The sequence below is a fragment of the Balaenoptera musculus genome, chromosome 19 (genome assembly GCF_009873245.2).
Source record: "Balaenoptera musculus isolate JJ_BM4_2016_0621 chromosome 19, mBalMus1.pri.v3, whole genome shotgun sequence".
Taxonomy (NCBI): Eukaryota; Metazoa; Chordata; class Mammalia; order Artiodactyla; family Balaenopteridae; genus Balaenoptera; species Balaenoptera musculus.
This window is the reverse complement of record NC_045803.1, coordinates 2,229,300-2,361,768: the sequence shown is the minus strand read 5'-3', so window position 1 is coordinate 2,361,768 and position 132,469 is coordinate 2,229,300. Positions and strand designations below refer to the sequence as shown.

Genomic DNA, 132,469 nt, shown 5'->3' with positions numbered 1-132,469 from the left:
CTCCTGAGTTCCTGCTGCTCTGCTTGCTAGAGCTGACCTGTTTCATGTTCTTTCTAGGTTGTTTCCCACCAGCATTTTGTTTTCATTTTATTTATTTATTTATTTATTTATTTATTTATTTATGTATTTATTTAGTTATTTATGTATTTAATTTATTTTTGGCTGTGTTGGGTCTTTGTTGCTGTGCACGGGCTTTCTCTAGTTGCAGCGAGCGGGGGCTAGTCTTTGTTGTGGTGCGCTGGCTTCTCGTTGAGGTGGCTTCTCTTGTTGCAGAGCAAAGGCTCTAGGCACAAGGGCTTCAGTAGTGGCAGCGCATGGGCTCAGTAGTTGTGGTGCATGGACTCTAGGGCATGCGGGCTTCAGTAGTTGTGGTGCATGGGCTCAGTAGTTGTGGCTCGCGGGCTGTAGAGTGCAGGCTCAGTAGTTGTAGCACATGGGCTTAGTTGCTCCACGGCATGTGGGATCTCCCCAGACCAAGGATCAAACCCATGTCCCCTGCATTGGCAGGCGGATTCTTAACCACTGTGCCACCAGGGAAGTCCCTTGTTTTAATTTTAAACTTAGATTAAGTTCTTTTGCTGTCAACCAAGGAAACCTACCAATATAGAAATTGGTAGCCTTGAGTGGGTTTTAGGCAAAAGATCCTTAGAAAATGTGGAATTATTATTAAAGTAAGGTTATTGGATGAAATTGAGTAAAGCAGTGTAAGGCTCCTAATCATATTTTGTGCCATGGAAGTAATATGCCTTCATAGCAACTGTAAAACAGCTAATCAGCTGCGGTCTAGATGGCTTTTGCTTTGGACGAATTCAAAGAGGACAAGAAGTGCCAGTCCAAGAAATATGTATGATGCTTGTTCACAGTGGAACTGAATAGTATAAAGCAAGAAGAAAAAAGGGCTTATTTCTTAAAATTTTTGCTTTAAGGCATGGAGTAGAACACAAGCCATTTCTGTAACATAGTTGAAAGACTTGCTTGTAGCTATCAGGCTGTGCTTGCTAAATATCAAAGAATGAGCTACAGTGCCAGGTTAATTCACAATTTTGGCAGGTCTCTTAAGTAGAATGTTTGATATTAATTAGGAACAGTTGGTATCCTGGTTATTGGAATGAGGACTTGTGGGAGAATTTTGAGATTTTGAAACTCTAAGCCGCTAAGAAACCTTAAAACAAAAAACATACCAACTAATTCACATTTGCCTGAGATAGCCATAGATGAAGGTTAACCAGTTTCCCTTTTAGCTTACCAATATTATGGCTTCACTGATTTAAAAACAAGAAAGGAAGAAGGGGGGGAGGAAGGAAGGGAAGAAAGAAAAGACAGAAAGAGAGGTCTGATTCTGAAGTGGTCTAGAGGTTGATATAAGAAAAGAGATTAGGAAATGGATGAAGGACTCCCCAAAGTATTTATCAACATTCATATCAGAACCTAGAAAATGGCCTCAGGAATGGGTTTTAATAGTGCTTGGCCTCAGAAGTTGGAATAAAATTTTGAGCTGGGTTGAATTTATTTATAGGTATACACATCAGGAATTACATATTCAATGTGCTAATTTGTGCAGCTTATTGCTTTTCCAATAGTTTTCTGGGTAGACAAATGCAATCTATTAAGTCCTAACTCATGACTAAATGACATTGAACGACCAGAAGTGATCTTGCCTGATACACAGGAAGGACCTGGAAAAACTTGGGGATGCTGAATTTGCTTTCTTATTACTGAGTTTCTCTCTTACTCTATCATTAGGCTCCGTGAGACAGGGCCAAATGCCTTTCCTTGAATCCGTGCCATGGGGAAAGCATCACTATATGTAGAAAGTGCTTTATGGCCATTCCTTTTTTTTTTTTAAGTATTTTTTTAAAAATTTATTTTATTTATTTATTTTTGGCTGCGTTGGGTCTTCGTTGCTGCGCGTGGGCTTTCTCTAGTTGTGGTGAGCGGGGCCTACTCTTTGTTGTGGTGCATGGGCTCCTCGTTGCAGTGGCTTCTCTTGTTGCGGAGCACAGGCTCTAGGCACACGGGCTTTAGTAGTTGTGGCTTGTGGGCTGTAGAGCGCAGGCTCAGTAGTTGTGCCGCACAGGCTTAGTTGCTCCGTGGCATGTGGTATCTTCCCGGACCAGGGCTCGAACCCATGTCCCCTGCATTGGCAGGTGGATTCTTAACCACTGCACCACCAGGGAAGCCCTATGGCCATTCTTAAGATGCTGGGCTTACTGGGGTGGGGGCTGCTTCTGACTTCCCGTAAATGAAGGAGCCCAGGAAAGCTGAGCTCCAGATAGCAGCAACTTGCCAGGTGCAAGAAGTCAATTCAGGGGCGATCATTTTAAAATCTACAAATAACAAATGCTGGAGAGGGTGTGGAGAGAAAGGACTCTACACTGTTGGTGGGAATGTAAACTGGTGCAGCCACTAAGGAGAACAGTATGGAGGTTCCTCAAAAAACTAAAAATAGAGTTACCATATGATCCAGCAACCCACTCCTGAGCACATATCCAGAAAAAATTATAATTCAAAACGATACATGCACCCCAATGTTCATAGCAGCACTACTGACAATAGCCAAGACATGGAAGCAACCTAAATGTCCATCAACAGAGGAAAGAAGACGTGGTACTATATACAATGCAATATTACTCAGCCATAAAAAAGAAATGAAATAATGCTATTTGCAGCAACATGGATGGACCTAGAGATTGTCATAGTGAGTGAAGTAAGGTCAGACAGAGAAAGACAAATATCATATGATATCACTTATATGTGGAATCTAAAAAAGGGGTACAAATGAAGTTATCTACAAAACAGAAATAGAGTTACAGATGTAGAAAACAAACTTATGGTTACCGGGGGAAAGGGGGATAAATTGGGAGACTGGGATTGACATATACACACTACTATATATAAAACAGATAATTAATAAGGACGTACTGTATAGCACAGGGAACTCTACTCGATACTCTGTAATGACCTATATGGGAAAAGAATCTAAAAAAGAGGGGATATACGTAAATGTATAACTGACTCACTTTGCTGTATAGCAGAAATGAACACAACATTGTAAAGCAACTATACTACAATTAAAAAAAAATTTTTTTTTAAAGTTCGTACAGTAAAACGCACTCATTTTGGGTGTAGAATTCTAACTTTGACAAACTCATACAGGCATGTAACCTCTACAACCAAGATATAGAGGACCCGAGAGTTCCCTTACGTCTTTTGTAGTCAGTCTTCTCCTCCTGCCCCCAGCCTCTGGCTACCACTGCTTTGTTTCCTGTCTTATATAACATTATAGGGTGTCACATAAGTGGAATCACACAGCATGTAGCCCTTAGAATTTTTGATGATGACTGTAGTAATAGCATTATGCCTGGCTGTTGTTTGTGAGGTCATTCACTGAGCCAACAATGTTCTCAGCTCCTGTGATAAAGAAAGCTCTGGAGGCAGGTGAATCAAGATAGCAGGATAGAAGAGAATAGAAGGACGTGGAGCTCACCTCCTCCCACAAATACATCAAAAGTACATCTCCACGTGGAACAGTTCTCATAGCATAACTTACTGAATGCTGGCAGAAGAACTCAGACACCAGAAGTGCAGGAAATATCACCACGTAGCAGGGTAGGACGAAAGAAAGAAAGAAAAAAAAAAAAAACCGGAAGAAGCAGGACAGGACCTGTGCCCCTAGGAGGGAGCTGTGAAAGAGGAAAGGTTCCTGCACCCTGTGAAGTCCCTTCAAAGCCCTTTCAGCTGGGACAGAAAGGGAGCCTCAGAAGCTCGGAGGAGAGCACAGCAGCTGGTTGGCAGCAGGCAGAACAGAGAGAGAATGACACAGAGGGTCTGTGCTACCAAGCTGCACTTCCCAGCCCAAGAGGCGTGCAACCAGGGGTGTATGGGGAAGAAGCCCAAGCCCACCACAGGGGCGAAGCACCACTGTTAAGGGGCATGTGAAGGGGGGGCGCCATAGCACCCTCACTCTTGGTGTGCTCACAGCAGGTGCACGGCCATTGAAACCCCACTGTAACGCATGAAGGGCTCAGTTATGCATCTGTGGTCAGCTGTGGGTTGGATGGGGCTGGCTGGTCCAGAAGGGCTCAGCTGACTCACATCTTGCCTGGGTGTGCTCTCATGGACAGAGCAGGGATTTATGAGAGTGGGGACACACAGACACAGCTTCAAGTTTGTTTCTAATCCCACCGGCCAAAGCAGGCCCCATGGCCAAGCCAGGGGTAGCCTAGGAAGGGCCTACCCAATGGTGTGGCTACAGGGAAGAGTGAAACATGGTAATCACTAATGCAATCCACCTGCTGTTTCGGTGGAATACAAGTTCCAATCACACAGCATGACCTCTACAAAATTATTTTATGGGACTTCCCTGGTGGTGCAGTGGTTAAGAATCCGCCTGCCAGTGCAGGGGACACGGGTTCAAGCCCTGGTCTGGGAGGATTCCACATGCCATGGAGCAACTAAGCCCGTGTGCCACAACTACTGAGCCTGCCCTCTAGAGCCCAGGAGCCACAACTACTGAGCCCACGTGCCACAACTACTGAGCCCACGTGCCACAACTACTGAAGCCTGCGCACCTAGAGCCCGTGCTCCGAAACGAGAAGCCACGGCAGTGAGAAGCCTGCGCACCACAATGAAGAGTAGCCCCCACTCACTGCAACTAGAGAAAGCCCAAACGCAGCAACGAAGACCCAACACAGCCAAAAATAATTAATTAATTAATTAATTAATTAATTAATTATTTTATGTAATCCATATGGTCCCCAATTTATAAAGTAAAAGAAAAATAAGAATCTTACCCCATCCTCCCCCTCCCCCACAGCCAGCAAGTTCCTCTCCCTGGAGGCAACCACCCTGAACAGTTTCCTGGTATCTTTCCAGAACATTCTATGCATATAAAAGCAAATATTTATGTGGATTTTTTATATACATAAATATTCCAAAAAGTTGTATAGTACACCTTTCTACACAAATGGTAGCATGTGGAACAGTTTTCCATCTTGCTTTTATCCATTGTCATCTGAGACCCCTTGTGTCCTTAGACAAGGGGGATGGATGTTATCATTTCACAAAGTTTGGGCATAAGATTTATTAAAAGAATTCCTTATGATTGTTTTGATCTCACTGTGATTTGTTCGGCTCCAGAAAAATCGCTGAAAAATATTTTTCAGTTATGAATGAAGAATGCTTTTCGTCCGAGTGTGACCAATGAATTGTCCTGTGTTGTAGGGCAGCATAGGACCCCTCTGCATAAAAAAGAACTTTCACGTTTTAAAAAAAATTTTTGTTATGAGATTTTCAATTACACAGAAAGGTATAAAATACAATAAATGCCCATATTCAATACCTTTAAAAATAATTTTGGTAACATAAAAATATAATACCTAAAAATTTTTAAATAATGAAATTTACCATATTTTATAACATATATTTGCTTTTAAAAGGGGAAATCGACAGTAACACAATAATAGTAGGGGACTTTAATACCCCACTTACACCAATGGACAGATCATCCAAACAGAAAATAAATAAGGAAACTCAAGCTTTAAATGACACAATAGACTAGATAGATTTAATTGATATTTATAGAACATTCCAACTAAGAGTGTCAGAACACACTTTCTTCTCAAGTGCACATGGAACATTCTCCAGGATAGATCACATCTTGGGTCACAAATCAAGCCTTGGAAAATTTAAGAAAATTGAAATCGTATCAAGCATCTTTTCTGACCACAATGGTATGAGATTGGAATTCAATTACGGAAAAAGACTGTAAAAAACACAAATACATGGAGGCTAAACAGTGCGCTACTAAACAACCAAGAGATCACTGAAGAAATCAAAGAAGAAATAAAAAAATACATAGAAACAAATGACAATGAAAACATGACGACCCAAAACCTATGGGATGCAGCAAAAGCAGTTCTAAGAAGGAAGTTTATAGCAATTCAATCTCACCTCAAGAAACAAGAAAAATCTCAAATAAACAATCTAACCCTACACCTAAAGCAACTAGAGAAAGAAGAACAAAGAAAACCCAAAGTCAGTAGAAGGAAAGAAATAAAGATCAGAGCAGAAATAAATAGAAATGAAGAAAACAATAGCAAAATCAATGAAACTAAAAGCTGGTTCTTTGAGAAGATAAACAAAATTGATAAATCCTTAGCTAGACTCATCAAGAAAAAAAGGGAGAGGACGCAAATCAATAAAATTAGAAATGAAAAGGGAGAAATCACAACTGACACTGCAGAAATACAAAGGATTATAAGAGACTACTACAAACAACTATATGCCAATAAAATGGACAACTACGAAGGAATGGACACATTCTTGGAAAGGTACAATTTTCCAAGACTGAACCAGGAAGAATTAGAAAATATAAACAGGCCTATCACAAGTAATGAAATTGAAACTGTAATTAAAAACCTTCCAGCAAACAAAAATCCAGGAGCAGATGGCTTCACAGGCGAATTCTCAAACATCTAGAGAACAGTTAACACCAATCCTTCTCAAACTCTTCCAAAAATTGCAGAGGGAGGAACACTCCCGAGTTCATTCTATGAAGCCAACATCACCCTGATACCAAAATCAAAAAAGATATCACAAAAAAGAAAATTATAGACCAATATCACTGATGAACATAGATGCAAAAATCCTGAACAAAATACTAGCAAACAGAATCCAACAACATATTAAAAGGATCATACACCATGATCAAGTGGAATTTATCCCAGGGATGCAAGGATTCTTCAATATATGCAAATCAATCAATGTGATACAGAACATTAAAAAATTGAGGAATAAAACCCATTATGTTCATCTCAATAGATGCAGAAAAAGCTTTTGACAAAATTCAACACCTATTTATGATAAAAACTCTCCAGAAAATGGGCATAGAGGGAACCTACCTCAACATAATTAAGGCCATATATGACAAACCCACAGCAAGCATCATACTCAATGGTGAAAAACTGAAAGCATTTCCACTAAGATCAGGAACAAGACAAGGATGCCCATTCTCGCCACTCTTATTCAACATAGTTTCGGAAGTCCTAGCCACAGCAATCAGAGAAGAAAAAAGAAGTAAAAAAATACAAATTGGAAAAGAAGAAGTAAAACTGTCACTGTTTGCAGATGACATGATACTATACATAGAAAATCCTAAAGATGCCACCAGAAAACTACTAGAACTAATCAATGAATTTAGTAAGGTTGCAGGATACAAAATTAATGCACAGAAATCTCTGGTATTCCTATACCCCAACAACAAAAAATCAGAAAGTGAAATTAAGGAAACACTCCCATTTACCATTGCAACAAAAAGAATGAAATACCTAGGAATAAACCTGCCTAAGGAGGCGAAAGACTTGTATTCAGAAAACTATAAAACACTGATGAAAGAAATCAAAGATGACATAAACAGATGGAAAAATATACCATGTTCTTGGATTGGAAGAATCAATATTGTGAAAATGACTATATGACCCAAAGCAATCTACAGATTCAATGCAATCCCTATCAAACTACCAATGGCATTCTTCACAGAATTAGAACAAAAAATTTTACAATCTGTATGGAAACACAAAAAACCCCGAATAGCCAAAGCAATCTTGAGAAAGAAAAACGGAGCTGAAGGAATCAGGTTCCCCAACTTCAAACTATACCACAAAGCTACAGTAATCAAGACAGTATGGTACTGGCACAAAAACAGAAATATAGATCAATGGTACAGGATAGAAAGCTCAGAGATAAACCCACATACATATAGTCACCTAATTTATGACAAGGGAGGCAAGAACATACAATGGAGGAAAGACAGCCTCTTCAATAAGTGGTGCTGGGAAAACTGGACAGCTACATGTAAAAGAATGAAATTAGAACACTACTTAACACCATACACAAAAATAAACTCCAAGTGGATTAAAGACCTAAATGTAAGACCAGACACTATAAAACTCTTAGAGGAAAACATAGGAAAAACACTGTTTGACATAAACCACCGCAAGATCTTTTTTGACCCACCTCCGGGAGTAATGAATATAAAAACAAAAATAAACAAATGGGACCTAATTAAACTTCAAAGCTCTTGCACAGCAAAGGAAACCATAAACAAGACACAAAGACAACCCTCAGAATGGGAGAAAATATTTGCAAGTGAAACAATGGACAAAGGATTAATCTCCAAAATATAAAAACAGCTCACGGAGCTCAATATCAAAAAAAACAAAACAAAACCAACCCAATTAACAAATGGGCAGAAGACCTAAATAGACATTTCACCAAGGAAGACATACAGATGGCTAAGAGGCACATGCAAAGATGCTCAACATCACTAATTATTAGAGAAATGCAAATCAAAACTACAATGAGGTATCACCTCACGCCAGTCAGAATGGCCATTATCAAAAAATCTAGAAACAGGGACTTCCCTGGTGGCACAGTGGTTAAGAATCCATCTGCCAATGCAGGGACATGGGTTTGAGCCCTGGTCCGGGAAGATCCCACATGCCGTGGAGCAACTAAGCCCATGCGCCACAACTACTGAGCCTGCACTCTAGAGCCTGTGAGCCACAACTACTGGGCCTGCGTGCCACAGCTACTGAAGCCTGCGCGCCTAGAGCCCATGCTCTGCAACAAGAGAAGCCACCGCAATAAGAAGCCTGTGCACCGCAACGAAGAGTAGCCTCCCGCTCGCCGCAACTAGAGAAAGACCGTGCACAGCAACGAAGACCCAACGTAGCCAATAAATTAAAAAAAAAATCTAGAAACAATAAATGCTGGAAAGGATGTGGTGAAAAGGGAACCCTCCTGCCCTGTTGGTGGGAATGTAAATTGATATAGCCAGTATGGAAAACAGTACGGAGGTTCCTTAAAAAACTAAAAATAGAACTACCATATGACCCAGCAATCCCACTACTGGGCATATACCCTGAGAAAACCATAATTCAAAATGAGTCATGTACCACAATGTTCATTGTGGCTCTATTTACAATAGCCAGGACATGGAAGCAACCTAAGTGTCCATTGACAGATGACTGGATAAAGATGTGGCATATATATACAATGGAATATTACTCAGCCATAAAAAGAAACGAAATTGAGTTATTTGTAATGAGGTGGATGGACCTAGGGTCTGTCATACAGAGTGAAATAAGTCAGAAAGAGAAAAACAAATACCGTATGTTAACACATGTATATGGAATCTAAAAAAAAATGGTACTGATGAACCTAGTGGCAGGGCAGGAATAAAGATGTAGACATAGAGAATGGACTTGAGGACATGGGGGAGGGGAGGGCGAAGCTGGGGAGAAGTGAGAGTAGCATGGACATATATACACTACCAAATGTAAAATAGTTGGCTGGTGGGAAGCAGCAGCATAGCACAGGGAGATCAGCTCAGTGTTTTGTGACCACCTAGAGGGGTGGGATAGGGAGGGTGGGAGGGAGGCTCAAGAGGGAGGGGATACGGGGATATATGTATACGTATAGCTGATTCACTTTGTTGTACAACAGAAACTAACACAGTATTGTGAAGCAATTATACTCCAACAAAGATGTATTTAAAAAAATAATTTTGGTAACAAAAATATAATACTTAAAATTTTTTAAATAATGAAATTTACCATATTTTATAACATATATTTGCTTTAAAAATAGGTCATGAAAATATGTCTATATGTATATTTTCCAGGTCTAGTTTTTTTTTTTTAGCATCTTTATTGGAGTATAATTGCTTTACAATGGTGTGTTAGTTTCTGCTTTATAACAAAGTGAATCAGTTATACATATACATATATTCCCATATCTGCTCCCTCTTGCATCTCCCTCCCTCCCACCCTCCCTATCCCACTCCCTCTAGGTGGTCACAAAGCACCGAGCTGATCTCCCTGTGCTATGCGGCTGCTTCCCACTAGCTATCTATTCAGGTCTATTTTAAAGTAAATTACAGACATGATCTCACTTCACTGGTAAATACCTAAGCTTGCATCTCTAAGAAAAAAAGAAAATCTTTGCAACCACAATATTATTATCACATAATGAAATAAATAATTTCTTAATATCAGCCAGTGACCAGTCCATATTTAGATTTCCTTGGCCCCCCAGGAAAGGTTGAAAAATTGTTGTAATTTATCAGAAACTGATACGTCAAGCCTCGAAAATAACTCAAGCACAAGTGATCTTCAGCTAAGCCAGGAAGGGAGAGATGCAGACGTATAACAAATGGGGACACATCTGCCTCCCAGTCCACCAGCTCCCTCAGCTCCCAGCCCCACAAAAGAAGCTGGTGAGGGGCCTGGGAGGAGAGAATCTGTCTGCCTTTTTTAGTTCTGTCCTGGCATTGTCTGCACAGGCCTTGGCACACAGTAGGTTCTGAAGAAACATCAGGTGAATGAATAAATAAGAGAAAAACCCCTGACCTGGCCCTGGTGTCCTGTAGGGTCAGGAACCACAGTGTCTGAGTCTTCCCTGTGTTCTAGGTATCACCCAGGCCACAGCACACAGTAGGTCCTGATGAAGTGCCAGGTGACTGAATGAACAGTTGTATATCCCCAGCACCAGCACTTGGAGTCATTCAGAGTCAGGGACCACAGAGTTGGTACTCCCTGTGCCCCAGATATCATGCAATCCAGGCCTTAGCACACAGTAGGTCCTCAGCAGACATGAATTAATAGGTCAGGTAAATGAATGAGTAGGCGAACATCCTCAGCACCACCCCTGCAGGCTTTCACTGTCAGAGACCATGCAATTCTGGTCCATTCCTGTGATCCAAACTTTGCCCAGCCCAGGGCTCAGCACATAGTAGGTCTCCAAGAAGTGCCAGGTGACTGAATGAGTAGTTTATACATCCCAGCATCAGCCCTGGAGTCATTCAGAATCAGGGACAACAGAGTTGGTTCCTCTGCGTGCCCCAGACATCACCCAAGCCATAGCACACAGTAGGTCCTCAATAAATACTGAGTGACTGAACGGATAGTCGAAATGCCCAGCCCCAGCCCTAGAGCCATTCAGGGTCATGGACCACACAGTCTGGTTCCTCCCTCTGACCTTTGCCCAGTTCAGGCCGATGCACACAGTAGGTGTTCAGTAAATGCCAGGCGAAATGGGTGAATGAGTGAAATGGAACCTAGTTTACAGACATGGTGCTGAGTTCAATGACCCGAGAGAACAGAAGAAACAGGCCCTCAGCAGCTGAAGAGCTGCGGGTCAGCCCCGTCTTGGACGGGGGTGGGGCTACAGGGCCGTGGGCGGGGCCACAGGACTGTCCACTGAGCCCTCCCACCAAGACTTCAGGGAGAGCCTACCTGGTCCGAGTGCGCAGGCGCAGAGGGCTCGGGCGCCCCTTGAGTCCGCAGGCACCAGCCTGTATTCGCTGGGTGAAGGGCTCCCAAGCTGATTTTGACTTCGTGGGCGACTGTGCTGCTCCGGCCTCGCGTGTAGGCTGGTTGGCCGGCTGTGACCTCCTGTCCCTGCCCAGGAGCAGGGATGGGCTGTAGGGATGTGTGTGGCGAGTCTGCCCTGAGTCCCTCCTGCTGCAGTCGGCAGCCCCCAGAGGAAGCAGGAGTTTGTAGACCCTCCTGCTGCAGAAAGAATGGAGCCCCCGCGAGGTCAGAGTCTGAGTGTCCACAGCTGCGGAAGGAGCTGAGCCCCTGGAGCAGGAGTCATCGAAAATGTTTGTTTCGGAGCTTTTGAAATGTAGGGATTACAGATAAGGTCAAGAGGAAGAGAAGTGGACAGTCCATGAACACCACGGTGCTGGATGCTGAAGCTGCTCCCTGGTGGCAGCTTGCAGCAAGCCCACCGACCCCCAAACCACTCTCACAACCGGAATTGCCCATCCTCGGAGCAGGCAGTCTCATGATGAGAATTACAAGCTATGGACCAGCGGCTGGGCATCCCAGCTATTTCCCTATGATTTTAAATTTGCCATATTTGCCAACTTATTTGACCTATTTCCCCCTCCACCACGTCCCCCGCATACTATATGCAGATACTACCCTGGGTCCAACATCTCCATTCCAGGAGGGGACAGAGCAGCTTCAAGCATTTGGGGGAGTGGGTCCGAGAGGCTGGGGCCCCACAAGGTGGTGTGGGTGTAGGGAGGGTTCCTGGGAGACACAGCCTGATCTCCGCAGCCCCCTCCAATTCAACCTTCCCAAGACCAAGTTTCTCTGGAGAAAGCCACCTGAGTAGGAGGACGCCAGAAAAGAGCCGCATTAATCCGTGACTGTCAGGTGGTGATACAGGCTATGAGGATGATCAGAGAGTGACCTGCGGAGGGGGTGGTCAAGGGAATCCTCTCTAAGGAGGCGAACGTTGGAGGAGAGACCTGTAGGACTGAGGGAGCCTTGTGGGCTTCTGGGGGAAGAGCATTCCAGGCAGAGGTCCATTCCAGAGCTGGTGCAAAGGTCCTGAGGCTGGTGCACGATGTGTTTTTTTGAACAGCAAAGAGGCCAGTGCAGCTGGAGCAGCGGAGGGAGCAAAAAGCAGAGATGGGGACGCAGGCGGGTTTGCGTGGGGCTGGACGGCCATTGTGAGGACTTTAGCTTTTACTTGCTGAGGTGGGTGCACTATATGTGGTCTTAATTATGGTTTAATGGGATCTGCCTGGCTGTTGGGTGGAGAACAGAGCATCAGCGGTGCTGGTGGAGACTTTAATCATCCATGAAATGAAGTTCCTGGCACGTGGCAGAGCCCAAAGAAATAACCACTGCTAATATGATTTATATTACTAGTGTGATAATTTTCAATATCTCACAACTGTGATTAAGACTACCAGCTTTGTCTGAGCTAATCTCAGTCCCTTGGCCTGGACATCAGTGATGGTCTCCACAGGCATCTCCATTCACTTCTGCCCAGCTGTGCATCGTTCTTCGCCGGCTCCTCTGACAGCTTGTTCCTGCCTCGGGCCTCTGCATCCTTTATTGCAAGACTCTGGTCCCTGCAGCCAAGCAGCGATGGGAGGTGGGGTGTGTGTGACGAGAATCTGCCCTGAAACCACCCCCACCTCCCCGCCTTGCCAAGTGGAAGAGGTGATGGGGGTGGTAGCTATCCTCCCAGCCACGTGGAGAAGGAGAAGGAGGTCACCCCCAAAAGGAAGGTAACTAGGAGGTCAGCGGATAGGAAAGTCCTCAGCAATATTTTTAGACCTGGAGAACCAGCTCTAAATTTTGTTCCTTATAAATCCATTCTTTACTTGGACAATCCTCCCCTTCCAACTCACTGCTTTTGTTCCAGGAATACTTAATACATTAAAAAAAAAAAAAAAAAGATATACTACCTCCCCTGCATATTTCTAGTAATTATCTTCCAAGACCCAGGAATCTTTTCCCAACATTTCCAAGAATATCATTCCTGAAAAGAGATATTTTATTTTAAATTATTTTCTGCACTGGTCAATGCCTTTTACAAATAACATCTTTAACACAGCCTACATATCCTCATTTACATATTCAGTCATCACAACAGTTCATTCCAGCTCTAAATGAAGCCAATTTCATCCTGAACTTTGGTGTAAGTGAATCTATAATGAATCTCTTTGCTTGAGTTTATTTGAATTGAGACTCTCCTATTTGCAACCAATAAAACACTAATGAATGAAACAGCTGAGGCTTGTGTTTCTTTCTTTTAAGGGCCAGTTGTTGGCTTGTTGGGTGCAATCATCCAGAGAGAGGAATGGCGAGAGAGAGAAGCCCATACTTCTCCTGCCCTGATTTCTCTAGCAAACTCAGGGGAGGCCACTGAAACTCCTATTAAAACAAAATGACTCAAAAAGTCTAAATATGCACACATATACACAGGAAGTTTAAAAGAGCAGGATGGTAATATCAACCACTATTAGACAAGGTAAAATTTAAAGCAAGGGATTAAATTGGTTAAAGACAATCATTTTATATTTGATAAAGGATTCAGAATCAGATTTTAACCAACATTTATTGAGTGCCTACTATATGCCTGGCACTGTGCTTGGTATTTTACATATACTATTTAATTGGCAAAGACATAACAATGCTGTATGTATTATATGCACCAAATTACACAGTTGCTGAATACATAAAGTACAGATTATAAAAACAGATTGACAAACGTAATTATACTAACAGATTTTCACATGACCTTATTGGTTTTTGACATATAGGGTCGGCCAAAATTAAACAGCACATGATTCTGAGCAACATAATTGATAAGACTGAGTTAATTAACTGACATGTAAAGTTTTGAATTCTACAGACAGAAAATATATATTGATCTTAACTGTCCATGAAACATATACAAACACTGGATATGTTCTAGGCCATGATAAAAGCTTTTTAAAAGGTTTGAGGGGCTTCCCTGGTGGCGCAGTGGGGCTTCCCTGGGGGCGCAGTGGTTGAGAATCTGCCTGCCAATGCAGGGGACACGGGTTCGAGCCCTGGTCTGGGAGGATCCCCCATGCCGCGGAGCAACTAGGCCCGTGAGCCACAATTACTGAGCCTGCGCGTCTGGAGCCTGTGCTCCGCAACAAGAGAGGCCGCGATAGTGAGAGGCCCGCGCACCGCGATGAAGAGTGGCCCCCACTTGCCGCAACTAGAGAAAGCCCTTGCACAGAAACGAAGACCCAACACAGCCATAAATAAATAAATAAATAAAAACAAATAAACCCAAAAGTTAAAAAAAAAAAAAAAGGTTTGAAAGCAGATATATTATAGGCCACATTCTCTGTTCACGGTGCAGTAAATCAAGAAAACCAAACTCTTTTTAAATAAACCCAATCACTGAGTTTCAAAGCACTCTTTAGAAACACTGCAATATAATACTTAACAACATAAACAAAACCTGAATTATCAGACTTTAAGATGTGGCCAAGGCTATAACCAGAAGCACATTTATACTATTAAGAACACTATTATAGTAAATAACTTTGTAAAAAGAATATAAACGAACTAAGTACTCAACTTAAAAATTGAGACAAGAAATAGAAACAATAAAAAATAAACCCAATACATGTTAAAGGAAAACAAATTATAAACTAGAGAAATAATGGACATAAATAAATCCTAATGATGGTTCTTCAGAAAATTAATAATAAACTAGGTAAAACTTTGACAAATCTAATAACCACAAACAGAAGTTGAAAGGCAGAAAGGGGACAGAACAAAATAAAGAGAAGATTTTGTTTAATTATAAAATACTATGCACAAATAAGCTAATCATCTGGGGGGAAAAAGCTCGGTGGAATGAAGCATAGCCTAGGGGATAAAAGAACACTGTAAATCATAAAAATAATGGAGTAAAAAGTATTCATAAGCTGATAACATGAGAAGAAATGGAGAAAGCCATCCAAGAACTCACTGAAACTTCCCCTCCATAGCTCTAGGACCTGATTACTTTACTGGTGAATTCTTTCAAAATGTCAAGGAATTGATACTTCTCAAGCTACAGAAAGTATTCGAAAGCACAGCAAAAGGTTAAACTTTACTCAAGTCCTTCTATGATGCAAGCTTAGCCACGATACCAAAACTTAACAAAGATAGCGCTAGTCTTACATAAGAAGATAGAGGCAAGAATCCTACAGAAAATATGAAGAAATAGAATTCAATATCTGAAAAGACTGCTGTACCACCATCCTAAGAATGCAAAGATGATCTGTAATTAAGAAATCTACCAGATTTCATCACTCCTAAGTTGCACGTGTTCACCTTCTCTGAAGTCAGGATGCATCTTCCACTTGGTGGCATCTTACATTAAGTAGCATTTTTTTTCTTTCTCAGGGGTAATGCAAAATAATGCGTGTTTTACAATCGATGATGTCTTAAGGTCAGTGAAATACAGTAATTCAAAACATCACACAAAAAGGTTAAATACAAAAGAAAATCATCTCAATTGATGTTTAAAGGGCATTTGATAATATTCAAGACCTATTCCTGATTTTTAATCAGGGCTCTTCCTTAACATGACACAGGGCATCTATTCTAAACAATAGCACTTTTATAGTTAAATGTGAAACATCATAGGCATCCCTGTTAAAACCAGGAACAAAAAAAAGCACACACACTACCAAGACTATGGTCATTTGTTGCGGAGCTTTTGACCACTCCACAAAGCCCTGAAACACACACACACAAAAAAATAAAAAAAAAAAAGTATAAATATCAGAGGAGGAGCCACCATTGTCACGTGCAAGAAAATGGGATTACAGGATTGGGAATGAGACAGTGTATCAGCTGTAAAGCTGTTTGAATTAAAAACTACAAACTATAGCACAGGGAACTATCCTCAATATCTCGTAATAACCTATAATGGAAAAGAATCTGAAAAAGAATATTTATGTATATGTATAATTAATCACTTTGCTGTACACTTGAAACTAACACAACATTGTAAATTAACTATATCTCAATAAAAACAAATAAAAAAGTATACAACAAAGTGACCAGATATAAATATACAAAACTAAGTACTATACCTATGTCCTAGCAGAGGAAATATCAGAATGATGATACATGTGGTGAAAATTTCAAAATGATATATAAATTCTCACAGTTTCAAATACCACCTGTACGCTAATGACCTTCACATGTACGTGTGTGTGTTTTTCTTGACCCAACCCCTCTCTTAAATTCCTGACATAAATCTCACTGTATACCTGCCATCTCCGCTTGAATATCTCATGGGCACCTTAACCTTTACATGTCCCAAATATCCTAATATCCCTCCCCACTGGCCCCCAAAAAGCTCCTCTTGCAGTTTTCCCCCAGTCTACCTCTCAGGTCCCTCCAGGCATCCAACTGTGGCACCCTTAACTCCTGTCTCTCAATGCCCACATCCAACCCACCAGCCAATGCTGTTGGCTTCACCTTACAAATACATCCAGACACTGACCACTTCCATCCACTCCCCCCAGTACCATCACACCGGTCAAAGTCACCATCACTCTTGTTTCTTTCTTTGTTTTAATTCAATTTCTGAGTTTATTTTATGGGAAACTGTACCACTATCTTACACCATACCACCATATTAACTCAACATGGACTAAAGACTTGAATGTAAAACTTAAAATCACAAAACTCATGGAAGAAACATAAGGCAACGGTTCCTTCATACTGGTCTTGGCAATGATTTTTTTTTTTGTATGACAACAGAAGCACAAGCAACAAAAACAAAAATAAACAAGTGGGACTACCTCAAACAAAAATGCTTCTGCACAGCAAAGGAAACTATCAACAAAAGGGCAAACCATTGAATGGGAGAAAATATTTGTAAATCATACATCTGACGAAAGGTTAATATCCAAAACATATGAAGAACTCATGCAACTCAATACCAAAAAAAACCCAACTCCAAACAATTGGGTTAAAAACTGGGCACTCTTGTTTCTTATCCTGACACTCCCCTCACCCCCAATTTCTTCTGTATGCATCAGCCAGAGCGATCCCTCCAAAGCTAAAGTCACTCTGCCCCAGCCACTCTCACCTCCAAGCCTTTGCAGTTATGCTTTCTCCTGCCTGGATATCTCCGCCACATCCTCCAGCTCCACATTTTCCACCACATCTTTAGAAACCCCCTCCCACACCACTCTGTATAGAACAGCATCCCCCAATACCTCCCCACGGTAGACCACCCATCTCCCCTCCCCAGCTCTCTTTCTTCCGTATCCAGAGAGGGCAGAGATTTTAGTTTGCTCGTGGCTGTATCTCCAGTGCCTGACCCAGAGTCCAAGTTTATAAGTATTTCTCAAATGAATGAATGAATGGAAAGACAGGGAGTTCCCTGGCGGCCCAGTGGTTAGGACTCTGTGCTTCCACTGCAGGGGGCACGGGTTTGATCCCTGGACTAAGATCCCGCATGCTGCGTGGCACGGCCAAGAAAAAAAAAAAAAAAAGACATACCACAACGAAGGATGGGAAGACAAAATGTTTAAAACGGTGACAATTCTGCAAAATAACGATGAGTTAAATGCAATTGCTATTAAAATATCTGGGAAGTTTTCGGAATGGGCATGAATGAGTTATCTGGAAAGGTAGGCAGTGGTGAACATTAAAAAAATTCTGTAAAAGGAGAGGAATGAAGGGGACACTACTATGAGATGTTAAAGCATGTTATAAACCATTAATGGGATTCACATCTCTAATCTTCGGTAAAGGACCAATTCCTCCCTCTAGCTTGCTCTCCCCCATTGGATGCCACCTCATTTCAAACCTTCCTTTTACAACCTGGAGAGAATAACCCACGTCAGCAGTTCCCAAACCTGGCAGAGCATCAGAAACCTCTTGGGGGAGTTTTTCACATATTTTGGGCTCCACCCTGGGAATTTCTGATTCAGTGGATCTACATTCAGAGATCTTATGAAGTCCCTAATAATCCACGCTACAGAAAATGAAGCCAACTGGATAAACATTCATTCTCCTGTGGCAACAAAAACAAGGATAACCTAACAATTTATCTGTTGAGGAAATGGGCATGACACAACTGCAGTATAGAATATTTGGCAGCTGTAAAACGTAATTTTTAAAAAGGATGGAAAGTGATCCAGACGATATTGTTGTGAAAACACCAAATGGCAGAATAATAATCTTGGTATAATTTCCTTTTTCGGGGGTTAAGAAATATATGTCATTTACCGTAGGACTCTATTTATATGAAGGCAAAACGAATCTATGCAACCAGAAATCAGAACTGGGATGAGGGAGTGAGTCAGACTGGAAAGGAAGATGAAGGCATTTTCTAGGATGATGGCAGGTTGGTTACACAAGCATATATGTGTGTCGACACTTACTGATAAGTGCATTTTATTGGAAATACTTATGCCTCAATTTTTTTTTTTGGCTGTGCTGCGCGGCATGCGGGATCTTATTTCCCCGACCAGGGATCTAACCCGTGCCCCCTGCAGTGGAAGCACACAGTCTTAAACACTGGACCACCAAGGAAGTCCCAGGTATGCCTCCATTTTTAAAAAGCAGAGTATAAATTCAGGAAAATGTAAAAAAAAAAAAAAGCTTTAAAAAAGAAGAAAATGTAGTGAATATGGCTCATCTGAAATCCAAAAATTTTACACATACACACACGCACACGACACCACATGTAATGGACCTGTCAGTGCCTCACTTAGTTCCTCTTTGTTTCTCCTCCAGCTGCTGCGAGTGTTGGCTGCTAACTTGATGGTTTATGGTTTATATTTATGGTTGCCCCCTTTCTCCTGAGAAATGCCCTTTGCTAAGAGGAGCCACCTCTCTAGAGAGTTACCTAGAAGGTTACACTCACCCCAGACAGCTGTCCACAACCAGCGATGGGGGATAAAAGCCTCCCCACTGGCTCAGAGAAGGACTGGTACTATTCACACTACAGAGCTCCCTGTGGGATCAGACTGAAGCTGGACCTCCGTTAAACCCTTATAATATTTGCCTCACTCCCTCTCCTCCTTCCCAGCCTCCCTCACCCCTTACAGGTTCCACCCAAGAACACACTTCCTCAATAAATCCCTTGCACAAGAATCCTAGTTCAGTCTCAACTTCCAGGAAAAAAAATGCCTGCAAGGAAACAGGACAACCTTCTAAAAACATTCTGTTGAAGTATAATATGCAAAGAGAAAATTGCATGTATCCTACAAGCGTGATGAATCTCCGGAAGGTGAATCGTGTAACTGGCACCCAGAAGAAGAAGGAGATCATTATCACCACCCCAAAATGTCCCCCTCTCATGCTCCCTTCCTCCCTCATTTACCCCACCTCGAAGGGAACCAGTATCTGGATGTCTAATGTTGTAGATGAGTTTTGCTTTTATAGCAACTTTTACCAAGTCTATTTCTTTCCTTGCCTCATACTTAGAAGGTTTGCATTTGTGACACATGCTTGTATTTTATGGTATGGGAGTGATGGGACTATTTTTTCCTCCCTGCTTTCCTACGTCCGGGGCCATAGAGTGGGAATTTCTGCGTCTTAGAAATGTCAGGGGACTTCCCTGGCAGTCCAGTGGTTAGGACTTCACCTTCCAATGCAGGGGGTGTGGGTTCTATCCCTGGTCGGGGACCTGGGATACCACATGGTTTGCGGCCAGGAAGTCAAGGCATAGAACAGAGGCAGTACTGTAACAAATTCAATAGAGACTTTAAAAATGGTCCACATCAAAAAAAAAAAATCTTAAAAAAAAAAAAGAAATATCAGGGGGCTTCCCTGGGTGGTGCAGTGGTTGGGAATCTGTCTGCCAATACAGGGGACATGGGTTCGAGCCCTGGTCCGGGAAGATCCCACACGCCGTGGAGCAACTAAGTCCATGCGCCACAACTACTGAGCCTGTGCGCCACAACTACTGAGCCTGCACTCTAGAGCCCACGTGCCACAACTACAGAAGCCCGTGTGCCTAGAGCCCATGCTCCATAAGAAGAGAAGCCACCACAATGAGAAGCCCGCGCACCACGAAGAAGAGTAGCCCCCGCTCGCCGCAACTAGAGAAAGCCCACGCACAGCAACGAAGACTCAATGCAGCCAAAAATAAAATAAGTAAAATAAATTAAAAGAAAAAGAAATATAAGGAAAGTAACTCCTTTCCTCCCCTCCATTCCTTCACTCACTCCTCCCCGCCTGAGGGATGGAGGGACATAACTGAGTAGTGGGGTGGGGAGAAGCCCTCACCCCTTATCCCCAGTCCTCTCTTGGGGGAGGATAAAGTCCCCAGACAGACAGGATACTTCAGTGGTTAAGAAAGGCACTGGATTCAAATCCCACCCCCACCACTTACAAGCTGAGTGCTCCGGGGAAAGTTTACTTGACCTCTCTGTAACTTAGTTTCCCCATCTGTAAAATACAATCGTAACGGATCCCACATCAAGAACTATTAAGAGAATCAAATAAATTGAGTTAGCCCCATGGTGAGGGCTGTGGAGCCTGCCTCTTATTGATATTAAAGGTCTCTGGTTCCCTATGGCCTGATCTTCTCTTTTTTTTTTTTTTTTTTTTGGAAGGGGGCCACCTACAGGAAGGAGGCTGAGTCCATGCAGAAAGCTCAGCTGGGTCAGGACCCACCGCCCACCCCTGCCGGGCCCCAGCCTGTGCTCCATCAGTGCTGGTTGAATGAGCCATGACGGAATGAATGAGTGATGAATGAATGATGTCACAGAGGTCTCTGGTCACCTCCCCAACCCTAGCTTCATCTTAAAGGGAGGGAAATCATACTAACTACTTCACAGGGCTCGTGAATTAATAATAAGAGCTAGTGAGTGTCGAGTTAACAACAAGAACCACCCAAGACATGGAAGCAACCTAAATGTCCATCGACAGAGGAATGGATAAAGAAGATGTGGTACGTATACACAATGGAATATTACTCAGCCATAAAAAAGAATGAAATAATGCCATTTGCAGCAACATGGATGGATCTAGAGATGATCATACTAAGTGAAGTAAGTCAGACAGAGAAAGTCAAATATCATATGATATCGCTTATATGTGGAATCTAAAAAAATGATGCAAATAAACTTATTTGCAAAACAGAAATAGAGTCACAGATGTAGAAAACAAACTTATGGTTACCAAAGGGGAAAGGGGAGGGGAGGGATAAATTAGGAGTTGGGGATTAACATACACACTATACTGTATACAAAATAGATAACTAATAAAGACCTACTGTCTAGCACAGGGAACTCAATATTCTGTAATAACCTATATGGGAAAATAATCTAAAAAAGAATGAAAATATGTACATGTATAATTGATCCACTCTGCTGTACACCTGAAACTAACACAACATTGTAAATCAACTCTACTCCAATAAAAAATTTTTTTTAAAAAGGTAAAATAAAATAACAAGAACCACTTAGAATCATGTCAGTCCCATAATACGTGCGACATCAGTGCGTGTCTTACCTGGATCACTTCCAACCAGCTGGAGGTTCTGATTGGTTCCTACACCTCTGCCTCTCCCTCTGCCTCAACCAATCTCCCTTCCTTCCACAGAGGCCAACAGAGTGATTTCTGTAGATCCCCAAATCCCCAGAGGCTCCCCACTGCCTATGAGGTACACCCAGGGACTTCCCTGGCGGTCCAGTGGTTAAGACTCTGCGCTTCCACTGCAGGGTGTGAGGGTTCCATCCCTGGTTGGGGAACTAAGATCCCACGTGCTGCGCGGCCAAATAAATAAATACATAAAAATAAAAACCCTTCTTTAAAATAAAAAAAAAAAAAAAAGATACACCCAACCTCCTTGGTGTGGAACTCAGCAGCGAGAGGGTCCTGTGAAACATAAGCTGGAACCTTCTCTGCCCTACAGTAGCCACCCAACTCAGAGTGAAAGCCAACATTTTAGCATGGTTGACAATACCCTACGTCATACACCCCCATCACCACCATGACCGCATATCCTACTATTGCCTCCCACTCTTCTCCAGCCAACCAACACCCCCCAGCCCCGCTGTTCCTCACGCATGCCAGGCACACTCCTACCTCAGGGCCTTTGCACTTGTTGTACCCTCTCTGCCCAGAACCTCTTCCCACCAGATATATCTGCCAGTCTCACTCACCACCTCCTTCAGGTCTGTACTCCAATAGCTCCCTCTCAGGGGGACTCCCTTAACAATCTTCTTAAAATAGCAACCTTTACCCTCACCTCGTACGCCCATAACTCTGCTTAATTTTTCTCCATAGCACTTATTACCATCCAGCATGAAGTATAGGTTAGCTACTCATTTTGCCAATTGTCTGTCTACCTCGGTGACTGTGAGCCCATGAAAACAGGAGCCATCGCTCTCCCATTCACTGCTGCACCCTCATTGCCTTGGACACTGCCTGGCACATAGTAGGTGCACAACAAATAGTTGTGGACTGAATGAATGATCTCATCCCAGTCCCTGCTATGCCCCTAACTCCAGTGTTCCCCCAAATGTGCCTTGTTACATCATGCCTCCGTCTTTGCACATGCTGTTTCCTCCCCTGCTCTGCCTGGGAAATTACTCATCCCTAAAATCCCAGGTGTGGTGTCTCTTGGGTATTCAAGAATAAACCTCCTGGCCCACAGAGTTACTTTCTTCTTCCATTGAGCCATCTCACGTGCAGCCAGCACTTATTTCTACACTATCATGGTTGGTTGTTCAGCTTGCCTCCCCCTACCTTGTGTCAATAAACCTTTTCCTGGCTTGAGCCAGTCCAAGTTGGATTTCTGATATACGATTGGCAGATGGAACCCTCATGTGTTGCCAAGAGTGGTTATGTGGTTTTTTCCTAATGTATAAGATAAATATGTAAATAAAAGAACCACTGTTATTATTTCACATGTTGATGTCTTATGCCCCCCACAGAAAACACTAGGTATTTCAGTGAAAGTAATGTGCTTGATAACTCTTTTTGGTTTTATTCGCAGTACTTGGATTAAAACCCAGTAGGTAGTTAGTGGATGGATGGTTGGATGGATGGATAAGTAGGCATATGGGTGGATGAATAGTAGCCACATCCTTCCGACAGCCAACAGGTAGTAGATAGATGAATGCGTGGGTAGATAGATGAGTGGATGGATGGATAAGTGGGTGGGTTGAATGGATGGAGTGGTTGCATACGGATGAATGGCAGCTGATTGGGTATATAGATAACTGGATATATGGATGGATGGAATGGGTGTGTGGATGAGTAGGCAAATGAAAGGCTGGGTGGGTGAATCAGAGGACAGATGAATGGATGGTGGACGTTCAATGGGTAGATGGATGAATGGATAGGTAGAAGGGTGAGTAGTTGGGAGGGTCGATGGATGGATGAATAAGTCAATAGACAGATGACCTCACATGGATGGATAGATGGATGGATGGGTATATGGGTGAGTAGACAGATGAATGCTTGGGTGAATAAATGAGAGGACAGATGAATGAATGGTTAATTTATGAAGGAATTATGAGTGAAGGGTTGGAGGGTACACATGGGTGGAGTTACCCCCACCACCTGAGACCCTCCACTCCATGTCTGACTACCATGGAATATGTCCTGTTTCCCATGGGAGACCTCTTGGGGCTCACATCCCCAAACAGACTTTTGTGGGGCAGGGAAATCCCAAGCTGAGGAAGGGAGTGTGAAAACCCACTGACATCTGCAGAGTGGGGTATCATCAAAAGAGGAAGGAATCGCCAGCTTACCTGGGAGTCCTCTGACTCACTGTCTTCCTCCACCGAGCTCCGCTCCTGGGGATGCCCAGTCTCGGGAGAAGGTAGGTCTGGGTGAGGGGGGGAATGGAGGAGAAAGGAGTCATGAGTGAGTGACCAGGCCAGCTAGATGGGTTCTGCTTTCTTCCCGCCTGCCATCCCTCTTCTGCTGATATCCTAACACACACACACACACACACACACACACACACACACACACACACACACTGCCCATGTGGTTCAGGTGGGGTGGAGAGAAGGAGAGACCTGAATCCTGATCCCATTTCTGTCACTAACTACCTGGGAGACTTAAAGCGAGTCACCTGATGTGATTCACCACCTGAACCTCTATTCCCTCACCTGTCAAATGGGTACAATAGTTCCTTCTCTACAGGCCTCTGGCAAAAACTGAGTGAGAAAGCAGAAGAAAAAGCCACAGAGTTAAACCAGGAGGAACAAGGCTTCCCCAGCTTCCAGCCTCCGGTGAAGAAATCTCCCCATATTCGAACCTCAACATCCTTATCACTCCTCAACTGGATAGAACTGGGGGTTGGACCAGAGATGGCCATTTTCCACTCTTTCTGCACCCAGGTCCTGCCGGGAGCCCCAAACCTCCTCCTCACTGCCAGAACTGACATTTCTATTTCCCACAACTTCTGTCCCAGATCTGCTCATCTCCCGTGGAAGGAAGGACCCTTTCCTAGTAGAAGGTCCAGCCCCCATTCTCCTGTGGGGGTGCCTTTCAGGTGTTCCCATCTCAGCAAATGGCACCACTCTTTGCCAGATGTTTGGGCCAAAATCCCAGGGGTCACCCTTGATATCTCTTTGTTCCTCCCCTGTCCATTCCTGGACAGTTGCAGGAATCTCCCAACTGGCCTCCCAGCTTCTACTCTTGACCTCCTAATCCTACGGTTCATTCTCACACGCAGCTGGACGCAGAGTTTCTCAACCTGGCCACTGCTGGCATTTCAGGCTGCGAAATCCTTGTGGTGGTGGGGGTCTGTCCTGTGCACTGTAGGACGCTAAGCAGCGTTGCTGGCCTCCACCCACTAGATGGCAGCAGCATTTCCCCAGTTCTGATAATTCAAGATCTCTTATGTTGCCTGGGGAGGAGAGAGGGGTGTAACATTGCCCCCAGTTGAGAACTACTGATTTAGAAGAATCTTTTGAAACACAAATGAGATCTTGTCTTCTCCTCTTCAAAACCTTCCAGTGGTCTCCCAATACTCAAGTAACATGCAAACTCCTTGCCAAGGTCGACAAGATGCCCCATCACTGGTCCCAGCTGATCTCTATCATTTTTCCCTCCCATCTCCCTGCTCTGTTCCCCGTGGTCTCCTTGAACACAGCAAACTTGCTGCCAGTGTGGGGGGGGTGTCCTTGCACGGGCAGCTCTGGCTGCCCTTGAAGCTGTTCCCCATCCTTGGAACAACTGATCTTCTCGTGCTCTCCCACCTTCCCCAATCACACTGTCACACCCCACCAATCATCCTGTTTTACTGTCTCCATAGGTCTCGTCAGACATGACCTTTCTCTTTATTTTGTAACTTCTTTCTTTAGTCCCTGTTTTCTCCTCTAGAATTGGAGCTTGGGACTTCCCTAGTGGTCCAGTGGTTAAGAATCCGCCTTCCAATGCAGGGGATGCAGGTTCGATCCCCGGTCCGGGAACTAAGATCCCACATGCTGCGGGGCAACTAAGCCCACATGCCTCAACTACTGAGCCCCCGTGCCACAACTAGAGAGAAGCCCACACATGCCATAGGAACAGCCTGCGAGCCGCAATGAAAGATCGTGCATGATGCAACTAGGACGAATGCAGCCGGAATAAATAAATAAATATTAAAAGAAGAAAAAGAATTGGAGCTCTACAAAGGCCATCTTGTTCCAATGCACGACCCTAATGCCTGGCACATAGTAGGTGCTTTGTGATAGATTTTTGCCCCCAGTGCCTCCAGCTTGTTCACTGTTCCCTGCGTCCACACCCTTGGCTGCCCTCCCCACTCGCCCCACTGATTCTGAGCTTGACCATATGGCTTATTTGACCAATGGCCCGTGAGCAGCTGGGTTGCCAGTAGAGGCTAAGAAAAGTGCTTGTGACCTGGGGTTTTCCCTCGCTTTGCTGGTCCAAGAACTCTGCAACCACCCCAGGAGAATAAAGCCTGGGCTAGCCTGCTGGAGACACATGGCTTTAAGTCAGCACCATCAAACCAGCTAGACACACCAGTAAGGCCCATCTTAGATGAACCAGCTGCCCTTCAGCTCACTGCAGCTGCATTGCGGGGAGCCGACACAGGCAAGGGCAACAGAACTGTTCCCTGCAGCCACATACATTGCCAACCACAGAATCGTTAGCAGCTAAATGACTGTTACTTTAAGCCACTCAGTTTGGGGCTGACTTGTACAATAGCAAAAGCTGAACTGACCACAGGCTCCATAAAACTGTGTTGAAAGGAGCAAAGGAATGAAGTCGTGTCTTTCCCTAGGCTCTGCCACAACCTCCCCACCCCCCAACACAGGACCTCTGCCCCTCACCTTTCTTGTCACTGTCACAGCCGGAGGCCCCAACCTCCACAGCCACCCAGTCCTTGGTGAGGGCAGCATGCTTCTCCCAGGCCCTGCTCTCCCGAGACAGCAGCCCCTGCATCTTCTCAGGCCTGAGACTCTGCATCTCTCCAGGAGGCTCAACTTTAAAGGCAGGCTTCTTCTCCTCTCCCCAGTCCCAGGTTTCTGTTGGGTTTCCCCAGGGAACAGGATTCAGAACCTTAGGGAGAGACATACATTTAGTCACTCAACAAATACAGAGTGCCAGCCTGTGCCCAGGCATGATTCCTAGATGCCAGAGATACAGCAGTGAGGGAAGCAAAGCTCCTTTCCCTCTTGGGGCTTACATTCTAGTGGGGGGAGAGAGACAGACAGCATGCCAAATGATAAGTGCTCTAGAGACAAAGCAAGAAAGGGATAATGAGTTTTGAGGTGAGGGTCAGAGAGTGGTAAAGTAAAGGCAAATGTGCGTGCGTGCATGCACACACACACACGCACACACACACACACACACATACACACATTCCACAACCCAAAGCATAGAGCTAGAAGTTTTTAGGAAAAGAGAATTACCCCCATAATCCCTGTAGCTGCAGAGAGAAGGACCCTATTCTTCCCTCCAGCCCCCTATAGCATGACTTTCTCCTCTGCTGTCATTAAGAAGAAGAAGGAGGAGGAGAAGGATTTGCCTAATAAGGGTTAAAAAATCCAATTTAAAATTAAATATTCTTTAGGGCTTCCCTGGTGGCGCAGTGGTTAAGAATCCGCCTGTCAATGCAGGGGATACGAGTTTCGAGCCCTTGTCCGGGAAGATCCCACATGCCTCTGCGGGGCAGAGGTCAGCTTCCTTCTGGTCTCTAACCCTCCACCACCACAGTCCCTGCACTCACCCATTATCAGGTCAGCCCAGGAGGCAGGTTTAACACACCCAGGACTACAGGAACACTGAATCCCAGGGAGAGAATTCCCCCTCTTCAGCCACCCTTTTAAATTTCTTTTTTAAAAAGTTGAGTAGGGACTTCCCTGGTGGTCCAATGGTTAAGACTTTGCCTTCCATGCAGGGGTTGTGGGTTTGATCCCTGGTTGGGGAGCTAAGATCCCACATGCCTTGGGGCCCAAAAACTCAACAACATAAAACAGAAGCAATATTGTAATAAATTCAATTAAGATTTAAAAGTGGCCACGTCAAAAAATCTTAAAAAAAAAAAAATGAGTAGGGAATTCCCTGGCGGCCCAGTGGTTAAGACGCTGCATTCCACTTCAGGCGGCACGGGTTCAATCCTTGGTCAGTGAACTACACATCCCACATGCCGCACGGCCAAAAAAAAAATAGAGTAAAATACACATACAAGAAATTTTACCATCTTAACCATTTTAAAGTGTACATTCACACTGTTGTGCACTCATCACCACCATCCATCTCTAGAACTCTGTGTATCACACTCTGTCCCCATTAAACGCAGGATCCTCCCCTCCCCCTCCCCCAACCCCTGGCTACCACCATACTTATGGGATCTTAGTTCCCCAACCAGGGATTGTACCCAGGCCCTCGGCAGGGAGAGCGCGGAGCTTTAACCACCGGACTAACAGGGAACTCCCCAGACTACTTTCTGACTCTCTGAATTTGCCTACTGTAGGCACCTTGTATAACTAGAATCACACAGTATTTTTGTGAGCTATTTATTTCACTTAGCAGAGGGTCCTCAAGGACATTATTGCTAGAAAAGAAGGGAGGTAATTTAAAGGAAAAAGAGGGGTAAGTCCTAGTTGGGGTGCTAGAATGAGAGAGTAATCTCGAAGGTGGGGAAAGAAGGGCTGGTGTTAATAAGATGCTAATTGCAGCCATCACAGCAGAGTGGTTAAGAGCAAGGTGTGGGTGCGAGTGCATGGCGTGAATTTCCACTCTGCCACGCATTAGCTGTGTGACTTTGACAGGTCACTTTAACCTCTCTGAGATTCAGTGTGCTCAGCTGCAAAATGAGGGTGCTGGGAATTCCCTGGCGGTCCAGTGGTTAGGACTCTGTGCTTTCACTGCAGGGGGCACAGGATCGATCCCTGGTCGGGGAACTGAGATTCTACAAGCTCAGCGGCGTGGCCAAAAATAATAAATAAATAAATAAATAAATAAATAAATTAATTAATTAATTAATTAATTAATTAAAATGAGGGTGGGACTTCCCTGGTGGTGCAGTGGTTGAGAATCTGCCTGCCAATGCAGGGGACACGGGTTCGAGCCCTGGTCTGGGAAGATCCCACATGCCGCGGAGCAAATGGGCCCGTGAGCCACAATTACTGAGCCTGCGCGTCTGGAGCCTGTGCTCCACAACAAGAGAGGCCGCGATAGTGAGAGGCCCGCGCACCGCGATGAAGAGTGGCCCCCGCTTGCCACAACTAGAGAAAGCCCTCGCACAGAAACGAAGACCCAACACAACCATAAATAAATAAATAAATAAATAAATAAATAAATAAATAAATAAATAAATAAATAAATAAATAAATAAATAAATAAATAAATAAATAAAACCGGCACATGTGTACATGCCCAGTCCCTAGGCTATATGACCTATAAAAAAATAAATAAATAAAAAGAATCCGCTTGCCAAATGCAGCGGACACGGGTTCGAGCCCTGAGCCGGGAAGATCCCACATGCCGCGGAGCAACTAAGCCCGTGCACCACAACTACTGAGCCCGTGTGCCACAACTACTGAAGCCTACGCACCTACAGCCCGTGCTCTGCAACAAGAGAAGCCACCACAATGAGAAGCCCGTGCATGGCAACAAAGACCCAACGCAGCCAAAATTAAATAAATAAAGAAATACATACATACATAAATTTATTAAAAAATAAAATAAAATAAAACGAGGGTGGTGATGATAACAGCAACTTCCTCCTACAGTCGTTGTGAGCTTTCATACACAGTGAGTACCTAATGAATGAAGGAACAAAAAGGTTTTTTCCTCTTCCTGGCTCGCCCTTGCCCTTCTGTGTGGGCTTCTAGACATCCTGCCTGTACTCCAAAGCTGAGCTGACACATCACCACCCCGGGAGACCCCGTGAATATTTGCCACCCATAAAGTGCTCGAATGGAAATGACTTTTTTCAAACCATTTCTCAGCCGGAACTTTGTGCCAGGCCTGTGCTGAGCATTGAGAATCTGAAGATAAGTTGAGCAAGGTCACAATCTCCAGGAGGAGAAAGACAACTGAGCAGAGAGGATTAAACAGAGCAGCCAGGATTGCTTTGAAGGTAAAAAGTAAGTAACGCATATACACTGCTTAATAGCTATTACCTGCTATTATTATTGTTTATTCACCTTTACAATGCAATGACCACCGCCTCTCCTGAAGGTTACATCAAAATTTTAAACTTTTTTTTGGGCTGTGTTGGGTCTTCGTTGCTGCACGCGGGCTTTCTCTAGTTGTGGCGAGCGGGGGCTCCTCTTCGTTGCGGTGTGCGGGCTTCTCATTGTCGTGGCTTCTCTTGTTGCGGAGCACGGGCTCTAGGCACGTGGGCTCAGTAGTTGTGGCTTGCGGGCTCTAGAGCGCAGGCTCAGTAGTTGTGGCGCACGGGCTTAGCTGCTCCACGGCATGTGTGATCTTCCTGGACCAAGGCTCAAACCCGTGTCCTCTGCATTGGCAGGCGGATGCTTAACAACTGTGCCACCAAGGAAGCCCCCAAATTTTAAACTTTTGACAAAGCCATAGATGGGGGGGGAAATAGTCTCCCTTTAGAGTCTTATTTCATTTCCTAGGGAGACGGAGGAAATGTACATGTTTGTTGGTCAGATTTATCTTCCCTTCTGTGAATTGCCCATTTGTACCCTCCCTGCATTATTCTATTTGTTTCATTTTTTAGCTTTTACTTATTGATTTACAGGAATTCTTTACTCTGGATATTGACCCTTTGCCTGTTACTCTGTCTGTGGCAGATATTTTCTCCTGGCCTGTCCCTTTTCTCTTCACTTTGCTTACACAGTGCCTGAAGTCTTGGATTTTGATAAAGTCCAAGAAATCAATTTTTAAATGCTTTTCCTCACCTTTATCTCATAAACACACTTTCCTATAAGATCTCATACTTTACAGTCTTGTTTTAGATGTTTAGTTGCTTGAACCTTCTGAAATTTTTTTGAATGACGTGAGGTAAGGATTTAACTTTCTTTTCCCAATGGAGAGACAACTGAATAATCCTGGTTACTCAGAAAAACAGCCCAAATAACTAATTTATCCAACAGATAGGATGAGCAAATGCATCGTATGTAAATTATCTTATTAATCCCAGCAGCCCCAAGTGGTAGGTATTATTAGCCTTGTTTTTTTTTTGTTTTTGTTTTTTCTTTTTTTCCAGAGAAGGGAACTAGGCGTAAAGGAATTAAATGATTTGTCCAGAGGATATATGACAAGACTATGAAAGAATTGAGATTGGTTTTCTTACGAGTATCCATCTATGTCACATAATTGGGAGGGGAATCTTCCTTTGTTTAACTGTTTAGGAGGTGGGTTTCCAGGCATTCCAAGGATAGGTCAGTGTGAAGAGGGGAGAGACAGATTTTAGAGTAAGACTCTTAATTCACCCCTCACTATTTCCTTACTTGTTTGTTTGTTTGCCGCACCGAGTGGCTTATAGGATTTTAGTTCCCAGACCAGGGATCAAACCCGTGGCAGTGAGAGAGCCAAGTCCTAACCACTGGACCACCATGGAATTCCCGACCCCTCACTACTTCCTATAATAACCAGTCATTTAGTGCAGGAGACCAGGTCGGGGAGCCTTCAGGGGGTTGAGAGCTTGGCCTCCTGACCCAGATCTACCACGAACGAGCTGTGCAACTTTGGGAAGTGAATTAACTCGGTCTCAGTTTCCTTATCTGTCAAATGGGGACAATGAAGTTCCTACCTCACAGGCTATGGTGAACATCAAGTGAATAATACACATGCTTCACATATATTGACTGCTCAAGAAATGTCATCATGTTATCATTATTACTGAGCACCAGGTTCTCAACATGGGGAAAATTCCACAAGTGGTCCTGATAGTTCAGATAATTAAAGGTTGTTCTTAAAATAGACTCAAGTTTGAGGAGCTCCCTCAAGGCCCTGGGGAGCTGGGGAAGACTGCTGAATGACTTCTTGGGTGAAGATTTCTTCCCGAAAGAGAAGAAGGCAGTGAGGAGACAGTGTCTAGAATCTCATTCTATGTCTTACTCTCATTTTTCTCAAACTTCCGTCATTCATATATCCCTTTATCAACGTTTGCCATGTCTCTGCATTAATGGATACCACCTTATGACTGTTTCCATTTCCACATAACATCTGAATATAAGTAAATAGTCATTTATCTAATATTTTTATTGTAAATGATCTCGTTTTGTAAAACCCTTTCAAAAGGACCTTTACAAAGGGAACTTTAGAGCAGCCTTATAAACCGAAAGCCAGTTTCATGTGCCATTACAAAAAAAAAAAAAAGGAAATAAAATCAAGATTAATAAATCATAGCTAGAAGCTGCTGCTTGGTGTGGTACTGGCCCACGTTTGTCATCTTCCTGCTGTAGCATAACACATTTTCCTCTTGCTGTAGCCTCATGGCAAGCCAGGGCGTGGAGAAGTAAACTCTGATTACCGTGACGCTGTGGTAAAGGGTAAAGATGTATTATCTCCATGAGCCTTGTCCCTTTGCTGATTGTGCTTTGTATCCTTTCTCTGGAATAAACCACAGCCATGATGAGTTCAGTGAGTTCTCCTAGTGAATCACCAAACTTGGGGGTCATCTTGGGGACTGGCAACATGGCTCTCAAACCTTGGGCCAGCACAGATGACCACCATTCTACCAGAAGTTGAGTGCTGTTGACATCTCTTTGGGGCTCCATGAGTAGCTGACCATTCATTCAGTCATTCATTCAACAAAGACTTATGAAACAGCTGCTACATGGCAGATGCTGTCTTGGGTGACTAGGACGATCAAGATAAATGACTTGATGAAGTTTACCTGCTAGTGATGAAAACAGACAACGGACAAATAAACCCAAAAAATATAAAATAAAATATAGTTTGTGCTAGTTCTATGAGGTACATGACGTAGACCTATGTGATAGTAATGGTGAGGCCACTTTAGATGGGAGGTGGTCTTTTTGAAGAGGTGGCATTTTGAGCTAAATCCTGAAAGGTGGAAAGGAGCCAGTTATGCAAGAATCTGTGGCAGGGAGAACAGCATGTGCAAAGGTCCAGGGGGACAACAAGGAGGCCAGTGTGGCCAGAGCGGTCAGGTAAAGGAGGGAGTGATGGGGGATAGGGTCAGAGAGGCATCCAGGGTCTTGAAAGCCACAGTAACATCATTTTTTTTTTTTTTGGCCGTGCCGCATGGCATGTGGGATCTTAGTTCCCCAACCAGGGATTGAACCCGTTGCCCCTGCAGTGGAAGCGTGGAGTCTTAACCACTGGACCACAAGGGAAGTCCCCCACAGTAACATCTTTGAATGTTATTGTAGGTGCGTTGGGAAGCGATGGAAGGGTAGAGGAAAGGTGTGATGTAATCTGATTTAGATTTTCAAGGCATCACTGAAACTATTATGTAAGGAATGATACGGAAGGGGCTATAGGTACAGAGGATCAGTTAGGAGGTTGTTGTACACCAGGTGAGAAACAGTTGCACTTGGTGGTGGCGGTGCGTGTGGAAAGCACTGGACAGATTCAGGGAATACTTTGGAGGTGGAGCTGAGAGCCCTCACGGATGGTCGGAATGGGAAGAGTGAGAGGAAGCGAGGAATCAAGCACGACTTTTGGGCTATGAACCTGACCAGCTGAGTGTCTTGCAGTGCATTAAGTAGGGTTACGTTTTGTGTGTGTGTGGAGAAAATCCAAAACTCCCTTTGGGGCATGTTAAGTGTTCGATGCCCGAGTTTCTGAGGTCAGCACCAGGAGAGCCTGGATTACTCAGATAGCATTCGAAGACTCTGGGGCTGAGGGTTGGGAGTGGGCTCAGAAATCTGCTCAAAGAGCACATGCATCTAGCAGGGGCAGTGGCAAAAGTAGGCTCCCGGTACCGTCCGCGGTTCTGAAACCCTGCAGGCGGATCTGTCCGTGGTGCTGAACAGGCCGCTCCTGAGCTGTCCGTGGTACTAAACCTCTAGGCACAAGAGCTGGAGACTCTCTCTCCCTCTCTCTCCCTCCCTCCCTCCTTCCCTCCGTCTCTCTGTCACTTTTTCAAAGTACCCACCCTCCTGGGAAAGGCCCCGCTGTTGCCTGGAAACAAAGCTCTCTGGAATGAAAGCAAATGAGGGAAAAAAAATCTGCAGTCATTTTTAAGAGGCAGCTTTGGCTCTTAGGAGTGCAGGACCTGGCAACATCTTACTGGAATTATTAACACGAAGTTTCCAAAACATCTCTGAATATAGGAAAACAAGGGGAAGATGTGCCAGAACTCAGGCTGTTGGTTACGTTGGATTGGGGGAGGCAGGGAAATGAGATGGGGAGTGACGAGCCCTTCGTTTCTATGTTGTGACGTGGGGGCTACAAGAAGGAAATTATTGTAGATTTACATAAATACATCACGGCTATATTTCATGCCAACCTGAACTGCAAACATCTGAAATCATGAGCTTTGGGTGGCACTTTTTGAAATGACAAGAAGCCTTGTGATTTAAAAATTCCTCGGGACTTCCCTGATGGTGCAGTGGTTAAGACTCCATGCCTCCAATGCAGGGGGCCCCGGGTTCGATCCCTGGGGAAACTAGATCCCACATGCATGCCACAACTAAGAGTTCGCATGCTGCAACTAAGGATCCTGCCTGCCGCAACTAAGACCCAGCACAACCAAATAATAAATAAATAAATAAATATATATATATATATATATATATAAAACATATATATGTTTTTAAAATTTAGAAAAAAATTCCTCAAAAATCCATACTTGTGAATATGTTCAATTGTGTAAACTGTGTTTGTTATTTTCGTACCATCTTAGCTGGTGAATAAACATGCCGGTCATCTTTTGTTAGGATTAGTCTTGAATTATGTAGGTTTTGAATTGTGTAAGATCTTAAAAAATGAGTCCCTGGGGTAAAATCCAACCATTCTGGGATTGATGAATTAATGAACACGTTTGTCATTCCCAAAGATCTGGTCACCAGGGAAGCCACAGCTTTACCCACCACTATGAAGAGACAGACATTCACAAAGCACCCACTATGTGATGGATTTTGCAGGGGACACCCAGGATGCCTGAGGCATTTCCCCTTTTCCTAAGTGGATGATTTCCACACCTCTTTAAGGGGGAGGAAGATCTGCGTCTTTGACTTGAGCTCGTTGATCAGGTAGAGACACTGAAATCTGGCTCTTACATACTTTTCTGTCCTCTCATGGCATTGTCAGCCCAGTGGGTTTTGATATTCCAAATTCTCTAAAGAAGCTGTAGCTCATTATTATATATTTTTCTTGCCTACTGTCTGTCTCAACTTCTAGAATTTAGGCTCCATGATGGTAGGGACTATCTGTTTCTATTTCATCCCCAAGCCTCCAGCATCTAGAACACTTCTTCTAGATGGTCTATGAATTTTTCGAAGGGTTAAATGAATGAAAGGTGATGTTTGTAAACACAAGATATCCCAATATCTTAAAGTTGGTAACTCACGAAATTAAAAAGAAAATGAATGAACTGAACTAAGCACATCAGTTGGCTGGATGCAGCCCAAGATTTACCCGGTTGAGTCCTCCAAGGTCATGGAATCCCTACTGAGCAAGACTCTGCCATGGGACCACGTCATGGCCAGGTGAAGTGATGTTCCCTCCTCCAGTCCATCAGTGGTGGCCCAGAAGGCAGGGTTGTGTGCCACCAAGCATGGAATCTGGTCAGTAAGGATCACCCCACAAGGATAAGAACTTACTTTATCCCTTTTAACAATTTCAGGGAAAATTAATCACATTGTGTGGTTGCATCTATTTACCATGGCCCTTCCCCCAACTAGCAGACACTTAGGCTATTTCCAAACAGTAATCATTTGGAAGCCTCAGACTCCTTGAGAGAGAGCCAAATTCAACTTGTAAACCACACAGCCATGATTTAACCCAGGGCAATCTGTTGCCAAAGACCTCCTTGTTTCACGACTACTGAAGATTCTTCAGTTTACTCTGCAGGCAAAAAGTAGAATGATTGATGTGAGAAAAACTCACCTAGTTGCCAAAAACCTTAAAGCATCCAGTCACTTGGGGTGTCTAGGGTGAAATATAAAATGACAGAGAGTTGCCACGTCTGCTTAGAGAAATACGTGCCCACAGAGCTTTTCTGTGGTCTGACTGATGGGGTTCACATTCTAAAGACAGAATCTTTATAAATCAAGTAACATTTATTGATAGCTTATCGTGTCCTCAACAAGATGCTATCCATAGGGTGATGTTATTATCCTCATTTTACAGAACAAAATAGATCTTTGTGGGCCGATATGGAAAGGTCTCAAAGACACATCATTGTATGGGAAAAAAGCACATTGCAAAGCCACAGATGGAGTCTGACATCCCTTACATGAAAAAACCAACAACACATAAAACAATGTCAGATATTTTCTATGGATGCATAGATGTGTATGTAAAGGCTTGCCAAATTTAAAACACAAAACGTATTTAAAAGAAAAAGCTCACAAGACATTACCGAGTTTATCAAGGTTACATTTGTTTGTTCATGATGAAAACGCACTAATTTTTTTTTTTTTTTTTTTTTTTTGCCACACTGCACATCTTGCAGAATCTTAGTTTCCCAACCAGGAATTGATCTGGGCCCCCGGGAGTGAAAGCGCCGAGTTCTTTCACTGAAGGACTCGAGTCGCTGAACTGCCAGTGAATTTCCCCCAAAAAACCACTGATTTTGTTAAACAATTATCACAGTCAGAAAGTTCATGACAGACCCTCAAATTTCAGCATGGCAAAACTCACGGATAAAGTTGATTTTGCTTAAATTGCAGGTTTACAGGAAGTTTTTTGTTTTTTGGGGATCAGGACTAAATAGGATGACCCTGTTATATTAGGTTAATCTCAGGGTGTAAACTAATTTTTCTTCCTGGACTATGGCATGCCGTGAATGTGACAGTTTTGCTTCCACATGTACCGCTTACCAAATAAGAAGTTAAAAATCCTAAAATCCAAACATTGACCACTGTATTTCAATGTCAGAGGTGTTAGCAATAAAAAAAAGTAGGGGCTTCCCTGGTGGCGCAGTGGTTGAGAGTCTGCCTGCCGGTGCAGAGGACACGGGTTCGAGCCCTGGTCTGGGAGGATCCCACATGCCGCGGAGCAACTAGGCCCGTGAGCCACAACTACTGAGCCTGCGCGTCTGGAGCCTGTGCTCTGCAACAAGAGAGGCCGCGATAGTGAGAGGCCCGCGCACCGTGATGAAGAGTGGCCCCCACTCGCCGCAGTTGGAGAAAGCCCTCGCGCAGAGACGAAGACCCAACACAGCCAAAAAAATAAATAAATAAAGTGTAAAAATTAAAATAAATTTATAAAAAAAAAAGTAAAAGTGCACCTTAACATCAATGAAATATGACATATCGACTTAATTATGACAATTTAGTCAATAACATAGTAAGAGGTGATATGCATTTGGCATTGTTATTATGGGATGGGTAATATTAGCCAAGATAAGGAAAGTCAGGCCAGTATCAATGCATTTGCAGATATGCACACGCAAATCCCATTTCCTTCTGTAGGCACAGAGATGTATGTAAATGAAAAGTAAAAGCACACTCCCAGTGCACCCTAAATCCACAGCAGTCACTCACCTCTAGAGCAGAGACTGGGGTTGCTGAAGTGAGAGCAGCAGGAAATCTTGATCTTTGACAGAGAAAATGTGTGCACTTGTTGACTGTCAAGAAAGAAAAATAAAATAATACGTTTAAAAGAGAGATTTGGAGAAGGTAAGTCCCTCTCTGAGAGGTGAACTATGAATGGTCTTGCTCACCCCTAATTCCCACTGTCTAGCACACAGCAGTCACCCTTCTGGTCCCTATTAAACCAGATCACCTGGCTCATACAGCCAGTAAGTAGCAGAGTTGTGATTCAGACCCGAAACTCACAGGCTCTAAAACCTACTCCGCCCCACAGACAGCCTACTTCAGAAGGCTTTTCAACACCACAGGAGACAGCCCTCCCCTTCCCAGCCTCACCCCAAAATAGGGTTTGTAAATTCGCCAGGGAGGGGGCTGGGGGATGGTGGTCAGTTCTCCACAAGAGTCCTCTCCTCCCAGAGAGGATCCTGGATCCATCCTTGGGCAGCCAACCTGTTTTTCTTTCCATCCCTGGGAGACGGTTGATTGCCATGGAAACCCACATAGTCCTCCCAAAGATCCAGACCACCAGCGATGGGAAAGACAGTCCTACCTTTTGATTCCCTGGTTTGTTGGGCCTGATATGATAAGATGAGGGCTGTGTGTGTGTATGTGTGTGTACAGCATCCCTTGAAGGTTTCTAAAGAAACTGGTAATTGTGGTTACCAGAAGAGAATCCGGTGTTGGAAGATGAGGAGAACGTTGTTTTTTGTCTTATATTCTCTGTCCCTTTTGAGTGTTGTATCAAATAAGCTCTTAAATAAATAATAAAGGCATAAGGTGGAAAAATATGTATGTTTTTAAAACATTAGGATAAAATGAAAAAAGAATTGGGATACAATGTTGACATGAGATGTACAGTGATTTAAAACTTCTTTCTGGGACTTCCCTGGTGGCACAGTGGTTAAGAATCCGCCTGCCAATGCAGGGGACACGGGTTCGAGCCCTGGTCCGGGAAGATCCCACATGTGGTGGAGCAACTAAGCCCATGTGCCACAACTACTGAGCCTGCACTCTAGAGCCCATGAACCACAACTACTGAGCCCGTGAGCCACAACTACGGAGCCCGCGTGCCACAACTACTGAAGCCTGTGCGCCTAGAGCCCATGCTCCACAAGAGAAGCCACTGCAATGAGAAGCCCGCACACCACAACGAAGACTAGCCCCCGCTCGCCGCAACTAGAGAAAAGCCGACGCACAGCAACGAAGACCCAATGCAGCCAAAAATAAATGAATAAATAAAATATTAAATTACTTAAAAAAAAAAACTTCTTTCTGAAATCAAAGTCATGTACCCACATATTTAAAAAAAATCAAATAGTTCTGAGTGGCAGACAGATGGGAGGTAATGGGGGAGGGATGGAGTGGGGGTTTGGGGTCAGCAGATGCAAACTATTATATAGAGAATGGATAGACAACAAGGTCCTCCTGTAGAGCACAGGGAGCTATATTCAATATCCTGGGATACACCATAATGGAAAAGAACATAAAAAGAATGCATACATATGTATATCTGAATCATTTTGCTGTACAGCAGAAACTAACAAAACACTGTAAATCAACTATATATCAATAAAGAAAGACATGGGAGGTAAGTTGTCTTATTCTCTATACTGTCCCATAGGCTTGTAGGATTTCATCATTACTTTTTTTTTTTTTTTCATCATTACTTTTTGAAGGGCAACAGGAGGGTCCCAGTTTCAGGTGAGGTACAGTAAGTACACTCTGCCCTGTCTCTCTCACTGAGGCGTTTCAATAAATTAGCAACCTGTAAAGAAGTAGGAGTCAGTCTGAGAATTTTAATCACCAACAGCTGGCACCCTTTGGGTGATCTGTAGGACAGGACAAGGCAGCAGGGTCAGAGGCCTTCAGTCAGCAGCTATTTACCAACTTTCAGAGAAGCATCTCCATAGATTAACAACCTGTACAGAAGGAGTAGCGTTTCTTCTATCGATACTTCTCTCTCTCTCTCTCTCTCTATATATATATATATATTATATATCTATAACTACATATATATAGTTATATAGACATAAGTATATATACTTTATATATAGTTACATAGTTATATATGTACAGTATATATATGCACTATATATATATTGTATATATATACTTTTAAAAAACATAAATGAGAATACACGAGATACACTGTGGTCAATTTTCATTTGTTTTTTCATTTAATACTGTAACCAGAGCTCCTTCCGTATCAGTATATTCAAGTCTTCCTCACCATTTCTTACCCAGACGAATCCTAAGCTACTTAGCCAACTTTCTGAGGACAGATTCTTGGGTGCTGCCCATTTTTCCTGTCTTCTGAGCAAGGTTCCAGTGAACCCTGGGGTGAGAGGAGGCTATCCTTCCTCCAGATATGCACACAGCGGTCTTTGCTAACTGGGGCTCTGCTCAGATATCCCCTCCTTAGAGAGGCCTCCCCGACTGCCCAAGCTGAAGTAGCCGTCCCCTTCACCCTCCACCTAATTACCTCTGATCATGCTCAGAAATGAGTGCTCGTGGCTCCATATGACAAAGGGCTTTGGTTTGCTCACTGCTGGATTCCCAGCCCTTAGAACAGTGCCTGGCACAGAGGAGCTGCTCAGATATTCGCTGAATGAATGACTCTCCACTCACCCTGAAGCCTCTTGTCTCTTGAGATTCCTGATTATCAGAAGATGCAGAAAGTCTACATATTCACATACTTAAAACCGCCTCTCCTCCACCACTAAGGGGGAAAGAAAGGGAAAAAACCTCAGGCTCCTTGACCTAATTCTCTCCTCCCCCTTTCCACACACTTTTGCTCACACCAACCTCCCTGCGATACACTGAATTCAGCAGTGAAAAATGGCAAGTTCACACCTGCCTCTCTCTGTAAAGCAGGTGGTCACTTGTAAATAAACACCCACATTCCCTGTAGGCAGCTCTTTAAAGAAACTTGGGCAAAAGGAAAATTCCCCCTATGAATTTTCATGCATTGGAGAATATTGGTTGGGTAAATGAGTATCTATGATGAAGGAAATGGAAAATCTATGGAGCCTCCGAGGGTGATGATGCCGGTGGAGGTGAGTGGGTGGGGAGATGGATGGATTTAATTCCCTCCTAATATTTCTCCCTGGTCATGGGAGACCAATAAACCCCAGGGAAATTTGTTCTGATAATAGGCATGGAGCATGGTTGCACTTGAACCTCACATCAACCTTAGGAAGTGATAATAAAATTATTATAATGATAATTATGGCACATAATAGAACCCTTTTGTGCCAAGAACTGTTCTAATTGCTTCACTGTATTACTTCATTTGCTCTTCATTACAACACTATAAGGTAGATACTATCCTTATCCCCATTGTACAGATGAGGCAACTGAGGTGCAGAGAAATTAAGTCACTTTCCCAACATTCCTTAACAGGGGAACAACAAAGCCAGAATCTGAATGCAGCAGTCCACCCCGGAAGCTATAACCTGATGCTGTCATTTGCACCTCGTTGGTCAGAACCTAGTTACCTGGCCACATCCAGCTACAAGAGAGACTGGGAAATGCAGCTAAAACTTAGGGGTTCTGGCACAATAGAAGTAGAGACAAGTTTTGCGGGACGTTGAGCAGTCTCTACCCGCTCACCCCCAACCTTGGCTTTCTTCCATGTAGTTAAGATCCAAAAACTCAGGAACGCACAGCCCAGCCACCCCACATAATGGGCCAGGCAGTAATTAAGACAGACATTCTTATACATTGGCAGGGAGAGTGCCAGCAGGGAAATCATTCTGGGAAGGTGTATTGGTATCGCTAACTGATGCTATCTCCAGGTAGATAATGTCTCCAACTCCCAGCTGGTGTCAGAGAACTGCTTGGTGGTTTTGGGAAAAACACACACACATTGGAACTGGTGTCAGAATCAGAAGGTCTAACCTCCAAAATCCTACAGCATCACTTCTGCCATATCGTATTGGTCAAAGCAACCCACAAAGACAGCACATGTTCAGGGAATGGGAAAGCAGAGTCCAGCTCCTGAGAGCAGAAGCTGCAAAAAATCATGGCCATTTTTAATATCGAAAGTGAGAATATATTTATTTATTTATATATTTGTATGTTTGTGTTTTGGCTGCACCACCTGGCTTGTGGGATCTTAGTTCCTGGTCTTAGTTCCCTGACCAGGGATCGAACCCAGGACCCTGGCAGTGGAAGCACAGAATCCTAACCACTGGACTGCCAGGGGATTCCCAGAGAAAATTTTTAATGGAGAAAGGAAATGGGGGGGAAAGAGGAGCAAAAAAAAAAAAAAAAAAAAAAAAAAAGCTTATGGGAAGAGGTAGCGTGAGGGCCCCAGTCCTAGGACCACACACATGCCCTGGCACGGTGGTCGCAGCTTCAGGGCAGGCAGGTTCTGCTCTGCCTGCTCCATCTCTGCAAGCTTCAGGATCTTCTAGCGCAGATCCAAATAGAGACAAAACGCAACCACGTGCTACTCCCATCTTGCTGACCCTGTCCTGTGGCCTTTCCCAAATATATTATACCTAAGCCTCTCCTGCAGTTAAATGACATGATATGTGTGTCAAGAGTTTCAGGGGGGCGGAGGGCAGAGTACACACTCAAATGATAATAGTAGTAAGACGTGTTATACCCAGTGAGAGGCAACGTCTCATGACTATGAGAAGATTCAAATGGTTAATCCACGTCAAGTCCTTAGGACAATCCCTGGCACTTAAAAATGACCCCCAAAGTGCTGTTGCTATTGTGGTTGCTGTGGGTTTTTTAAGAGGCCCCATCAAACTGTGTTATAAAACACAGGAGAAGCTTAGTATATGTCCCGAAAACAGCTAAGGCTTTAGAACTACAACGCCCAACACAGTAGCCAGTAGCCATAGCAACTACGAAAATTTTAATTTATCAAATTAAGTACAACTAAGAATTCAGTTCCATGGCCACACTAGCCACATGCCAAGTGCTCAAGAGCCACACGTGGTCAGTGGTCACCATACTGAACATCGCGGACACAGAACTTCTGCATCTGTGCATAAAGTTGGGTCGGACAGCGCTGTTTTGCGGGCCCCAGTTCCTTTTGAAAGGACTTTATGCCAATTAACTCACGTCATCCACACAACAACCCCATCTATAGTGCAGGTTTCCTGACTGCAACCTCTTTACAGACGAGGAAACCGAGGCTCAGAACATTAGGACACGGGTCCAAAGACACAGAGCTGGGATTTGAACCGGGCAGACCTGTCTCCCAACCAGTCCTAATCAATTCTTGTTGTTTTTTTTTTTTTTTTTTTTTAAAGAAATTCACGTTCTTTTATTTATTTATTTATGACTGTGTTGAGTCTTCGTTTCTGTGTGAGGGCTTTCTCTAGTTGCGGCAAGTGGGGACCACTCTTCATCGCGGTGCGCGGGCCTCTCACCATCGCGGCCTCTCTTGTTGCGGAGCACAGGCTCCAGACGCGCAGGCTCAGTAATTGTGGCTCACGGGCCCAGTTGCTCCGTGGCATGTGGGATCTTCCCAGACCAGGGCTCGAACCCGTGTCCCCTGCATTGGCAGGCAGATTCTAAACCACTGCGCCACCAGGGAAGCCCTCTTGTTGTTTTTTTTTCAGTATTGTTGAAGCAATTCCTTTCTTCCCTTCTTCATTCCTGCATCCTCCTCCCCTCCCCGCTCTCCTTCCCAACCCCCTCCCTTCCTTCTTCTCTTCCCTCTCCTTCCTTTCCCCCTCCCCTCCCTCTTCTCTCAAGCCCCTCCCCTCCTGCCCCTCTTTTCCTCTTCCCCCCTCCCCATTTCTCCCTCCTGTTTCCCCTCCCCTTCTCCCAGTAGGAGTACCACTCTCCTCCCCGCCCCTCTCCATCTCCCCCGCCACCCTCCACCCCTCCCCTAACTCCTCCTCCCTCCTTCCTTTCCCCCTCCCCTCCCACTCTTTCCGAGCCCCTCTCCATCTCCCTCCTCCCCTCCTCCCCACTAATCCCTCTTCTTCTCCCACCTCTCAGGCCCCGCCCACCCCGGTCGGCGCGCGGAGGAGTCTGGGAGCGCGGGGTGGGTGTGGCCTCGCGCAGCGCGGGGGCGGCGCGGGAGCAGCGGAGCCGCGCACGCACAGATCGCGCCCTCGCTGGACATATCGCGGTCAGAGCACCACAGCGGCCCCGCGGCCGCCGGTGAGTCCGCGCAGCCCGCCCCGCCGGGTTCACTTGTCCGCCGGGTTTTCGTCGAGGGGGAGGACCATACACCCTGGATCGCGGGAGGGACCCCGGAGAGGGCTCTGAATCCCTGCCCCGCCCCTGCGTGCCTCAGTTTCCCCGCCTGGACAGTGGGTGCGAGGACCGCACCTGTAGCCGAGGTGCACCGCGGAGCTCCATCCGCCGGATCTGCTCCGTTCTCGCTACTGTTTAGGTAATAGTAACGGCCCCGCCGCCGCTGGCAGTCACGGAGCGTTGATTTCCTCAGCGCCGGGCGCTGAGCTGAGTGCTCAGGGCTTAGTCAGCTAAGCTGAGTGCTTAGCTGAATACTCACTCCGCACCCCGCAGAGGGTGCCCCGCTCCAGCAATGCCAGCGTCGCCCGCCCGGAGGTCGTCAGAGATGCAGATCCTCGGGCCCCCTCTCCCGGGAAGACCGACCCAGATTCCCTGGGTGTGTCCCCCGAGGCCGTGGCCTCCTAAGCTCTCCCGGTGATGCTGATGCTGATGAAGTGAGAGAGACGCCCTTTCAGCTCGTTAAACCCTTGCAGTAGCTTCAGCCGGTACGCACTGTGACTTCCCCATAACTGAGGCACCGAAAAGAAAAGACTCCCCACCCCACCCCACCTGCACCATCACCACCAGGGGGTTATTAAGTGCGACTTAATAACCACACTTAGGAAGCTCCGTGTCCGGCACCATTCTAGGGGTCTTTATCTGTATTGACTCACTTAATTCTCACAACAACCCTATAAAGTAGGGGTATTATGTCTCTCACCTTACAGAGGAGGAAACAGAGGTTAAGTGACCTGCCCAGGAACACACAACTAGGATGTGGCAGAGCCGAGATTGGAACCCAGGCAGTCTGGATCCAGGGTCTGGCCTCTGTCAGAACAGTGCTCTCCAGGGTGGGGCGTCTGCCAGGCCATGCAGTGGGGTGCAGCCAGAGAACGTTAGAGCTTGTGTTCCTGCGTCGTTTCAGTCCGAACATATAGTGATTCAACCTTACTCCTTAATTCGAAGGTCCGTTTTTTTTCATAGTTTAATATCTCCGAAATTAGGATGTGTCTTACCACTGACGGTATGTTGTGGTTTAATTGGCAGATTCTTTTTTTTCCTTAGTGAGATAAAATCATGTTTTCTTTTAACCTATGGTCTCTTGGAGTAAGTGAAATACAGTTTTTACTAGAGTACATGTATATACATATATACGGTATTTGGTGTAGTTACGTGTATTAATGTAATTATGGTATTTCATGTGCGCATGTATTAATAGACCTTATTATATACATGTACAGCATTTAGTATATCTTTATATATACACCTTATTTACAAGGGAATATGGTATTTAGAGTTTATTTACCTTATATATATGTATATATGGTATTTGTTCTGTGTAGTTTATATGCCCATGTATATGGTATTCAGAACTGTAGTATATATATAATCAGTTTACATATATCTTACACACGTGCATATGTAGTATTTAGTGTGCATGATTACACATTATACATTTATACAGGTATAAATGGTATTTAGTACCATAGCACACAGATATAAGATCACATATATCTTATATACATATATATGTGGCATTTAGTGTGTGATTGAACCATATACATGTATATGTGATATTTTGTGTATATATCTTATACACATGTCATGTACATCAGTTTCTATATATCTTATATGCATGTACATATGGTATTTAGTGTGTGGTTACATCTCATATGCACATAGATACGGTATTTAGAATGTGTGTGCACCTTATGTGCTCAAATATAGATATATCTCGTTTTACTGTGTTTCACAGATACTGCATTTTTTACAAATTGAAGGCTTGTGGCAACCCTGCATTGATCAAGTCTATTGGTGCCATTTTTCCAACAGCATTTGCTGACTTCTTGTCTCTGTGTCACATTTTGGCAATTCTGGAAATACTTCAAACTTTTAAAAATTATTTGTTACGGTGATCTGTGATCAGTGATCTTTGATGTTACTATTGCAAAAAAACTACCACTCACTAAGGCTCAGATGATGGTCAGCATTGTTTAGCAATAAAGGATTTTTAAATTAAGATATGTACATTTTTTTTAGACATCATGCTACTGCACACTTAACAGATTACAGTATAATATAGACATAACTTTATATGCCCTGGGAAACCAAAAAAATTGTGTGACTCTCCTTATTGCGATATTTGCCTTATCGTGGTGGTTGGAAACCTAACCCACAACATCTCCAAGGTATATGTTTGCACCTGACCATGCATATTCATGGCAGCATTACAACAGCCAAAATGTGAAAACAACCCTAATGTCCATTAGCAGAGGAATGGATAACAACAGGTGGTATGGTCACACAATGGAATATTATTCAGCCATGAAAAGGAATGAGGCCCTGATACATGCTACCACATGGGTGAACCTCAAATACACCCAGCTCAGTGAAACAAGCCAGACACAAAGGGCCACATAGTGTAGGATTCCATGTGTATGAAATGTCCAGAACAGGCAAATCCATGGAAACAGAAAGCAGACTGGTGGTTGCCAGGGCCTGCAGTGAGGAGGGAATGGGGAGGGACTGCTTCATGGGTGCGAGGTTTCCTTTTGGGGGTGATGAAAATGTTTTGGAACTAGATAGCGGTAATGGTTACACAACATTATGAATGTACTAAATGCCACTGAATTGTACACTTTAAAATGGGTAAAATGTTAAATTTTATGTGTATTTGAGCATAATAAAAAAGGAGGGGGTGGGGGGCAGCTAGTTGTGGGCCAAATCCTTTGCAGGGTACTGGAATAAAAGATAATAAAGGGAAGCCCAGTTTAGTAGGAAGAATGTTGAGTATATAGATGGCGATAATAAAATAACAACAACAATAAAACATATATCCCTTACCATATGGCAAGCACTGTTCATAGCAAGTTACTTACACTAACTTGTTGAAACGTCATAATGACCCCATGAGATGGGGACCTTATGCCCATTTCTAGATGAGGAAACTGAGGCACAGAGAGGTTGAGTAACCTGCCCAAAGCTACACAGCAGGTAAGTGGCAGAGCCAGAATTGAAACCCAGGTATCTGGCTCCTGCGGCCTCACAGTTCACCAGCCCAGGCAACAAGTGTCAAAGGAGAGTGGCAGGCAAGGCCTGGGTCAGCGCCTAGGTGAGAGGCCCTGGTTCTCTCCAGAGCCCCACGAGCTGGGTCAGGGATGGTGGCCAGAGGAAGCTGATGCAGTACGGAGCAGTCAAGGGCGTGGTGAACACTCTGCAGCTGGGGACTGATTTCTCTGTCCCTGGGCCTTTGTTCCTGGGGGCTTTTTCATCTGGTAGCAGAGCTGGACCCCAAGTGTAAGCCGGGGCCTGGGGCAGTGGTGGGGGCTCAGCCGCTTGGCCCTAAGGGTGGATCTCAAGTCCAGGTCCTGATGGGGGTGTCTAGGCAGAGTGGCCCTGGGTTTGATCCCACCTGGGAGAGACACCCCCACTCCCCACTTCCCCAGCCACCACACTGTGGGGGTGTCTGGGTAGCGTGAGCCCATGGCGGGGTGTGTGCTGTGTCTCTGTGTGTTTCTCTGGATGAGAAGAGCTGTGTGTGTGTGTGTCTGTGTGCATGAATCCAGGGGGCAGGGCTAGGCCTGGTCTCTCACTGTTCCCCCTCTCTTTCTCCCCCTCCACCACAGCTCCATCAGCCCCCAGACCCCACCACCCATCCGCTGGTCACTGTGGGCAGTGGAGGGATGGCTGCCCAGCTGACAAGGCCCTGGTGAGTAGTGTCAGCTCCTTGCCCTCCTCCTTGTGGGCGGCTCAGGCTGGGCGGCCAGAGTCAAATGAGGCCCTGCTGGAGCCCCCCCTCCGGGGCCTGTGCCCTGTCACCTGGGGCGGGGTGGCCACGAATACAACTTTATGCCAAGTCCCACAAGTCCTCATAGAGAATCATCAAACTTTGGGATGGCCTTGGGGACCGCCACACAGCCCTGAAGCCCCAAACCAAATCCAGTCCCAGCCCTGTAATAATGATGTCATCCTAATGACAGCTGACGTTTCTTGAGCACCTACTGTGTGCTAGTGCCATTCTGTGCTGGGGGAGGGGGATACTCCCTGGGAGGACCCACTGAGGCCAGGGCCTTGCCCCACCTCCCTGGCTCCTCCAGCCCTGCCGGCCTGGTTGAACCAGACATCTTTGCTGTCACAGGAGTTGGTGACATTCAAAGATGTGGCCGTGAACTTCACACAGGAGTGGCAGCAGCTGGAGCTGGCTCAGAGGGACCTGTACAAGGATGTGATGCTTGAGAACTTCCAGAACTTGAGCTCCCTGGGTAAAATGGGGGCTTCTGGGGAGGGCCCTATTCCTGGTTCATAGGTGGCCCCTTCTCGCTGTGTCCTCACAAGGAGGAAGGAGTGAGAGAGGTCTCACTAATCCCATTTGTGAGTACTCTGCCTTTATGACCTAATCACCTCCCAACCACCTAACGCCATCACCTGGGGATTAGGATTTCCACATATGAATTTGGGGGGGGCACATATATTCTGTCCATTGCACGCACACACTAGGCCTCATTCTAGAGCCCTTGGCAAGTACTTGAGGAGGATTCTCTTTGCTTTCCCAGCCCCCAGCCCTCACGCCTTCCAGCTCTGGGAGTAGGTGACATGGGTGACATTCGTGTTTTCCGTCTCTTTCAGAAATGGAGTCTAGACCGGAGAGGAACGGCCCAGTGGAAGCTGTCCCTGCAGGAGTATCCCCTGAGCTGGACCTGGAAGAGCTGGGAGGGGGCTGCCCCTGGGGCTGTGCATCAGGAGAGGCCGGGACAGCTTCAGGAAGGGCCCCTTCCGGGCATCAGCCAGGAATTCCAGGAGGGAGGGGCCCCCACAAGTGCGGCCCGCGGAATCCCGACTGGGACTGGGAGAGCCCCTGCCCGTCACTGAGAAGCCCTGTGTGTGCCAGGAGTGCGGGGAGGCCTTGGCGCACCGCACCGAGCTGGCGCAGCACCAGCGCGCGCGCGCGCACACGCCCTGGACAAAGCCTTCGCGTGCGGCGAGTGCGGGAGACGCTCCCGCAGGAAAGCCACGCTCACGGTGCACCGGCGCGTCCACACCGGCGAGAAGCCGTTCACGTGCGCCGAGGGCGGCAAGGCCTTCTGCCAGCGTGCCAACCTCACGGTGCACCGGCGCACGCACACCGGCGAGCGGCCCTACAAGTGCGGCGAGTGTGGCAAGGCCTTCGCCCTCATCACCAACCTGGTGGACCACCAGCGCATCCACACCGGGGAGAAGCCCTTCGTGTGTGACCTGTGCGGTAAGCGCTTCACCAAGCGCTCCTCCCTCCTCGGGCACCAGTGGGCCCCCAGAGGCGAGAGGCCCCACCCGTGCAGGGTGTGCGGGAAGGGCTTCCGCAAGAAATCCGAGCTGGTCAACCACCACCGCACGCACACGGGCGGGCGGCCGTTCAAGTGCTACGAGTGCGGCAAGGCCTTCGCGCAGAGCATGACCTTGGTGGAGCACCGCACACCGGGGAGAAGGCCTACCAGTGCCGCCAGGGCGGCAAGTGCTTCACCAAGTCCTCCGCGCTGATCCTGCACGAGAGGCTCCACGACGGCGAGCGGCCCCTCCGCTGCGCCGAGTGCGGCAAGGCCTTCAGCCAGAAGGCGCAGCTCGTGGTGTACGGGCGAGAAGCCTTTCCGTGGCGGCGCCTGCGGGAGATCCTACAGCCAGAAGGGCTACCTCACCGTGCACCGGCGGACCCACACCGTAGAGAGACCCTTTTAGTGCACGGAATGCAGCAAGACCTTCAGCCAGAAGGCGCACCTCTGCATTCACCTGCAGGTCCACACGGCTGAGAAGCCCTACCGCTGCGGCGAATGCGGGAGACGCTTCCGGAAGGTGTCCTTCCTGCTCCAGCATCAGGCCATCGACAGCGACGAGAGGCCCTTCCAGTGTGGCGTGTGCAGCAAGGCCTTCGTACGGAAGCCCACCCTGATCCAGCACGGCTGAATCCACACAGGGGAGAAGCCCTACCAGTGCGGGCAGTGTGGGAAAGACTTCCCGCACCAGCCCACGCTGAGGGCGCACCGGAGGATCCCCACCGGGGAGTGGCCCTATGAGTGCAAGGTGTGCGGCAAGGCCTTCAGGCGCATCGGGAACCTCACCTGCCACCAGAAGACCCATGCTGCCGCGGGGGGGCCCGCCAGGGAGCCCAGCCTTCTGCCTACCCTCCCAGATAACCTGTCACAGGTCAGGCCTGAGATGGCGGCCAAGTTTCAGCCTCCCGTCATCACTTTAGAATCAACTTAGGGACGTCAAGAGACGCCCTTGGGGCTTGTGACACATTCCTGAGAATTCCCTCAGGACAGGCGACAGCCACCCTACTTCAGCAGTGTGCGACCTGTGCAACCACACAGGGCCCGGCCCACGCTCGGTCTCACGCTCTGCAGTCACCGTTTTGAAATGCTGAATAATCTCTGGACAGAGGGCCCCATATTTTCGTTTTGCACCAGGCTCCAAAAATTATCCCCATTCCCAGGGGAGAGATTAGATCAGGCAGGGGTTGGCAAACCGCAGCCCCAGGGCCAGACCTGCTTTCACATGGCCCCCGAGGTAAGAATGGCTTTCACATTGTAACATAAAGTGAAGGGTTGTAAAATAAAGCGAAAAGAATATGACACAGAGAGAGCTTTTGTGGCTTGCAAAGACTACATAGTCTCTGGCCTTTTGCAGAAAAGGTTGGCCAACCCCTGCCATCAACCAACAGTTACTTGTGTGAATTCCACACCCTTCCTCAACACAGGCTGGTAAAACCCGTTTGGTCTCATGGTCCCTCTTGGTGGTTCCCTCAGGTGGGCTCCTGGGACTAAGTGGAGGAGACTGGCCGGCTCTGTTCTTTCATTTCCCTCTAGGCCTTTTAAAAATATATATTTATTTATTTATTTTTGGCTGCATTGGGTCTTTGTTGCTGCACGTGGGCTTTCTCTAGTTGCAGTGAGGGGTGGCTACACTTCGTTGTGGTGCACGGGCTTCTCATTGTGGTGACTTCTCTTGTTGCAGAGCACGGGCTCTAGGCGCACGGGCTTCAGTAGTTGTGGCACGTGGGCTCAGTAGTTGTGGCTCGCGGGCTCTAGAGTGCAGGCTCAGTAGTTGTGGCGCATGGGCTTAGGTGCTCTGCGGCATGTGGGATATTCCCAGACCAGGGCTCGAACCTGTGTCCCCTGCATTGGCAGGCGGATTCTTAACCACTGAGCCACCAGGGAAGCCCTTACTGTGGCTCAGACCAGCTGCTGTCCTTGGTGTTTAACATCACCTGCATACCTGGCACTTTACCGGGAATAAACGTGATTCTCTGTTAAATGGCTGCTTATTCACTGCAGGATCTGGCGTCTCTGCCAGAAAGGTTTGTCCAGTGGGAGCTTGTTGTAGCTCACGCACTGTATTCGTTTGCTCCGGCTGCCATGGCAAAAGACCACAGGCAATGGGCTTGAATGGCAGAAATCTACTTTCTCACTGTCCGGGATCAGGGTGTGAGCAGGGTTGGTTTCTCCTAAGGCCTCTCTCCTTGGCTTGCAGATGGCGGCCCTCTTGTGGCCTCTTCACGTGGCTGTCCCTCTGCCCGTGTGCGGCCTGGCATCTCTCTCTCTCTTCTTAGAAGGACACCAGTCATTGGATTAGGGCCCACTCATATGACCTCACAGAACCCTAATTATCCCTTTAAAGGCCCTATCTCCAAATGCAGTCACATTTTGAAGTTACTGGGTGTTACGATTTCAACATATGAATCTGGGGAGAACACATGCAATCTATAACATCCTTAAATGGCTAGAAACTTAGCCTTTTGCAACTGTAGCTGCTGTCTACATGTTACTGGAAAGCATGAGCACCCACCTTGCACTTTGGGTGGCAGGGGGAGACAGCGACCCCCCACACTCCTCATTTTCCTTCCTTCCTGGTGCAGTTAGTCCTGGGACACAGCTGTCCTGCCAGAGACCGCATTTCCCACTTGCATCCAGGAGGGGCATGGACCACTCCTCCCTGTGGAAGGTGAGGAGAGGGATGTGTCCAGAAAAGGCTGGGCCTTTGTCACCTGCCCTTCCCCCATCCGCCCCCGGATGCCGACCCCAGGGTGTTTCCAGAAGCGGTGAGCTGAAGGTGGTAGAGGGAGTTTGGACCCCCGAGTCACTCTGTGGAGATCATCCTACGATCGGCTGCAAGGAATTAGGCCCCAGGTCGTTGGGGTTTGTTGCTGCATTTCGTCCATGCTGACCCAGCTCTGTGACCTCACCATCACCTCCACCCTGTGTGGGAGGTCACGCATCACCTCCATTGAACAGACAAGGAGGCACTGAGCAAGCTCAGGTTCACCACTGGGTGACTGGCAGTACCAGTGGTTGAGCCCAGGATCCCCTGACCCCAGAGCCCACTTGATCACTCCTCCACTCTGCAGGGGCTGCAGACCAGGGGTCCAATCTGTTTCTTGCCCCAGATGTCGCTGATGTGGCCTGCTCGGGCCTGGCCCAAGTAGCATTTCTTAAATATGGGAATTTGGTGCTGTTTAGGAAATGGAAACATTGCACATAAAAGCTTTCAGCTCCAAGATCTTGAGCAAAGCATTAGTACTCTGAGCCTCAGTTTCCTCAGCTGAAAAACCAGGATAATAATAGCATTCTAGATAGTACTTATTAATATTTTATTTGACTGTTGATAATAGAGCACTGTATTATTTACTATTAATTAATGATAATAACAATAGAGCACTATTATCAATAGTAAAATAATAAGATATTATTAAGGCTGTGAATGAGGCATATATTAGACAATAAGCCTGCTTGACTCAAAGCACTTTATGTTCACAAGAATCCCATCCAGTATGTCGGGGGCTCATAAATCTGTGATTTGAGAGAGGATGGTTTGCACCTCTCCTGAAATTCCAAAACTTCCAGGAGATTCCTGGCCATCACCAGCTTCTGAATCTGTGTCCAGGCCCTCAGTGAATAATGCTGGACGGTGACCACGGGCCTCTGATAACTCCCCAGGGCTTGTCTCTGTCCAAGGTCTCAGTTACCTGCATCCCATCCTGACCTACCAGGGACCAGGTGGCGCCGAGAGAAGAGGGTGCTCCCACACCCCTCCTCCCCGTCCTTTCCCATGTTATGAGAGGACTGGGCCGGGTGTGGAAAGGTCTAGCGGGGAGAGGCTGAGTGGCCCAGCTCATGAGTACGAGGTGATGGGGGGAAGCACAGGAGGAGGGTGGCGACGTGGCTGCTAGGCCAAACCGTCAGAGACCCCGACTCTTAGCTCCTACTGGGGGGCCTAGAAGGTTGCCAAGCTCCCTGTGCTCGTTTTATTGAAAGACCGTGTCTCATGCCCCTGCCTGACCGCACGATCTGCCTGGACAGGTCCTCAGGGTGCAGCCTGAGGGGTGGTTGTCTCCACTTCGCCCTGGAAACACCCCTGGACGACACCTCCCAGCCTCCACGTAGGTCTGAGGGGAGGCAGCTGTCAAAGGCGTGGCATGTGAGCGGGAGACACTGGGCCCCGTCCGGTCCGGTGCTAAGGCGTGGGTCAGACTTACCTCCTCCAGGCTGCCTCCCCTGACCTGCCGCTGGAACACTCATGGTAGCTGGCAGCCAGCTCTGACCAGCCCTGTGTCCCCAGGGGTGGACGGGATGTAGGTCCTCAGTGACCACAAGGAGTGGGACTGGGTGAATTTTTTGGTCTGAGACTGAGAGGGAAGTGAGGGAGCAGGAGAGAGACAGAGAGGCTGGGGGCTCTGTTGTCTGAGGCTCTGTGTTCCCAGGACCTGCAGCTTAGCCTGCCCCCGACTATCCTAACAATCGACTTCGGAGATGCCCACTACCCCCTTTTTAAAGCAGAGGGAACCGCAGCACAGAGGGTTAGAAGGAACTCACTCGCTCACGGCTGGGGCTCACCTTCGATCCATCCAAGGCTCACACTTGCCCTGTGGGTCACAGTCACTCACCCGGCCACCCCTGCCCCCCACCAAGCAGGAAACCTGGTCACATGACATCTGTTCTTGCCGACAGGAATGGGGGCATGGCGACGAAAGCTGGTGCAAACAGATGTGACCCGGAGCCTCTCAGTCTCTCTGGGCCCTGCCCCCATCCTGTGGTCAAGAGAGCACAGAGGACAGCCAGGACCGGGGGCCCTCGTGGTGACAGAGGCAATGAGAAGGCTCCCCAAAGAAAAAGTCACACGCAGCAGGACCTCACTGTCACAACAAAAGCCAGAGAGGCCATCCGATGACGCTGGGGCCGGCTTCTCCGTGTCATCCCACTTCTCCCCGACCGTGACCTGGGCCGAATGGACCCCATGCCCACGTCAAGGGCGGACAGTGGTTTCAGGCCGATCTGGGCAGTCACTCCCATTCATTCCCCTTCCACAGCTACTATTTCAAGGATGAGGGCGAGACCCAGATCTAAGCCAATCAACACATGGCATTTCTCTGGTCAGAACAATCAGCCCCTGGTGAGTCCAGCGGAATGAAGCATAGGGCTTTTTTGCCAATGACTGGAAGAGGTCTCTCTCCATCTGGACGAGACTGAGGAAATGTGTCAAGAGGAGCTGCTGGAAACCACCATGAAACCACAAGGGAAGCCAGCCTGAAGACGAGGCCAGTGCATGAAGGGAGAGCCAGCAGACCACGGGGAGGCAGAGCTGTGGTTCTGACGCGCCGTGCGTCTGGATCAAGCCCACCCTGATGCCTGCACCCTGCCAGACATTCAAAAACTGTCCATGTTTCTACATGGCTGCTTTTCCTACCTGCAACACGAAGTGTGCTTACTGATATAAGTGGTTGCTTAAAATGAATTATTTATTCTTTGTGTACCCCGGCGTCAGGAAGTGTGGGACATTCAGACACGCCAGGACATTTGCGACCAGTAGCAAAGAACATTAAAATAAAAAGGGTGGTGGAAAAGGTCCCAGAGAGGGGAGACTGGGGGAACTCTATGTGTACACAAAGCTTCAGATCAGCCTTAGGAGACTCCTTCAAGTTTAACTGCAAAAAATAACTATGTAAGAGACTCAGATGCGCAACTTATTGAATCCGGTTAAGTATTTAAACCTGAATATCAAGCCTGTTGTTACCCGCTCCCCTGCCCTCTCCCACAAGCACTGAAACCGACTTTGACAGCACACCTGGTACCTGTATCTTTTTCATCTGATGACTGTTTAAGATGACATTGGTCTCCCTTCATGAAAAGTTTTATTAAAAAAAAAAAATTTAACAGACCACTATGAGAAACTTTGGTATCCAAAGCGGTTACTCTTATTGCTAACTCTGAAAAAAAATTTTTTTCCTCTCACGAACTTGCCAACTTCTACCGCTTATTAGCCTGGGGCGAGGGGGCTTCCAGTACGGTTTAGGGAGACTGCAGGGGGACTGGGATGCGGAAGGACGACGGAGGGTCCCCCTCTAGCTCTTCCCCATAGAGGAAACTCACAGACAACCTACGTCTGGACTAGACCGAGGGTGTGTGTGACAAGGCGAGAAACGTCCCCACGCTCTTATCAAGTCCTGCACGCCTCTCCCCAACTTTACTATCGGAACGGAGACCGACCGGAGGCTCTAACGCTCCATCTCAGCGCTTACAATTTACTGAGCGCTTGGTCTGCAACCCTGACGCGCTCCGTTCCTGGAACTCCCGTGAGTTACCAGCCGCAGCCAACCTTGCAACGTTCCCAAGTACACTGGGCACGAGGCTTCCGGCTCGGTGGTGTGGACGCCTGGCCGGGAAGGAGCGCGTGGGAACCAAGACCCCCACAATTCCTAAGAGCCGCGGGGCTGCGCCACCCTGGGTCCCCACTATGAGAACTCCTGGAGCCGACGGCCCGTGCTAAGGACCCCGCCCACCTGGTGTAGACTGGGGCGCCTCAAGCGTCTTAGGTGTGGATCCTCAGGTGCCGCGTGAGGTTGGTGTTCCGGCTGAAGGTTTTCCCGCACTCGCCGCACCTGTAGGGCTTCTCCCCGGTGTGGATCCTCTGGTGCACCGTGAGCGAGGAGTTCTTGATGAAGGCCTTGCCGCACTGCGCGCACCGGTACGGCTTCTCGCCCGTGTGGATGCGCTGGTGCTCGATGAGGTAGGCGCTCTGGCTGAAGGCCTTCCCGCACTCGCCGCACGCGTAGGGCTTCTCGCCGGTGTGGCCCATCTGGTGCACCAGCAGGGACGAGCGGCCGGTGAAGTGCTTCTTGCAGATGTAGCAGGCGTACGGCTTCTCGCCGGTGTGGATGCGCTGGTGCTGCGTCAGCGCGGAGTTCTTGCTAAAGGCCTTGCCGCACTGGCCGCACTCGAAAGGCTTCACGCCGATGTGCAGCCTCTGGTGCTGGATCAGGTAGGCGCTCTGGCTGAAGGCCTTGCCGCACTCGCCGCACGCGTACGGCTTCTCGCCCGTGTGGTTGCGCCGGTGCAGCGTCAGCGACGAGCTCTTGTTGAAGGCGCGGCCGCAGTCCCCGCATGCGTACGGCCTCTCGCCCGTGTGCGTGCGCTGGTGCTCCGTCAGGTGCATGTTCTGGCTGAAGGCGCGCCCGCACTCGCCGCACACGTACGGCTTCTCGCCCGTGTGCGTGCGCTGGTGCACGATCAGGTGCATGTTCTGGCGGAAGGCCTTGCCGCACTCGCCGCACGCGTACGGCTTCTCGCCCGTGTGGACCCGCTCGTGCTGGGCGAGGGAGGAGGTCTTCCGGAAGGCTTTCCCGCACACGCCGCACGCGTACGGCTTCTCGCCGGTGTGCGTGCGCTGGTGCACGACGAGGTTCATGCTCTGGCTGAAGGCGCGGCCGCAGTCCCCGCACGCGTACGGCTTCTCGCCCGTGTGGACCCGCTGGTGGATGGTCAGCGACGACCGTTCCAGAAAGTGCTTCCCACACACGTCACACTGGAAGGGCTTCTCCCCGGTGTGAATGCGCTGGTGTTTCACCAGCGACGAGCTGCGGCCGAAAGCCTTGCCACACTCGCTGCAGTCGTAGGATTTCTTCTCCACGTCCGGCCTGGAGGGTTTACCAGGGTCCGAGTTACCTGCGAGGTTCTTGCCCCGCATGGCAAACGGGTGGATCCCTGCTTCTCTCGGACCCCCCGACCTGGGTGGCGCCGGGGTGGGGCTCTGGTTAACGAACGCCTGCAATTCAGGACATTCGGGGGCCGACTCCCGGGAGATTTCCAGCCGCCCCGGGCAGGTGCTAGCGCTTCCCCGCCGCGACTCCACCCTGCCACCCTGCGTCCGCGCTCCGTCCACGGCCGAACCCCAGGCCCCGGATGGTCTGTTTTCCGAAATCTCCTCCTTCAGGTCCGGTTCTTTCATTTCAGGTCTCATTTCCAAGTCTGGCGGGGGAGGAGGAGGAGGAGAAGGAGAAGAAATGCACGCGGTTAATGCTGGGTGGAAGTAATTTCCCAAGCGGGGGTGGGTAAACGACAGGGCACGGATGGAGAAGCTAAGAGCAAAGCAATGCGCTGACAACACACGTGGTTTAAGAAGGCAGAACCAACCTAGGAGGTGAGCAGAGAACTAGAAATGTCCCTTTCGGAGCTCGGAGGAGACACACAAGTTGGGCTGGGAGGGGGCGGGTCAGAAAGGCTCTGGCAAACCTGAGGAGTTTCTGCAATGGATTCCTCCCCTCCAGGGTCCATCCTGAATATCCCCAACCAGTCATGCTTCTCAGAGCATCGGTTTTGTATTAGAAATGATACAAATACAGCTGACGTTTATGGCGTGTGAAGGTTATCCCGTCTTCCCGGGCCCCAGCCCAGCTCCATCCCGCCCTCCCCTGCCCCGTAGGCCTCACTCCCCTCCTCCACTGCCCAGTCGTGGAGCGCAGGTGTCCCCGTGGGGCTGGCTCCAGACCTCTCCTCTTTGCACATCCATCCCTCCCTGGTCATCAAGCGGAGTCTCCAATCCCCTCCCACGTGTATCCTGTTCATTTCTATTTACAGTCTGAGTTCCGGACTCTGTATCGTGGACCTAATGGCTTCATTCCCAACACTTAAAAGTTGTGAGATCTTACACAAAAATGTCACGAAAAGTGTGACGATATGACCACACAAAGCCTTTACTCCTGTGAGGCGATAAAACGCAGGAGCGGAGCAGCAGCTGTTCCCGACCCCTCATTGAAACCCCACCTGGCCCCACCGACACTTGAGTTTGAGATCCCCTCCCCTCAGTCATGTCATGCCTTCATGGCCCCGCCAAGGGAGTCTGGACTTCAGTATCTTCTATATAGTGATGCCTCCCAAATGTATGCCCCCCACCCAGACCTGCTGAGTTCTGCTGAGGACTATTCAGAAGCCTCCTGTGTCCCTCTTGGGTATGGCAAACCCATTTAATGGGAAACTTGTGATTTTGGAACCGTCACCCCCACCCCAAATGATAAAAAAAGAAAGAAAGGCTCATCAAAGAGACGTAGCAACATAGTCAGACACAGAAGGACACTCATATGAGGTCCCCAGAGGAGTCAAATTCACAGAGACAGAAAGTAGATGGTGGGTCCCAGGGGCTGGGGGAGGAGGGAACGGGGAGTGTTTACTGGGGACCAGGTTGGGGAAGATGAAAAGGACTCTGGAGATGGATGGTGGTGATGGTTGCACAACAATATGAACTCAATACCACTGAACTGTACACCTAAAAAAGGGCTAAAATGGTAAATTTTGTGTTATATGTATTTTACCATAATTTTAAAAAGTGTTTTAAAAATAAAAAAGATTTAGCAGTCATTCTTGATTCGCCCCTTCCCTCCCATCATCCAGGCTGTTGAGTGCCACTGGATGGGCAAAGCAGCTTGAGCCAGACCAAATCTGTCCACCAACACAGCCAACCATCGAGTCAGGCACCGCGGACTTCCTGCCTACACCCTCTGCCCTCTACAAGGCGCAGTCCACTCAGTGGTGGGGATCTTCTCAGGCAGGCCAAGCCCTCCAGCATCTCCCCAGCGCACTGAGAATCAGGGCCAAGACCTTCCCTCCTGGGCCCTTGGACAGACAGAGCCAGCCTAGATCCTGCCGACCACGCCCGACTGACTCACCTTCCTTTTCCTCAGGCACACTTGCCCTGCAGCTCCCCTTTTACCCTCTTGTCTGTGCTGAGCTCTTCCTGCCTTGGGCCTTTGCACCTGCTGGCTCCTTGATACTCCTTGCGAGCTCATCCTCAGGCCTCAGTTAGCATTTATCCTTCATCCTACGGTGGAAAGGAAGATCTCTCTTGCTATCCTCTTGCCTGCTTCCTAGTGAGCGTTTGTTATGGCCCGTGGCAACTTGTCTTTGTCCCTTGATCTGTTTACTACCAGCCTCTGCCCCCCAGTGGAAAGTGAGCTCCAGGAGGGCAAGACCCTGGCCTGTGCCTGGTTAGTTACAGTACCTGGCACACAGAAGGTAGCAGGTTAACATGCACTGCACACCTGCAATGTGCCCGGTACGGGGCTGAGCCATCGGCACAGATCATTCTGTGTGGTCCCCAAGACCATGTAGTTATGTTTGAGATTATACCCATTTTACAGACAAGGAAACTGAAGCTCTGAGAATGAAGTCACATACTCAAGGTCACACAGCATACTAGAGGCAGAGCTGAGATTGAAGCCTATGACCACAGAGCCACGGGCCCTGGTCAGTCACTGTTTTGCTGTGTTTTTATGCTTTCCCATGCCAGAGCGAAGGATTTGAGAAATACTTGAGAGTGATCCTGGCTTAGTGACCCTGGGGTGTGGCGTGACGCCCAGATGTTAGGGCAGATGGCGGCATGGGGCATGAAGGCCCCGTGGCATGGGTGGGGGTAACTTCTCAGTAGGAAGAGGAAAGGAAGGCTGATGGTGGGTTTGGTTTGGGGTGCATGGGGTCTGAGATGTCCTGGGGACATACACTGGCCTGAGCCTGCAGAGATGGGAGGCAGCGGAGTCTCAGTTGTGAATACAGTTGGAAGTCTTCTGGAATAAATATGAGAGCTGGAGGGAGCATGCCAGCAAAATCCCAGAGTTAAGGGGCAGTTAAAAGGGGGCGGCCTCCCTTTCAGGGATTAAAACCCTTCAGGAGGGCTTCCCTGGTGGCGCAGTGGTTGAGAATCTGCCTGCCAATGCGGGGGACACGGGTTCGAGCCCTGGTCTGGGAAGATCCCACATGCCAAGGAGCAACTGGGCCCGTGAGCCACAACTACTGAGCCTGCGCATCTGGAGCCTGTGCTCCGCAACAACAGAGGCCGCGATAGTGAGAGGCCCGCGCACCGCGATGAAGAGTGGCCCCCGCTTGCCGCAACTAGAGAAAGCCCTCGCACAGAAACGAAGACCCAACACAGCCAAAAATAAATAAATAAATAAATAAATAATAAAAATAAAGGAATTCCTTTAAAAAAAAAAAAAAACCCTTCAGGAGATGTGGCAACATGGATGGACCTAGAGAATATCATATTTAGTGAAGTAAGACAGAGAAAGACAAATATCATATGAAATCACTTATATATGGAATCTAAAAAATAATACAAATGAATCTGTATAAAACAAACAGACAGACACAGAAAACAAACATATGATTACCAAAGGGGAAAGGGGGGGAGAGATAAATAGGAGATTGGGATTAACAGATACACACTACTATACATAAGCTAGATAAGCAACAAGGATATATTATATAGCACAGGGAACTACATTCAATACCTTGTAATAACCTATAATAGAAAATAATCTAGAAACATACATGTGTATATAACTGAATCACTTTGCTGTACACCTGAAACTAACACACTATTGTAAATCAACTCTACTTCAGTTAAAAAAAAAACACAAACACCCTTCAGGAGAGATAATTTGCAAAAAAGCAAACGTCAGCTCTTACTCGTGAAAAGCTATGCAAACACAGCTCAACATCAGCCAAATTAAAAGGACCCTGCCCTATGGCTTTTCACCAATCAGATCGGCAAGGAGCAAAGCATTTGATGATGTGTGGCTGGTGACAGTGTGTGGACATGGGCCTTCTTGCCCACGGTCAAGGGAAATGTTAACAGAACAATGTCTGCAGAGGCCATTTTGGCAACAAGCTACAAACGTCCAAAATGTTATTCATTCCTTTTGGTCTAAATGTGGATTTTTTTTTCATGGTACTAGATTTCTTGTCCTTTATAGTTTCCTTTCCCATATTATGTATTTCCACAATTGCTTCTGATCACAAAGTAATTCACACTTGTTATTAAAACATCAAACATCAAAAAATAACACAAAATGGAAGTCTCCTGCAATCTCACCATCTAACAGTTTGATGTACATTTTTATAATTTTTTCTCAGCACATACTTTAAGAAAAATACGCACAACACACCCTGTATGCACACACACATATGAACACACACTGTTGTTGTTGTTTTTCTAAAATGTGGCCAAGATAGAGTAACAAAGATAAGATTTCCCTCCAGCCTACAGCCTAAAGCAATGGGAGGAAGAGAGGACAAAATATATAAAGCAAAGGTTTTCAAGACACTGGACATCAGGAACAAAGTGCAGTGACTCCTGAGACATAGGACTCAAAAGAGGCAGGCCCTACGACCACCCAACTTACAGGAAAGTTCGCAGGCCACAGCACAGGAGGGGACACTGAGGCGAAGCCCGGCAGGCTCCCTGAGTTGAGGAGATGGAATTGAGAGACGGAGGCAGGCGGAGTTGACAGGACAGAGCACTGGACAGGAAAGTGTGGAGAGTGGGCTCTGGAGACAGGCAAGGTCCTCCCTCCAGGACTTGGGTTACTGATCAGAACACTCCTATACAGAAACTACCCAAGGCTGGAGAAAAACCACCCGAGAGGAATTGAAAACAGTACCCAGAGCTGACGCAGGGCTGGGAACAGTGCCTCCTCACACCAGCCGTGTAACTCGCACCATATAATTCATGGGGCGTTGGGCAGAACACTCAGAAGGGTCTTGTGGAGATTAAGTCGTCCTAGACTAAACACAAGCCACAAAGGCAAAAATGAAAGCAGGTCAAATGACGTGGTGTTGGTGTCAAGACAGACAAATAGATGGATGAAACAGAACAGAGTCCAGAATTAGACCCACACATACATGGACAGCTGATTTTTGACAAAAGTGCAAAGGCAATTCAGTGGAGAAAATTCAGTGGAAATTTTTCAGTGGAAAAATTCAGTCTTTTCAACACATGGAGGAACAACAGGACATCTATTTGACAAAAAAAAGTGAACTCAAATTAACATTTTGCGTCATTAGAAAAATTAACTCTAAGGGGATCATAGAACAAAATATGAAACCTAAAACTATACAACATACAGAAGAAAACCTTTGTGGCCTTGAGATAGGCAAAGATTTCTAAAATCTGACACCAAAAGCATGATTCCTAAGGAAAATAATTTATCAATTGGACTTCAAATTAAAAACTTCTCTTCAAACAAATGGTGCTGGGGAACCTGGATAGCCACATTCAAAGGAGTGACATTAGACCCCTTTTTAACATCATTCACAAAAATTAACTCAAAGTGAACCAAAGATGTACATGAAGAGCTACAACGGTTGAACTCTTAGAAGAAAACACAGGAGTAAATTTTCATGGCCTTGGTTGGGCAATGGTTTCTGAGATACGAAACCAAAAGCACAAGCAACAACAACAAAATAAATAAACTGAACACATCAAAATTAAAAATGTTTGTGTTTCAAATGATGCCATCAAAAAAGAGAAAAGTCTACCCACAGAATGAGACAAAATATTTGCAAAGCATCTACCTGATAAAGGACTTATGTCAATAATAATAATAATAAACATATAAAGAACTCTCAAAACTCAATAAGGAAACGAACAACCCAACTAAATAAAACAGGCAAAAGACTTGAGTAGATATTTCACTGAAGAGAATATACATGTGGCAGAAAAGCACATGGAAAGATTCTCACTATCAAATGAAAACTACGATATGATAAGACTACACACCAACGAGAATGGCTGAAATGAAAAAGACTGAGCATACTGAGATTTGGCAAGCACATGGAGCAGCTGAAACTCCCACTCACTGCTGGTGGAAATGTCAAATGTTACAACTGCTTTGGAAAAAAGTCTGGAGTTTCTTAAAAAGTTAGATATACACCTCATATCTGATCCAACCATTCTACTCACCGGTGTTTACTCAAGAGAAAGGAAAGCATATACCTACAGAAAAACTTGTACACACACGCTCACAGCAGCTTTATTTGTAATAGTCCAGAATTGGAAACAACCCAAATGTTCATCAACAAGTGAATGCATAAACAAATTGTGGTCTATCCATAGGCAGAATGGTATTCAGCAATAAAAAGATGTGAACTATTGATACATACAACAACATGGGTGAACCTCAAAATCATCATGTCGAGTGAAAGAAGTCAGACCAAAAAGAGACTACATGCTGTATGATTCCATGTATATAAAATTCTAGAATATGCAAATTAAACCACAGTGACATAAGGCAGACCAGTGGTTGCCTGGGGATAGAGGGTGGGTACGGGTAGGGGAGGGAGATATTGCCAAGGGGCATAAGAAACTCTTCGGGGTAATGGATATGTTCATTATCTGGATCATGGTGATGGTTTCCTGCATGTGTACAGATGTTGAAATACATTGAATTATTCTTTAAATATGTGCAGTTAATTATAGGTCAATTATACTTCCACAAAAGCTGTTGAAGAAATGGGACCATACTCTAGTTCTGAAAGTTAGTGTTTCAGCAACACATCAAGGGACATCATTCCATGTCAGTGCCTACAAAGAGTGCTCATCTTTGAAAAGCATGGTTTCCATCATATGGCTACACCTTGATATGTCAGTCAGTCTTGTACAGGTGGGCATTTAGGTCATTTCTATTTTTCTTCCTATGGAAAACTTTGTACACTTATAGAAAGATTTCTAAAGGATAGGTCCCTAAAAATGGAATTGTTCAAAATTTGGCTGATAATGCCAAACTGTCCTCCAAAAGAGTTGTCCCAACATTATACTCCTAAAAGGACAGAGTCCCCTTCCCTATACCTTCATAATACAGGCTATTATTCTTTTTCATTTCTGTGTACCTCATGAGCAAAAACTGTATTTCTTTGACTCTCTATTTCTTTGACTATTAGTAAGATTTAAAAATCTTTTATAAAGCGTGATTCCATGTATTTCCACATTTATGAACTGCCAGCTATAAGTCTGGCCATCATTCAGTCTTTTTCTTATTTATTCCTAGGAGCTCTTTACATAATTATAATCCTTTGACTGTTATCCATGTGGTAAATATTATTCCCCATTTCATCATCTGTCAACTTTAGTTTTAGCTTTGAGTGATTTAAACTTTCTACGTAGTCAAATCTGTCAATCTTTTTTCTTATCTCTCTGTAGTCCTCACGTGACAGGCTGATGGTACGTAACTCAGCGAAGCTGCCCCTTACCCAGCGAGACCAGGTTCTGGAGGTTCTCTAGCATCACATCTCTGTACAGGTCCTTCTGGGCAGGTTCCAGCTGCTGCCATTCCTCCTGGGTGAAGTCCACAGTCACATCCCTGAACGTCACTGACTCCTGTAAGAGGAAACCCACAACCACTCACCGCAGGGCCCTCCTTACAGAGGTCTGGAAGAATGGCCAGAAAAGCCAAGAGGATCTAGGGAAGGCACACAGGATGTATCTGAAGTGATTTCAACAAGGACCAGCCACTCAGTTATCTTGGTGCCTCATTATTTGGGGATGGTCCTCTGACAGAGAAATAAAACAAATATGAGGCTGTTTAGAGCAGAAAGTCACAGATTTGAGAGACAGAGAAGGAATCAAAGGCAAAATGATCATAACCCAGTGAATCAACACATTCATTAGAAGCCCAGCAAAGGCAGAAACCTAGATGGAACCCAGTAGTTCACCAAAGATTCCTGAGCCCCTACAAAGCTGCAGGCACTGAGCAAGGTGCTGGGATACAGACACAGAAGGTTTAAGAACTAGTTCCTCAAAGGAGGGGCAGACAAAAACACCGGTAACTGACCCACAATCTGGTCAATACTGTCATGAAGGTATGAACAAAATTCTCCAGGCGCCTGAGCAACGGCAGCTTTAGGGGGCGTCTGGGAGGACTTCAGAAAGGTGACACTGAGTGTAGGCTGGGGGAAGGATCAGTGGTCAGGTCCCTGGGGGGAGATTCCGGAGGGAGGAAGAGCTTGGGTCAAGATATGAGGCTTAAAAGGCAGATTAGACCATTGAGGAATCGTGAGAAGTTCATGTGGTGGAAGCATAAGAGCCTTTCCAGCTGATGCCGTAAGCCCTGGGGATGAAATGAATGTGGCTTAGCAGGGAGATGATGATGATGATGGTGATGGTGGTGGTGGTGATGGTGGTGGTGGTGATGGTGGTGGTGACGATGGTTGTGGTGATGATGACGGTGATGACGGTGATGACAGTGGTGATGGTGATGGTGGTGATGGTGATGGTGGTGGTGGTGACGATGATGGTGATGACAATTATGTTGTCAATTGTAGGTCACAACACCTATCCCTTCATAGGCAGTTGCTATGTACCAGGTACTATTCTAAGGATTTGTTATAGGTTGAATTATGCTTCCTCTCCTCCAAATCCATGTGTTGAAGTCCTACTCCCAGCACCTCAGAATGGGACCTTATTTGGAAATAGGGCCACTGGTTAAGATGAAGTCATACTGGAGTAGGTGGGCCCTAATCCAATATGACTGGTGTCCTTATAAGAAGAGGAAATTTGGACACAGAGAAATGCACACATGGAAAATACCATGTGAAAACAAGCCAAGAACTAATGGGAGCTGAGAGAAAGGCTTGAAATTGATTTTCTCTAGACTCTTCAGAAGGAACATGGCCCAGCCAACACCTTGATTTTTGACTTCCAGCCTCCAGAACTGTGAGAAAATATATTTCTGCTGTTTAAGCCTGTCTGTGGTACTTTGTTATGGCAGCCCTAGCAAACCAATACATCCGTCTTGCTCTCTACTATTTCCCCAGTGTTTAGTACAATGCCTGGCATATAGTAGGCACTCAATGAATAGTTCTTGAATGAATAAATGGGTCAGTAAGGATGGTGTGAGGATTAAATGAGTTATCCATGTTTGACACTCAGAACAGTGCACAGCATACAGTAGGTGCTTAATTACCATCAGCTACTGTTACTGCCACCCACATCCACAGGTCCTTGGCTCTCCCCAGTGCTCTGAGCCCCCGACATGAGAACCGTGAACCCTGGCTCACCCTCCCTGAGAGGAGGCCTCACCTCCTGGCCAGTCCTATCATGGTCCCCATGTGCCCGCCCAGGGGCTTTGGGCTCAAGCTGGCCTCCTCTACCTCGTGGGTCACTACTGTTCGATGAGGAAGCAGTACAAGGCAGTGGTTGAGAGTGTGGGCTCAGGAGCCTGGAAGCCTGCAATGAAATCCTGGCCCTACCCTCAATGGCTGTCTTTTCCTTGGGCAAGTGCCTTAACCTCTCTGAACTTCATTTGTTCATAATAACAATGTCCACCTCTGTAGATGTCATGGGGGTTGAATGGGGTAATGCATATATGGTTCCAGCACAGTGTCTGGTATGGCTGGAGTAAGTTCTCGATGAATGTCAACTATTACATTTGATTGATTTTGACATTTCATATGCATCTTATATATATACTTATTAGTAGTAGTAGTTATTATTATTATTTAATATTTATTTATTTATTTATTTTGGCCAGGCCGGGCCTAGTCATGGCATGCAGGATCTTCGTTGCAGTATGTTTAGTTGAGGCATGCAGGATCTTTAGTTGTGGCATGCAGACTCTTAGTTGCGGCATGCGTGTAGGATCTAGTTCCCCAGTAGTAGTTATTATTATATGATATTATTATTTGATTCTTTGGCCCATACATCCTTTGGCCAGTCCTGCTAATAATTCCTTTTAAAAAAAAAAAGCCACCTTATTGAGGTATGATTGACATATAAAAGCTATACATATTTAATTAATACCACTTGATTAAGTTTGGAAAGTATGCACCCATGAAACATCACCACAATCGAGGCCATAAGCTATCCATCACCTCCAAAAGTTTCCTGCTGCCCCCTCTATCTCTTTATTTATTTTAATTTTTAAAAATATAGTAGTTCCTTCAGAGAGTCTTCTCTAAGTATGCCCCACATCAGTGAACTCACTCAATAAATAACATATTTACTGAGTAGGCTCCATGCACTGCTCTGGGGCTGGGCTGGGAGGGGTGCACTAAAAACAAAATGGACAGTCCTGGAAGTCTCAGAGCTGACACCTTACAGCAAAGGATGCTGAAGCGCACACAGCAGGGGCCGCCCTCCTCTGGAGGGTTGGGAAGACTTCCCCAGAAGTATGGTTTAGCCCCAAATGCACCGAACCTGAGTGCTTTGTGTGTGCATGTCTGAGGCCACTCATTCTCGTGCATCATCTGTTTTGGTTTCCTGTCTAATGGCACAAACCAGTTCGCCACAAGGAAAACCTCCCCAAATTCCAAAGAGCTGAAATCAGATAGGCTCTATTTTTTGAAAATCAGAATGTATTTGCGCTAGATGTAATTAAGAAGAAAGCACTTAAATAAAAAATCCCAACCATACCAAAATAAAAATAATCAACAAGTCCTTCTAAATTAAGTAGGAAAAAGAAGAAATCAAGACGATAATCACAGACAAGTTAAAAATGAAGACATCGTGGTGCAGTTGCTTTGGAAAATAGTCCGACAGTTCCTTAGACAGTTAAACAGAGTTATATTAGGACCCAGCAATTCCACTCCTAAGTATACACCCAAGAGAATTGAGAACACATGTTCAAACTAATGTTTGAACTGCAGCATTCCTGATAACCAAAAAGTGGAAAGAGCCCAAATGTCCATCAACCAATGAATGGATAAATAACATGTGATCTAACCATACAGTGGAATATTATTCAGTCATGAAAAGGAATGAAGCACTGACACATGCTAAAACATGGATGAATCTCAGAAAAATTATGCTAAAAGAACCCAGACACAAAAGACCATATATCATATGATTTCATTTATATGAAATGTCCAGAATAGGCAAATCCGGAGACAAAAAGTAAATGAGTGGTTGCCAGCAGTTGGGGGTCAAGAGAGGAAATGGGAGTGAGTGCCATTGGGTACACACTTCCATTTGGGATGATGAAATGTTCTAAAATTGACTGTGGTGATGGTTGCACAACTCTGAATATACAATAAGCCAATGAATTGTACACTCTGTGGTATGTGGGGTACATCTTAATACAGGCGTTAAATAAATAAAGGCATGACAAACCAAAACTCACAGGTAAGTGAAATGACACATTTAGACATCAAAATAAATTCTAGGTGGATTCAGAAGTTCACTGTTAACATCCAAATGATAAACGGAAAAAAAGGAAGAAAAACAGATGATGTGTGACCTGTGGATGGAGAAACACTTTTATAGTTTAAAGACAATGGAAGACACCAGAGGAGGAGAGACAGACTCGATTTTAAAAATATGAAATGCTTTTGGACTTAAATATAAAATAAGAAACGAAAAGTAAAGCTGGGAAGTATATTTGCCACAAATATTTCCATACACACACACTTCTTTAAAATCTTCAAGAATACTAAGATTCCTGGAGACTGGTAAAGCACAAGATAGATCATTTAACCCCCTGCAGAAAAGGCTAATAAACATTTTCTAAAAATCAAACCTCACTAATACACATACAATGCTACTCGGAAAAGATTTTGTGACACCATTTGTCACCTATCATGCTCAAAGTTTATAGCATTTGTCACATATCCATTTATCATTTATATCCAACTTGCACAATAAATACCCGACAGCCATAAATAACTAGGGACAAATAAATATCAAACAATAGGGGAACCATTAAGTAAACCAGGTATGGCCCCAAGATAAAATTTCTATGGAGTCATTAAAATGGATGTTACCAAGGAGTTTTTAACAATGCAGAGAAATGCTCAGGATGAAATCTTTGATGAAAAAGCAGGGTATAAAAATTGCTCAGCTGGGGTGATTCTTATTTTTGCAAAAAAACATGTATCCAGGGAGAGAAGGACACACAACATTCGAGGGTGGTTATTTCTAGGATGAGATCAAGGGTCATTCTGATCCTCTTCACTATGCTCTTCTGGATTTTCTAAGCTTTTTGTAATGATCATGGCATTTCCTTATTTATCAGGAATTTTCTTTTACTTTTACAGTAGATTATTTACAGCATTGAAAAATGAGTTTTTAAAAAGTCAAACTCACCAATACCAGATGGACATTTAGATACACTGATTATGCAGCCAAAACAAGTGATGTCTGTAGTTTTCAAAGGCTGGGGAAATCCTAATGATTAAAGTGGGATGGAAAAAAAAAATCTTCCAAGATAAAAATGGCAGAGCCAATACTGGGTCAATTTTTTAAAATAATCATCAGAGAAGGAAGCCAATAAATGAATATACAAATAATCCACACGGTTATCTCTGGGTAGAGGCACTATGGGTGAATTATATTCTTACCTACAGGTTACTGGATTTTCCCTATTTTCTATAAAGAACATTTATATATTTATTATTATGAAATATTTCTGGCATAAAAGCAAGCTTAGAGAAAAATTCAATACACAGCTATATACGTACCAGCCATTAAAACATCATAACACATTACAGTGAGAGCCGGGGACGCCAGCCGTGTGCCCTCCCCATGGGCGCCCTCCCTCCCCCGAGGTAACTGCTGTCTGAAATGTGTGGGCCTTGTTCCAGCGAGCCTTGTACACATTTAAACCATCACTTTCCGGGTGCCCTCCTGCGTCTCCTGAGGGCCCCCAGGGCAGAACCAGTCACTCCCCAGCTGCCCTGTCCTCCTTGGTTGACCAAAGCCAATGTCAGGGACAGGCAAGAGAGAGGCTCCTGGGCCTGGAGGGGGCAGAGGGGACAGGAGCGTCACCCCTGAGCACTGCTGTCCTTCCTCAGGGTGGACAGAACCCCCAGGAGGTGGGGACGTGGGCCCTGGACGGGGCTGGGGGTCAGAGGGTCATCCCTCTGGAAAGGAGAGGGAGGCAACATGACTCACCAGGGCCTCATCAGTCAGCAGCTGGGCGGCCATCCCTCCACTGCCCACGGTGACCGGGAATGGCGGGCTCTGGTCAGGGGGGAGAAAGAGGGAGGCACGGTGAGAGACCAGGCCTAGGCCCACCTCACAATGCACACAGGACAGACACACACATGCCCACAGAGGGGCAGGAGACAGGGACAGGCACACACGTTAACAGCGAACATTCAGGGTGCTTACCGCCTGCAAAGCCCTAGACCAACGCCTCTCACTTAATCCTCCTAACACCCCTGCAAGGTGGGCACTGTTTCCACCGACCCCATTTCACCATATAGTTTCACTTATATGTGGAATCTAAAATACAACACAAATGAGCTTATCTATGAAACAGAAACAGACTCACAGACATAGAGAACAGACTTGCTGTTGCCAAGGGAGAGGGGGTTGGGGGAGGGAAGGGGTGGGAGTTTGGGATTAGCAGATGCAAACTATTATATATAGAATGGATAAACAACAAGGTCCTCCTGTATAGCACAGGGAACTATATTCAATATCCTGTAATAAACCATAATAGAAAAGAATATGAAAAAGAATACATATATGTATAACTAAATTGCTTCGCTGTACAGCAGAAATTAACACAACATTGTAAATCAACTATATTTCAATAAAAAAAGAGTATTGTCAAATTAAACGTTGGTCCCTATAAACTTTAAACAGTGAAATTTCAAATTAAAAATCAATATAATTATTTAAAAAAAGAAGCCCTGCTGTACATCACAAAGGGTCACAAAGGTATGGGCTTGTGTCCCCATCACTTCACGTCTGCAAACCCCACAGCAGTGTGCCCGGCCCGCAGCAACCCCTCCGCAAAACCTCCTCCAGCTTAAAACTCTCCGGTGGCTTCCCACAGCCTTAGAAATCATCGCCAGTCTTCACTGCTGCCCACATGGCCCTTACAGTCTGTCCCGAGGGCCTTCCCCCTCCCACTCCACTCCCCTCTCAAACACTTGGCCCCAGGTACACTGGTCTTCGAATCTGCCGCTTCCTCTGCCAGAAATGCTCTTCCCCTGGCTGGCTCCTTCTCACTGGCAGCTCAAATGTCACCTCCATGGAGAAGTCTCCCACTCCCACGGCCCTGAGCTCAAGTAGCAACCAACGCCCACCCCTGCCATCTTCTTATAGCCCACATCATTGTTGACAACTGTCTCTTTAAAAAGTTTTCAAGTTCATCATCTGTCTTCCCTTCACAAGAATGCAAGCCCCCGGGGAGCAGAGATGATCATTTCTGGATTGTGTTTCCAGCATCTAGGGTAACAGCCAGAGGTACCCAAACATAGAGCTGAGTGAATGAATACGCCAACTTCTATCACTGGCAAAGATGCAAAGAAATGGGCCTCCCACACACAGCTGAAGGAACGGGAGTCACTCAACATTTCTGGAGAGTGAGCTGGCAAAACACGAACCCCATAACCCAGCAGCCTTGTTCCCGGGACTCTGCCCATAGCAACAAAAACTCCATGTAAAATGTTATATATGGAAAAAAGATGTTTATTATAGCACTGTTCCTAGAATCCAATCAAACCAACAAACACACAAAAAAACAGAAACAAAATATAAGTATCCATCAGCAAAGAAATGTTGAATAAATGGCGGGGCATCCATTGTGTGAAATATCAGGTCTCCTTAGAAAACAGGAGTGGGTTCTGCATCTGCTGACATATATATTTGTGATGTCATAATGAGAAAAGCAAGTTACTTGGTTTTATACCTAACTTTAACCCCTCTGTATAAAAATGAACCAGCACATGTTGGTGTGTGTTTCTGTAGGTGTTTCTGAGCCTGGGACAGGCCTGGGGAAGGCCATGGAATGAAGGACACCAGATGGTGCCTCGTGGGGTTGGAGGGGGAATGGGAAGGGGGAGTTATTCATTTTTTTTCTTTATATTCCTTTGTTTCCCTGGGTGAGTGACTTCATATTAATGTCATAATTTTTTAAACAGAATTTAATTTTTTAAAGAGTATTCTTTCTAGACTGGCAATCTCCATGTGACTCCCATCCCTACACTGTGAGGTCAACAACACTGGCTTTGGCCGGACGTGGACATGACCAGAGCCGACTTACCCAGGAGGCACAGCGAGCCCAAGGCCCCTGATACCTGTAGGGGCCCACGAGAATGTCTTAATTTAAGATCATTTTAAAAAAAAAAAGGTGACTCTAATCCAGCCTGGATTATATTTGTCTTCATATCAGTGTAATCACAAACTATAATTTTTTTTTTTTTCGTGAAAAAAGGAGCCCATGAAGGCGACAAAGGCACAGAGGCCCTGGAAGTGACATGCTCCGGGCTGGTGACTGTTGAACCCATGTGGCCTGAAATCTATGTGGCTACAAAGCTGGCGGCTACTTCCCTCCTCTCCTTCCTTGAGTCTTCTGGCATTTCCTTCCTTCCATTGTTTCTAAGGGTAAGATTCCCATGGGGGAAAAAAATCCTGCAACTCTGTGTCAGATGAGCCGAAAGGAAGAAAGGATTTCCCATTTGTCTGGTCATTAAGTGCGGGGTCTCTGGAACCCAGATACCTGGGTATAGAGTTGGGTCACTCACTTAAGTCTCTGAGCCTCGGTTTCCCCATGTATAAAATGGGGATGATGAGGTCCCTACCTTGGAGTTACTGGGAGGCTTATAAATGAAGTAGTCCCAGCAAAGTGCCCAGAACAGCACTTTGAGGGCCCAATACACATCCCCTGAACAAATCAACCCCGGGTCAGGAGGAGGTAGGGGACTGTGACCCTCCTTTAAGAAGGTCCTGTGGAAGGCAAGAGAAGAAGCCTTAGCCCCACATCCTGTCACCCACACACTTCCTGCCCCCACCAACCCTCCAGAGCCTTCTACGAGCCGAGCCGGACAAGGCTCTGAGGGGCAGGAAGGAGCTGGGGAGTCTGGGGGCCCCAGGCCAGGAGACCTGCAGGACGAGAAGGGAGGTAGCTCTGCTAGGCCTGTCCAAGCGTTCACAGTCTTTCACACGTGCTTTTAGGAGGGTCGCACCCAGATGCACTCGCATACAAACACCCAGAAAGGCCCAAAGACAGAGACACACAGGTGAACACACACACAGAGAGATAAAGACACTGACGGGGCGGACTTCGGGAGAGACACACCCCATGCTCACAGACACACTCACACCCAGGGACACAGCCACAGAGTGAAAGACGAGGCACAGGTGGACACCTGGATGACACCCTCACACAGAGACACCGTGGGCAGAAATAAAGGCAGACACACACACAACCAAAGATGTGGACGTGGCGGTCACCCAGAGATACACTGCCCCCACCCCAACAGGGAAGGCAAAGACTACACACAGGAGACCCCCACAGAGACCAAGACCGGTAGGCGCATGAGCGCGTGCGCACCCCCGCCCCGACTTACACTGATGCACACACACACACACAGATTCTCCTCCTTCCCCATCGCATCACTTTAGGTCAGTACCAGCCTCCTCCCTCCACTCCTCTCCCCAGCCCTCTCTCTGAGCCGGCACTCCCCTCACCTGGGCCCTCACACCTTCTCCCTCCAGGGCCCACCTTCCCCTCAGTCCACACGCCCTCTCCCGGGGGCACACCCTCCCCTCCTCCCTCACGCCCCTCGCCTGGGCCCGCACACCCTCTGCCTTCAGTGCCCACACCTTCCCCTCAGCCCACACGCCCTCTCCCGGCGCGCACACCCTCCCCTCCTCCCTCACGCCCCTCGCCTGGGCCCGCACACCCTCCCCTCAGCCCTCAGGCCCCTCGCCTGTGACCTCACGACCCCTCTCCTCAGTCAGCATGCCCCCTCCCGAGCCCGCCCCCGCCCCGCCCCGCCCCGCCCCGCCCCGCCCCGCCCTGCCCTGCCCTGCCCTGCCCTGCCCTTCCCGCGGCCGGACTCACCAGCGCGGGTCGGTCTGTACAATGACCGGCGCCCTACGGCCTCCAGGCCGCACTGCGCCTGCGCAGACGGGCGGACTACACTTCCCAGAAGCCCGCGCGCCTCCGCCTCCGCTCAGGCCTTCCCGCCCGCGGAGCCGAATGGAGCCGAGCGGAGCCGAACGGAGCCGAGCGGACCCGAACCTACCCGAGACCCGACCGCGCCCCTCCAGCTCCCAGAGGCCCCCGCGGCACCGGAACCGCGGCCGAAGGGGATAGGGGTGCTGGGGGAGTGGTATTGAGGGATGGGAGGGGAGGAGGAAGAGTGGAGGGAGAGAGGAGATGGGGGGAAAGGGAAGGGGGAGAAGAGAGAGATGGGGGAGAGGTAGGAGGGGAGGGGGGATTGCTTAGGGAGGCCGGTGGGGGAGGGAGGAGGGAGAATTCCAGAAAGGGAGGGGGCGTGGGTGGAGGTGGAGAAAGGAGGCTGTGGCCCACCCTTCTGCAGACTTCTGGGCTGGACTGAGGGAGGATCCTGGGCAATTTTGTTGAGCGTGATAATCATGCTGAATTGTAGAAAATTTGTAAGGCATACAGAGATACAAACCAGAAAATAATAAGAAAAAAAAGTATTCACTTATTTTGAGTTTCTTACGTGCCAGCTCCTGTTTTGGGCGTTTTATGACTTACGAACATATCTAATTCTCACAACCATGCTACTTTCCAGGTGAGGACAGTGGTGCTGACAAAAGAGGTGGCACAAGGGGACAGTGGGGGAGCTGGGGTAGGAACCAGGGCTCCTGGCTGGGCCTGTTACACCATAAACCACAAAGCCAAGTCTGAAAGCATTTGCTGAATGTCTCAGTGGCCACAGAAATGTAAACAGCGGCTAGTCTTTTTTTTTTTTTTTAATTGCAGTATAGTTGATTTACAATGTTGTGTTAGTTTCAGGTGTACAGCAAAGTGAATCAGTTATACATATACCTATATCCACTCTTCATTTAGATTCTTTTCCTATACAGGTTATTACAGACTATTGAGTAGAGTTCCGTGTGCTATACAGTAGGTCCTTGCTAGTTATATATTTTATATATAGTAGTGAAACAGAGGCTAGTCTTAAGGGGTGATTAATGACTTTAAATATTTTATTTGAGACAAATGTAGGTTCACCTGCAGTTGTAAAAAATACAGAAACCACCGAGAGAGATCCAGTGTACCCTTTATCTGGTTCCCCCAAGGGTGAAGTATTGTGTTACCAAACCAGGTTCATTTGCCCAAGGCACAGCAAAAAGCCAAGGTTTGCAACAAAGAAAAGGTTTATTCAGAGGCAGCCCTGCGAGGAGATGGGAAAACATCTCAGATCCACCTCCCTGAGGCGAGGGGGGTGAGGTATTTATGGGTTAAAGAAGCAAGGTGATCTTAGGCATGGGAAAAGGTATTGGCGGTAGGGAAAAGGTGAGGTAATCTGTGTTCTGTGCAGGCAAATCTGAGTTACATGCTTCCTCATGGGATGCATGTCCCAAAATGGAGGCGCTTAGTATGATCTGAGGGAGGAGTTTTTGGCCCTCTGATGTCAAAAGTTTGTTCATCAGACACATCAGGACTTTGTAAAGGCCCAGGTGTAGGGTCAGTGGTCCCAACCACTCTTAACTGGCTTGAGCTTGAACTGGACACAGCTCAGTCCAAGTTCCTGGAAAATGACTTGGGCAAACATCTTACTGTATAGGCTACGTGTGGCTTGGAGCACATGCAAATCTTCTGTAGCAAAAATTATAGTTAGCTTGATCAGTGAAGGCTGGTTACAAGTGGAGGTGGTTTTAACGAGCTGTAAGACAAGGTCAAGAATTTCTGTTAGGGGCTTCCCTGGTGGCGCAGTTGTTGAGAATCCGCCTGGCAATGCAGGGGACATGGGTTTGATCCCTGGCCCGGGAAGATCCCACATGCCACGGAGCAACAAGCCTGTGTGCTACAGCTACTGAGCTTCTACTCTAGAGCCCGCGAGCCACAACTACTGAGCCCACGTGCCATAACTACTGAAGCCCACGCGCCTAGAGCCCGTGCTCCGCAACAAGAGAAGCCATGGCAATGAGAAGCCCGTGCGCCGCAACTAGAGAAAGCCCATGCACAGCAACGAAGACACAACGCAGCCAAAAATAAATAAATAAAATAAATTTATTTTTAAAAAAAAGAATTTGTTAGTCACCAGTTTCTGTTAACCCTATAGGGCACGGTTTCACTTGCAAAGTCACAAATAGGATACAGACATGAATATTGTCAAGATACAGAACGTTTCCATCACCACTAGGATCCCTCAGGTTGCCCTTTCATAGCCACACCCACTTTCCTCCATACCCCATCCTTCCTTAACCCTTGACTATCGCTAATTTTTTCTCCATAATTTTGTCATTTCAAAAATGTTATATCAATAGGCATTTTTTTTCATTCAGCATAATTCTCTGGAGATTTATGCAAGTTGTTATTTGTATCAATAGTTCATTACTTTACTACTGAGTGGTAATCCATGGTAGGGATTTACCACAGTTTGGCTACCACATCTGGGATGTTTCCAGTTTGGGGCTATTCCAGTTACAGTTTTCTTTTCATTTCGGTAGGAACACTTAACATAAAATCTACCCTCATAACAAAATTTTAAGTGTACAATACAGTATTGTTAACTAGAGGCACGATGTACAGAACACTAGAACTTAATCACCTTGCCTAAATGAAACTTTATACCTGTTGACCAGTAACTCCCCATTTCCCCTTCCCTCAAGACCCTGGCAACCACCATTCTACTCTCTGCTTCCATGTGTCTATTTTAGATACCTCATATAAACGCAGTATTTGTCCTTCTGCGTCTGGCTTATCTCAGCACAATGTCCTCAAGCTTCACCCATGTTGTGGCATATGGCAGGATTTCCTTCTTTTTTAAGGTTAAAGGATATTACATTTTATGTGTATACCACATTTTCTTTATCTGTTGATTCACTGATGGACATTTAGGTTGCTTCCACATCTCAGCTACTGTGAATAATGCTGCAGTGAACAATGGAGTGCAAATCATCTACTTGAGATCCTGACTTTCGAATACCCAGAAGTGAGAAGTGAGATCATTAGGTATTTCTAATTTTTTTTGGAGGAAACTCCATACTGTTTTCCATAGTGGCTGCACCATTTTACATTCCCATCAGTAGGGTACAAAAGTTCTGATTTCTCCACATCCTCTTCAATTTTTTAAAAAAATAATATTCATTCTAATAGGTGTGTGGTGATATCTCAGTGTGGTTTAGATTTGCATCTCTCTGATGATTAGTGATGCTCTTTACCTTTTCATGTAACTGCTGGCCATTTGTATGTCTTTTTGGAGAAATGTCTATTCTATTCAAGTCCTTTGCCCATTTTAAATTATTTTATCTTTTGCTATTGAGTTGCAGGGGTTCCTTACATATTTTGGATATTAACCCCTTATCAGATATTTGGTTTGCAAATATTTTCTCCCATTTCATAGGTTGCCCTTCTACTATTAATTGTCCCTTATTACAGGGTTTCGTATGAACCTAAATCTTCATTTCTCTGGGATAAATGCCCAGGAGTGCATTTCTAGGTCATACAGTATTTGCATTTTTAGTTTAGTTTTTTTTTTTTTTTAACAAACTGCCAAACTGTTTTTCAGAGTGGCCGTACCATTTATATTCCTACCAGCAATTTATGAGATATCCAGTTTCTCCAAATCCTTGCCGATATTGGATGTTGCCATTATACATATACATATTTTATTTTAGCCATTCTGATAAGCGTGTAGTGATATCTCATTATGGGTTTCTTGTTTTGTTTTGTTTTTGTTTTTACTAATGACTTTACTTTTTAGAACAGTTTTAGGTTTACAGAAAAACTGAGCAGATAGTACAGAGTTCTCATACACCCACCTCCCTGCACCCAATTTCCCCTATTAATAAACGCTTGCATTAATGTGGAACATTTGTTACAATTAATGAACCAATATTGATACATTATTACTAACAAAACCCCATAGTTTACATTAAGGTTGCTCTTTGTGTTGTACACTTCTGTGGGTTTTGGCAAATGCATAATAATATGTATCCACCATTACAGTAGCATATATTTCAGTGCCCTAAAAATGTCCTGTGCTGCACCTGTTCGTCCTCCTCCATCTTCATGAACCCGGTATTTTTTCTATCTGCATAGTTTTGTCTTTTCCAGAATGTCACAGAGTTGGAATCAGACAATACATAGCCTTTTTCAGAATGGCTTCTTTCACTTAGCATTTAATATGAACTTAAAGTTCTCCATTTTTTTAGCTCATTTCTTTTTTTAAAAAATTAATTTATTTTTATTTTATTTTTGGCTGCATTGGGTCTTCGTTGCTACACGCGGGCTTTCTCTAGTTGCAGCGAGCAGGGGCTACTCTTCTTTGTGGTGCGCGGGCCTCTCATTGTGGTGGCTTCTCTTGTTGTGGAGCATGGGCTCTAGGTGGGCAGGCTTCAGTAGTTGTGGCATGTGGGCTTCAGTAGTTGTGGCTCACGGGCTCTAGAGCAGAGGCTCAGTAGTTGTGGCGCACAGGCTTAGTTTAGATGCTCTGCAGCATGTGGAATCTTCCGGGACCAGGGCTTGAACCTGTGTCCGCTGCATTGGCAGGCGGATTCTTAACCACTGCACCACCAGGGAAGCCCCTGGCTCATTTCTTTTTATCACTAAATAATAATCTATTGGTTGTGCCACAGTATGTTTATCCATTCGCCTACTGAAGGACATCTCGGCCGCTTTCATAAAACTGCTGTAAGCACCCACATGCAGCTTTCTGTGTGGACATGTTTTCAATTCATTTGAGCTAATACCTAGAAGTATGGTTGCTGGACAGTGTTTAGCCTTGTAAGAAGCTGCCAAACTGTCTCCCAAAGAGTCTTGGTCTCCAGACCCTTGTTCTTCTTGTTAGACTTATTGAGGCGACATTTTCAGGATATCTAAATTTTAGTTCCCCAAAGAAGGAAATACTCAACAGATTAAAAAAAAAAAAAAAGTTTCAATGGGTAAGTTTACATAATTGATTGATTTTTATGGACCCCCCCAAAAGCCCTACATCTGTATAATGCGTTTTCAAAACAAGATGTGCTTTCTAAATTATTCCGACTCTTTGATGTTCACATTCGTTTTAAGCCACTTATGCCTACTTGTCGAGGCACATCTTCTCCCTTTGATCACCTTCCCTTTAAAATTATTCAGAATTTGATTAAAGTCTCTCACTTCCTCTGAAAACACTGTATCTTAAAATGACAACAATGGTATTAGAATCTCAGGAATACTGGCTAGAAGAAATCCTCAGCGGTGCTAGTCCCAATTTGAGTTACTCTGGATCGTCTGTAAATCAGACTGTCTCCTTTTGGGAACCGTATTCAAAATGTTTAGTAACAACAACTGCGGCCCACAGATGACCACTCACTGGTCTTATGAGGAATGTTCCAGAATGATCTATGAGGTACATGGACTCTGAGTTCTAGGCTCCTTGGATACAAGGAGCACAAACACTTCCCGTGAAGGCCATATCTGGAGCGAGCGGTGGGAATTTTTCCTGCTGTAATCCAGAAATGTTGATTCCCTCAACTTACCACGTGGCTCCTTGTCATCTCCAGACCAACTTCCTATAAAGGTCAAGGTCAGTTCTTCTTGGGGTAAATTGCCAGAAACTTTTCTCAATTGTCACCGTAACTTCTCTCTAGTACCTCTGATGTCTCTCCCTCTTCTTATAAGGTTACCAGTTCTATCAGATTAGGGCCCCACCCGTATCACTTCATTTAACCGTAATTCCCTCCCCCAAAGCCGTCTCTCTCCACATACAGTCACACTGGGGTTTAGGGCTTCAATATGTGAATTTGGAGGTGGGAGGGATACAATTCAGACCTTACAACCACTCTACAACAAAATACAGAATTTAACCAGCATCCCACCTTAGCAACCCATAAAAGGAGTCTCTCAATTTGGTTTTAAGCAATCTTAACCCTATGACTTCAAACAGTATAAGACATCTTTCAACAATATCATACAAAGACCCTTAGTTGCTAGTAGTTCAGAAAGTTCAAGATTTGAGTTTTAAATTACCCAAAACAGTTAGCTACCGGCATCATAGACACTCTTTGGATTTGGCATTCCTCTTCCTCTTGAAACTGTCATTATTCAGGACTCTAGACCTCTATTCACCTCAGGCGACTACAACTAATAATAATTCACTTGGGTGTTTACCCAGTGCACACCACGAGTTGTTACTTTCCTAGGCTAGGAAAGAAACAGGAGTCTCACTTGCCCCACCTCACCCAAACACCAATCCCTAACACCTCCAATATTCCAAAGATTCTATTGTCTATTACATAATCTTCATACCAAACTCTGACTTGGTTAAGTTTCTTTAATTGCAAGCAAACAAGCAGAAAATGAAGTATTGAGAGGATGGTGAGTCGTTTAAGGAATTGCAGCCTTGGAAAGCACAAAAACTAGGGCGGCTCCAAAGATCACAAACACAAGGACACCAGCATCATCCCTTTAGGGAACAGATCCTTCTCCCTTTCAAGCTCCAGAGAGAATCTGATTGACTAGGTCCCTCGGAACTGTAAGACAGGGTATGGCCAGTTACTCAAAGGAAAAGAGAGAGTGTAGTCAAAAAAAGGAGGCAAGGGCTTCTCTGGTGACACAGTGGTTAAGAATCCACCTGCCAACGCAGGGGACACACATTCGAGCCCTGGTCCGGGAAGATCCCACGTGCCGCGGAGCAACTAAGCCCGTGCGCCACAACTACTGAGCCTGTGCTCTAAAGCCTACGAGCCACAACTACTGAGCTTGCATGCTACAACTACTGAAGCTCGCGCACCGAGAGCCCACGCTCCGCACCAAGAGAAGCCACCACAATGAGAAGCCCGGGCACCACAATGAGTTACCCCCATTCGCCTCAACTAGAGAAGGCCCGAGCGCAGCAACTAAGACCCAAAACAGCAAGAAATAAAAAAAATTTAAAAAAAAAGAAGAAGGAAAAAAAAAAAGAAGAAGAAGGCAAGGAAATCTGGGCAGAGGAAAACAGAAAAACATGTATTTTTGGTTTTATTTTTGATATTATGATTATGAATTTATACTAGAATACAGGTCTGAAAAAATTCTTTTCATTTAATATAGCACAACTATCTTTTATGGCTATATACACATTTACAGTTTTTCAACAGCTGCATATAATTCTGTTGAAAGAATACAACATAATTAACTTACCCATTTTCCCCTTACCCTAAGTTACTAAGAGTTTATCATTAAAAATGTTTCCCATTATACATTTACCTACCTGTGTACACTTTGGTTTCTGAGGAATATTGATTCGAATGGTCTATACATACAGCAATTTATATAACAAACAATGGAACTGTGCTGTTTTTCACACATTCACCAAAACTGGATATTATCACTCTTCTGTGATTTAAAATCAATCTATTGGGGGAAAAAGTCAATATATCATCACTTTATTTTGCATTGCCTTGATTACTAATGATAGTGGGTAATTTTCCTTAGCTGTTTTTATTTCATCTTCTTTAAAGAGGCTGTTAGCTCTGTCCATTTTTCTGAGTTGCAGATGTTACTATTACTGATTTGTAAGAGTGCTTTAAATATCAGGGATTATTTCCCTTTATCATATTTGTTGCAAACATTTTCTTTCAGTCTCTCATTTATCTGTTAACTTTGATGTTTTCCACACAGAAGTGTTACTCAGTTTAATGTCAGCTCCTGGGTTATGTGTAATGCTTAAGAAGGTCTGCCTCAAGCCAAGGTTATAGAAATATTCTAAATTTTTCTTGTACTTTAATATTGTACCTTTAGATCTCTAATCCATCAGGACTTCATCAGTCAGTGTGCAAAGTATAGATCTATGTCTTTCCAGAGAGCTAACTGTCCCAAGGCCATCTGATCAATCCGTCTTTGCCCCACTGAAATGAAAAATCCTTTTTATCATATATAAGGGCACTCAAAACCCTCTACATGCTCTGGGTAAGACCGTCCATCTCCTAGCCTTGATGCCGAAGTAAAGAGGAAGCCCCAAAGCTCCATTTTCCAGTGTCCTCTGGATAAGAGCTCCCCTCACATGGCCACAGGCAGCAACCAAGAGGAAACCCGAGAGCTCTGGGTACTCCAGGTACCTTCAGGTGTAGGAGGTGCTCCAGGTAAGTATTCTCCTCTAGGTGTAAGAGTATCTACTAAAGGGCAGGGGATCTCGTTTTGGGTGATGAAAATGTTCTAAAATTAACTGTGGTGATGGTTGCACAACTCTGAACATACTAAAGTCATTGAATCATATACATTTTTTTTTTTTTTTTTGCTGTGCCACACGGCTTGCGGGATCTTAGTTCCCTGACCAGGGACTGAACCCAGGCCATGGCAATGAAAGTGCCGAGTCCTAACCACTGGACCACCAGGGAATTCCCTGAATCATATACTTTAAGTGGGCAAATTGTATGGTACGTGAATTATATCTCAATAAGACCGCTACCAAAACAAAACAAAACCCAAAACAAAACCCTCCACCAGCCTCTAAATCACGATTGACAAAGAGTGAACAGAACTCTCATGAACCTTGTTAAGCCATCAATTCTCCCTTCCTGCAATACTCAGAGCATCATAATTATCTGCTTTGAGACTGTCATGATTATTCTCATCATGCCCTTTGGGGCTGAGTTTTTTCTAGTTCTTCCCTAGTCCCTTGGTTCTAATGCCCATATGTTCTGGGGGAATAAAGCACCCCCTCCCAGCACTCCCTGGCTCCCTTTTTAGATCATTTCTCATCATGTACAAGTATGTACATGTCACATACTTACTATATAGTATTTCAATTTTTAGTTTGTCTTCTCCCACCAGATCTGTGAAGAAAAACGTTTTTGTACATTTTGCACCTCGCTGTATCCCCAGCACCTAAAACAATGCCTGGAACATTAGTAAATGCTCCATTAATGTTAATTTAATGATTACTACAGTACTACACTCTTTGCTATATCACAGTACTCTCTAGATGGTCAAAATGAGCTTGTCAACTTAAAAACACATAGGGACTTTTTTTGGACTATCAATGAATTTACGTATTTAACTTGGTGAGAAATATCTTTGCCAGACTGAGTCTGTCTATACAGAGACATGTCTAGCTTTTCATTTACTCTGTTTTTTAATATTTAAAAAATATTTAACTTTTAACATTCACATTCATAAGCCAACTGCAATATATATGTTTTCCTGTTTTGGTATTAGTCTTGTCAGTCTCACAGAACAAGATGGGAAGCTTTACTGTATTTATTTTATGCTCTAGAACAATTAAACATCACAGGGCTTGTTTGTGATGCTTTTCCACAGGTGAAAGTGTTGAACTACCTTTTGTAGTTTATTTCATGGCTATTAACCTATTCAAGTTTTCTAGCTTGTTCATTTTAGTTCATTTTTAATACTACCCCCTAGTTAGTCCTACATTCTACCTTTTGTTCTAATTGGCCTATTATCACTTGTAAGTGCCAGGTGAGGTGAGACTCTCTCATCAACAATGCTAGACGTCATTATATTTATTCATAGAGGGGGGTGCAAGCCACCATGTTACCCTGTATATCATACAATCTTTCAATTCTGAATGTGTTCATTTTTCCTACCTACTAGGAGAGTAAAGAGTTCTCCGCCTACTCTAAAATTTGTAGGCTTCTTAGTCTTGACCTACTGGTTCATTACACCTGCAGCTAAACATAACTGTAAGGAAAACTCTACCTTAATGGCATTAATTATAAGCCCAGGAAGGCATGCTAAACCCTTTAAGTGGATTATCTAACATATTCTTCAAAACAAGTGTTTCAAATGGAAAAGTAACATGAATATAGTTCTTTATTTTTAAAAGATTAAGCTGGCTACAGTGCTAAAAATGCACTTGAGGGAAGCAAGAGGGAAAATGGTTGCAACGCTATGCAGAAATCCAAACGAGATGGTTGCATCTTTGACCATGATAATGGCATGAGTTGGAAAGAAGTGGATAGATAGATTTAGAATATTGAAGCTAGAGGACCTGGTGGTATGCAGGTGAAGACGAGGGAATAATTGAGGATGACTCTCCGGTATGAATTCGCTGATGGTGAGCAAGGTGTACACTCTGCCTAAAGGCTTTTCCACATTCTTTACATTCATAGGGCCTTTCTCCAGTATGAATTCTCCTATGCAGCGTCAGATGGGCAATCTGGCTGAAGGCTTTGCTGCATTCCTTACACTCATACGGTTTCTCTCCTGTGTGAATTCTCTGATGCAGAGTAAGGGATTTACGATGGCTAAAGGCTTTCCCACAGACGTTACATTCGTAAGGTTTCTCACCTGTATGACACCTTTGGTGACAGATCAGGGATGCCCTCTGTCTGAATGCCTTCCCACATTCAAGACATGCATACGGTCTTTTGCCAGAATGGAGCCTCTGATGTTGAACAAGATAGGAGCCATCACTAAAGGCCTTCCCACATTCAATACATTCATAAGGCTTCTCGCCAGTATGAACTCGCTGGTGTTGAATAAGGTGTGCAATTTGACTGAAGGCCTTCCCGCATTCCTTACATTCGTATGGTTTCTCTCCAGTGTGTACTTTCTGATGTTGTGCAAGGTGTGCATTCTGGCTGAAGGCTTTGCTGCACTCCTTACATTCATAAGGTTTCTCCCCAGTATGAATTCTCTGATGATGGGCGAGGTGCGTGCTCTGCCGAAAAGCTTTCCCACATTCCTTACATTCATAGGGTTTCTCTCCAGTATGAACTCTTTGATGAAGAGTGAGTGAGCCACGATGGCTAAAGGCTTTCTCACAGATATTACATTCATAGGGTTTCTCTCCTGTGTGAATTCTCTGATGGACAGTCAGGGATGAGCCATGGCTAAAAGCCTTCCCACACACGTTACATTTGTAAGGTCTCTCTCCAGTATGAATTCTCTTATGCTGAATAAGTCCTATATGATCAGTGAAAGCCTTCCCACAATCAATACAATCAAAGGGTTTCTCTCCAGTGTGACAATACCTCCGATGACGTATAAGAGAAGCGTTCTGCCTGAAAGCTTTCCCACAGTCAATGCATTCATAGGGTCTTTTCCCAGTGTGAATCCTTCGATGATGAGCTAGAGATGAACAATCACTAAAAGCTTTCCCACATTCGATACATTCATAGGGTTTCTCTCCAGTATGAACCCTCTGGTGTTGAGCAAGATGTGCAAGCTGGCTGAAGGCTTTATGACACTGCTTACATTGATAAGGTTTCTCTCCAGTATGAACTCTCTGATGTTGAATGAGATGAGCATTCTGGCTGAAGGCTTTCCCACATTCAGTACATTCAAAGGGTTTTTCTCCTGTGTGGATTCTCTGATGTTGAGCAAGGTGGGCACTCTGGCTAAAGGCCTTTCCACATTCGATACATTCATAGGGTTTCTCTCCAGTATGAATTCTTTGATGAAGAGTAAGAGTTGAGATTTTGCTGAAAGTTTTCTCACAGTCATTACATTGCAAAAGTTTCTTTTCTCCATAGACTTGCTTGCGTTTTTTCACAAAGGAATGTGCTTTTAAGCTTTTCTTATCTGTGTCAAAATTATATATTCTCTCTTCGATAGGAAATACCTGTTTTATATAAGATAATGTATTCAGATAAAAAACTGTCCCAGATTTGTTAGAGTGGTCTCCTTTCTCAATAAGGGTACCTATATGACTGATTGTCCCTTGCCTAAAATGTGTCTTCTGACTTACCAGCTCCCTCTCAAACAGGTCTTCACATTTCCAGTTTTCCCTTAATGTGGAACATTCGAGGTCACAGCTTGTAAGTCTTTCCATTATCATTGCCTGGGACAATTTTTCCTCATAGATGTCCTGGTTTGGAGATAATTCCTTTCTCATCCACACAAACTCCAAGTCTGAAAGATATTAAGAAAGCAAACGTCTCCTTTATTTAATGCCAAAACAACGGAAACTTCCAAATGAAACCATGTGAATCAAAACAGTTGCTGAAGCCCACAAAGGTAAACGTTTTTGACAGTTCTTAAAGTTAGGCACTGTGACCACCCTTGCGTTTCTCAAATAAACCCTCCTTGGCTCTGGTATATTATTTCAACATGACTTTTTATTTAAGATATTGCACCAATATTCATAATTGATTTTGTCTGTAATTTCCTTTTTTTGGGTGCTGTTTTGGTAATATTTTGGTATCAAATGTTATGCTGTCTTCATAAACACATTTTTTATAGTTCTCCTTTTTATTCTCTGTCATAGAACACTTTAAACAATGTTGATAGTGTTCCTTACAGGCTTTATAGAATTTATTTGTAAAACAATTTGGGGTTGTGGCTTATTTTCTTGGCGGAGGCAGTTCTTAGATGACTTTCAACATTTCTTCAATGGTAACCAGTCTGTTTAAATTTTCTATCTCTGGTGTCAGTTGTGGTTATTATATTTTCGTAAAGTATCATCCATTTCATCCAGGTTTTCAAATTATTTGCAGAGACTTGCATTCCAAAAATAGATCCATATGATTCTCTTACGTACTCAGGCATCAGTGGTCATTTACCATTATTTCTTTTCTTGTATTTTCTTTCATTTGTCTGGATACTTTATATATTTTATTGGTTTTCTAAAGAAGCCTATGTTGGATTTATTTTCATTAGATCTACTGTTTTCTGATTCATTTATACCTATTTTTATCTCTAGCAATATAAATCACTATATATCTTATTTCAGTCTCCCTGAGATTCATTTTGTTCTTTTTCTAATATCTTGAATTGGATGCTTAATTCATTTTTTTTATTATTTATTAATGTACATCATTAGGGCTATAAGTGACATACCAACATCCACTTCTTAAAACTTTGAGAACTGAAAGCAGTAAAAGGCCACACTACAGGCCACAGGATAAACTAACCTCCTCACTTGAAGATCATTTCCCTGCAATATATGTCTATAGGCTATTATCTGGCTTTCTAAACCAGAAAAACAGCTTTCAAGCATGACAGGGAAAAAAATTAATAAACTGAAGAAAATAACCTGAGTCAAAAATCCCAATAGGTACAGTAAAAGTGGGAAGATGATGGACAAAGAGAGAGGAGGTAACATTAGTGGGCTAATTTCTTCATCTTTCATATCGGTATCAAAAGACAATGTTTTGAATCTCAAGTGGATGAATTTCAAAGTACAAATTTAAAAATAGATGAAGTCATAAAGTTAACAAACTGTAGAACTAAAACCTTTCCAACTGAAGGGGGAAAAAAGACACAAACAACAAAACAAAAAGAAACAACAACAATAAAAAAGAAACACCAAAGAGAAAAATAATTAAAAGCAGAGAGAAGAACATAGCTATAATACTTGTTAACTTGGTAAGTCACATTTTAAAGAAAGGAAAATACTTAAACAAGTTTGAAAAACTAAACACAAATCTGTCTGAAGAACCCAGAAATGTTGAAAGTCAGGGATGATTACAACAATACAGTACTTGAGCAGAACTAGGTAAACAGCAATGGAACATAACAGAGTTCAGGAACAGACTGTGGTATTTATAGGAAATCACTAAAGGTAAAGGTGTATGTCACACCAGTGGGGAAGAAAAGATACACTTAAAAAATAGTGTTAGAGGGACTTCCGTCGTGGTCCAGTGTTAAAGAATCCGCCTTACAACGCAGGGGACGCGGGTTCGATCCCTGGTCAGGGAACTAAGATCCCACATGCCACAGGGCAACGAAGCCCACACGCCACAACTACTGAGCTCATGCACCTCAACTAGAGAGCTTGCGTGCCACAAACTACAGAGCCCATATGCTCTGGAGCCTGTGCGCCACAACTACAGAGGCCACGCACCCTGGAGCCTGCGCGCCACAACTAGAGAGAGAAAACCCACACACAACTAGAGAGAAGCCCGCGTGCCAAAACAAAAGATCCTGCATGCCTCAACGAAGATCCCACGTGCTAGAAGAGCCCACGTGCCCTGGAGCCTGCGCGCTACAACTAGAGAGAGAAAACCCGCACGCCACAACTAGACAGAAGCCCGTGAGCCACGAGGAAATATCCTGCATGCCTCAACAAAGATCCTGCGTGCTGCAACTAAGACCTGATGCAGCCCAAAATAAATAAATAAATAAATGATAAATAAAATCTTTAAAAAAAATAGAACAAGAAGTTTCAATTTGGGAGGGACTTTGAGAGGTATTTTCCAGCAAATATCAGAGGGAAGAAACACCTTTAGGATAGTTTTCCCAGCTCTAGTTATCCTGCATTTACCTGGGTGCAGGCCTCTTGTTATCTCTCCTTTCATCATCCAGGGCTCTTTATCCTGCTCCAATAAGGAGATCACATCTGGTTTAGAAATGCAAAGACCTGCATATAAGAGGAAATAAGAAAATTAGCTATGCTGTGGATATTCCAGAGCTATGACACAGTCTAAATGGTACTGAGAGAAGAGAAACATTGTAGGAAAATGCTGATAAAGTCATGAAAGACTACTGAAGTGGAAAGACTCCTAGGGGGAGGTGGAAGGAGGAATATACTCTTACCCAATGAAGCCAGGTTCCTATAGTTCTCTAACATCACCTTCTTATACAAAGTCCTTTGAGCAAGATTCAGCCATTCCCACTCATCTTGGGAGAAGTCTATGGCTATATCCGTGAAAGACACTGAATCCTGAAACAACACAAATATAATCTTGCTCAATCAGTGTTCATGCCCTGACTTAGCTGGCCTTAGGGTAAAGAGTTATGTTGTTCACATTTGGGAAAAAAAAACTGTGAGTAACTGCCCTGGGGGGATCTAAATGATCAAGGTCATGTAGTTATTTACTGAAAAACTTTTCTGCCTATATTTATATATATTAAGAAAAAGAAAAAATATGAGCGATAACTCTCTGTTCTTGAAGCATTTTATGGTGTGAGAAGACGTTCTCAAATAAAAAAGTGTTGACTGCATTCAAAACAGAAAAGCATCAAGCACTAAATTATTTTATCTATGTTAGGAGTTAGCTCACTTTCTACATGGAAAAACTAAAGAGCTATATTTATATATATTAAGAAAAAGAAAAAATATGAGCGATAACTCTCTGTTCTTGAAGCATTTTATGGTGTGAGAAGACATTCTCAAATAAAAAAGTGTTGACTGCATTCAAAACAGAAGAGCATCAAGCACTAAATTATTTTATCTATGTTAGGAGTTAGCTCACTTTCTACATGGAAAAACTAAAGAGCTCTGGGACTGCAACAGAAAGTTTCAAGGAATGATGCTGACCTGATCAGTATGACTTCAATCTCCACAATATATTCTAAGAAATCTTAGTGTTCTCGAGATATTAAGGAGTATGCCTAAAAAGAATGAAAGAAAAAAATGCCCAGCACTATTATTTTGTTTTGAAAAACAAATATATTTAGATTAGGAAAGAACTCATTTGGCAAGTTATTTTTTGATAATCTGCAGAGAAGTATCAAGAGATGATATGAGGTAAGCACATGACAGGTAACCTGTGTTTTGTTACATGGGCTGAATTTCTAACCAACCAGGAAGTGAGGCCAGTTCTATGGTTGATGGCAGATTTTTCATTTCTTTCTTTTTTTTTTTTTTTTGTGATTTCACTTATACCAACATCTAAGAATGATTTTTAAATAAAACCAGAGAAAAAGGTTAGATTATTATTCCAAAGAATTCAGACTCTGTCACTTTCTAGCTGGGTGATCTTTGCCAAGCCAATTAACTTCTGTGTGCTTCAAGATTTCCCTCCTAAAAAAATGGTAATAATTTTAGTACCTACCTCATGGCAGCACTGTGAGAATTAAATGAAGTAACAGGCACAGTACCTGGCTAAGTACTCAAGAATTTTTACCTATGATAATTATGAAGGAGAGATGGGAAAGAAAGAAGAGCAGGAGGCCAGGAAGAGGTGAAACATTTGGTTTAGTATTTCAATAAACGTTTTACCTATATTTTATTTTAGTAATTTCAGTATGCTATAGTAGTTAAGAACATGGTCTCTGAAGCCAGATCACCTATGTTCAAATCCTGTCCTGCTCAGCAAACCTAAGCTATTAGTTTTGGTTTCAACTGTTGAAGATATTTTAAATACTTCAAAAGAACAGTCTATTGCATTTACATATAAATATTCACCATTTTTGTTGCACTTCCTTCATTCCTAATGTTCCAAATTCCCTTCTGATATAATATCTACTGGAAGAACTTCCTTTTACAATTCTTTTAAAAATCTGTCTATGAATTTTCTTAGTGTTCATTCACATGAGAAACTATTTCACCTTCTTGAAGGCTATTTTTACTGGACATAGAATTCTGGGTTGACAATTCTTTTCTTCGAGCACTTTAAAAAAGTTGTTCTACTTTTCTGACTTCCATGGTTTCTGATGAGAAACCCACAGTTATCCATATCACTGTTGTCCTGTATGTTAAGCACAGTTTTTCTCTGGCTGCTTTTGAAGTTTTTTTCCCCTTGTCTTTAGTTTCAGCAGTCTGATTATGACATTTCTGGGTAGGGATTTCTCTGGGTTCATCATATTGGAGTTTGATGAGCTTTACAGACGCACATGTTTATGTCTTTCACTAAAGTTGGTAATTTTTCAGCCATTATTTCTTCAAATTTTTCTACACTTCACTTTCTCCTCCTTTTTGGGGGACTTCAATGATAGAAATGTTAAACATTTTGGTATTGTCTTATAGGACCCTGAGGCTTTGTTCAATCTTTTTTCTCGCTGTTATTCAGATTAGATAGTTTCTGTTTATCCTCAAGTTCACTAACTCTCTCCTCTGTCATCTCCATTGTGCCACTAGTCCATCCAGTGAGCTTATTTTGGTTACTGTATTTTTCATTTCTTGTTCATATTTTCTATTTCTTTGCTGAGACTATCTTTCCACTCATTTCAAGAATGTTCAACTTTACTTGCTGGAGCACTTTTATAACAGCTGCTTTAAAGTCTTTATCAGATAATTCCAACATCGGTGTCACATCAACGTTAGTATCCAGTGGTGGCCTTTTTCCCTACGAATTGAAATTTTCCTAGCTTTTCATTAGCTGAGTAATTTTGGATTATATTCCTGACATTCTGGATATTATGAGACTCTACGTCTTGTTTAAATTCTATGGAGAATGTTGGCTGATATTTTGTTCAGGCTGCAAGTTCTAACCAGCTTTCTGTGGGTGGTGGTTTCAACAGCAGTTCCATTTTCAACTCTGTGCAGTGATATTCACCTTTGTCCTACTTATGCACCAGTCAGTGGTCAGCCTGGTCTAAGGCCAGCCTGAGACCTTAGTTCATGCTCATAGACTATGGTATGCTCTTCAGGGTCAGATACATACATGAGCAGCTCAGAGTGAGCTGCTTATGAGATCATAAACAACTTGATGTGGGTGACTTTCTCCCTCTCTGGGATCTCTCCAGTACTTTGTTTCCCAGGGGGCTCCCCTTTTTCGTTCTCTGGCCAGATAACTGGGCCTTACTTATTCCATTCCATTGTGCACTTACCACTTTAAAAGGGGGATTTCTGCTCCCCTCCCCCTCATTCTGAGCATTAGATCCCTTTGCCACTTCTTGAGTCTAAACTAGAAAGTTTCTCCTGCAGTTCTTTCTATCCATGCCAATGCCTACTTCTGAGTTCTGTGCTTGTTGAATCCATGTTAAGAGACATTGGGAGGAAAAAAAAAAGGTAATCACACTGCAGGTTTGGTGGGACTTCACATTTTGGGCTTCTTTCCCAATCTGCCTGTTATGTACTTTTTAGAGACTTCAAATTGCTTCTTCATGCATTCTGGAGCATGCATGCTTCATGCATGCATGCATCCCAGCTTTCAGTGGGAAAGACAGGTGGAGCTTGCTTAGTCCATTACCCAGAACCAGGACTCTCCCAAATTCAGTGCAAAATGTTATTATTTTTAAAACTAATATTCCATTGGAAATATAAACACTCCAGATGTTCAGGGCTTCTTGTGCATTAAACATCATATTGTAGTTCTTCAGTAGCACATATAGCTAGTGTTTATTATGTGCCAAGTACTTTTCTAAACACTTAAAATATATTGACTCATTAATACCCACAACAGTCCTATAAATTAGGTACTATTATTATTCCCATTTTACGGTTGAGGGAACTGAAATTAAGGTGATATATCTAGTATATGGTGGAGCTAGAATTTGTACCCAGGCAGTTTGGTTCCAGAGTCCTTGTTACTAACCTTTATACCATACTCTGGCACTCTTAAAATATTTTCTTCTGACAAATAACAATAATGCTTTTGTTTAAAATGTATATATGCTCTAAGAAACAAGTTCCATTGGTAGTACATGTTCTGTGGCATTAAATCTGTTTTTTTTTTTTTAAAAAAGGTATTTTGCTTTAAGTTGCTTATTGTGTCTTTGATGTAAAATAAAACACTTTTAATATTCTAAGTTGTTTTGATTTGATTAGATTTTAAAATTTATGTACCAATTTTTATAGTTTTATAATAATTAATTTGCTGGTGACACTTGTTCAGCAGTTTAATCAGAACATGAGTTATAGTTCTTAAGGTTCTATTATTGGTCAATAAGATATTAATATTAAAAACATTCTGGAGTAGAGTAAGTGTGAGAAACTCTCATCTGCAAGAAATGAAAAATTAGGAATTTAGTCCAAAGAAATCAGAGATGAGGGCAAAAATTCAAATACAAAGATGATAACTGCAACGCTCTCTATTAAATAGTAAAATATTGGCAACAATTTAACTATGGAACAACAAAGGGCTGATTAAATAGATTATGGTATTCATCCTAGAAAGAAAAAAGGATGTAGTACATTCCCTGGCATTTTAAGACACTTATGGCTCCAGTCAAGTAGGGAGGGGAAATCTTTGTTTACTGTGGCAAAAACGTCACCCATCTCACCTGCGCCTGCAGATCTCCTCCACTTCCTTCAATATGCAACTCAGAAATCCCTTCCTCTGTGACTCAAGCCCTCCCAATGCCTCCTCCTTCCAACAGTGAGTAAGATTGTGCAGGATTTCTCACCAAGGTGGCAAAAAGGAGCTAAAATAAGCAGATTTCCTCCTGCCAGATTGTGGCCTATCACAGAGCTTCATCAGTACAGATGAAGGGGCACCTTCTTGTAATTCACCCAAAGGCACTCATTCGGGCTATTAATGGCCCTTCCCCTCCACTCCACAGGAAGTCCACTCTCCACCTGCAGCACTGATCACACTGTAAAAATAAATGTTTGTTACCTTTTCATTTCTCCAACAGATAGTAAGCTCTCTGAGAGCACGGATAGGGATTTAGGGACTAGGCAGATCGTGGCTCTCAAATCTCCTCTAAGGACTGTACTTCTGTATTGTCAGATACTCATGAAAAAAATGAGTACAAGGGAAGGGCTCACAGTGGGTCATTTCTTGAGTGAAGAATAAACACTGAACAGGAAAAAGTGGAAGCTCTGTAAGAGTGTATTGGGCTGTTTGAAGCTACCTATAGCCCCATTACTCGTCAGAAAGAGAGGAAATAGGAGCCAGGCCTCAAAGTGGGACAATTTTCAGAAGGAAACAAACATTACCAAATCCTGAAAAGCAAGGGAATACTAACCAGGGACATGGCTTTAAGAAGTTCAATTCCCATCACCTTCTCCTTTTCCTGGCTCCTCACATGGAGAAGGGCTTCACCCTGAGAGGGCACAGCTGGGAGGAAGAGAAAGGAACGGTGACAGACTCTAGTGAGAGACTCTAAGAACGGTGAGTAGCTCGAATAATCAAAACCTAGAAACTTTTCCCTTCAGCTCCCTCTGTTCTCACTCCCCTATTCCTACTCCACCCTCCTCTCACAGCCCAGGCACTCCCTGGGAAACCTATAATTTACAGCTGGGGTTCTGCTCTGCTCTGGATTTTCAGGCTGAGGACAATCTCTCTCTTGCTCAAAGCCACCCATTCATTAACAACAGAGATGTATTAGGCGTGCTGCATATATTCACACTCTGATGTGACCTTCACGACCTTCAATGAAAATAAGGAATACTGTCACTGTTTCACATGTGAAAGCTCTGGGAGGTGAAGTCTTTTGCACAAGTCACACAGCCTGTAAATAATGGAGCCCACTCATCAACCTAGGTCTGCGTGACTCTACCACCCAAGCTATATGCTCAAGCAGACGCCAGAATATAACAAAAAAAACACCCCATGTGCAACTAACTACTCAGGACTTATAAAGAGTCTACGAGACTTGAAAAAAGCCATCTTCCCCAGAAAGAGGTATTACCTTTGTTACAATAGAGTCCACGTGGCTTACAAATAGCTGGACCAAAAAACTGTCAGGAGACCCAAGTTCTCCTTTTGCTTTCTGACAAACTATAGTTCTGAAGAAGTCCCTGGCCACCTCACACCACCCCCAGGCCTCCAGCCAAGCTTATTCAATCAGGAAGAGGATAAAAATATCTGACTTAATTCTGGTTTCTTTCCACTAAACTCCACTGCTTTTTCAAAGCATTATTATAATGATGAATGTAAGAATGAACGCTTACGGAGCACTAGTTACTATGTGACAGAGACTACACGAAGTGCTTTACAGGTATGAGCTCACTTAGTCCTCGTAACAGTCCTATGAGGTACAGAATATCATCTTCATTTTACATAACAGAAACTGGGTCAGAAAGTTTAAGAAAAAAAACTTGCTCAGTGGAGGTCTTGGGATCTGAACTCTTAGGGTCAGCTTCTTCAACTGTCAAAAGTGGTTAAGAATACCCACCTCAAGCAGTTGTTGAGGGGATTACATGAGGGCCAGTACAGAAGGGGACTCTGGAGTCAGCCTGTCCTGGATGTGAATCCTGGCTCCTCCACTTACTAGTGATTACTTGTCCTCTCTACGCGCGTCAGTGTCCTCATCTATAAAAAGGAGATAAGATAGTTTCCACCTCATAATGTTCTGAGGTTTGGTGTTACCATCCTCAAAAGATCTTAGAACCATGTCTGGGCCACAGTAAGCGCTCAGTAAACATTACCTATTGTTACTGCACGCAGTAAAACAAGCAAAGAACAATAAGGCTATGAGCAGTGCTTCTTTCCCCTCTCTCTCTCTCTTTACTCACTCTGGCTAGGGGCGGGGCGGGGGGGTGGGTAGCGGAAGACAGAGAAGTGTGAGATAGAAATGGGGGAGTATTTCTGTTCATCTACTAAAAGGTGACTAAGCCATGGAAAGGCTGGGATCCCTCAGCACTTCCAGATGAAGCTGTGAATCTCGCCTTCCTCCCAAGTCGCATCCCACAGTGATAATATGGGACAGGACTCTTAACAGATTAAAAAATAAAAATATTAAATACTGAGGTCCTCCTTGAAGAGCAGCACAGCACTCAGAGGTAATGTTCTAATGGGGAATGCTCTCTCCCCTGGGTCCTTGGAGATATGCAGACAGACCTGGAAGGGGAGTGTCTGGTTAGGAGACTCTGGGCAAGTCAAGACCCCTCCCTGAATTCAGCTCCACCCTCCGGCCCGAGGTGACCGCCCAAATCTTTGGACTTCTGGGTCCACCAGACTCTGCGGCCAGGGACATCCTCCTCCAGCACTTGGGCCCAGGAACAGCACCCCCAAACCTTAATTTTCACTCTTGCAGCCGTACCGAGGTCGTCTGCCACTCTTACCTCCATACTTAGTCCCGTGGACGTGTGTAGTGTCCCGATTTCCACACCCTCCAGGCGGGGCAGGCAAGAAATGCTTCAGCCGCACCGGCCCAACCAGGCGCCTTCCCAGGACTCCAGGGCTTTGGGCCACACTGGGTTCTTGGTGGTGGAGTCAGGGTGTGTGGGGGGCTGGGGTGTGTGTCGGGGGGTGGTCTCCTCCGTAGGCGTTTCCAGCTCTCAGCCACGTAAAATCCTTCATTCGTCCCAATACACGCCGTCGCTCACATGCTGCTGGGACGTGCCAGGTGCACAAAAGACACGCGCAGAAACACGGGCCCCAGTCACACACTTGCCTCCTCTGCGCCCCACCAGTCACATCTCACACCCGCACACACTCTCCCCCCCCATTCACACACGTACCTGCCTCCTCCTCCCGGTCACACACACACACCACGCGCTGACGGTCACAGTAGCCAAGTCACGCGCGCACGCTCCCGACCCCCCCGCCCCCGCATGCAGACCGGGACGCTGCCCTCTCGGCGCCTCCCCGCGCCCGGCTCAGCCGCTGCCGCCGCCGCCACCCCACTCAGACTTTCTCCTCAGAACCGGCCAGACTCGCTCACGTCCGTGTTTCAAGTCCTCGTCGGAAGTGGGCGTGTCCTCCCAGCGCAAGGGCCTTTGGGAAACGTAGTGCAGACAGGGGTGGCGGCGGCTTTCTGAAATCTGAGGACTAGGCTGCTAGGCAGGGTTCCTCTCCCCGGCCTGGTGATCACTGCCCTCTGTCCCCTATTGGTGCCTCCTGGTCCGGAATAGAGCTACCTAGAAGCCTTTTAGCTTCTGGGTCCGAGAAGTATTGGCGGCCTCCATGAAATGAGCAGAGTCCCGGGGACTTCTGGGAGCCTTCGCCGGGCTCGGAGTACGCAGGCGCAGCTGTCAGGCACTGAAAGCCGAGACCCGAGTAGCCGCTCACCCGCGCCTCCGCCGAAGGTGGGCGGGGTCGCAAGAACGTGGAGCGCGCAGGCGCCTTGAGCAAGGGGAAAAGCCAGGGAAGTGAGCGGAGCTTAGGAGAGGCGGGTCTAGGGGCGGAGCCTTCGGGATAGAAGAGCGGAGATTTGGATTTTGCCTGGTGCTTTGTGCACTTGCGGGTGTGTGTGTGGTGTGTGCGCTGCGGGGGGTGTGTGTGTGTGTGTGTGTGTGCGCGCGCGCGCGCGCGCTGGGGTCTAGGGGAGGTAGATAATTTATTTCCAAAGGTCTACAGATCAAGAGAAACTGTACTTAAGAAACGACGTCTTATGAGCCTCATCAGCATCTGGACTTAATTTACATGACAAGATTCTTGACTTTGAGCTGATGCTATAATGAGATGCGATTTGGGGAGGGGGCCTTGGAAGTCGGTGATTGTTTTGTATGCCGAAGGGAAATGAATCACCAGGGGCCGGAGGGCAGACTGTGGTAGGCATCCATTAAGGTGGCTCCCAAATGATCCCCGCCTCCTGCTATTCATAACCTCATGTAATCCTCTCCCCTTGGAAGTGAGCTGGACCTAGTGACCCACTTTTAATTAACCAAGTACAAAGATGAGAGGATGCCACTTGTAATATTAGGTTACATAAAGGCTTCGGCTTCCACCTTGGGTACCCTTCTCTTGCCTGCTCACTTACAAGGAAGCCAGCTGCCATGTTGTGAGCTGCCCATGTGGAAAGGAATTGATGTGTCCAGCCAAAGGCCAGCAAGGACCCGAGGCCAGCCAACAGTTTTAATGAGTGAGTTTGGAAGATGATTCTCCTCCCATAAAGCCTTCAGATGACTGCTGTCTTGTTGAAAGACCCCAGGAGCCAGAGGCACCCAGCTGAGCCATGCCTGGATTCCTTACCCAAAGAAGTTGTAAGATGACAAATGTATGTTTGTTTTAAGCCACTAAGCTTCAGCGTAGTTTGTTACACAACAGCTAATGAACATACTATCACAGCCCTTACTCTGTGATTCAGTGAGTTAAAATAGGGATTCTATCAGTAGTCAAAGATACCACATTGATAGAACTACAGCAGCTGCTATCACAATTAAAACCCAAGTGTCATTACCTGCACATATGTTTGTTTTTCACTCAACATAATAATCCACTGCTGTTGCTCCTGAGTGACTGATGGCTTTCTTCCAAATAGCGGTTTAGGGGCCCAGAGTTCTTCCATCTTGCAGTTTTGCCATTCCATACAATTGAGATTCTTCTTCTTCCAGCTGGGTGGTACATCCTCTTCTTAATAACCGAGCCCTGAGTGACACACATTTTTCCTATTCAAACCACAGCCAGAACTGGAAGCAATAGTGGCTGAGTAATGCAGGATGTGCCTCGGCAGTCACATTCTGGAATCCATTTTCAGGCAACAGAAAGGGAAGCACAAACTTTGGGCAGTTGTCTAATCATATCATAGGTATCATTAACAAATGCTACATACCCAGGACCTTGGAAAATAACCATATGGGTTTGTGGTCATTGTACCTGCTACAAGCTACACTAGATAAGAATCCCCCCAGGAGCCCTCACTCTGCACAAATACGTCATTCAGGAATTCCAGTGGAAATATTCAGAGACTTAGATTACAATCTTTCAAGAGTACTCAGTCTCCTTTCTGTTGACTCAAGTCGATGTGGGACTTGGATGCCATGCCATGGAGTGCTTCTAACTAAAATAAAACCCTAGTGCAGTTTCAACCCTGGGGATCAATGATGAAATAAGGTAAAAGTATCAGATATCAGAACATTCTTAGGATTTCTGTGTTGTGACCATTTCATTTTATTCTCATGATTAACCGTTGCCCTATACTCCAGCTACTGCACATGCCCTAGTTCAGTACACTTTCCAAATGTAATCACTGTCATGAGAAATCCCAGTACCTAAAGGAGACAGATTTTTAATATGCTGGTACTTCATGTCAAAAGAACATAGAAAAGCTACTGGACCCTGACAGGGGAACTTGCAAAAGATAAGTCGGGGGTAGGGACATAAATGATCCACTCCAGCACTATAAACTCTTGAATTCTTTCAAGTCCTTACATATTATGCAATGTAAATTCTAACCCTCAAAATGACATTTCCAAAAATGTGTCCTAGATTTTTGATAGTATAATAAATGATATTAAATATTTCTGGATGACGTGAATCTCCTCCCTGTCTGCATTTCAAACTATAGGTCATTTTAAATCCAAGAAAGCAATAATGGTGGGACTAGAAAAGCAGACTCAAGAGTTTTGTCACAGATTTATGGCAAAGAGAATGAGTAGGGAGGTTTCTTAAGGTTTGAGAAAGTCAAGGTCTTCTAAGATGCTTGAATCTTTCGTGATAGCCCCATTCCAGTTACATGGATTCAAATCTTTCCCAACACTTCACTTTCATTTAAGAGAAGTGGCGAGGTTGGGAATTCAGTAAGTATCGTAGCTCAGCAAACACCTGGATCTACTGTTGCACTTGGCTTTCAGGATTTGCCAGCCCCGCGGTTAGAAGCAGCTAAGAAGACTCCCAACACAATCATAGAAAGATCTGACTTCAATGCCTTTCTTAAGGTCAGAATTTCAAGTGGCCTTTCACTTTTAATTATCTAATTTCATTGTAAACAAGCATCACACTTACTTTTGGAGCTAGCATTGCTGCCTTTAGTTTTTGGTAAGAGCTATCCAGCCCCTCGTGTGCAGTGGGCTGGACCCTGCTGCATCATGAGTATCCTTTCCTAACACAACACAGGATTACAAGTTTCTCTGTCTTTTAACCTATCTCTTTCAATCAGCCCTTAATATTCTGCTTCTCTGTAGTCTGAGAATCATCCTCTAGTACCAATTTCTATATGAGAATAAAAGGTGACTCCAACTTAGAAGTTAAATATTGAAAGGATACCAGATACCTTGAAGATTTAAAGAACCAAACAAAACTAGGATGTGAGGATGCAGGAATCATTTTAATGGATCAGACAGGTAGAGATGCAGAAATCTTTAGGTTGCTGCCAAAGGTTGACTCAATTCCACCTATTTGCGGTCCAGGAGTGATGTTCCGTATCTTTATAATAGCTGTTACAACAAGTGGCCCAACCAATCAAAATGAATACTGACTAAAAGAAAACATCCCTTATGGCCCATACATAAAGCCTAATATTTGCCCCGTGTCTCCGGTCAAAATACAAAGAATGAAAAACCTGACTGGCTTAATTAGTGCCATGTGTGACTGGCAGTCCAACAGAATACAGAATGAAGGCAAAGTGCCAACAAAGAGCTAGGAAACGCATGTGTTAAAGACAAAAACAGATTTCAACATATATATTGAAAAAAATATATATATACACACACACATATACACGCACACATATATATTCAATATTAATTTTGACTCTATGACTACAAGATTATTTTACACATAAAGTTCTGCAAATCACATATTGCATTTAATATATTGTGGACAGACAATACTCCATAGGAGCATATGTAAAGCTTAATCTCTGCTAACTGAACAATACTGTACTGAATAATCACAATTTAATCAATCTGCTTGGCAGGATACTGAAATCCTATTTGTTGTAATTAAAAAGATTTTGCAATAAACATTATTTATATCTATATATTTATTCCATTGGGATGAAACTCCTAGATCTAGAATTACTGTTTCAAAAGGAATGCATATTTATAGTGTGGAGAGGTCATGCCATATTGCCACCCCAAACAGGAGGAGACAAATCTACACTGGTAATGATGAACAACCTCCTGTTTTCCCACAATGATAACTAGTATGGGAAATTAACTGCAGTTTAGATTTTAATCCATCTGCGAGTCAAGAAGAGTCGTTTTAAATCTGTAATTTTCTGAGCAACGAGGTTAAGAACCTAACAAATTTTCTTTATTCGAGTTCTTCCACTGTGACACCCCTGTTGGTAAGCACTGCCTAGTTCCCCGACTGCTTTGTGTCATTGCACTCTGTTCTTAAACGACATATTTTTTCGTATGTGTTGTGTATTTTCTGCCAGTTGTCTCTTACATCTTTTTTGACACCTTTCACCATATCGAAGTTTATTTAAATCTTTGTACAGGCCAGCTTACTCTCTTCATGTCTTCCAGGGCTCCATGTCCTACTCAGTAAAGCCTTCCTCCTTTCTGTGTTTGCCTCTAACATATTATTTCATAATTAGAGCCAATAAATACAACTGTATTATATTTCTCTGTAAGGTCTAGGTATGCTTCGCTTTTTGGAGAGTGGATAATCAATTGTTACAACATCATTTCCCCAATAATGAAACACTAATCTTATTACATACCAAAACATTTTTTCAACGATTTTTTTTTTTTTTGGCCTCACCACGCAGCATGGGGGATGTTAGCTCCCCCACCAGGGATCGAACCCACACCCCCTGCAGTGGAAGCACAGAATCCTAACCACTGGACCGCCAGGAAAGTCCCACCAAAACATTTTTTAAATGTCCTGCTATGTTTGACAAATCATCCTTCCTTGTGTGGTTTTCAACTAAAACTGTCAGAGCAAACACATCCTACTGGGGACTCTGTTGGGAGTGACAATTTACAAACATTTTAACAGTATTACTTCATCTAGAAAAACATAGTATTTCTCTTTTTATTGACATTTCCTATTGTTCAACAGTTTAATAACATTCTTTCACGTCTATTCATAAGTTGCTTTATAGTTTTTCTTGTTTTTGATGGAAGAGTTGTATTATCCTCATAGAAATAATTAGAAACTTTTGTGTATTTTTCTCTGCACTGGAGCAGGAGTCAGCAAGCTTTCTCTGCACAAGGAGAGATAGTAAATATTTGAAGTTTTGCAGGCAATACTGTCTCTGCTGCAGCTACTCAGGTCTGCTATTGTAGAGTGAAAGCAGCCCTAGGCAGTATGTAAACAAATGAGCATGGCTGTGAGCCAATAAGACTTTATTTATGGACACCGAAATTTAAATTTCATATAGTTTTCATGTTGTCTTAAGTTATTACTCTTTTCACTTGTTCCTCCATTAAAATAATTTTATTTTAATGAATTTATTTATTTATGGCTGTGTTGGGTCTTCGTTTCTGTGCGAGGGCTTTCTCTAGTTGTGGCAAGTGGGGGCCACTCTTCATCGCGTGCGCGGGCCTCTCACTATCGCAGCCTCTCTTGCTGTGGAGCACAGGCTCCAGACGCGCAGGCTCAGTAATTGTGGCTCACGGGCCTAGTTGCTCCGCGGCATGTGGGATCTTCCCAGACCAGGGCTCGAACCCGTGTCCCCTGCATTGGCAGGCTGACTCTCAACCACTGCGCCACAAGGGAAGCCCTAAAATAATTTTTAAAAATCAGATCATGGGCCATACAAAACAGTCAGTGAGGCTCTGGCCATGAGTCATAGTCAAGTTCAGTCTGCCTCAAGGTTAGTGGTTCTTTGAAAGTTTAATGGAATTCATGCATAAGCCCAGGTGACTTTAAATGATCAAATCTTGCCAAATTTTCTAATTCTTGAGTAACATGTCAGAAGGTTTAACTGTACGCAGGTGAACCTTGTCTTTTCCTCTGATTGTTTCAGTTCTTTTCTTCCAGGTGGCCTCCTCACCCATGTTCTCTACACACTTTCTAAGACTGTTGTCAGATGTAATTTTCTCACCAAGGTCACAGCACCTTACACTTTATGCAGATAAATGAGAAGCCATAATACTAACTCAACATTATGGAATCAAGTTTTAAACCAGAACAGGCAAAGCCTCACTGATTATCTTGAAACGCCTGTTCCTGATCTAATATTCGGCTTCTCTTAGCTTCGCTCTATGCATCATTTTCAGTCAGAGTTGCCTATGGTAACTTTTCAATGTCTGAAAACAATGTTTTTAAAAGAGCTAACATTACTGAACGCTTAGTATGGACCAGCCATTGTGCTACACACATCTTATGCATTAACCAATATGAAGGATCTCAACATAAGTGTTTACATGAGGAGTAAATGAATTCTATTTTCACTTAAAACAAAAATCTTCACGTTCTAACTGCAACAACATGAAAAACAAACGCGTACAGGACAAGAACAGAATAGACAGAAAAAAGAGAGAGAACAGGTTTTAAACTGCTGGAGAGGTCTATCTGAGTCACAATGTCTCCGGACTAGAGTGATGGGAGTGAGGATGGATTCCAGAGAAACTTGGGTAACAGATCCACAGGATTTGATGTAGCAGGTAAAGAGGGGCGTGCAGGTGACTCTCCAGTGTGGATTCTCTGATGTGCAAAGTGTGTGCTCTGCCTGAAGACCTTTCTGCTTCTCTTATGGTTGTGGGGTCTCTCTCCCGTGTGCACTCTTTTGTGCTGATTGAGGTGTCCGATTTGGATGAAGGTTTTCCTGCATTCCTTGCATTCATACGGTTTCTTTCCAGAGTGAATCCTCTGATGGACGCTAAGGGACTGCCGATGGCTGAAGGCTTTGCCACACGCGCTACATTCGTAAGGTTTCTCCCCAGTGTGACTTCTGCGATGACAGATGAGGGACGACTTTGTCTTGAAGGCCTTCCCACATTCAATACATTCATAGGGCCTTTGGCCAGTGTGAAGCCTCTGGTGCTGAGTGCAGGAGGAGTTGTCACCAAAGGCCTTCCCACATTCCATGCACTTATAGGGTTTCTCTCCCGTGTGAACTCGCTGGTGTTGAATAAGGTGTGTAGTCTGGCTGAAGGCCTTCCCACATTCCTTACACTCGTAGGGTTTCTCTCCTGTGTGAGTTTTCTGATGCTGCGCCAGGTGAGCCTTCTGGGTGAAAGCTTTGCTGCAGACCTTACAAGCGTATGGCTTCTCTCCGGTATGAATTCTCTGATGGGTGGCCAGCTGGGAACTGATGCTGAAGGACTTACCACATTCCCCACATTCGAAGGGCTTCTCGCCAGTATGAATCCTCAGATGGCTAGCAAGGTGTATATTCTGCCTAAAGGCTTTCCCACATTCTTTACATTTAAAAGGCTTCTCTCCAGAATGCACCCTTTGGTGCTGAGTGAGCGAGGCATGATGGCTAAAGGCTTTTCTACACACGTCACATTCGTATGGTTTCTCTCCTGTGTGAATTCTCTGATGGACAGTCAGGGATGAGCCGTACCTAAAGGCTTTGTCACACACATCACATTTGTAGGGCTTCTCTCCAGTATGAATTCTCCTGTGCTGATTGAGTCCGATGTGATCACTGAAGGCTTTCCCACAGTCGATGCAGTCAAAGGGTTTCTCCCCAGTGTGATAATACCTCCAGTGACGGATAAGGGATGTGTTCTGTATGAAGGCTTTCCCACATTCCATACATTCGTAGGGCTTCTTGCCGGTGTGACATCTCTGATGTCGGGCAAAGGATGAGCCGTCACTGAAGGCCTTTCCACATTCCCTACATTTATAGGGCTTCTCTCCAGTATGAATTCTCTGATGCACGGTGAGGGATGAGCTCTGGGTAAAGGTTTTCTTACATTCATTACATTTGAAAAGTTTTTTTCCTGCATAGATTCCTGCATGTTTTATTACCACTGAACTTGGGGGGAAAGTTTTCTTAACTGAATCACAGCGGTGAACTCTCTCTTCTGAAATGTCCAAGTGGAACCATCTTCCAGATTTGTTATATGGACACTCTCTTTCCTTAGAGAGGGTTTTGTTGTGAGTGACTGCCTCCTGCCTGAATTGTGTTTTCTGACCTGCCAGCTTCCTTTCAAACAGACCCTCAGAATTCCAGCTTCCTCTGAAAGTGGAACTCTCTAGGTTACTGTTTGAAGTTCTGTCCGTTACCACTTCAGCAAATGAATCCTGCTTTGGAAATAACTCCTGGGTTTCATGTATAGACTGCTGGCCTGAAAGATATCAAGAAAATAAACAAGAAACAAACATTTCTTTTATTATAGGCTGGGAAAAAAGGAATCTACTAAAAGGAAAACTGTGAAGAAACTCACTAATTGGTGAATTAAACCCTAATTAAACCACATAAATTGTGCACCTCTAAAACATGTGAAAATGCAGTCTACAATGTATGTAAGACGACCCCAGACTGGGTTCATATGGGAACCCAAGAGAGGTGAATAGAAAAAAAGTTAAATGTATGTGGAATCAGTCACTCATCAGAAGCGTCAGGAGTTGGAAAAATGTTCTGCAATCACATCACCTAAAAATACAGTCTATGACACTCATTCTCTTCACCCTTTCTCACCCCTGGCTATGCAGCTTTGATGCCAGGGCAGTCATCATGTCACCAAAGTTGTTCCAAGAAGCACACCAAACACAAAAGGACAGTGTATTCTATAACGTTCATTAAGAGGCCTGAAAGCCCAATCACTCCCCTACAACCAGAAACGGTGTTTCTGTCAACCATATCTTATTTGACTGATTTCAACAGAACCTATGGCGCCAACTGATGGCTAAAGTTCAGCGGTCACACAGAAATCATTTTTACACTGACCTGCTTGCTTCTGCAAGCCTGACAAAATCCTCACTTCTTCTCTGGCCATTTAGTAATGGAATTTCTCATTCTGGAGAGACTGTTTTTGTAAAAATAGTGAGTGCTGATATTATATTTAATTACATCATACAACCACTGATCAGGTATATAGCTTACCTCAGACTACAAGCTTGCAGGGAGGAATGATTATGTCTGAAATCCCTTTGCTAAATCACTTAGCATGTACCAAAAACTTGTGCAAGTAGAGCTATATCACAATAAATGTACAGAGATGAAAGTGGTGTTGGGGAGAGAGATGATGCAGAGAGTCAGATGTTTGGGAAAAGATGATCTTTAAAAAAGGAAAATAAAGTATTTTTTTTTAAATGGCATCTAAACACTGAAAGCTTTCCTTCTTAGGTCAATAACAAGACAAAGATACCTGGGAAGTTCCAGCCAGAGCAATTAGAAATAGAAATAAAAGGCATCCAAATTAGAAAGGAACAAAAAAACTGTACTTGCTGATGATATCATCCCATATATAGAAAACCCTAAACAATCCACAAGAAAGGTATTAGAGCTAATACATCAAGTCATCAAAACTGCAGTATACAAGATCAACACACAAAAATCAGCTGTATTTCCATACACTAGGAATGAACAATCTGAAAAGGAAATTATGAAAATAATTCCATGAAAAATAGCAGTGAAGGAATAAATTATTGAGGAATAAGGTTACCTTAAAGGGTGCAAGACTGTACACTGAAAACTACAAACATTGCTTAATAAAATTAAGAGCTAGATAAATGGAAAGACATCCTGTGTTCATGGACAGGAAGACTTAATAATGTATTCATGGAGAGAAACAAGGAAGAATTAAATAAGCAACAGAAACGAGACCAAACAAATTTGTCGTACAGTACAAATGGGAGTAATATATCTAGTAACAAAAACAAAAAACCATGAATGAAACAAAAATCAAAGCTAAAGCTTCTATAAATGAAGCTACCACACAATCTAAAATACTGGATAGCAAGAAACACCACATGCAACCTTTCAAGCCACAGGAAATTGGGGGAAAAAATATCACATTTATAAAACAGGATTTACATTCATGCTATATACAGGCAAGGAAATATGACCCAGCAGAAATGTGGGCAATGGGCATGAAGACATCACTAACAGAGTATAAACCCTGAATGGATTTAAACACATGTATTCCCAACTTCACAAGTAGTCTGCAAAATAAAAATTAAACAAAACTCAATTTTCACCCCACAGCTTGGAAAATATAAAAAAAACCCTGAAATACTATTAGTGAAGATGTATGGAAACAGGTATTCTCATATATTGTTTACCAATGGTATTATAGCCTGTTATTATGTTCATGAAACTTAAAAAACATGTATACTTTGATCATGCAAAGAGATATGAACAAACTGGACCACCGTTTATTACAGGTGAAAACCGGAAAAAACCTAAAGGTTCAAATATCCTCAACAGTAAATTAGTTAAGTAAATTATGGTATTTCCATATATTGTAATACTAGACAGCCACTTAGATGAAGTTTCTGTCTACTTTCTAAGGATACAAATAGAAGCAGAAATCATAAAAGTAGTAATATATTAGACTATACAATTTTTTTTAAAATTTTATGTACAATTTAAAAAATTCTAGTGAAAAGAAAAATAATTACCATATGTGAAAGATAGTTTGAGATAATACATTAAAAAATTAATGTTTACATTAAGAAAAAACCCACTGGGACTGGACTGGCAGTGCAGTGGTTAAGACTCTGCACTTCCACTGCAGGGGGCACAGGTTTGATCCCTGGTTTGGGAACTAAGATGCCACATGCTGTGCAGCACAGCCAAAAAAAAAAAAAAAAAACTCAAAAAACAAAAAAATAGGGACTTCCCTGGTGGTCCAGTAGTAAAGAATCTGCCTTCCAATGCAGGGCATGTGGGTTTGAACCCTGGTCAGGGAACTAATATCCCACATGCTGCGTGGTCATAACTACTGGGCCTGTGCACCTCAACTAGAGAGCCTGTGTGCTGCAAACTGCAGAGCCCACACGCTCTGGAGCCCGTGCACCACAGTTAGAGAGAGAAAACCCAGACGCCACAACTAGAGAGAAGCCTGCACGCCGCAATGAAAGATCCTGCATGCCACAACTAAGACTGGACACAGCCAAATATTAAAAAAAAAAATCAAAAACAAAAAAAATTTAAGACACAAATAGAGAAATGGATATAAATGAGGGACATTTTACAAAAGGATAAAGACAATAACAAAATTTGGGGAAAGTATTCAACTCATTTTCATAATATAAAAATAACTTTAGGCTATAATCTTTCACCAAATAATAAGCTAAACATTTTCACCAAACTACCCAATGCTATGATGATGCAATTAAACCCATACATCTAGTCATCTGTTCATTGCTAGTCACTAGAACAGAAAATTCTCAGAGCCCAGCAGATTTTCACTTCCAGGGATACAGGCATCCCCAAAATGTACAGCCTTCACTAACATAAAGGTGCCTATTATATTTTTAACACCAAGAAATGTGATGCAACCTAATTGAGCAGTGGCACACAGAACATGGAACTCACGTGAAAACATCAGTACGCAGGACGGAATGCAAACTCTATTTCTACCACGTAAAACAACATATGTGTTCATCAGGGCTTGAAGGGCCTAAAGTTGTCTTGTTAACATATTGTGATTACGGGTTATGATTTTCTATTCCTTTCCCAGACAGGTGACAGGATTACACTTTCTGAAAACCATTATTTTCAAAAGAAGTTTCTTTTCCTTCCTTGTGTATCGAAGAAATGGCCCTCCGCCCACGTCTTCTTGCAATCCGTCTGCCCACCCTCTCCAACCCAGACAAGGATTCTCTGGGGGGAACCCTCTCCTTTGCCTCTGTAAGGCCATGATGGGAACTTCACAAGCTCTGGTTTATGCAAGTCATCCATGCACATGTCATCCCCTCCATGGGAGTAAATATTTGATGGCTGAGGACAGAGGTGTAAATTCCCTCGTTCTCCAATCGCCTGCCAATGTCAAGCCGAGTGGCTCCCTCCTTCAATTTGTGGTTCTTACAGGAATGGATGCATCACGAAGTGAGTGGCCATCTGACCACGAACATCAGACCTTTGGAAGACAGCTCCAGAAACCCTCGGGGTCTGGAAGAGATCATTTAAGGAACCAAGTGGTTGATCCATGTCTGAGTGGCCAAGGACAGGAGCAGAGCTACAGGGAGGAGTTATCCACCAAGAGAAGGTGGGGTGGGGGGCAAGGAGGAGGGGAGGAAGGCGGAGGAGGGGGAGAAGAGGGGGAGGAGGGGGAGGGGAGGAGGAGGAGAGAACAGTGTAATTTTGAAAGCTCGGATCTCAATCTTCTTTCCAGACCTGAGGACGTGGTGGGTTTTCTCTGTACGTTAGGGAGCACCTGGCCTCTTTGGTGAGAACTACACTCTGGCCTGCAGTGGCGTTTCCACCCCAGGCCTCCCGCGCTCACCTGGGGACGGGCCTCTTGCCAGCTCTCCTTTCACCACCCAGGGTTCCTTCCCAAGGTCCAGCAAAGAGACCAAGTCTGGCTCAGACACACAACGTCCTGCACATGGGAAAAGACAGGGGTTTCAGTCACACCCTTGGCATTCTTAAATGGACAACCAATTCCTTGGCTTTGAAGGAAGAGTGCTTTATTACAGGAAGGACCAGGAAGAAAAGTGAAGAGTATTTTAAGGATATTGAAGATGATGCTTCAAGTATGACAAAGATATTAACTTTCAACTCTACAAACGTCACACTCTTAAGAATTGCGAGTAAAAATTCAACCCAACGCTTTGGAAGACAACCCCGCCACACCACTCCCTCCCAAACACACACACAATTCAAAACTGAGGAACGAAAATGGGGTCTCCTGAAGATTCAGATTTGGGAGAGGAACGTCCTTACCTACTGCCCCCATACTGTGGTCCTCCCACACGACGTTCTTACGGAAACTCTTCCGAGTTGGGCCTGGCTGCTGGGAGACGTCTACAGCCATGTTCTTGATGGTCACCAAGCCCTGAAATGGTACAAACACGTTTTTCATCAAACCGTGCTTGTGAACCCACGATGGCTCTGCGGGGTGGGCTGCATCCACATGCTGTGAGAGGCACTCTGTACCAAGAATTCTCACTAGGTTCTGAGTGATCCCGGTCACATGCTGACTGAGTTAGTTATGTCGTATATATTTAGGGGGAAAGAAAAGAAAAATAGGGGAAACTGTTTGTGCCATGGAGAATCTATAATTTCTTGGAGGAGAATGGAGGTACAGAGGGTATGGATTTTCTCAAGTTCACTGGAGGCTTCCTGACATTCAACACACGTTGTTCAATTAAGTCTGCAGAGGGTTTTTCTCTCGTATGAAATCTCTGATGAAAAGGAAGGGTTGAGATCCTATTCAAAGTTTTCTCACATCCATTACAAGTCGAACATTTCTGATTTAAACAGACTTGTTTACGACTTGCTGTGACCCAGTGTCCCCCCTCGTGTGTATCAAGACTGCAGGTACTCTCTCTTCTGGGGGGACACTGTCGGTAAGCAGCCCTGGATTCCAATGGAAACTTCTCCCACACTTCCTGCAGACAAGATCGCTTTCCTAAGGAAGGGTTTCTTTGTGAAGGACACAAGGAAGCTCCTGGGAGTCATCAGCGTTACCTCTGTAAGTGCCTTACTAGGAATCTCGCCAAGTCTACCTCGTGCAACTTATCTGTAAGCATGTCTCCCCCTCCATTTACACCCTGACTCACCAGATGCCTCTCCAACACAGCACTGTAACCCCAGTCTTCCCCTAGAACGGAGCACTCCAGACTGCAGGTTGTGGGCCTCTCCATTAGCACCGCCTGGGATGACTTTTCTTCACAGAAGTTCTTCTTTGAAGATAACTCCTTGGTCTCTGGCAGAGCCCGTGAGTCTAAAAGATATTTTTAAGAAGGTAAATATCTCTTCGATTACATACTAGTATGAAGAAATCTTCCAAAATGTAATCAGACAGGAAAAAATCCTCAAAAAAAGTATACTGTTTCGAAAGCTGTTTTATATGACCAATTGGCATTCCATTCACAAATTTGCGTAGCTTTAATCCTAAAGGACACAATGTGAGTTTTCACACCTAAATGTTGACCAAGTAGTGCATGTTATAGTTTTAGCAGGAGACTGGAGAAAGAGATCGAAGTGCAGGAGGTGAGAGAGCTCATAGAGATTTAAATCTAAGATAAAATGTGGCCAAAATAGACAAAGAGGGGGCAGAGCCTATTGAAGGAAACGCTATATGATCCTTATCTCAGTGCTATTATGGAAGTCTCACTTTGACTCTTTCTCCATTTTATTTAGCAAAAATTTCTTCTCTAGCTCTTTTTTTTTTTTTGATTACAATGCTAACTAACCAATGTTCAGATCCTGGCCTTAAAAGTACAAGTCTTCAAAATCAACTACAGTCTCAGCAAGAGAGGAAGGGTCAACAGAAGGGGAAAAAACAGTTCTGTCTCAGAAAACTAGCTCAGAGAATGTGATTTAGTACCATGATAAATGGCAAACTTTCCCCCAGAAGGCCATTCCAGTTCTCCTGGGTCATACGATGACCCATGTGAGTTGTCACAGTTTGTAAACTGTCCTGTTGACACAAACTTTTCTGCCGAAGTACGGTTTGAACAAAGAGGTCTTACAAGATTCTCAATTCTTTAGAAACGGTAGTCATTTCCTATTACAGGAACCTCCAAAAGAAATCTGTAATTCTGATTCTTTGTCTTACTTGGTTAACTTGCTATTCCAGAAACAGTGTTGTGGTTGAAATCTCTGTACGCCCAAGTGGTATAAATATGATGATATCTGCATCACAACATCTGCAAGAACATTCCATCAAATCAGAATCAGCGTCCTTTCCTTCTGAGAGCCAATCGTCCACCTGTGTGCAGCCTGTTTGCACGGGGGAAGTCCGCCTGGACCCCAGGCAGATCACGGCCCAAAACAAATCCTCTCCTGAACTACCAATCTCTTTCTTCTTGTTCTCACCTTTCTGCTCAAGGCTCTACTCTTGTGCCTTGTTTCCCTGGCTTGAAACCGGGAATGACTTTTTTCTTCCTCTTAGGTACCTATTTACACTAATCATATGTAGGACAGCACTTTCTACTGCACTTATGTGTACAGAAATGTCTTATCGTCCCTATGGGATGGTTCGTTTTCTAATGGCTTAGGCTCATCTTCCCAGCCACCACCTGGTGGGCTCACTGAAAGCTGATGCACAGTAACAATCAGTTAAAAGAAGTCTATAAATGAAAGTCATTTCATCAAAGAGAAATAAGATAGTAAAAACTACATCAGAATCAGCCGAAGATTTTTAAAGAAAGTGACGACTGTGTAAGTGTGAAAGGCAAAAGGGTAAGACGGGTGCTGGGAAAACATGAGATCCAGAGGAGAGGACAAGAGTTACAAGAGTTGTAACACGACTTCCCTGGTGGTCCAGGGGTTAGGACCCTGCCTTCCACTGCAGGGGGGCGCGGGTTCGATCCCTGGTTGGGGAACTAAGATCCCAGAGGCTGCGTGGCGTGGCCACAGAAACAAACAAACAAAAAAGTTACACTTGGTCGGGGGGAAGCAGAGGTGGAGAGAAGAGATGGAGAGAAGGAGAATTTGCAAAGCCCAGGCCTTGATTTTCCCTCCAGGCCAGAGGCTCAAGTCCGCTGATGATCCCAGGTGTCTGAGGGCGCGGAGCTGCGACCGCCACGGCCTCACCCCACCTGGGTCTCCCACGCTCACCTGGACACCCACCTCTTGTCAACGTTCTCTTCGCCGCCCAGGGCTCCTTCCTCTGTTCCAATGAGGAGATCATTTTGGGCTTAGAAACACAAAGTCCTAAATATGTAAGAAGAAACGGGACGTGGTCATGCTGTGGGTCTGTCCTTGGCTTGAAGGAAGAGGACGGCGCAGGGCGTGGTGATGAGGAGGGAGGGAGGGGCCTTTACCCAGCGAGACCAGGCTCCTGTAGTTTTCCAGCATCACACTCCGGTACAGACTCCTCTGAGCAGAGTCCAGCCACGCCCACTCTTCCGGGGAGAACTCTACAGCCACATCCCCAAATGTCACCAAGCTCTGCAACGACAAAACCACATTCTTGCTGGACCAGTGCTCAGGCCCTGTCCCCCAAATGCACACGTCGAAGCCCTAACCCCCCGTACCCAGAAGGTGAATGTTTTTGGAGACGGGGCCTTCAAAGAGGTGACTAAAAGTTCAATGAAGTCACACGGTTGGGCCCTGATCCGATCTGACTGGTATTCCTGTAAGAGGAGGAAGAAATCAGGGATGGGTGAGCGCAGAAGGAGGACCATGTGACAACAGAGCGAGAGGGCGACTGTCTGCAAGTCAACGAGAGAGGCCTCAGGGGAAACCAACTCCACTCACCCCTTGGTCTTAAACTTCTGTCCTCCAGAACGGTATACTGTTTGTTGTTTTAGCTGCCCAGCCTGTGGTGTTCTCCTTATGGCAGTCCTTGCAAGTTAATATAGGGGTCTAAGGGTTACCCCCTCTTCATTTTAGGTAGGAGATTATATGTAAGGGAAAATACCCAGTGATGTGGAAATCTAGTTAATTACTGGACAGCGGGCCTCATTACATCGTAAACTTCAGAGAAAAGAGAAAAATAGAGAGCCTCTACCCTTGGAGAACTGGCAATTTTGTGCCGGTGACAGGAGGTACACACAAGAGAAATATGTGACATCAATTAGAAACAATAAATAACGGAGGCTAAACTGTTCCACGCACAATAGGTACCAGAGCATTTTTTACCACGAGGATAGTCAAGTGCCCTGGCTCAGCACAAGAATGGGGAAATAGGAGACACTGCTTTGGGAAGGATCCCCAGTGTTCGCATCACTTCCTGCAAGTAATGATAAATCCTTCTTTCTCCCAGGGAAAAAAACCCAAAAAGAATGGGGAAGTAAACCTGGAGGTGAACATCACATGACTAAACCCCAAAGTGTGTTCTAAGGATTTCTATTTGCTTTTAGTGTTCACTACATGTTGAATGTTCACTTAAAACAAACTAACCGAATTCTTTTTTTCTGAAATGAAGATGAGTGTATAATTAGAATGAAAACTATGATAAGGCTTTTCATTAATAAGATGCCTTTGAGAATCAAGGTGTATTGTACACCACAGGGAATACAGCCAACATTTTACAATAGTTATAAGTGGAGTATAACCTTTAAAAACTGTGAATCACTATGTTGTCAACTACACCACAATTACAAAAAGAGAATCAAGGTGCCATCTCAGAGAAGCGGGCAAATGTCGAGGAGGCATTGCAAGCCCGCTTACGACTGGGTCTGCTGCTCATGCACTGCTGGTGGAATTTTATGTAGCATATTTTTATGATTTCAGTGTACAATGCTGATACAACCTAATGTATTTTGAACATTTATTCAATTCAAACTCTGACCCCCAGAATCTGAGGCTAACAGAAGGTATATTTAAATATCTGGCAGCCTTGGGATTTTCAAAGCATAGACTCAAATCAGGAAGCAAAAAAGTCCAACTACCCCGAAGGCTGAATTCAGGACTCCATCCACTCACTGGCTCTGAAACCTCGGCTAGTTACTTAACCCCTCTATGTCTCAGTTGCCCATGTTTAAAAGGGAAACATCAACAAAACCAACCTCACAGACCGTGACGTGGGTTAAAAAGGATGGCACAAGGACGGCGCTCAGAACGTGAGGTGCCTTGTAAACGCCAAATGAACGTTCGCCGTACCGACGCTGACCCACGGCTCAACCTTTCCATTTAAATTCTACCAGCAACAAAAGCCCCTTGGAGATTTGGTATCTGTTGAATAATACATAATACTATCACACGTTCTTTAACTTGCACCAACTTTGAAGATTTTTAACTGAACTGTGTAAAGGGTTCTGTGAGTGGTATTTTGCTTTGTGTGGAGAGGGTGAAGTCCCGACGCAGGGCTCTCCTAAGCGGGAGACGCCAAGGCCCCATAAAACACGGAAAACACCTGGTAATACTTGCGGGAAGCAGCCGGGAACTGCTTAGTCAGCCTTGAGCGAAGACTCAAATGCAGGCCGGCTCGCAGCAGCAAGTCCTCAAGTGAGCGCGCCCGGCCTCGAAGGCAGAGGAACGGATCTGCTGGCTGAGTGACTGGCAGGGGCGCTTACCTCGCTAGGCAGGCTCGGCTCTTGTTCCCCAGGCTGTTCACCCTGATCTGTTATTGACCTGCATTTTGCACCAGCGGTTCCTTAAATGCCTTCAAGTTTTGAAAATTGCGCAAGACTCAGCAGTGGAAATCTTCAGGTATATGAAAACCCAAACATTTCGAAGCATATGCTAAGTGACATAAGCCGGAGAGAAGGACAAACACTGCACGATCCATCTCACCTATATGTGGAACCTAAAATAGTCCCAACTCTTAGAAATAGAGAGTAGAATGGTGGCTTCCAGGGGCCAGTGGAGGGGGAAATGGGGAGGTCATGATCAAAGAGTACAAAGTTTCAGTAATGCAGGATGAGTAAGTTCTGGAGTTCTAATGTACAGCACGGTGCCTATAGCTAAAAAAACTGCACTGTATTCTTTTCTTTTTTGGCCACACCCCACAGCTTGTGGGATCTTACTTCCCCAACCAGGGATTGAACCCAGGCCCTCAGCAGTGAAAGCGCGGAGTCCTAACCACTGGACCGGCAGGGAATTCCCTGCACTGCATTCTTAAAGTCGGACAAGAAGGTAGGTCTTATGCTAAGCGCTTTCACTGCCAAAAAAGTAAGAATACTAAAGAGGGAAGGGAGGAAACTTTGGGGACTGATAGATAAGTCTATGGTCTTGATGGGAGTGCTGGTTTCATGAGTATATATTTATCCTCAAACTCAGCGAGTTGTACATATTAAAAATGTGCAGCTTTCTATGTGTCAATCTTGCCTCAACAAAGTGGTTTAAAAACAAACAAAACATTTCAACGCAGATTTTTTTTTTTTTTGGCAAACATTCTCAATTGCATTCAAAGACATAGGTGCTGAGACAGAGGCTACTTTTCTGACCCAATTCTAAAAGATGGGTTTTGGGGACTTCCCTGGTGATCCAGTGGGTAAGACTCCATGCTCCCAACGCAGGGGCCCGGGTTCAATTCCACATGCATGCCACAACTAAGAGTTCGCATGCCGCAACAAAGATCCCACGTGCGACAACTGAGACCTGGCACAGCATGAATGAATGAATGAATGAATGAATGATGGGTTTTTGCAGATTCCAATCTTACAATTCTAACTGCCTGCTCCTTGGCTAGGAAGTCTTGCACTTATTTTTTTCAGATATTTAAATAGCTTTCAAATATTCCTTACTAAATGAAACAAAATATATACAGTACATGTAGTATATAAATTGTATACAAATTACACTATCTTTTAAAATATCTTCACAGGATCTTTACAGTAACTTTATAAGTCTGTTGGAGTCAGAGAAAATGTTGCCTATATTTCTAGCATTTGTTACTACTTTGTTATTGGTAAAACTGGAATTTGGGGGCCCTTAAAGAGAAGAATACAAGTTCAAATATTTTCTTATACTTGGCAACTGGGTTTTTTTGGGTTTGATTTTTCTTCTTAATAAGAAACATCCCCTTCCCCATCTCTCCAATCCCATGTTCCAGAGGGACCCCAAAGTAACAGTATGTGCATATCCTTTTAAGACATTTTCCCAGTTTATACAGATTGCTCCTTATATACAGAATCAATGACTTTTGTTAGCTCTTTGTCTGAATGTTTGTGTCCCCCTAAACTTCCTATGTTGACATCCTAATGCCCTGTGCGATGGTATTTGGAGGTGGGGGCCTCTGGGAGGCCCACCCTCATGAATGGGATTAGTGTCCTTACAGATGAGGCCCCAGAGACCTCCCCAGCCCCTTCCACCATGTGAGGACACAGCGAGAATGTGCAGGTCCTGGTCTTATTCCTGTTGCCATCATACAGGCGTGTAGACTTTCAAGTGGGTTTCACAGGGTCATACTACACCACAGAGGAAACATACAGGTACAGAATCTGTACTGATAATATGAAATTGATCTGGTGCTTTAACTCTCAATCATAATAAAGACGAGATAAACTTTAAAAACAAATAAAAACCAAAAAGCAACCTTATCCTTACAGAAAAATACTTTGTGTTAACATTTTACAGGAAAAAACGAGTAAAAAGTATTTTACAGGAGGGACTTCTCTGGTGGTCCAGCAGTTAGGACTCCATGCTCCCAAAGCAGGGGGCCTGGGTTCGATCCCTGGTTGGGGAACTAGATCCCACGTGCCGCAACTAAAGATCACACACACTGCAACTAAGACCCGGTGCAGTCAAACAAATGAATAAAAATTAAAACAAACAAACTACAGTTCAAAAAAAAAAAAAGTATTTTACAGGAAAAAAAATGCATCAAAGGGGTTTTTTTTGGTTCAATTCAATTCAGTTAATTTTTAAAATACACAAATGAAAAGTCTGTAATAATTTTTTTTGAGGGGGGTAAAGTTTACTTTTTTTTAAAGTAAAAAAGTAAAATCTAGAATTCTAGCTTTTGAGGCCCTACTGCTGTTCCATCCACATATAATTTTTAAAGTATTTTGTTTTCATGTAAGTTTGGTAAACTTTAATCCACAAGGAAAGAAAAACTTCTGGGAATATACTCATAGAAAGTAATCAGAGATAATGCACATTTTCAGGTATAAAAAGTATCATTGTAATGCTATATGAAATAGTGAAACATTGGCTCCAAGAGAACTGTAAGACTACATTCACACATTCATCCACCCCATATTTTCCGTATCAGGCGTTGGGGCAAAAGTATCCAAAATCCCTGCCTGTGTCAAATGTACTTTGTGGTACAAGAGAATCAGACAAGAGAAAACCAGATAAACTAAGTATATAGTATGTTGAAAAGTGCTAAGAGTCTTAAAAAGTAAAGCAAGGAAGAGGGGTGTGAGGAATTTGGGTGGGAGGCTCTGAAATTTTAGACACAGTGATCAGGAAAACGAGAAGGCAACTTCTGAGAAAGCAGAGTGAGTGATGGGGGAGTGTGGTAGCACGTGTCAGAGGTCCGGGGGCCGGGTCACCCGGGGCCCTGTCAGTCACATTAAGGATCTGGCCTTCACTTGGGAAAGCCGTCGGGGCGTCTGAGCAGAGAGTGACAGAAGAGACTCCTCTGGCTGCTGCCCTGGGAAGCGACCACGGGGAGCATGAGTAGAAGGGGCCAACGGTAAGATAACGAGGACCGAGGCGGTGGCGGCAGTGGTGATAACCGTCAGATTCTGGGCACAACATGAAAACAGTGCTGACAGGATTTGCAAATGGACCAAACGTGGGAGGTGAGGGCAAGAGAGGAGACAAGAATGACAGCAGAGCTTTTGGCCTGAGTAACTCAGAGCATGAAACTGCCACAGAGACAGAGACAACTGTCGGGGGGAACCCCAGGAACCTGGGTCTGGACGTGTTAGGTTTGCGTTACCTATTCAACATTCACGCGGAGGAGTCCAGTTGGACACAGAGGCCTGGAGCTCAGAGGAGAGCTTTGGGCTGGAAAGGCGGATTGGGAGAAGCCAGTGTTTGGCTGGTCTGTGCAGACAACAACGGGCTGACCTCCCCAAGGGAAGTGCTGCAGACAGACAAGAGGAGAGAGCCAAGTACAGAGCCCAGAGGCACAGTGACAGCTGTAGGTCAGGAGGATGAGGAGGAACCAGCAGTGAAAGCTGAGAAGTCAGGAAGGTGGGCGGGCCAGGGCGAGCTCTTTCAGGGGGTGGCAGTTACCTGTTTTTGTAAGTAAAATTTTATTGGAACGCAACCCCACCCAATCACATATTGTCTGTGGCTGCTTTAGCTCTAGAAGGCAGAGGGAAGTAGCTGCAGCAGAGACCTCACAGCCTGCAAAGCCTAAAATATTTACTACCTGGCCCTTTACAGTGAAAGCCTGTCAACCTCTGAACTATTTCAAACGCCAACGGTCGTCAAGTGCCAAAGATAATCAAGGAAGACGAAGAACTGAGCACTGCCTTTGGTAATGCGGATGGAGATCACTGGTAATCTATGCAGTCTGGGCAACTGGAACCCAGCTCATACGTTTATGAGCTGGCGATCACATATTTAGGAGACACAGCTGACAGAAACAAAAAATTTATTAGCATTCTAAGAAGCAACGCAATCAAGTGAGGAAAAGACAGCCTTCCATATTGCACCAGGGCTGCCCTTTCCTCTTCTGTCTGCCAAACCTCTCCTCTCCCTTCAAAACATGGGGCTCAGAGATCACCTCCTTACTCTTCCCCGACAGGCAGCTACGAGCCAAGAGTTCCTCCCGCCTGCTCTCACAGTACCTGGTCCTAAAACTCACACTCAGAACCTTGTATGCTTCCATGACTTTCCACCCACAGGCTGTAAGCTCCTTGGGAGCAGGGCCTGGGGCTTAGCCATCTGTCTCTCCAGGGGCTGGCACAAAGAGAATACCAAACACACCAGGTACAACACAAGGGGCTGTCCTGTTTGCGCTAAAGAGTACCTTTCTGCTCCGTCAGGGTTCCTCTGAGAAAAGCTGCACAAGGAGGGGCTGAATCGTTTCTTCAGTGAAGAACGAACTCTGAGTGGGATGAAGAGGAAGCAGGGAGGGAGGCCCTGGGCTGTCCCTGTCGCCCCTCACTCACCAGAGTGTGAGGAAATGGGAACCAGCTCCCCTGACAGGTCTCTTAGATTGAAAACTTTTAAAAGAAAATAAACATTAAGTCCTGAAAAGCAAGCTTGTATTTCAGAGAGGAGAGAGGAAATGCCAACTCACCTGGGAGGTGGCTTGCCGTTCAATTCCTGTCCCTGCCGCCTCCTGCTTGTGTCTCCTCACCTGCACGAAGGCCGTGTCCCTGGAAGGCAGAGCTGGGGGAAGAGAAAGAAGTAGCTACAGGCAAGATCTACACCACGCTCCCTTCCTGCTGAGTCTTAAACGACAGCTGTAAATCAGAAACGGATTCAACAAGTGGAGCGTCAATACTCGAGCATGTGTAGGATGGGACCAGTTTTGAAGGGTCACCTGGGATGTGGTCGCTACTCTACTAGAGTCTGTCACGGATAGGGAGGGGGCGTTTCTTCCCTCTGGGAGTCCTGAAACAGGGAGGTGTCCGGTTACAGTGATCCTGTACCGCGGACTGATGCTCTCGCGTTGAATTTCCAAGCCTTTGGATGCCCCTGTCCAACAGCCCCGGAGCCCAGGGACGCCATTCACCAGCACTTGGGCCCCGAGAGGCCTCCTGTCCCAGACCCCACCCTCCCCTCACCCTGAGAGGATGAATTCGTCCCCGTCCACCCGCCGGGCCACCTGTCACACTCACCTCTGTTCTCAGGCCCCGTGGTCGCCGCTCCCCGCTGGCCCCTGGATGTGAGGCCACTCCTTGCGCGCGGGCTTCCCCGGACAGGGCAAGGGAAAGCGACCGGGGTCCCCGCGCTCCGGCCGCGGCCCGCTCCGGGCTTTGTGCGGGGGACGCCTTGCCGCGGCGGCGATCCCAGGCCGCGGGCCCGCGCGCTCGCCGCCCCCCGCATGTCACCACCGTGCGCGCACACGCCCCCGGGGTCGCGCAAACACACCCAGCCCGCCCGGGCACGCCGGGCACCCAGCGGGCCCCGCCCGGCCGGTCGCCGAGCCCGCCACCCTGCCTGGCCAGCTGGAACCCAGGTGGCGGGCCGCCGCCGGAAGTGGGCGTGTCCGTCAGCCGCGGCGCCCTCTGGGAAACGGAGTCCCGGCCGGCGTCCCGGCGGCGCCAAGAGGAGCGCGGGCGGGGAGGAGAGGGCCCGTTTGGGCCTACACAGCGTCCGTCGACTCGGCCCCAAGTCAGCGGCTCCTGGCCCTTCCGGACCGCGGCTGCCCAGGTGGTTGTCCACACAGGAACCGAGTCTGGCCGGAAGTACAGGCCGCGCCGCTAGACAGAACAGCGCCCCAAGGGCTTCTGGGAGTCGCTCCCGGCTTGGAGCGCGCAGGAGCAGTTGCAAGCCGGGGCGGGGCTTATGGCGAGGGGCGGGACCGCGGGGGATGTTGATGATGTCTCTGGGCGGGGCAGGTAGTGTGGTCCTTGGAGTTCGTTTCTCCCGGGTGTCAGCCAACAGAACTGGGGGATGTGCGGTGGGGGAAGGGCAGGGTTCAGAATGTGATTGTGATGGGGTATGTGTGAGCACAGCGTGCCTTCGTGTGTCCGGTCTGCATCCCACCTTTCACCTCAGGTGGGTCCCCTCTGCTGATACAGGGGCCTCCCCCACCTCCCACACCCATCCTCCAAATGCCAGGCTTCAGGGACCAGCAGGAATGAGCAGTCTTCCCCCAAACTTTCCCCTGGGCTGGCTCCGTTTTGTCATTAGCCTCTCATCTCCTGGGAGAGAGCTGCCCAGCCCCACAAGTGCCACCAACCCCTTGTCAATGAAAATAATCAATAAATATATAATAAAAATAGGAAAGAGTTTTATTTGAGCCAACTGAGGACTACAGTCCAGAAGACAGCCTCCCAGATTATTCAGAGAAATTTCTCCAGAGAAGCATGGTTTTCAGCACAGTATTATATACAGTCAGAACAAAGAACATTAAATAAGTCAGAGGTACATTTCTTCAAGGTTTCAAAACCAAAACCAAACCAAACAAAAACAGACCAGCACATATACAGCGAGTATACAGAGTCAGTATGGCCTTGGCACCTGGGAAGGGAGTCTTATTGAGGGAGGACCAGCACTGGCATCCCAGGAACGGAGGCATTTAACCTTTCTTTTTAACACAGACATTCTTTACTTCTGGTCAGTGTGCCCTTTTCTTTAATAATTAAAGCAGATGTACAATGCATGTTTGACAGGCCACAAACAAGCTATTTTAGTTAGCATAACATTCAAATTAACTCATGTAAAATGCAGAATGACTTCCCCATACCTTTTAAAATCCCCTCCATAACGTTCATCATTATCTGAGTTAGCTGATGCTTTTATTCATTTACATGTTTAGGGCTGGTCTTATCAGAGTCGTTCAGAGCTTTTTTTTTTTTTTTTTTTTAATTTATTTTATTGAAGTATACTTGATTTACAATGTTGTGTTAGATTCCAGATTTTAGTAGGAAGGCTTTCAGCTTTTCATCATTGAGATTATCTTGCCTGTGGGTTTGTCATAAACAGCTTTTATTACGTTGAGATATGTTCCCTCTATACCCACTTTCAAAAGAGTTTTTATCATGACTGGATGTTGAATTTTATCAAATACCTTTTCTGCATCTATCGAGATGATCATGTGGTTTTTTTCTTTTCTTTTGTTGATGTGGTGTATCACATTGATTGGTGTATGTTGAACCATCCTTGTGAACCTGGGATGAATCCAACTTGGTTGTGGTGTACAATCTTTTTTATGTGTTGTTGGATTTGGTTTGCTAATATTTTGTTGAGAATTTTCCCATCTACATTCATCAAAGATATTGGACTGTAATTTTCTTTTTTGGTGGTGTCTTTGTCTGGTTTTGGTATCAGGGTGATCGTGGCTTCATAGAATGTCTTTGGGAGTGTTCCCTCCTCTTCAATCTTTTGGAAGAATTTGAGAAGGATTGGTATATAAGTTCTTCTTTGTATGTTTGGTAGAATTCACCTGTGAAGCCATCTGGTCCTGAACTTTTGTTTGTAGGAAGTCTTTTTTTTTTTTTAATTACAGATTCTATTTTATTTCTAGTGATTGGTCTGTTCAAATTATCTATTTCTTTTTGATTCAGTTTTGGTGCACTGTATGTTTCTAAAAACTTGTCCATTTCTTCTAGGTTGTCCAATTTGTTGGCATATAATTGTTCATAGTATTCTCATTTTTTAAATTGCATTTCTGTGTTATCAGTTGCTATTTCTCCTCTTTCATTTCTTGTTTTGTTTATTTGGGTCCTCTCTCTTTTCTTCTTGGTGAGCCGGGCCAAAGGTTTGTCAATTTTGTTTACCCTTTCAAAGAATCAGCTCTTTGTTTTATTGATTTTTTTTCTATTGCTTTTAAAAATCTCTATTTTATTTCCTCTCTGATCTTTATTATTTCATTCCTTCTGCTGACTTTAGATTTTGTTTATTCTTCTTTTTCTAATTCTGTTAGGTGGTAGGTTAGGTTGTTTGAAATTTTTCTCACTTCTTGAAGAAGGCCTGTATCGCTATGAACTTCCCTCTAAGAACTGCTTTTGCCGCTTCCCATAGATTTTGTATGATTGTGTTTTCATTGTCATTTGTCTCAAGGTATTTATTAATTTCCTCTTTGATCTCCTCCTTGACCCATTGGTTTTTTAGTAGCATGTTGTTTATTCTCCATGTAATTGTTTTTTTTCTCATTTTTTTTTCCTGTGGTTGATTTCTAGTTTCATGCTCTTGTGGTCAGAAAAGATGCTTGAAATAATTTCTATACTCTTAAATTTGTTGAGGCTTGTTTTATGCCCTAGTATGTAATCAATCATAGAGAATTTTCCATGTGCACTTGAAAAGAATGTGTAATCTGGTTTTTTGTTTTTGGGGATGTAATGTCCTGAAAATATGAATTAAGTCTAACTGTTCTATTGTATCATTTAGGATCTCTGTTGCCTTACTGATTTTCTGTCTGGAAGATCTGTCCATTGATGTGAGTGGGGTGTTGTAGTCCGACTGATTTCCCCCTTTATGTCTGTTAGTATTTATTTTATGCATTTGGGTGCTCCTATATTGGTGCATATATGTTGACGAGTGTGATATCCTCTTCTTTTATCATTATATAGTGTCCTTCTTTATCTTTCCTCTGTTTATAGCCTCTGTTTCGTTTGATATGAGTATTGTGACCCCTGCTTTCTTGTCATTTCCATTTGCATGAAATATCTTTTTCCATCCCCTCACTTTCAATCTATGTGTGTCCTTTGCCCCAAAGTGGGTCTCTTGTAGGCAGTATATTGTAGGCTTTTTTTTTTTAATCCAACCTGCCACTCCATGTATTTTGATTGGAGCATTTAGTCCATTGCCATTTAAGGTAATTATTGATACATATGTACTTATTGCCATTTTAAACCTTGTTTTCCCACTGATTTTGTATTTCTTCTTGTTCCTTTATTTTTGTTTTCCCTTTTGTGGTTTGATGATTTTCTTTTGTATTATGCTTGTGTTCTCTTCTTTTTGGTTTTTGTGAATCTATTGTATGTTTTTTGATTTGTGGTCACCCTGTTTGTCAAGTATGTTAACCCCTTCCTTTATCTACTTGCTTGGAATGGTAGTCATATAAGCTGAAACACATTCTGAAAAAAAACCCCACTACATTTTCTTACTCTCCTACCCGGCATTTTATGATTTTGATGTCCTCTTTTACATCTTCATGTTTATCCTTCTGCCATTCATTGTGGTTATCAGCGCTTTCACAGAAAATTTTGCAGAAGTTTTTTTTTGATTTTTAAAAAATCTGTGCACTGGCTTATTTAAGTGATTTACTTTCCAGTTGTGATTTTCTCTTTCCTATAGAGTCTTACTGCTTTTCTATTTAGAGAAGGCCTTTCAATATTTCCTTTGGGCTAAGTTTAGTATTGCTGTATTCTTTTACATTTTGCTTGTCTGAGAATTTCTTTATCTCTTCTTCTATTCTATTCTTCTTCTAAATAATCTTGCTGGGTAGAGTATCCTAGGTTGCAGATTTTTCCCTTTCAGAACTTTGAATGTATCTTGCCAACCCCTTCTAACCTGCAACATTTCTGTAGAGAAATTACCTGATAGCCTTATGGGGGTTCCCTTGTAATTAACTTTGTTTTTCTGTTGCTGCCTTTAGAATCCCCTCTTTAACTTTTGCCATTTTAATTATAATATGTCTTGGTGTAGGTCTGTTTGGGTTCATCTTGTTTGGGACCCTCTGTGCTTCCTGTACCTGGATATCTGTTTCCTTCTTTAGGTTTGGGAAAATTTCAGCCATAATTTCTTCAAATACATTTTCAATCCCCTTTTCTCTTTCTTCTCCTTCCAGTATCCCTATTTTACATATATTGGCATGCTTTATATTATCCCATAGGTCTCATATAGCTTTCTTCTTTTTTTTCTTCATTTGGCTTTCTGTCTGCTGTTCTGATTGGGAGATTTGCATTATTCTATCTTCCAGATCACTTATTCTTTTACATATTCAATCTGCTATTTATTGTCTTTAGCTCAGCTTTCATCTCACCAAATGAGTTTTAAAATTTTTCTTGGTTCCTTTTATAGCTTCTAGTTTCTTTTTACAGTAATCTGCATTTCTATCAATAGCTCTTCTTAATTCCTTCAGTATTTTCATTATCTCCTTTTTTAAATTCAGTGTCTATTAGACTGAGGAGGTCTGTTTCATTGTTTGTTCTTTCAGGGGAATTCTCTTGATCTTTTATTTGGGAGTGATGCCTCTGCTTCTTCATTTTACTTATATTTCTCTTACCCTATGGGTTTAGGAGAAACAGTTATCTACTGTGGTCTTAGAGGGCTTTTTTTATGTTGGCTAAACACGCTGTGTGTCTTGTGGGATCTCAGTTCTCTGACCAGGGACTGAACCTGGGCCATGGCAATGAAAGCACTGAATCCTAACCACTAGACCACCAGGGAACTCCCGAGGGCTATTTTTATATGGAATGTCCCTGTGTAGCCTGCGTGGTTTTAACACTTTTGGTGCGAGGGCTGCTTTTAGTATGGATTCCTACTGCGTCTTTCCTCAGTGTGTGCTGGCCATTATCCGCTTGATAGGGGGTGTGACTGATGTTGCGGTGACCAGAGCCTGCCCTGGATAGTGAGTGGGGCCTCCTCTTTGCTCTGTGGTTTTCACTGCCCTGTTGGGGTAAGGGCATGCTCCCTAGTTGTTGGAGTAGAGGCCCCCAGACCCATTTCTAAGCTGTGGTGTGAGGTGGGTGGGATGGGAGAGGAGTCAGTGAGTATTCCTCAATTGGAGCTGCCCATCAGGCAGCGCGCTGTGGTGTCATTTGTCACCTGTCATGTGGGCTCACAAAGTACACTGTTGTTGGCACTGCCCTCGGCCCTACCTCCACTGTGGGAAGGCAAGATATCAGCCCAGATGTCCCTCAGGTGCTGTGTTCACAAAACTACAGGCACAGATTTGTAGCCACTGATCCACTAAAGTCAGCTATCAGGACTGCAGTGGAAGCAGCCCAGACTCCAGGCCAGCCACACAGCTGCTAAGGCCAGACTATCCCAACTGTGGAAATACCTGCAGTCCACTTGGCTGTCCTGCAGGCACTGAGTTTACAAAGGCGGTGGCAGTAACGTAAATCCAAGGAGTGGACAGCCGCTGGGGATCAGCTCTGATTTCAGTCCCGCCTCCACTCTGTGGCCAATCGCTGGTGCTTACGTGCTCCCACACTCCCAGAGGTCCGAGAAAGAGGCTGGTATGGCAGGCCCTCCCCTTCCCAACATCGAATGAACCTGGTCCAGACCTCCAGAACCACCCTGCATGGGAAACACTAAACGGACATTCTGGGTGATTTGTTACTTAGCAAGAGCTAACAGACACAACCATGAAAGTCAGGACTTTGAGTTGGGGGAAAACATCTGTAAAGGGGAGGTGTTTCCTCATACTGAAAAGAAGACTGGGGTCCACTCTAAAATTTACCCTCCACAGGTCTGTCACGGGAGAGGTGCTTCCTTCTAAAACAACTTTCCCTGCCCTGGAGTTCTCTGCTCATTTTTCTCTAATTTGGAAGCACTGTTTCAGTCCTAGGGATCCACATTTATTCTTTTATAAATTTATTTATTTATTTACCTATGGCTGCGTGGGGTCTTCATTGCTGCGTGCGGGCTTTCTCTAGTTGTGGCGAGCAGGGGCTACTCTTCGTTGTGGTGCACGGGCTTCTCGTTGGGGTGGCTTCTCTTGTTGCGGAGCACAGGCTCTAGGTGCACAGGCTTCAGTAGTTGTGGCACGCGGGCTCTAGAGCACAGGCTTAGTAGCTGTGGTGCATGGGCTTAGTTGCTCTGCGGCATGTGGGGTCTTCCTGGACCAGGGCTTGAACCCATGTCCCCTACATTGGCAGGCGGATTCTTAACCACTGCACCACCAGGGAAGTCCCCACATTTATTCTTAAGACCCTGCTCCCTGTTACCATGCCAACTGCACCAAAGGAACTGAACCTTTTATTTATTTAAATGTGTGGACCAAATGTCTACTCAGTCATAAAATGAACAATCAAAAGGCCAGCCAGAGACCCACAGATATATCTTCGGGTCTACTTCCATGGGTCACAATTATAATTTTGAACCAGGGAGGTGGTGGAGGTGAGTCTGGTAGATGCGAGGTCCAGTCCTGACCCTGTGACATCCTCCCTGTGTGATCTCGGGCACCCCACGGAGCCTCCCAGAGCCTTGGTTTCCTCATCGGCAACATGGGGATGGTACGGTATCTACCCACTAGTGCTGAGAGCCCGAGCATGAGGTATAAAAGGCTCAGCGGGGTGTCTGCCTATAGGAGGCCCTGGCAGCCCTCAGCCCTCATTCTTGGGCTGGTCCACCACGGTTTCTGCAGGACCGCCGTCAACAGGCTCCTTCTCCCGGTCGGAGCTCAGGTGTTGAGTCAGGTGCAGCAGCTGGGCAAAGGTGTCCCCCACCTTCTCGTCGGCGTGCATCCTCTGGTGTCGAATGAGGGCGGAGGAGAAGCCGAAGGCCTTGCCGCAGCCACTGCACTCGTACGGCTTCTCCCCGGTGTGCACGATGTGGTGCTGGATCAGGTAGGAGCGGTTGCTGAAGGCCTTGCCGCACTCGGGGCATGCGTAGGGCCGCTCGCCGGTGTGCGTGCGCCAGTGCAGCGTCAGCGACGAGCCCTGGCTGAAGGCGCGGCCACAGTCCCCGCACCGGTAGGGCTTCTCTCCGGTGTGGACCTTCTGGTGCTCGATTAGGGAGGACACGTGGCTGAAGGCGGTGCCGCACTCCAGGCACTTGTAGGGCCGCGCCCCCGTGTGCACGAGGTGGTGCTGCACCAGGTGCGAGCGATTGCTGAAGGCGCGGCCACAGTCCCGGCAGGTGTAGGGCCGCTCGCCAGTGTGCACGCGCCGGTGCTGGCTCAGGTGCGACACCTGCGTGAAGGCCTTGCCGCACTGCGTGCACGCGTACGGCTTCTCGCCCGTGTGGATGCGCCGGTGCTCGGCCAGTGAGGCGCTCTGGCTGAAGGGCGCGCCACACTCGGGGCACGTGTAGGGCTTCTCGCCTGTGTGCACGCGACGGTGTTGCGCCAGGTGTGTGATCTGCGTGAAGGCCTTGGCGCACTGGCCACAGGTGTAGGGCCGCTCGGCAGTGTGCGTGCGCTGGTGGCGGATGAGTGCCGAGGAGAAGCGGAAGGCCTTGTTGCACTGTGCACACACGAACGGCTTCTCACCCGTGTGGATGCGCTGGTGCTCCAGCAGGGAGGAGCGGTTGCGAAAGGCCTTGGTGCACTGGCCACATGTGAAGGGCCGCTCACCCGTGTGCACACGCTGGTGCTGCGCCAGGTGCGTGGGGCGCACGAAAGCCTTGCCGCAGTCCGCACAGCTGTGTGGCCGCTGGCCCGTGTGCGTGCGCCGGTGCGCCGCCAGGTAGGAGCCCTGGCTGAAGGCCTTGCCGCACTCGCCGCACGCGTAGGGCCGCTCGCCCGTGTGCATCCGCCGGTGCAGCATCAGGTGCACGCTCTGGCTGAAGGCCTTGCCGCAGTCGGGGCAGGAGAACGGCTTCTCCCCCGTGTGGGTTCTTTGGTGCAGGGTGAAGGCCGAGCAGTAGCTGAAGGCCTTTCCGCAGTCCTGACACTTCCACGGCTTTCTGGTGCCACCACCTCGTTCCTCCTCCTCCTCCACGCTGGCGTCTGTGGTCTTCTGGTTCTGGCTCTTTCTTGGTGCGCCGCGCCTCTGGGGCCTGCGGTCAGCCTGGGTAGTTAGGGGACTCGACCTGGTCCTGGGGATTCTGGTGCATTCATCATGCTCGGGGATGCAGTCCTCAGTGGGGTCTTCCTTGTGGACCTCCTGCTTCAAACAACTTTCCTGGTTCTTCCGGCCATCCCTGAAATGACCTTCGTGTTTCGGGGTTTCTCCCAACTCAGAGTCTTGCTGGACGGCAACCGTCAAGAGTCCTTCCATCCCGGCTTTGCGAGCTGCTGCCTTGATTTCACATCTTCGTTACCGGATGAGAAAGAAAGAGAGGGAGGGAGGGAAAGAGGGAAGGAGGGAAGGGAGGGAAGGAAGAGGAGGAAAGAAGGAAAGAAAGAAAAAAAGAAAGAAAGACAACAAAAAGCCAAACAGGTTTGTCCCCTGTCCCGGGCTGGAAGAGGATCAGAGCAGCGTCTGTCTACCGACAGTCTGGGTCAGATCATGCTTTGTTGCGGGACCATCCTGTGCATTGCAGGATGTTGAGCAGTGTCCCTGGCCTCTGCTCACCAGATGCCCCCAGGTGTGACAACCAAAAATGTTTCTAAACCCTGCTGTTATGGGTTCAGTTGCGTCCATGCAAAAGATGTACTGAAGTCCTAATCCCTGGTGCCTGTGACCATGTGCACGTGTGGAGAGCAGTCAGTGACCTGCTTTGGGTCCAGCCCCCTGGGGTGGGTGGGCCAAGTGGGGGCCATCCTAGGGGTGATGAGTTTCTCCTGGTATCACCAGCAGCACACCCCTCCCTGAAAGACCCTGCTCACGTGGGTCCAGAAGGCCCTGTGTCTGTCTCCCACCGGCAGCAACCAGCTTCCAGCTTGCTCCCTGCTGTGTGCAAAGTCACACTCACAGGCTGAGCCTGAGCCTCTCTCAGCTCTGAGCTCCCCTCATCCCCCTGGTACTCCCCACCCCAACCCCAGCAGAGACGAGCTGGAGGTGGCGACGCGCAGGTATGTGTGGCGCACGGAACACGCACAGCAGGTACAGGAAGCCAGTGAAAGTTTTCACGGGCGGGCGGGCCGCACGTCCGGACCAGGAGGAGACATTTCATCTTAACTAGCACACAGAGTGCGACAGACGTCAACACAGAGATCCTGATTTCCACTCTGAAATCAACACCGCTCCACCCTGGCCCAAGGCCCAGCAGCATCAGCATTGCCGAGGACAAGCGCAGAGCTCAGGCCCCCCCCCAGGCCTGGTAACTTGGAATCTGCCGTCTGATAAGAGCCCCGGGTGGTTTGTGAGCACAGGAACATCTAAGAGGCGCTGGTCCCGGCCACTCTGAAGCCAACTCGGGTGTATTATTATAGTGGCCAAAATAACCAGCACCCGTTGAACACAGACTTATATGCCCAGCACCCTTTAAGCTCTTTTATTCTTCAGTGAGGCTCCCAGAAGTGGCAATACCAGGCAGGACCCACACCTGGGCTGCCCAGCTCCAGAGCTTTTCCTCTTCCTCTCTCTCCCAATTAAAATCACTAATGGCAGGACGTCCCTGGTGGTCCAGTGGTTAAGACACCAAGATCCCAATGCAGGGGGCCCGGGTTCGATCCCTGGTTGGGGAACTAAGATCCCACATGCCGCAACTAAAGATCCCGCACGTCGCAACTAAGACCCTGTGCAGCCAAATAAATACTTTTTAAAAAATCACTAATGGCTCCGTCAATGCCACACTCCTCTCCATGGCCTGCACAGCATCTCCCTGACCTCAGCCTCTACAACACCCTCTACCTGCTCTGGGCTTGCCCTGCTCCAGCCAGAGGCGTCCTCCCTGTTGCACAAACACTCCAGGCATGCTCCTGCCACAGGGCCTTTGCACTGGCCGTTCCATCTGCCTGGAAGGCTTGTCCCCCAGTGCAGGGATCAATGAGCCGAGACTTGGAGGAAGTTACGGAACGAGCATTCCGGGCCATGAGCCCAGCAAGTGCAAAGGTCCTAAGGCAGGACCATGATGGAGGTGATGGAGGAACAGTTAAGTGGCTGGGCAGGGTTGGGGGGCGCTGGAGAAGAGTGACTTAGGCGGAGAGCAGGGGAGATTAGATATGGTAAGGCGAGGGCCAGATCACGCAGGGTCTTTGCGCAGAGGTGAGAACTTTGCCGGTGGGAGCCAAATGGGGCCAGTCTCAGTTCTGGTGCCACCCCCACAGGCAGCCCTCAGGCTTGAGTGGGGCCTGACTGGATCCCCAGAGCAGGCAGTGGTACCCACCTCGTAGGTTTGGGAGCATCGGGTCCTGTCCATGTCACTCAGGCTGTGGCCCCTGCCGTGGCCACACATGCCTCAGTGGGTCCAGTCGGCATCTGTGAGAGAAAGAAACAAGGACCCCTGAAGGAAGATGCTGGGGCAGGCGCAGGTGGGTGGGTGGAGCAAGAACGCAGGGTGTTTCCTCTGTGTGCACGTGGGGAAGGTAAGTGGATTCAGGGCGGGGTACACCTGGGCCAGTCAGGTACACAAGCAAGCAACCAAAAGGGAGACAGAGACATGCTCAGAATCAGACACACGTGTCACATCACACACAGACACACACACGGAATTGCATGCAACCACACGTGGGGGGGGCAGTTATACCACCCCTTGCCTTGGCCCTCAGATGCCCTTACACAGTCACCCATATGCTGTGGCACAGTCCTTCCCATACACAAGGAGGCAGGCAGTCTTGCACACCCACACAACTCCAAGCGCGTCTGCGGTCACGCCTGCCCATGCACACGTGGGTACACACACAACAAAGTCACACATGCCGCCCTGCTCAACGGGCAGGCCTGGCCTGGGACACCACGCACAGTGGCACCCCTAGTCACACGCAGAGTCATGCGGTGGGCAGAGCTCCGTACGTGTCCAGAGCCGCAGGTTTGCAGGGTCTCCCCCACGCGCAGATGCACACACACACGCGCAGAACCCCCACCCTTGCAGTGTCTCTCATCAACATCCTGTGCACAGCCCTCCACTCAGGCACACCCTGACCATCCAGCTCCATGCTGGCAGGCACACCCACCCAGCCACCCTACGCAGTTGCACAGCCAGGAATTGTGGAATTATACACCTCACACCCACCTAGGAGAACAAGTTCCACACATGCCCAAACTCACAGATAGGCAGAGGTCCCGAAATGCTCAAATTCACGGGCACAGGCCGCTAGGGTCAGGCACGTGCAAACATATGGTGACACTTGGGGACGGACTCACATGAAGTCTCATGCACAGATGGGACAGGCGGGCCTACACGCACAGTGACACACACAGCTACACGCCCGCACCGGCACAAAGTTCTGGAGCGGCACGCAGGGCAGGCCTCACACGCACAGGAACACGCCGCTGGAGTCGGGATCGTACCGGCACACACAGACACTCAGGGAACAAGCGTACACGCACTCGAGCATGCGCACCGCGGCGCCCTCGCCTCTGGGACCAGCTCTGAAGGCCTTGGGCGGCTCCCGCCGAGTCTGGCGGGTTTGGGTCAGTTTCTCCACGGTCTCTGGCCCTATACGGCCCACGCGGAGCCCCGGTGACCCCCTCGTCCCGCGGTGGCACGGACATGCGGGCCACACAGGTCAAGGTAGCAGCCGCCACAAACGGGCCCAAGCTCCAGGCCGGCCCGGACTGCGCGTGCGCACTGGGAGAGTTGAGGCTCGCTCGGGTCCCTCAAGAACTACAACTCCCGGAAGGCGCCGCGCTGCGCCTGCACAGCGACTGGGGCCCGCAGCGCCGGTGTCACGGAAACTACAACTCCCAGAAGGCCGTGCGTCGGCACACAGTGGGACAACGAATCTCAGCGGCTCCGGGAGACCGAGGAGGGCAGGGCGGCTGGGGGCGGGGCTTGGGCGTGTCTACCCGAGCTCCGCTCACCATGACCTCAGCGCCCTGGTGGGCGGGGTCAGTAATTTGGGGGCGGGACTCTTCTTCCTCAAGGAGGGGGCGGAGTCCACAAGTGAGGGTAAAAAAGACCCTTAGGATCAGAGAGGCTAAGTGAGTCACCCCAGGCCACACAGCACAGAAAGGGCTTGAGCTGGAGTTTGCAACCCACAGTTCACCCTTAAGCCATGGAAGTCATTTGTCTCAGAGATGTGTTGTAATTCTAGACCAGAGCAAAAAAGGTGACAAATCCATTGACGTGGGCAAATGATTATAGTACAGAACTCGACATAAGAGTCACTACTGGCCTGATGTTTTTGTAAAGTGCTTCTGCATAGAGTTAGGCTTCCTAAATTATTCCCTTCATAGGATTAGCCTTCATAAATCATTCCTTCGGCCATTAGAGAAATGGGCTCAAGCTCATTTTTAGACAGTTGGGAAAGCAGAGAAACGTGTGAATGAATATACAATGGGAAGAGGTATGTATGTCACCAGAATCAACATGCTACAGATTGTGAGATACCATATTATTTTATGTACTCCCAAGGCTGCCCGTTAAACCATGACACCTGCTTTTTATTGTTTTTTTTTTCTTTTTTCCCGCCCCTCACCCAGCTATTGTTTTTAATTGAGGTATAGTTGATGTACAATATTATATGAGTTTCAGGTGTACAGCATAGTGATTCAAATTTTTAAAGGTTATACTCCATTTATAGTTATTATAAAATACTGGTTATATTCCCTATGTTGTAAAATATGTCTTTGTAGCTTATTTATTTTATACATAGTAACTTGTATCTCTTAATCCTATACCCCTATTTTACCCCTCCCCCTTTCCCTCACTCCACTGGACACATGCTTTCTTTACCTTTCAAGTTTTTGTTTTATGTGTAGATGTCCAGAGGCATTGTGGGTTTCCCCTCATCCTTCTGGAAGCTTCTGGCCTTGCATGGTAAGAACACGCCCATTGCCCCTCCAAGCCTGGGACTCATGGAGCAGAGCCTCCCAGCCAATCCACAGACCTGTAAGCATGAGAAGAAAGGATTGTTGTTTTAAGCCACCAAGGTTTTTAATTTTTTTTCTGGTTTAGTTTTACATTTGAATATTTAAAAAACATCAGGGAACTTCCCTGGTGGCGCAGTGGTTAAGAATCCGCCTGCCAATGCAGTGGACACAGGTTCAAGCCCTGGTCTGGGAAGATCCCACATGCCATGGAGCAACTAA

The 132,469-nt window shown here is 45.5% G+C and overlaps 4 protein-coding genes across 24 annotated transcripts; 1 reads left to right on the top strand and 3 right to left on the bottom strand.

Moving 5' to 3' along the window:
* Positions 1-15,966: 15,966 nt before the first annotated feature.
* SMIM17 (small integral membrane protein 17) lies at positions 15,967-26,772 on the bottom strand. The gene is given in 4 exon segments (XM_036832283.1): positions 15,967-16,014; positions 16,016-16,078; positions 24,080-24,156; positions 26,618-26,772. Coding segments are annotated over 4 exon segments (324 nt in total). The 5' UTR covers positions 26,754-26,772.
* A 13,710-nt stretch (positions 26,773-40,482) lies between these two features.
* Positions 40,483-49,879, top strand: LOC118885359 (zinc finger protein 436-like). The gene is made up of 9 exons (XM_036833979.1): positions 40,483-40,494; positions 43,940-44,042; positions 47,272-47,354; positions 47,784-47,907; positions 48,234-48,461; positions 48,534-49,081; positions 49,126-49,317; positions 49,412-49,535; positions 49,590-49,879. Exons 1-9 carry the CDS (start codon positions 40,483-40,485, stop codon positions 49,877-49,879), a joined length of 1,704 nt encoding a protein of 567 aa, XP_036689874.1.
* Positions 49,880-50,810: 931 nt separating this feature from the next.
* ZNF470 (zinc finger protein 470) lies at positions 50,811-119,406 on the bottom strand. Of its 21 annotated transcripts, none has more exons than XM_036832221.1 (8): positions 95,524-95,945; positions 95,125-95,391; positions 93,084-93,175; positions 88,044-88,170; positions 87,772-87,867; positions 83,853-85,418; positions 82,337-82,378; positions 80,570-80,957 (listed from the first exon to the last, which is right to left on the bottom strand). In XM_036832221.1, exons 3-8 carry the CDS (start codon positions 93,114-93,116, stop codon positions 80,953-80,955), a joined length of 1,869 nt encoding a protein of 622 aa, XP_036688116.1. In that variant the 5' UTR covers positions 93,117-93,175; positions 95,125-95,391; positions 95,524-95,945; the 3' UTR covers positions 80,570-80,952. The 21 variants fall into 21 exon arrangements, with proteins under 21 accessions (XP_036688120.1, XP_036688128.1, XP_036688119.1 ...); XM_036832214.1 differs by lacking the exons at positions 80,570-80,957; positions 82,337-82,378 and adding exons at positions 94,236-94,372; positions 94,807-94,900 and having other exon boundaries at positions 83,358-85,418; XM_036832219.1 differs by lacking the exons at positions 80,570-80,957; positions 82,337-82,378 and adding exons at positions 88,768-88,841; positions 94,236-94,372 and having other exon boundaries at positions 83,358-85,418.
* A 6,108-nt stretch (positions 119,407-125,514) lies between these two features.
* On the bottom strand, positions 125,515-131,019 carry ZNF835 (zinc finger protein 835). The gene is given in 4 exon segments (XM_036832266.1): positions 125,515-126,119; positions 126,122-127,643; positions 129,603-129,694; positions 130,651-131,019. Coding segments are annotated over 2 exon segments (1,566 nt in total). The 5' UTR covers positions 127,610-127,643; positions 129,603-129,694; positions 130,651-131,019; the 3' UTR covers positions 125,515-126,041.
* Between the last annotated feature and the right edge of the window lie 1,450 nt (positions 131,020-132,469).

What these genes read in the sequence shown, in the direction of transcription:
- LOC118885359 (XM_036833979.1), top strand. An exon ending in TCGCGCAGAGCATGACCTTG is followed by an intron (nt 49,082 to 49,125) that starts GTGGAGCACCGC and finishes CAGTGCCGCCAG; the next exon opens with GGCGGCAAGTGCTTCACCAA. An exon ending in CTTCCAGTGTGGCGTGTGCA is followed by an intron (nt 49,536 to 49,589) that starts GCAAGGCCTTCG and finishes GAATCCACACAG; the next exon opens with GGGAGAAGCCCTACCAGTGC.
- ZNF470 (XM_036832233.1), bottom strand. Translation starts at nt 93,116, where the DNA reads ATGGGAATTGAACTTCTTAAAGCCATGTCCCTG. An exon ending in TTCTTAAAGCCATGTCCCTG is followed by an intron (nt 88,171 to 93,083) that starts GTTAGTATTCCC and finishes GTGTTGTTTCAG; the next exon opens with GATTCAGTGTCTTTCACGGA. An exon ending in CAGCGAATTCATACCGGAGA is followed by an intron (nt 56,583 to 83,596) that starts GTCATCCTCAAT and finishes TAAACCCTCCAG; the next exon opens with GCCGGACGTGGAGAAGAAAT.